General features: G+C 38.8%; 5 protein-coding genes and 1 pseudogene across 5 annotated transcripts; all 6 read left to right on the forward strand.

Annotated features, from left to right (window-relative positions):
- The first annotated feature begins 30068 nt into the window (after nt 1-30068).
- Nucleotides 30069-31126, forward strand: LOC132675194 (olfactory receptor 2A5). Its single transcript, XM_060627613.3, has one exon. The coding sequence runs from the start codon at nt 30132-30134 to the stop codon at nt 31062-31064; it is 933 nt and encodes a 310-aa protein (XP_060483596.3). The 5' UTR covers nt 30069-30131; the 3' UTR covers nt 31065-31126.
- Nucleotides 31127-42095: 10969 nt separating this feature from the next.
- On the forward strand, nt 42096-43031 carry LOC132675229 (olfactory receptor 2A25-like). Its single transcript, XM_060627650.2, has one exon. It carries the CDS (start codon nt 42099-42101, stop codon nt 43029-43031), a length of 933 nt encoding a protein of 310 aa, XP_060483633.1. The 5' UTR covers nt 42096-42098.
- A 10054-nt stretch (nt 43032-53085) lies between these two features.
- LOC132675241 (olfactory receptor 2A12-like) lies at nt 53086-54018 on the forward strand. Its single transcript, XM_060627658.2, has one exon. It carries the CDS (start codon nt 53086-53088, stop codon nt 54016-54018), a length of 933 nt encoding a protein of 310 aa, XP_060483641.2.
- A 14755-nt stretch (nt 54019-68773) lies between these two features.
- Nucleotides 68774-69706, forward strand: LOC132675253 (olfactory receptor 2A14-like). Its single transcript, XM_060627663.1, has one exon. The coding sequence runs from the start codon at nt 68774-68776 to the stop codon at nt 69704-69706; it is 933 nt and encodes a 310-aa protein (XP_060483646.1).
- Nucleotides 69707-83684: 13978 nt separating this feature from the next.
- Nucleotides 83685-84614, forward strand: LOC132675264 (olfactory receptor 2A2-like). The gene has a single exon (XM_060627674.1). It carries the CDS (start codon nt 83685-83687, stop codon nt 84612-84614), a length of 930 nt encoding a protein of 309 aa, XP_060483657.1.
- A 28977-nt stretch (nt 84615-113591) lies between these two features.
- Nucleotides 113592-114530, forward strand: LOC132677391 (olfactory receptor 2A2-like; annotated as a pseudogene).
- The last annotated feature ends 4119 nt before the right edge of the window (nt 114531-118649 follow it).

The raw sequence follows: 118649 nt of genomic DNA on the forward strand, positions 1-118649 counted from the left end.
GGATGTGTCAAGTAAGAGATTGCTACGGCTGAGGTCAGAGAGGTCTTTTCCTGCTTTCTCCTCTAGGGTTTTGATGGTTTCCTGTCTCACATTCAGGTCCTTTATCCATTTTGAGTTTATTTTTGTGAATGGTGTGAGAAAGTGGTCTAGTTTCAACCTTCTGCATGTTGCTGTCCAGTTCTCCCAGCACCATTTGTTAAAGAGACTTTTTTCCATTGGATGTTCTTTCCTGCTTTGTCAAAGATGAGTTGGCCATACGTTTGTGGGTCTAGTTCTGGGGTTTCTATTCTGTTCCATTGGTCTATGTGTCTGTTTTTGTGCCAATACCATGCTGTCTTGATGATGACAGCTTTGTAGTAGAGGCTAAAGTCTGGGATTGTGGTGCCTCCTGCTTTGGTCTTCTTCTTCAAAATTACTTTGGCTATTCGGGGCCTTTTGTGGTTCCATATGAATTTTAGGATTGCTTGTTCTAGTTTCGAGAAGAATGCTGGTGCAATTTTGATTGATATTGCAGTGAATGTGTAGATAGCTTTGGGTAGTATTGACATTTGGACAATATTTATTCTTCCAATCCATGAGCACAGAATGTCTTTCCATTTCTTTATATCTTCTTCAATTTCCTTCATAAGCTTTCTATAGTTTTCAGCATCCAGATCTTTTACATCTTTGGTTAGGTTTATTCCTAGGTATTTTATGCTTCTTGGTGCAATTGTGAATGGGATCAGTTTCTTTATTTGTCTTTCTGTTGCTTCATTGTTAGTGTATAAGAATGCAACTGATTCCTGTACATTGATTTTGTATCCTGCAACTTTGCTGAATTCATGTATCAGTTCTAGCAGACTTTGGGTGGAGTCTATCAGATTTTCCATGTATAATATCATGTCATCTGCAAAAAGTGAAAGCTTGACTTCATCTTTGCCAATTTTTATGCCTTTGATTTCCTTTTGTCGTCTGATTGCTGATGCTAGAACTTCCAACACCATGTTAAACAACAGCAGTGAGAGTGGGCATCCCTGTCGTGTTGAAATTATTATCTTTGAAGCCTGATATTTGGTTTTCTTTCTTTCTTTCTTTCTTTCTTTCTTTCTTTCTTTCTTTCTTTCTTTCTTCCTTTCTTTTTTGAGAATGTCTATTGGCATTTTAGAGTGCTAAATCCTAACCACTAGATCACCAGGGACGATCTGTCTATTGGCATTTGAAACAAGGTTTATTTTTCCAGGATTCAGAATCTGTGAAATATTAATTAGATCTACTTTATTAATTATGCTATTTTTAGTCCTTTAAACCTTACATTTTTTGATGATCTGCTATGAACTGAGAAAGATGAATTAATGTCTCCCACTGCTTGTGTTTTTTTTTCCTATGTCTCCTTGAATAGCCTCTGGGTTTTGCTTTATGAAGGTTGATCTTATTTCATTTGAAGTTACATAGTGATAACTATTATATCTTCTGTGTTAATCACATTATTAAGTGTTATTAGTGCCCTTACATCACTTACTAATGCTTTTTTTGGTCTGAATGGAACATTGTCTGATAATAATATTGCTTTACTTTTGTCTGTGTTTGTCCTGTTTGCATTATATTTTTCCCCTAAATATTCTGAATCTCTTTGCTTTAACTATGTTTCTTGTGAGCAGCATAGAATTGAGCTTTTTTAAAATTCAATTTCTAAGTTCTTTTAATATGTCAATTTAAGTCTATTTACATTTATTGTTATGAGTCAAATGGCCTGGATTCTATCATCTGATTTTATGTTAAGCTTGAGATATTTATAAATTTATAGAACTTTATATAGAGTTTATAGAACTCTACAGAGTTTATAGAACTCTGTTGTATATATATAAATATTTTTGTGTACTTTTCCTTAAAACAATTTTTTTAAATGTTTATTTGTTTTTGAGAGAGACAGAGTGAGAGTGATCCAGGGAGGGACAGAGAGAGAGGGAGACACAGAATCTGAAGCAGGCTCCAGGCTCCGAACTGTCAGCACAGAGCCTGACGCGGGGCTTGAAGTCATAAACCGTGAGATCATGACCTGAGCCAAAGTTGGGCACTCATTCAACTGAGCCACCCAGGTGCCCCTTTGTACTTTTCTATTAAAAAATGAGAGCTGTGGTTTCATTCTGGATGTTATTATTCTTACCTATAATTTTCTATGACATTCTTAATCTTCTATTTCTTTACATTGAATTTAAAGTACTGCCGTAGGTAAGCAATTACCTAGTATGGACAATAATGAAATTTGTCTATGTACTCCTCACCTTGCTTTCTTTCTCTCTCCTCAACACCTGATTTTACTTAGTCATATTATTATCCTTCTTGATAATTGCTCTCCTCGTTGAAATGTACTTATATCTCTTTCACTTGATTTTTCAGATTTAAGTAAAAAGTTTTTGTTGCCAGATGTTAAAGAAGAGGAAGTCAACATTATGTAATCTATCCTTTTTCCTCTCAACTTTTGTTACTTATAATGTTTCTACAGGGCATGTTTTATGGTTTGAATTCTGCCCTACCACCATAGTCCTCATATTTATATTCATCATAGTCCTGCAATTAAAAAGGTTCAAAGCTCATTGCCCATCCTTCTGCCATGGATTTTCTAGGACTGATATCCTTAAATTCCTTCTGTTTCTACACTATCTGTGCCTTTGCATTTGCACAGCCATTTGGTTGGGTATAACATTTGGATGATACTTTCTTTCCTGGAGAATTGTGTACGTGTTGCTTCACAAACTTTAGAATTGAATATTGCTATGGAAATGTATAAGTCCAGGGGCACCTGGGTGGCTTAGTCAGTTAAGTGTCTGACTTTAGCTCAGGTCATGATCTCATGAATTTGAGCCCCACATTGGGCTCTCTGCTGTCAGCACGGGACCTGCCTCAGATCCTCTGTTCCCCTCTCTCTCTGCCCCTCCCCCACTTGCTCTCTGTCCCTCTCTAAATAAATAAATTAACAACTTAAAAAAAATGTATAAATCCAGAATTATTCTTTTTGCTTTATAAATAGCCTTTTTGGCAGGGGGCAGTTAGCTAACCACATAATCATTTATCTTTTCAGTCTAGTAACATTACTAGATTATATCCTTATTTGTGTCAGTTTCTCAGGGACACAGTTTGCCTTTTCAATCTCTAGGTTCATGCCTTTTTTAAATTTCAAAAATAGTTTTGAATTGTACTTTAAAATATGTATTTTTTATTTATATTTTCTAGAAAATGAACTTATGAGGTTTCATATGCCTATTTTCCATACCTTTCATTTTACTACTAATTCATTTTAATTCTATATTTCCATTTGGTTATATTTGCTTTTATTATTTATATGCTCAGTATTTCTTGGTGTGTTTCCAGCTGTGCCTCTATTCTCTTTCTCCCCTTCTAATCTCAAACTCATTTTTGGAATATTTTTATGAAGTTTTTCATTTCTATTTTAAGCTTTGTATTTTCATACTTTATCTCCTTACACTACGTCAACATACTGTTCCTAAATTCTGGATTCTCTGAAAAGTCTTAAGTCTCTGCAAAGTCTTCTTGTTTTATAAAGAAGAGAGTTTCATTAACTTTTTAAAAATATTTATTGAGAAATGTTTGGTTACCGCTGTCACCTGTTACATGGGAAATTTTCTTTTGAGTGTTTTCTATCAGCCATTAAATTTCTAGTTTCTTTTCCTTTTCTTGCAGGATATTTTCAAAGATACAGTCAGTTCTCATTATTTGCAGATTCTATATTTGTAAGTTTGTCCACTTGCTAAAATTTGTTTGTAACCCCAAATCAACACATGGGATGCTTTCCTTGTCATGCATGAACATGTGCAGGATGGAAAGACCTTCAAGTCTCCCTGTGTGCATGTTTCCAGCTCTGCAAGCTGATACTCTGCCTTCTTGTTCAGCTCTCATGTTGTAAACTAATGTCCTTTTCATGGTCTAGTTGATGCCACATTTTTCACATTTTGGTGCTTTTTGTTGATAACTTTGCTGTTTCAAATTGTTCCCTAGTGCAATGTAATGCTGAAATACTGTCTAGTGTTTCTAAGTACAAAGAGACTGTGATGTGCTTTATGGAGAAAATAACCATAAATTTGGTTGATGAAGGTTAGGTAACCTTCTTTGGGCATGATTTATAGTGCTGTTGGCCATGAGTCCAGTGTTAATGAATCAACAGTATAATACAGCCAGAAAAAGGAAGAGGAAATGTGCTAATCTGTACATGAGAACGTTCCAGAAAGTGTATAATGAACTACAGTGCATAATGAAGCTATGGAAGAGATGGAAAAGTAGCAAAATTTGTGCATTCATGAGATGACAACTGATTTTTAAAAAGCATAATGGACAGTGTTGTTGTGAGGCTAAAGGCCAAAGAAATTTATGATCTGGTTGCTCCAAATCAGGAAAATGTTAAACACTTCTTAAATCTTTCTCAGCTAGGCTGGCTGGGTCACATTTTCATAAAGGCAACATACATCATGGGAAATGTCAAACTGGCAGGCAAGACATCCTGTAGATGAGATGGCTGTGGAAGAATTTTTAAAATATTTGCCATTATACAAGAAAAGGTCTTTATGTCAAAGAACAGGTTTTCAATGCTGATGAGATGGGCTTGTTTTGTAAGGATGTTGGTAAAGCACCCCATGTAGTGCAAATGGCATTTTGGTTAATTAAAATCTTGTGACCAAAGGTTTGTAAGAATCTAACTCTGTATTTCCACTAGAAGCAATAGTTCTTTATTTGTTAATTCAGTGCTCAAATTAACTTTATAGAATGGAACAAGAATCAGCTATGCTCTTCTGGTTCCTTTTGACTATCTTTGAAGCAGATGGATTTTTCTTAGACAAGCAAAGGAAGAGCCAAACCCAGCAGGAATTTTCCTTATGATCCAGAGTAATAGAGTTGATTCCTATTATTCTGGTAGTTATGCTTTATAAAGTTGCTGTGAACACTAAATTAACAAATACTGAGCTAGTGCTCCTGTGGGAAAATGTTTGGTATTTTTTTGACTTGCTTTAAAACTGTTAAAAAATATTTCATAGCAGTTTTAGGTTCAGGACAAAATTAAGCAGAAGCTACAGAGATTCCCATATATTCCCTGACTCAACACATGCGTAGCCTCCTCCATTATCAAATTCCTCACCGGAATTATTAATTTGTTATGAACGATGAGCTTACATAGAAATATAATCAGCCCAAGGCCATAGTTTATATTATGGTTCACTCTTGGTGTTGTGCATTCTATGGGTCTGGACAAATTTACTATGACTTGTACCCACCGTTATGGTGTCATGCAGAATATTTTTACTGCCTTGAAAGTCCTCTTTCTCTACCTATCCATTCTTGTCTGTTCAACCTCCAGCAACCACTGGTGTTTTTACTTTCTCCATAGCTTAACCTTTTCCAGGATGCCATATAGCTGGAACCATAACATATATGGCATTTTCAGATTGGCTCCTTTTATTTAATAATACACATTTAAAGTTTGTCCATGGCTTGATCCCTTATTGTATTTTTTAGCACTGAATAATATTCCACTGGCTAGATATACCACAATCTGTTTATCCATGCACATACTGACGGACATCTTGGTTGCTTTCAGATTTTGGCAATTCTGAATAAGGCTGCTATAAATATCCACATGCAGGTTTTTTTGCATGACATAAGTTTTCAACTACTTCTAGTAAATACCAGGGAGCATGATTGCTTGGTAGTATGATAAGAATACGTTTTTTTTTTTTTTTTTGTAAGAAAACACAAAAATGTCTTCCAAAATGTCTGTATTGCATTCTCATCAGCAATGAATGAGAGTTCCTATTGTTTCATATCCTTACCTCTATTTGGTGGTGTCAGTGTTCCAGATTTTGGCTATCCTAATAGGCATGCAGTGATATCTTACTGCTGTTTTCATTGACATTTCCCTGATGACATAGGCTGGGGAGCCTCTTTTCATAAGCTTATTTGTGTATCTTCTTTGGTGACGTGTCTGTTGAAATCTTTGGCCTATTTTTTTAATTTGGTTTTCTGGTTGTTGAGTTTTAAGAGTTCTTTGTATCTTTTGGTTAACAATTCTTTATCCAATGTGTTGTCTGAAAATTATTTTCTTCCAGTCTGTGGCTTTTCTTCTAACTTTTTTGATATTGTCTTGCAGAGAGAAATTTTTTAATTTTAGTGAAGTCCAGCTTAACAACTATTTTTTTCATGTATTATGTCTTTTGTGTTGTATCCAAAAGTAAAGGAAACTCATGTGATCATCTTAATAGATGGAGAAGAAAGTTTTAAAAATCACTTACAGTAAAACCTTGGATAGTAACTTGAGAGTAACTTGTTCTACATGTGTTTCAAAAGATAAGCCAACATTTCTAATAAATTTTAAGTAGATAAGTGAGCAATGTCTTGCAATATGAATAGTACATGATGCCCAGTATCACATGGTCACAACTGAGCCAATGGTTCTCTCTCTCTCTCACTCCGGGATTGTGGGTGATCATCTCCCATGCTTAGATGCTTGGTGCCAGGCTCCGGTGTTTAACAAAAATCAGTGATTTTTCAGAATATCAGATGGTGCTCACAACTGGCACTAGTGTATTTTTCATCATTTCAAACTACCTGTGGACAGTCCTTTGCTTTTTCATACAAGAGAAAGCTTAAAAATGCTTTGTTTGCTTCATTCTAGGTCAGGCTGCCTGCAGATATAGACCCTTTACTCTGCCATTTTATTGCCAGTTAAATTAAATACAGTCTGTGATAAGAATTTATTAATACTGTACTGTAGTCAACATCTGTTTGTGATAGTGAAAGTCATCCTACACGATAACCTTCTTCTCTCTTGTCTCCCTCACACCAGCCATGAAGGTTTTCAAAGGTAAGTACAGGTTATTTTCTTTATTTTTTTCTATTTTGTATTTTCTTTACTACTTTGTATTATGTTACAATATTGTAATCATTTTTATATGAATATTTTTGGGATGTGAAACAAATCATCTCGGTTTCCATTATGTCTTATAGGGAAATTCGCTTTGATATATGAGTGTTTGGGATTACAAGCATGTTTCCAGAACTCATTATGCTCACAAACCAAGGTTTTACTGTATTTTAAAGTCTCATAAAACTAGGAATAGATAGGAACTTTTTCAACCTGATTGGGGATAACTACAAAATACCTTCAGCTAACTTAATAGTGAAAGACTAAATGACTTTGCTGAAAAACAGGAGGAAGGTAAAAATGGCTACTCTCATCACTTTTATTCAGTATTGTACTTGAAGGTTCTAGGATGTGTGATGAGGCAGTAAAAAGAAATGTGTACATATTGGAAATGAAGAAGAAAAATGTCATTATCCTCAGATAACATAAGTGTGTGTGTGTGTGTGTGTGTGTGTGTGTGTGTGTGTGTGTACACACAGAGGGAGGGACTACAAAAACTAATGGAACTAATACATTATTTCATCAAGGTCACAGGACACCAGCTCAATATACAAAATCAATTATATTTATAATTTTTTAATGTTTATTTATTTTTGAGAGAGAAAAAGAGACAGAACGTGAGCAGGGGAAGGGCAGAGAGAGAGAAAGAGAGGGAGATACAGAATCCAAAGCAGGCTCCAGACTCCAAGCTGTCAGCACAGAGCCTGATGCAGGGCTTGAACCCACAAACTGTGAGATTGTGACATGAGTTGAAGTTGGATGCTTAACACACTGAGCCACCCAGGTGCCCCAATCAATTATATTTATAAATATTAAACAATGAAATTTGAACTTGAAAAACTAAAACAATTTACAGTAGCAACACAGTTATGAAACAGCAGAGGGTAAATTTGACAAAAGATATACAAGACCTCTATTCTGAAAACTACAAAATATTTTTGAGATAACTTAGAGAAAACTTTAAAAAATGGAGATATATCATGCTCGTATAAAAGAAGAGTCAATATTATTAAAATGCCAATTGATTTTTTACAGAATTGATATATTGAGATTCTAAGCCTCAAGGTGATGGTGTTAAGAGGTGGGGTCTTTGGGAGGTGGTAGGTCGTGAAGGTGGAGGCTTCATGACCTGGATTAGTGTTCTTACAATCTCAGTATTAAAACTGGCAGTCTCCCTTTTACTTCTGAGATTTGGGGATTAAACAAAATCTAAGATCTAAGGTGACATTGGGTTTTAAAAGATGTGAAATTCACTAGTAACTTATTAATTTTGTGAATTTTAGTGAAAAGTTAGGTTTGGGGGTATATCAAAAGAAAGAGAGCAAGTGTAGGGAAGTTCTTCCACAATTCTGGCAGCGCAGGAAAGGGCAGACCACTAGTTGGTGAGACAGGTTTGCTTGTCTGTGCTCTTTGGGAATGATGGCAGCAAGAGCCAATAGAGAGGAAACATGGAAAACTGAAATATCCATTTGTTGAGGAATAGAAAGGGATGGGATCAAGAGCACCTGCCTAGAAAATAGGCTTTATTTTTTTAAAAATTTTTAATGTTTACTTATTTTTGAGAGAGAGACAGGGAGAGAGCAAGCAGGGGAGGGGCAGAGAGAGGGACACACACAGAATCCGAAGCAAGCTCCAGGCTCTGAGCTGTCAGCCTGATGTGGGGTTCAAACTCATGAACCCTGAGATCATGACCTGAGCTGAAGTTGAAGGCCTAACAGACCGAGCCACCCAGGCGCCCCTAGAAGATGGGCTTTAATATGAAGGGAACACTTTTTCCATTGGTTAGAAAGAAAGAGGAAAGCAGAGGTGTGGATCCAGGGACATTGGAATGTTTTGTGTTGGGAAGTTAAAGGGCTTCAATGTGATGACATCTGTTTTGTGAAAAGGAGATAAAAACATCTGTCAAATGTGACATGGAATGTTGGTGAGTTGGGCAGGCGGTGTGAGGTTTGAAAAGAGTGAAAAATGCTTAAAATATTAGTGAGAGAATTAGAAGATTACTGGGCAGGATCAATGGCCCCAATGAGCCTGGATTTTATGGATTTCACTGGAAACCAATTCTCTAGCAATGTCATTTTTTCCAGCAGTGTTCAGCCTGAGTGCGATGGGAATGACAGTAAGACAGTGTGATTGATCAGTCACAAGGATGGTGTACTTTCCTGACAGTATCAGTCAAATGGCGACAGAATTAAGCTTATTAATTAAAAATGTTCTTTATTGGGACACCAGGTGGCTCAGTCAGTTGAACATCAGACTCTTAATTTTGGCTCACGTCATGATCCCAGGGTTGTGAGATCAAGCCCCACTTTGGGGAGCCTGAGTGTGGAACCTGCTTAAGATTCTATCTCTCCCCCCACCCCTGGCCTCGACTCCTTTCCTCTGTTCCTGCTCTCGCTCGCTCTCTAAAAGAATTTACAAAAAAATTTTAAGTAGAAGTTAAAAAAATTTAAAAATATTCTTTACTGATGGAACATGGAGGCTAAGCAGTGGAAAAGAAGTGAAACTAAAAGAAGAAAATGGAGGACTATAGGTTCTTTGAGGTCAAAGAGCCAGAACAAGTGGACTTCACTGAACGGAAAGCTGATGAGTAGATTTAATGTTTCAGAGGTTATGAGTGGCCACAAAGCTCAGGGTGTCAACCCTAAAAATATAATAGCCAGTTACTTTACTAGCAAAATGAATTTATTCGAGAATAGCAGAGGAATTGCCCCTGGGGACAAGCAAACTGTGACGAACCACAGGCAAGTCCCAAAAGACAAAAAGAAGGTCAGATTTTACTAGGCTTTAGGGGGGGAAATTTGAGAGGCATGTTTTGAACACAAGTTCATTGAAGAAGAGTCGGAGGTTATGATGGTTTCTCATTGGCTGTAGGAGGTGGTTAGTGCGTTGTTGTTGGGACAGAGAGGGATCTTCCTATCTTTTCCTTAAAGGCAGGAGATAAAATTCTTATGTGAAAAGGGTCCTCCCTTGTCAAGGTAAGAATCCTCTTCCTTCTTGCTGGTGGTGCAGACTGCAAGGAGTGGTAAGCATGTGAGCGCCCCCTTCAGGCTCCCCCACTCCATTTCCAACGAGGTTTCCTTTACTCGTTTCACAGGGTGTAAGGATAGCAGTGGATTAGAAGGGGGAAATAAAGGCAATTAATGGCCCACGTTGTGCTGCTTCTTTTTCTTTTTTCATCATAGTGGTCTGATTCTAAAACACCAGCTTGGCAAAATTATTAAGCTTTAGCTTAAATGACTGAGTTAAAATTAGCTGAAGCTGAATGACCTGAGTCGTTTATTAAACTCAGGAGTTCTGAACAAGAAGAGACACTGACAAATGGGGGAAGAGAAGGAAGGAAGGTTGGCCTGGAACAGGCTGACTGGGAAGGGTGTGCTCATTCAAACGACTGCCCTTTCAGGGTAGGATTTCTTAGTTTGTATATCAGTTTGATTATTTTTTATAAATAGGACATGGCTAGAGATGACACTGTAAACAGCTGATGTTTGATGACTACTTCTGTGCCAAATAAGTGGTCTGTGTTAGAAAATTTAAAAAAAAATTAGTGTTTATTTATTTTTGAAGAAGAGAGAGAAAGAGAGAGAGAGACAGTATGAGTGGGGGAGGAGCAGAGAGAGTGGGAGACACAGAATCTGAGGCAGGCTTCAAGTTCTGAGCTGTCAGCACAGAGCCCAATGTGGGGCTCAAACTCACAAGAGATCATGATCTGAGCTGAGGTTGGATGCTTAACCAACTGAGCCACCCAGGCGCCCCTGTGTTTGACCATTTGAAAGAGAAAGAAAATATATATGAACAGATTTTCTGGCTATCAAAAGTAAACCAAAGTAAGTAACGAGAGAAGGAAAGCGGGTCAAAGTTAGACTGTCATGTAATATTTTACATGTTATGTTTTTCTTGGTCTTCTCATTTTTGTGTTACATTTGTTTGCTGATTTAGTTGATGTGTTAATTGATTTACTTTTCCCTTACATTTTTTAATTGTGAAATTTTTGTAACGATGGAATTTTGGAAAGAATAACATAATGAACATACATATCTCCTCTTATATTTACTAACTGCTAATTGTTAGTATTTTGACATATTTCCTGTCTACCTACCAACCCACACACCTACCTACCTACCTACCTATATTGCTTTCTATTAGTTGCTAGCTAGCTAGATATAGATATACAGGTATACTTAGACATACACCAGTGGTGATTTTGTGCCTGTTCCTCAGCAGACATATGACAATGTCTGGACATATTTTTTGTTATTATTGAAAAGAACAGCTTTAAATTCAAATGACAGCCCTGCCTTAGTTTAAAGCTAAGTTCTCTTTTCTGCTTATTGTGGATCTTTGATAAGAAATACAATTGCTGAGAAGTCTATTGTGAAACCTTTCCTGAATGTAGTCTGATATGTAATAGAATAAGTGATTGTACACAAACTAACCGGCATTTCTTGCTTCTGTAAACCTGCTTGCTTAACACATTCCTCCCCTACCCCCTTCCCCCTTCCCCCTTTTCCTCCTGCCACAAGTAACGGACAAAGCCTTCCCGCCAAAGAACAGACAAAGGACGCCCAATCAGAGAACAACAAATGTCCTTACTTTATAACCAACTAATCAGGCCCCTCATAATTTGAAACCTCCCCTGTGCTATTTGTCTCTGTCTATAAAAACGCTGTACCAACCCTGATTGGGGCCTCTCAGCGTCACTGGCGACCAGTGCGCAGAGGTCCAGGTTCGAACCTGCAATAAACGACCCTTGCCGCTTGGCTTTGACTTACGACTCTGGTGGTCTCTTGTGGGGGGTTTCGCGACCTCGGGCATTACAATTATCTTTAAGGAAGGGAAATGCTATAGGTGACTTGTGGGTAGAAAACAGAGGTGTTGCTGAACATCCTACAACGTATAAGACAGTTCTCCACAATAAAGAATTATTTTCCAGACTAAAATGTCAGTAGTGTTGGGGCCCAGATGCTCAGTCAGTTAAGCATCGACTCTTGTTTCTGGTTCAGGTCATCATTTCAAGGTTCATGAGATCAAGCCTCATGTCAGGCTCTGCACTGACAGTGCTGAGCCTGCTTTGGATTCTCTCTCTCTCCTCTCTCTCTGCCCCTCCCTGTTTGCTTGCTCTCTCAAAATAAATGAATAAACTTAAAATAAATACATAAATAAATAAATAAATAAAATTTCAATAGTGCTGAGGTTAAAGAGGGGAAAATATAATTTTTGTTAATGTAATCTGTATTCTAGTGTATATGATATATACAAAATAAATATATATGATTGCAAATATATATTTTTGCTGAATCATTTAAAAGTATATTTTAGAATGAGTGAACTTTAGTAGAATATAAGTACACAAACCCATTTACTCTCGAATAATTTAGCATTTATCTCCTAAAACCAAATATTAAACACAATACCATTATCATACTCACAAAATTTAACATTAATACAATGATATTATATATATATACTAATGGCTCTTGTTTTTTCTTGTTTTTTTTTTCAATTTGAGATCCAGTCAAAGATCATGCATTGCGGTTAGTCTCTTATTGCTTTAGCTTCATTTAATCTCAAAATGTTCCCTCTCCCTTTGTCTTTCATGTCATTGATATTTCTAAAGAGTCCAGGTAGTTGTTTTGTAGAATGTCCTGAAATTTGGATTCATCATATCTAGATCCAGATAAACCTCTTTGGGGAGGAAAACTGCATAGATGATGTTTTGTTCTTCCCAGTGTCTTATAAAGGGAGGTGCACGATGTCAGTCTGTCCCATTACTGATGTGTTAAGTTTGTTTGGTGTTTTGGTTAGGTGATTTCCACCAGATTTCTCAATTGTAAAGGGACATTTTCCTCCACTGAAATTAATTAGTGAATTAAATTTGGAGACTATGTAGGGATTCTCTCTCCTAACAATATTTTCAGCCAATTATTGTAGCATTCATTGACTGCTTGAATCAATTAAGTTGGCTACAAAATAGTGATTTTCTAATTCTTTCATTACTTTTTACAATTATTAGTTGGCAATCTTTCCTAAAGATCTTTCCCTTCATCTTCGTATAACTATTAAATCCTGTACTTTTTATTACTATTTGAGACATTATTTATTCCTATAAGTAAATATTTATAAATAAAATTTGTGTGGAATTTCCCTCAGATTCCTGATCTGATGGAGTATAAGACCATGGCCAGTTCTGATGAACATACAAATCAAATGGTAGGTGGTTATCTTCCCTTTGCCCCTTCCATATCCATGCTTCACTTTTCTCTGTGCCCGCTAAGACACATCTGTGTGTATTACACCATGGGGCTTCACTGCTCTCTGGCTTCTTGTTGGGTGGGTTTGGCTCATTGGAAACAAAGACAAGATACTAGGAAAGGGAGGACAGTGAGGTCTAGTATTCATTCATTCCCTACAGGAAATTCCCTGTAGGGTGGCATGGACTGGTCCAACTGACTTAAGATTCCAGCTTCTATTAGCCACCCTTCTACACATTCCTCTTTCTCTCCAGGTTCTAATAACAGCAATCTCCTCTTCTCCTTTAGGCTTAGAGTTTGTAAAGTAGTTTAATTACCAGCCCAGGATTCTGCATTATTCTGGAATCTTGTACTTTCTTTTTGGGTTTCCCCCCACCCTGTACATAGCAATGTAAGTAGTTCCTTCATTAAACTTTCTTCAAATTATCAAATTTAAGTGAGCCCTCTGTTTCTGGCTGAAGCCCTATGTGGTGCATGCATATATGCTCCTTTCCTTCCTTCTCTTTCTCCTTCACAGGAATCAGACCCGAGTCAAATGGCTTTCCAAACCTTCACTAGATCCCTCCTCATTGTTTCTCATTGTGTTTCCCCAATATATACCATGCACATTTAATCATGTCATGGTATCAGCCCTCGGAGGACCCAGATAAACATTATAACTTATTAACCTCAAGCATTCCCCTGCCTTGGACTTCAGTTAAGTCTTACAGAAGAAGTGAGAGGGTTGAATAACTTAGCATTAATTTGGTGTTTATGGAGAAAAATTCTATTGTATTAGTGTACCAGCAAAGATGTCCAAATGGACTGTGGCAAGGAGAAGATGGAATTAGATCTGGGATTAACAGCAACTGGGACAGACATGCTAGAAACGGGAAATGTTAAAATAGGAATAATATTACTTTTGAGGAAATTCTAGCTTATATCCTTTATTATCATGTCTTCAGCTAATGCTGCCATGTTTTGTCTTCCTTTGTATTGCCAAGGAAAAAAATGCAGGGCGGTTGTTTGGGTGGCTTAAATAGGGACTATGAGTAGGTCTAGGAAGACTATGCTTGAGTTCATGCTGGACTCTCTCAGCAGAAAAATGAAGAAGGCTTCGGAATCAGTTTTAAATTTGGGATCTTATATGACTTTGGATGAGTTATTTAACTTGACTGAACTTGCTTCTTCTTTTATATGTTGGAAGGCAATAAGTATTCACTTATAAAAATTATTTTGATGATTGGCAATAATTCATATAAATGTCTTAGCACTGTGCCTGGAATATATTGGCAGTTATTTGGTTTATTGTTCTCTTATTTAAATGTGTGAATAGGAGAAAGAGCTCAATCCATTGATAAGATGCTTGGAACTCCATTCTCCAAGGAGTCTGTCTCCACACTCCACTTAAACCCTAACTCTGAGATCCTACAGTGAAGCAACCAGGATATTTTCCCAAAAGGCCATGTGACACATGGTCTCTTGAGCAGTTGCCTGCAGGGAGCACTGCTCTATAATTAATAGAGACAAGGTTTAATGAACTCCACAAGGAGATTTTTCCTGACACTTACTTTTTAGATCCTGAAATAGTTTCTATTCCCTTGAGATCAATTAAAAAGTTTTTTTCCATCTTTTCCAAAATACCTGAGGGAAACTTTCCAGCTGTGTCTTTTTAATGAGTTCTCTAAATGGCTCCATGAGGTTCCTTAGTGAACTAACTGAAGTTGCAGGAGCTCTCTGGGAGCAAGGGCAAGAAAACTTCTGAGAAACCCTGAAGGTGATTTCCCTGGGCAGCCTCAGAGGAGCAAACACCTTTCAACTTAAAATCTTTCTAGATTTTTTTCAGTCACTCAGGTAGGGAGGAAGGAAGCAAGGGAGAACATGCCAGAAGGCTTTAAGAAGTCCCTGATAGGTGAGGCTCTTCTATTTGGGTTCATATTTGAGTGCAGCCTTTAGGCTTCTCAGCTATGACCAGTTGGCTAGCAACTGAAAGAGCCAGAACACTGACCAGTCTTCGGTGAGGAACATAAATACACTCTCACCAACCTCATCCCCAGACTCAGGCTACCTCAGGTCTTTAATTAACGTGATGGATATGTCAGACATTTCCCTTATCCCCAGGAAATCAGCACACAAAGAATGTGTGTATATTCTTATACATGCACAAACCAAATTGACCATTCAATTAAACTAATCCATTCATGATGAAAAACATTTAATGCAAATCCTTATAGAAGTAAGTTTGGGTCCATGAAGGCAAGTAATGGAATAGACTGATATTTATTGCTGAAGTGACCAATTTTGAGTTCTTTGACCTTGAATTCACATTGGTTTTTATATTTACCATCTATCAAACATACCAGTGGAGCAGGGTTGGGATTAAGGTAAATGTAAGAAGAACCCAGAATGGATTCAATTCATTATAGACAGTCCAGGCAGGAGAAACGTTGACAGGGTACCTTTGATGGAATTTAATAAAGAATCTTCACATCATGATTTAAAGGTAAACAATTCCCCCATTTATTAAATAATTACTGAAAAAACATAAGCCAGCAATCTACTAATAGAAGATTTTCCTGAATATGCTAGGGCAGTTTTCTTGTGTAAAAATTTAGATAAATTTCAATTTATTTTAGAGAGAATTCTTAGAGTGAAGAATTAGTTGACAGAAGTAGACAATTTTATGTGGTAAGTGGTCTCTTAGAGCGAGAAGGATTTATCATACATGTTCATCTCTTCTCCCTTCCCAGATACCACTGAAGTGGCAATGGAGCACAATGTATAATGTACAGGAGCATATAGAATGGCAGAGGAGACATAAGTGAATAAGAGGAACTGAAGCATTTTTTTTTAACATGGAAGGCACATGGAGGAGTGGTAACTAATTTATCAAATAAGAAGCTACCAACCAATGAGCATGCAGAAAGGGGAAGCCAATAAGAGGTAAGACACATTAGCCCCTGGGAAGCTGAAGACTTAGACTAGCAACAGCGGACCCTGGGGTACACAAAAGGGGAAAACAGGGGAATAAGATGAAAGTCTGTTATTACAACTTTGGATCTTCTGATTCTGCACCATCCCCCACAGCTAGGCAACAGCTCAACCTGGGCAGGAGCTTGGAAGCTCATTCTTTGGAGAAATTGAGGATAAGAAGTCCTAGATTCTGGGACCCCAGATGAAGCAGAAGTCAGGGATGCTTGGGTCTAAAGACAGAGGAATTAAATGAAAGTCTGGGCAATGAATGAGAGTGTGCCCAGTTACTCTCCTTGCGCCCCAGTCTCTCACAGTCAGATGCATTCTACCCCTCTTTCTTGCAAGTAGACACAAGATTGAAGAACTCATTGGATAAACCAAACAGTCCAGGAGACATTCCTATTTGAGGGAATCTCAACACACTGGATAGCTGGACCATCCTATCACCTTATATAAAACTACACATCTGGAGTTTCCAATGAAAGACAAATACAGAAAAAAAGAAGAGATCAGTGGAAACAAAGATAATGATGAAGAGAAGAGAATAAAACTATGAAATGAAATAATTAGACATTCCCATCTTTCCCACCATCTTTTCCTAGAAAAAGAAATTACGAGCTGGTCAGTTGCATGGGTATGGATGGGGTAATCATGCAGAAATCTGAGCAAATGTGCTGGAGGCACTCCAGGATGCAGAGTATGGAGATAGCATCAAATGGATGCATTGAACAAAGAAGTAGTTGATTGAGCAAATAAGCAAACACTTTGAGAACTTTCTCACAACTAGGAAAAGTATTCACAACCATGAAATGGTGATAGACTAGAAGTCCCTAGAGGAGTATGATTGGAATAAGAGCAAGCAGTATGAAATCATTTTGTTTTTTAGACAACTTTATTGAGAAATAGTTTACACACGGTATGTGTATCTATTTTAAGAGTCAAGTCCATGTGACAAATCAACACAGTCAAGATGTAGATCATTTCCATCCCTCAAAAAATTCTCCTGGTGTCTCTTTACAGTGGATTTATGCCCCCTCACCCTCTGCCCTAGGCAACCATTGATATGCCACAATAAATTTCTGTCACTATAGATTAGTTTTGCCTGCTCCACAACTTTATTTGAATGCAAGCATACAGAATATATTCTTTTCTATCTAGCTTCTTTCACTTAACGTATTTTGTGACTCATCCATGTTAATACATGTATCAGAAGTTCATTTATTTTTATTGTTGAGTGGTATTCCACTATATGGATATGCCATGATTCTTTAATCCATTCAACTGTTGGTTGGCATTTGAGTTGTTTTTCTTTTTGTTTTGTTTTTTTTTCTTTGAAGTAGTTCTGAACAGTTGTATACATGTCTTTGAAAATATGCTTTCATTCTCTTTGGAAAATACCTAAAAGTATTTACTTAATTTACCACATAGAAGTATATGTTTCAGTTTATATGGCGCTGAAAAATTGATGTTCCATTTTACATTCCCACCAGCAATATATGAGAATTCCACTTGATTAGCATCTTCTCCACAGTTTGGTTTTAAATTTTTAACCAGGGGCTCCTCAGTGGCTCAGTCAGTTAAGCATCCAACTCTTGATATTGGCTCAGGTCGTGATCTCACGGTTTGTGGGATTGAGCCCCATGTTGGGCTCTGCGCTGACAGTATAGAGCCTGGTAGAGATTTGCTCTCTCCCTCTGTCTCTCAAAATAAATGAATACACTTAAAAAATTAATTTTTAACCATTTTAGTGGGTGTATTGTGGTGTCTTCTTGTTTTAATATGTATTTCTCTGATGGCTAAGGATGTTGAACATTTTTAAATGTGTTATTGATCTTTTGTATATCTTTGTTAGTGGAGTATCTGTTCAAACCATTTGCTCATTTATTATTTGGGTTGTCTCCTTATTAAATTTAAGAGGCCTTTATATATTCTTGACAGAAGTGCTTGACAGAAGAAATATGCAGTGTGAATATTTTATTCAATTCTGTAGTTTGTCCTTTTGTTTTCTTAATGGTGCCTTTTATTTTTTTTAATTTTTTTTGATGTTTTTATTTATTTCTGAGACAGAGAGAGACAGAGCATGAGCAGGGGAGGGGTAGAGAGAGAGGGAGACACAGAATCTGAAGCGGGCTCCAGGCTCTGAGTTGTTGGCACAGTGCCTGACGTGGGGCTCGAACTCACGAGCTGTGAGATCATGACCTGAGCTGAAGTCGGACGCCCAACCAACTGAGCCACCCAGGTGCCCCTTAATGGTGCCTTTTAAAGAATGGAGTTTTTAATTTTGATGAAGTACAAGTTACCATGTTTTAATGAAGTCATATTTAAAAATGTGTACATAAATGTAGAAATAGTTATAGATGTATCTGTATATATAAGTGTGTGTAAATACGGAGACATGTAAATGCATTTCTTTCCCACCCCCGTTTGCTGGTCTTCTTACAAACGCTGACATTATGCTGGCAGTGAGCACACTTAGAACCCAGATATTGGCTTAATAACTCTCTACCACTAAAGGGAGCAGGGCTTCCTGAAAAAATGGCTAATGCCAGGGAAAGATAAAGAAAAAAAAGTACAAGAAGAGTCTGTAACATCTTTTACAACAGAAAATAAGAAAATACTAAAAAAAAGGAAGGTGAAGATGTAAAAATAGGGTACAGAAGTCATCTTGAAGGGACTCTCATTGGCCAAATAAAATTAAAAATGAAAATAATAGTTTATAACTGAATAAAATATTAAATTTTATTTAATATAATAGAGATTCATGACAATGATATAAACAAATAAATAACCAGTAAAAAAAATAGAGATGTGTAAGCTCTTCTTTAGCAGAATGACAATTCATAAATGTAGAGGAAATGATGGAAATAGGAAGTTGTTATTTGGCGACCATTATAATGGTGACTGATTTAGGCAGGAGGTGTCAGTTGAGGCTAAACCTAGTGGATAAAATTCTGATCAGGATCAAAATGTTGGTATAGCATCAGAATATCTCCTACAAAACTCTAATAGATTATAAAGGGAAAATTACGTTATGGTGGAGAAACTTGGCAGAAGCCAATATGATCAGCTGGCCAAGGTTAAAATAGTGCCGATGGTGATATGGATCAATGCTAGGTGCCCTCTGATGTACAGAGAAGAGCACAGCATAGTTAGTAGTGATGAGACACATGCAGATTTAATAGACACAATTTTAAACTAGCAAATCACTGAAGTCTAGGAATTATATACATGTACACAGAGAGCCACGCAAGCAAGGAGATGTTAAGAAATTCTTATATGCTTACAAGGGAAAAAATAATTGGATCAATCTTTGCAAAAAGCACTTTAATAATATAATAAGTAATAGTTATCTCTTTACTGTTCCATTGAGATCTGACAAGAACTCTGAAATATTGATGTTATACCCAATTTGTAGATGAAGAAATAATTTAGACATTGAACATCTTGCCTACAGTAACACAGTTAATAAGTGGTAGAGCAAGGCTCATTGATCTGTCTGACCATTAGTTTGTGCTGACTTGAGTCATGAAGATATTTCTGATCTTTTGTTCAGTAAGTATATTTCTAAAAATTAAAGATATAATCCCAAATAAAGAAGTTTTATGTACAGAATATTCCTCTATTCATAGTATGTGCATATGTTACAACATGTATAATATTAATATAATATTTTTAAGTAGTATAATATTTTTAGCATATGGAAAAAAATCTAAGTACCCAAAAAATGATTAAGTAAATGATGATATCCTCATACAATGGAACATCATACAACTATGAAATTAACTCAGGCAGCACGACCAACTTGCATATGGAATGTATGTTCGCATCCCTCCTGGGCTTACCAAATCAGCATACCAGACAAGGAATAGGGCAATGGTGAAGTAGTTTATGCAATTTGTAATTAGACCTGGGTTCAAGGTCAGTGAACTCCTTGGAGTCTCAATTTTCTCATTCACATGAAGTTATTCAGTTTTGGGTGTATTTTGAATGATTGCTTCCTGAGAGTAGGTATGCAGAATTCCTGGAACAGTCCGTGACACATACCAAGAAGTGAACCAAGGTGTTAATTATCATTACCAGTTGAACTCTTAGAAGCTGAAGGATTCTATTTCTGGAGATAAATGTGAACCCAATTCAAGGTTTTTATTTTATTTTATTTTATTTTATTTTATTTTATTTTATTTTATTTTAATTTTTTAACATTTATTCATTTTTGAGAGAGAGAGAAACAGAGCACGAACAGGGGAGGGGCAGAGAGAGAGACACACAGAATCGGAAGCAGGCTCCAGGCTCTGAGCTGTCTGTCAGCCCAGAGCCCGAAGCGGGCTTGAACCCACAAGCCGTGAGATCATGACCTGAGCTGAAGTCGGACGCTCAACCAACTGAGCCACCCAGGTGCCCTTTAAGGTTTTTAGATACAGATAGCACCTAAATGTGTGTCCTGATAGAGAATATAATCAATCAGACTATACAAATTTAAACTAGACAATTTTTATTTATTTCAAAATAACTTATCAAAGGGGCACTTACTGGCAAGGAATTCACTATAATGGGCAATTCTCATTCGTCTGTAGGTATTATTCAAATAATGAGTATTGATCAGTACAGCAGTCTCAAACCTCTGACCTCTGCTGAGTGATGCAGATGAGACATTTCATGGTCTTGGGCTTTGGGAATATTTGAGATTCTGTGTGTGGGATAATTCCACATCAGTAATCATTAAATCATGTGAATTTCACCTAGATCTCAACCTAAGCACTCCTGACTTTTCTTTTGACTAATCCGCATTCTAGTTATAGAAACATGAAACCTTTTATTCTCTTGATCAATGATAAATCATTAGACTTGGATTCATATACCAGTATTACAGATGTTTTATGTATCATGCAAGTTGTCACTGAGAAGAGGGAAAATATATTGCTACCTCCACTACTACAATATGTCCAGGATTGGCATGAAACAACTTAAAAAAAAACAACAACTTGAGTGTTATGGCCACTATTCCATACTAACCGATGGGTGATAGCATGACCCTTCTCACATGGATGTGAGCTCATGCTCAGCTATATTTAGTGACAAACATTGATATAATTACAAGGAGTGTAGGGTTAAACTTTTGCAAAACACCTATTCTTTACCTAGGTTACTAAAGATCCATCTATAAGCTGTTTGTCAAGAGGGAAGGACAAATTACAATTAGAATTCTCTTAATGTGAAGAATTAAGCCTTCTGGAAGAGGAGAGGCAATGGGGCTCTTAGCTAAGGTAGTCTGTGCATCATTCACATTTATACCTCCTCAGGATAGATAAGTAGGGGAAGGATGGGGCATGTGCCCTCTGAGCTAGTGGGCATAGAAACTTTACGATCTGAGGCTGCTAAGAAGTTTTTTCTTAAAAAAAATTTTTTTAAGTTTATTTTTGAGACAGCGACAGAGCATGAGTGGGGGATGGGCAGAGAGAGAAGGAAGCACAGGATTCCAAGCAAGATCCAGGCTCCAGGCTGTCAGCACAGAGCCCAACATGGGGCTCAAACTCATGAACCGCGAGATCATGACCTGAGCCAATGTCAGGCACTCAGCTGACTGAGCCACCCAGGAACCCCAAGAGGCTTTTTCATTGTTCTTTCATTTGTTTTGGTTTTTGCTATTTGTTACCTTGTTATCTGAAATCCTGTTTGACATTCCTCATTTAATTATGAGTCACTCTATGACTGAAAATAATTTACATTCATAAGAGAGAAGAGAGAGTGTTGAGGAGAAGGGCCCAAGAGAACACTAAGAAGAGAAGGGGCAAGGAGGGAGGGAAATGTGAAGGCAAGAGAGGGAGGGAAGGAGGAAGAAGAAAGAGGAAGGAGGAGAAAATGATGCAGGAAGAAAGAAATGAAAAGGAGATCAGAAGATCAGAAAACACCAAAGAGTCACAGAAGTGGGGCACAGGGAGTTCTGTAACTGAATATCTTACAAATCATGCTCAGTGTAATGAAAATGGTGATCCATGAGCAAACATATGAGAAAAATCTGCTTTTCTAAGGCTATAAAAATGTGATATTCTTCAATAAAAATGTGTATTTCATAAAAAGCATGAAGTGACTAATAGATCGTTAACCTTTTTCAATTAGTGCCTATGAAATAAGCCTGATCATCATAAAAGTGTTGATTTATTTATGTAGCTAATTAATTGAGCACCTACTAGAAGAAGCCACTGGGCTCTCAGTATAATGAAAGAAGACATAGTCCCTGCCCTTAAGGACTTCCCTTTGAGCAGAGACGACAAAGACAACAGTGAAAAGGCATAAGAGTTTTCGTTTGTGACATTTACTGCTGTGGTGTATAATAGTGTGGTTGGGGGAGGGGGGGAACAAGCGATAATTAAACTGAGGACATACTCCTGGCATAGTGACCAGTGAGTGCAAAACCCCCGAGGCTGGCAAGAGTTTCTATGATCTAGAACTTGTCCAGGTCCTGTACATCTTTAACACCCTGATCAAAGAGGAAGATTTCCAGAGATGTGGTTTAAGAAGCAGGAAGGGCCAGATCATTTAGCACTTTCATAGCCTTCAAAGGGAATTTGGATTTTATATGGTTCAAAGAAAGGACATTGAAGATTTTTAAGCAAGAGGGCATGGAAGGGAAGCTGAAAGCCACGTTAAGAGACTTTACGTTGGTTTATTGGATTTTGTCAACCTTCGACTAGAATAAAGCCTCACAGAGGTTAAAAAAGGCACAGATCAAGTACTTTCACTTGACTAATTGATAATGGAAACAACGCTAAATGTATGTATTTAAGTCTCATTATAACTATGAGGATCAAACCTTTCTCCCTCCCTTCTTACCTAGGAACCACCCCCCACCACTCCACCCTACTCTGCGGGGTACCGTAATGGCACTGACGTTGGAAAGAAATGAACAGAATTCATATACGTTCTGGAGAGGAAGACGAATCCAGAATGACTCTGTTTCTTACTTGAGTAACTTGCAAGGGCGTGTGGGTAGTGAGACAACTTTCTGTGATAGATGAAGCCAGGAGAAGAAAACTGAATGTATATTATGAAATGTACATTTTAGATACACTAGATTTGAGATGCCTGGGTTCTTACCTGAAATATGCCTTTATTTTTGAAGAAGTCATACCTGTCCAACTTCAGTATTCTCATCTTTAAAATGACACCTTTGGATACAGTGTTCTTTAAGGTTCTTTGCATGCATAAAAGTTTTTAAAAAATAGTACTATACGTTTACTTTGAGTTTTAGAGTTTCCAAAGTGCTTTTTGCTTCCTTACAAAGAGTGAACTGTTTTTCTCATTCTGGTGGTCCGGGGACCATACTTTGAGAAACATTTCTCTATCACCTAAACACACTAAAAAATGCATAACAGTTGAAAGGTTAAGAAAGAATGGAGTGGTTTTCTTTAAAACAACAACAACAACAACAACAACAACAACAAAGGGGCACCTGGGTGGCTAATTCGGTTAAATGTCCACCTCTTGATTTCAGCTCAGGTCACGATCTTACAGTTCATGAGATTTATGAGATCAAACCCCATGACAGGCTCTTCACTGGCAACATGGAGCCTGCTCGGGATTCTCTCTCTCCCTCTATCTCTGCCCCTCCTTCCCTCAAAATAAGTAAATAAACATTTTTTAAAAAACCCAACAAATTAACAGATGTAAAATTTGTCCTCCAGAATCATATTATTAATGCATAGAATATCTGACACTGACTCTTCCGTGTTTGAGAATGTCCTTGCTCCTTCTTCTTCCTTTTGAGTCTACACTGTGGTTCTGGAGATACGAGAGATAGAGTTGACTTTTGTCCCCTAATTGGAGAAAAAAAATGAGAAAGTGTGAAATCCATTATTTTCCTATTCATCAGCCTTTCTGCATGTGTTGACGAATTAAGAATAATGTGATGAGTTGCTGGAGGATGGCTGTGCCTCCAGGGTACTAACGGAAGCTTCTTTTGAATGTGATGGATGCCTAGCAGGCTGAACTATAATCCTCACCTTGGAAATCTATGGTCATCTGCCTCTTTATCCCTGGCATCATATGCTATCAGTTGAATCCTTGTTTCACACAGGGTAATAACTACTTCTCATTTTCACAATGAAGTCACTGTATATTTGTATGGTATTATATTTCTAATATTAATTATTTTTGAGAGAGACAGAGCGCAAGCAGAAGAGGGTCAGAGAAAGGGAGACACAAAATCCGAAGCAGGATCCAGGCTCTGAACTGTCAGCATAGAGCCCAACGTGGGGCATGAACACACAAACCACGAGATCATGACCTGAGCCAAAGTCAGATGGTCAACCAACTGAGTCACCCAGGTGCCCCTGAATGGTATTATATTTCTGATTGACATGTTAATAGTAGGCTCTCTGGAAATTAAAATTGTCTCTACTTGCTGCATAATGTTCACCCTTGCACAGGTCAATGCAAATGGGAAATGATGCAAAAAACAGTGATGTATTTTTCTTGAAGGATAATAATGGATTTCTCTTAGTAATTTTGATTTTATTTTCTTTTTTCTTTTCTTAAAAACATTTTTTTTACATTTATTTATTTTTGAGAGACAGAGCACAAGTGGGGGCAGGGCAGAGAGAGAGGGAGACACAGAATCTGAAGCAGCTCTAGGCTCTGAGCTGTCAGCACAGAGCCCAACGTGGGGCTTGAACTCACAAACTGTGAGATCATGACCTGAGCTGAAGTTGGACACCCAACTGACTGAGCCACCCAGGTGCCCCTGGTTTTATTTTATTTTTTCTATAAATATTCACTTCAGTATAGTTCTGGGCAGGAGAATATTCTTGTACCTAAAAGATAGAATTACTCCGAGGATTAAATACTCATATCTTAGTTTGTGTCCTGGAGTAACATCACTCTCTGATTTCCTTCCTTTCTATTTTCTGGTCTGCTGCCTATTTCTCTGATTTTTCTTCTTGCTCTTCTTTGGAGGTTTATCTTCCTCTGTGCAACTCTTAAATATTGGTCATTCTTAAGACACTGTTCTTGTCCTTGTTTCTTGTCAACGAAACTGCTCTCCTTAAATTACTTTTTTCATTATCATGGCTTTAACTATCCCCTAATGCATGTGATTCCCAAATCCATGACTTTGGACTAGTTATCTCTCATGAACTCCAAAACAATTTGGTTAATTCCTTCTTGGACATATCCACCTGTATGTCTCATAGGCACATCAACCACATCATGTTAAAACTATACTCTTTTTCAGGCCTTGCAATAAATACATTCTCCCCAAAGTATTCTTTGTATAAGTGAATGAAGCCACCTCTATATACAACCACATAAACCAGCAACCTGGGAAGCATCCAAGGTCTGCTTTTTGCCTCACCACACACAAAATGTCACTAAATATTGTTACAGTAAAACCTTGGATTGCAGGTAACTTGTTCTGCGAGTGTTTTGCAAGATAAACATTTCTAATAAATTTTAATTTGGTAAACGAGTGATGTCTTGCAATACAAGTCATACCTGACACCAGACGTCTATCACATGATCACAACTGAGCCAATGGCTCTTTTCTCTCTGTCTCTGTCTCTCTCTCTCTCTGGGATGGTGGGTGATCAGCTCTCATGCTTGGATGCTCCATCTCAGGCCACAGTGTTTGGCAGAAGTCAGTGATTTTTCAGAATGTTGGAAGGTGCCCACAACTGGCATTAGTGTATTTTTTTTGTCACTTCAAAGAACCTATGGATGGTCCTTTGCTTTTCCATTCAAGAGTAAGCTTAGGAATGCTTTGCTTCATTCTAGGTCAGGCTGCCTGCAGATATAGACTCTTTCCTCCATACCAAGAGTCCATAGACTCTTACTGCCATATTGCCAGTTACATTAAATACAGTTTATGACAAGAGTTTATTAATACTGTAGTGTAGTCAACATCCGTGCAAGCATAACCAATGGCCCCCATGCAGAAAAAGATTCCACTGAGCCAATAGACAGCAGTGATTCCCTTAGTGATAGTGAAAGTCATTCTACACAACAATCCTCCTCTCTCTCTCTTGTCTCCCTTGCATCAGCCATGAAAGTTCTCAAAGGTAAGTGCAGGTTAATTTGTTTATTTTTCTTTATATTTTGTATTTATTATTTTTCATTATATTACAATAATGTAATCATTTATATGAATATTTTGGGGTTGTGGAATGAATCCTCTGAGTTTCCATTATTTCTTATGGGGAAATTTGCTTTGATATACAAGTGCTTTGGATTACAAGCATGTTTCAGGAACGAATTATCTTCACAAACCAAGGTTTTACTGTAATTGTGTTTCATATGCATTCTCTTCTCCCCACCCCTATGGTAACCACCCCTGACACAAGTACTCACTATCTCTCATTTGAACACCTACTCTTCAGATAGCTTGGCCTCACAGTCTTCAATCTTCTTCTTTTAAATAGTCTTCTACACTAAACAAGAAGTAATCTTTGTAACCATGTATTTAGTCATACAATTCTACTTTTTATTCTAAACAAAGCCAACATCTTTGACATAATACAGAAGCTTGTTTGTGAAGACCCTTTCCAATATTGTTCTTTTTCCTTTCCCTCCTCATACCCTAGGGGACATCCTGGTATGTTCTATTCACCTTATGTCCTCCTGAACAGTGCTTAAGTATCTCATTTGTTGTCAAGCCTATACTGACTCCCTTTCAGAATAATGTAACACATTCTACTTTGGTCCCATGGTGTACTGTGCACACTTCTATCATAGCCCCTAAATTGTTTGTTTGCATGGCTCACTCTGAGAGAGACTGTAAGGTCTTTGAAGATCAAGACAGTATCTCATTAATGTTTGCTTCTCCAGTGTCTAGGACTGTGCCCACATATAACAGAGGCTCAGTAAATATAAACTGAATGAATTTTATAAATTAATAAAAGAATGACTTAAATTAAGAATCTACATGTAGATAATTATGAATATTATATAGAAATTCAAAATTATCATGGAAGTATTTAATTCTCCAGTTTTAGGTAGTCAATAAATTTATCTTAAATGCTTCAGTTAATTTTGTAACTACTGTACATATCTTATAAACTTTTCACTCTTCCAAAATTTCAGGACACTTATTACTTGAGTTTTTTTACTCTGCCCATAGAAATACATATGCTTTGAATCCTTGACTAGGATGTAAGCCAAAAACCATAGGTATACTTCCTTCCCTCCCTTGTTAACAGAGAACCATATTGTTCACACATTAACAGTCTATTTCTCCTCTTTCAAGTAAAGAATCAAATGTGAACTGATAAATGAGTTTTGGATGTTTCTTTCCAAAACTTTGCCTTTTTTTTTTTTTTTTTTTAATTTTTTTTTCCAACGTTTTTTATTTATTTTTGGGACAGAGAGAGACAGAGCATGAACGGGGGAGGGGCAGAGAGAGAGAGGGAGACACAGAATCGGAAACAGGCTCCAGGCTCCGAGCCATCAGCCCAGCGCCTGACGTGGGGCTCAGAGCCTGACGCGGGGCTCGAACTCACGGACCGTGAGATCGTGACCTGGCTGAAGTCGGACGCTTAACCGACTGCGCCACCCAGGCGCCCCAAAACTTTGCCTATTGAGCAAATACACACACAGGACTGACCCACAAAAGAGAGACAATCAAAAATTTTCAAGACATCCTCTGTTTATGTTTTATTATGTGAATATAAAGTCAATATCTCAGCCCAAGGCATTATTATATTAGAAGGTTCATGGAACTCATGAGTATATCATAGTAAAGATGTGATACCTTCCAAACTCCGAGGCTTCTATCAGAAACCTCTTCAAGAGCAGCTTTACTCTGGTTTCTGTTTTCCCTTACTTCCAACACCCCGTATCAAATCTCAGGTACTATATGGAGAGGATTCAGCATCTTTCTCAGCATAGTTGAGAAGGTTGATAGAGTTTTCCTGATCTACCAACAACCATCTTATAATTATCTAAGGAGGGAAGAAAAAATTCATGTTGACTTTCAAGCTATTATCTCATAAAGGTGATGTTCTGCCTCCTACAAGCTTCACAAAATCCATCTGAGACAAGATGGAGATCCAGGAACCCATCACCATCAAATACTTAGGGGGTATAATTTGCAGTGTGGTCTCAGGAGTATGTTTATTCTTATTACTACACAAGTTTCCTGCGTATGGATCCAACTGGGTATTAACTCATCACTTGCTAGCTCCTTTTCTTCTGAACATCCATCCCCAGGGCCCAGAGAAATAGAGACAGAGAGACAAACAACTTTTGTTCTTCTGGTAGAGACGGTATCTGTGTCTTATGTGTCCTTGTCTCATCTCCCCCAGGAACACTCAGGGACAATCTGGGTGGTTTGGGGTGAAGATGAGCTTGCTATAAAATCTTTACTGCTGATGTTCACAGTGAGAAGCCCCCAGGACCTGCATCAGCCTGTGTCAAGGGAACAGGGACAAGGCCTGCACCTGAAAGTCCCTCTTTCAGAGACAGTTGGAGGGGGTAAGTCCTCAGATCTTCAAAATCTCTGCCGACTTCTGTGCAATTTCCTCTAAATCTAATCCTATCTCTGAGATAAGACAAGGGCTGGTGCCACAGTGAGTAAAGGGCTTTTTTCAAAGTGCAGTAGTTGAAATAAGCTGGAGTCTGGAGGAAGGAAGGACTCCAGAAATTAGCGTCTTGAACAGGAGGTACAAGGTCAACTTAAGGGCAGGCAACTTTCTGGTCTTAAGATAGGGCTGAAATTTTCAGAGTTGGAATCATAAGCTGCCTATTGAGAATGATCATGTGTATCATGAATTGTCATTTAATAGGTGTATATGGAACATTTCAGGATTTCCCTTTCTGTCATCCCTGTGGTCATATGGTTGGTGGAATGGCAGCCAGAGAAAATGAAAGAGACAAAGTCTTGATTAAATCCCAGGATAGGCACTTTGGATGTCATTCCAAGCGTAATGCCTGTCTTCCAACCATCCACCCATCCATCCAACCATGCATTCATTCATCCATACATGCAACAAATGGGTGCTGTATTAGGAACTGTCCAAATGCAGTGGGGTGTAGGATCTATGCAGAACCAGGGAAGCAGTCCTGCAAGAGGGTAGGGTGGGGCAGCAGTAGAGGTATTACACTGTTAAGTCTTCACATGATATCCACTTGCCCTGACCCTATAAGATAAATTACTTCTATGAATGCTGGCCAGATTAGTGATGTTGCTCTGCTCATGCTCAAAAGGGAAACAGTCAGATTTTCCTGTGTAGCTTCAGAAAGTAAAAAACTTAGGGACGACTTCATTTGCTAAAGCCCCAAAACTAGTGAACACAGCGGGAAACAGACCTCCTTGAAGTGACATTTATAAATCTTATTCCCTAATTCATTTATTTATTTACTCTATTTTTTATTTTTATTTTTTTGAGAGAGGGAGGGAGACAAAGTACACTAGCAGAGGAGGGGCAGAGGGAGAGGAGAAAGAGAATCCCAAGCAGGTGGGACTTGACCTCACCACTGTGAGATCGTGATCTGAGCTGAAATCAAGAGTCAGATGCTTAACCAACTGAGCCACCCAGGAGCCCCTATTTACTCTATCATTGATTGAGCACCTGCTATGTGCAGTATACTCTGCACAAGTTATAAAATCAGCTCAAACCAAATGATAAAAAGGAAGTGGGAACAAAATTGGAAATCTAAATCAATTAGAAAGTAAAAGTATACGAGACTATGGCTATGGGACTTCCCAAATGAAACAGTCATTCTGGAAAACACATTATTCTGTGGCTGCCATCATAATAGTAAAAACATAGAGCTTGCGATCAAAGTTAAATAAAATTGTGTAAAAGTCCAAATGGTGCATGAAATCCTGTGCTCACTTGCACTACTTACCTGAATAGATTTTTCTTTCTGCTTTACAGTGGATTAAAGGAGTTGACATAATGGCTCTGGAAAGGATTGCCAGCTGAGCGAACAGACAGTAAATACGTTAAAACCCCTCTTTCTGTTAAATAAGTAACCCAGATCAGAGTTTGTTCCTCAGCAGCAGTGACTGATACAGATACTGTTGTCAGGGAATGACAGAAAATCAAACATGGGTCACAGAATTCATTCTCCTGGGATTCCCACTCAGCCCACTGACTCAGGTGTTCCTCTTCGGGCTCTTCTCCCTGTTCTATGCCTTCACCCTGCTGGGGAACAGCACCATCCTGGGGCTCATCTGGCTGGATTCCCGACTGCACACCCCCATGTACTTCTTCCTCTCCCACCTGGCTGTTGTTGACATAGCCTATGCCTCAAATAATGTCCCAAAGATGCTGGCGAACCTTCTGAACAAGGAAAAAACGATCTCCTTTGTCCCATGCATAATGCAGACCTTTTTATACATGGCTTTTGCTCACACTGAGTGTCTCATCTTAGTAATGATGTCTTATGATCGATATGTGGCGATTTGCCACCCCCTACGTTACACTGTCATCATGAACTGGAGAGTATGCATGGTTCAGGCTATCATTTCCTGGGCATGTGGCTCCCTGCTGGCCCTGGTCCATGTGGTTCTCATCCTGAGGCTGCCCTTCTGCGGGCCTCATGAAATCAACCACTTCTTCTGTGAGATCCTGTCTGTCCTCAAGCTGGCCTGCGCTGACACCTGGCTCAACCAAGTTGTCATCTTTGCTGCTTCTGTGTTTATCTTAGTCGGGCCCCTCTGCCTGGTGCTGGTGTCCTACACGTGCATCCTGTTCGCCATCCTGAGGATCCAGTCCGGGGAGGGCCGCAGAAAGGCCTTCTCCACCTGCTCCTCCCACCTCTGCGTGGTGGGGCTCTTCTTTGGAAGCGCCATTGTCATGTACATGGCCCCCAAATCCCGCCACCCTGAGGAGCAGCAGAAGATCCTTTCCTTGTTTTACAGCCTTTTCAACCCTATGCTGAACCCGCTGATCTACAGCCTGAGGAACACCGATGTCAAGGGCGCCCTGAAGAGAGTGCTGTGGTTGGAGAGATCAATGTGAGGGATGCCAGAGATGGTCTTGACGGTGGAAGAGTTGTTTTCTATGACATTTGGGGTGATGATAATACAAATGCCTTACAAAAATCTCGTGTATAAGATTTTCAATATTAAAACTATATATTGATCAGATTCTGTCCCTAAGCATGGGGTACTTCCAGACCACAAGGTGTAAGTGGAAAATCACAAAGTACAGGCCATACGAGAATTGTGTAGTGATGAAACACTGGAGCAGAGAGCCATGGACTCCTATGGCCAATCCCCAGAGCTACCTAAGATCCAGTTTCTTTTCTTTTGAGGCTTTTTTTCTCTGACATCTCCCCTTAAGTTCATCTAAGATTTCCATCTCCTTTATTGCTGTAAGTATATGCTAATAATGCCATGATCGATTCTGTATAATAGTACACCTCTAGCAAGACAGAATAAATAGTGACCTTGTTAAGCAGTCCCCTCCTAGGAAATACAGTGAGGACTGTGGGTAGAGCCAACACCCTCATCTGGAACTTAAAGTCTAAGCAGGATGACATTAGTTCTGAAAAATTATGTGCATCAGAGCCTGAGGAGTCTATTCCTGTGAAAAGCAAAGTTTAATTTTATGGGTTTTTTATATGTATATGAGAGGCAGAGAAATATCAGGATCTTTGTTTCATTTTATTTAATTATGCTCCATTTACTTTAAAAGAGTTTGTGTTTAGAATAAATATGAGACTCAGTTATTAGGGAGAGTTGCCTTGTCCAGTGTTCAGGTTACAAAGCCGGATGTAGGTAACAATTGACCATTAGGAGGTTGGCATAAAATGTCACAGAAGCAACAAACTCTTGGAGGGATTTCTTCCAAGGGAGGCCAGCAGCTTAACATGATGTTGTAAACTCACATTTAGAACCACTAGCATGACAAAGTCTGATAAAGATTTGTAGGAACCTCAACAAAATTCTAAGTGATATTATGCTCTAAGTGATATTAATCACTTATTCTAGACCCGAGTGGTCAGAATGATAAGGAAGAGCAATTTGTTTCCTTGTATCCACAAGTTTGGGACCTACGTGGCCAACAGAGTGTGACAACAGGGATTTCTTTAACACGCTCAGTGTGGCGTCTTTTGAATTCTCTTCCTCTCTACTCTGGGATATCACATGCCATTCAGGTGTGTGATATATGTGATTGTACATTATTTCCACTTTCTGTAGGTCTTTCTATTTTTTCCACATCCTCTCGTGTATCATTATCAGTCTCCCTTTTTCTTCTTGCATGAAATTAAGATGCACAGGGAAAGCTTTGTCTTCCATTTCTCCCCTAATGCACTATTTTCCTCTTGCTTCTCAAAAAGCCTGGTTGCTGACTATTCTCTTCCTTGACTATTCTGCCTGCTAGTGCATTTGGGCAAAACATTTTGTCTCTAGCCATTATCTTAGTCTCCATATATCCAGAGTATCAGGACATTGCTTGTTCTGTCCTGTTATGCTTGCTCTGCTCCCCCCCCCCAAAAAAAAACTTGCTTTGCTTCCTTCTCCTCCAAAAAAGAATAATTTGAATAAAAAAATATTGGTTCCAAATGTAACAATAAGCACTATGGAGTTACTGCATGACGTATTTTAAAGGTAGAAAGAAGAAAAACAAGCAATATTTTTTATAAAAATAATGTTTTAACTATACCTAGAAAATTACTATAGTCACTAAAATATGTATACCTTAAATTAAGGTTAAACCAAAAGAAGAAAGAGGAAGAGGTAAATATAGGATAATGTGTCTCACACAAAACATAATCCATAAGTATGAATTCAGAATGTTTCTACAAGGACCCAATAGAAAACTCAGGGGATTGCATTCATTTTTATGTGAGTTCAAAAATACTTGAGAAAAAAATAGATGAGAAAGGCCAAGCTTCTCCCTACATAACTAGTGTAGATGAATAATGAAGAGATGTCCTCCAGCAGGTCTAAAGAGTAGCTCTGACTCAAAAGGAGAAAATAAAAGCAAAACCATATTTTGTTAACAGATAACAGAAAATTCCTGAGTGTATGGGAGATTACCATTAATTGTTTCAGTATTTGAGTTATAGGACTTTATTTTTTTCTTCCAAGATTTTCTTTATTTATTTACTTATTTAAGATTATTTATTTATTTTGAGAGAGAGCATAAGTGGGGAAGGGGCAGAGAGAGAGAGAGAAAGAATCATAAGCAGGCTCTGTGTTGTCAGCACAGAGCTCGATGTGGGGCTCTCCCACAAAGCATGAGATCATGACCTGAACCAAAATCAGAAGTCAGAGGCTTAATCGACTGAGCCACCCAAGCACCCCTCTTCCAAGATTTTATTTAAATTCAAGTTAGTTAAAAAATATAAATAAATTAATTAATAAATTAATTAATTCAAGTTAGTTAACATATAGGGTAGCATTGGTTTCTGGAGTAGAATTTAGTGATTCATCACTTACATACAACACCAGGGCTCATCCCAACAAGTGCTCTCCTTAATGCCCATCACCCATATAGCCCACCCCCCACCCACTTCCCCTCTAGCAACCCTCAGTTTGTTCTCTATAGTTAAAAGTCTCTTATGGTTTGCCTCCCTCTCTGTTTTTATCTTACTTTAGTTTTCCTTCCCTATGTTCATCTGTTTTGTTTCTTAAATTCCACATATGAGTAAGATCATATGGTATTTGTCTTTCTCTGACTGACTTATTTCACTTAGAATAATACACTCTAGTTCCAACCACGTCGTTGCAAATGGCAAAATTTCATTCTTTTTTATGTCTGAGTCATATTCCATTGTATATACATCTTCTTTTTTTTTTTTTTTATATACATCTTCTTTATCCATTCATTGGTCGATGGACATTTGGGCTCTTTCCATAATTTGGCTATTGTTGATAGCACTGCTATAAACATTGGGGTGCCTGTGCCCCTTCAAATCAGTATTTTTATGTCCTTTGGATAAATATCTAGTAGTGCAATAGCTGGGTCATAGGGTAGTTCTATTTTTCACTTTTTGCGAAATCTCCATACTGTTTCCCAGAGTGGCTGCACCAGTTTACCTGATTTTTTTTTTTTTTAGCTGTTAACCTTTTTAAGTCTTTATTTCCAGTTCATGTAACATTTGTATATTAATTACATGATAAGCAGTCGTGTTTAAAAAACATATATTTTTGGCATGTGGCTTGTAGAATTTTTTAAAAAGTGATGTTAGATTTGTTTTCTTTTTCTTATGTAGAAAGCAGAGGGGTGCTATCAGAGCCTCTCCCTCATCACCATAGTGTAATATCGTTCTTATACCACAATGAAATGTATGCAGAATTGCTTTAGCTTTATTCTTTATTCAGAGGTGTTTCAAATGTACTGATGCTACCATTTCTTGACTGAATATATATATATATAAACACTCCAAAGTGTATATATGGGGGAAATTTGAGGAGGAAGTAATTCGTAAAAGATGAAGGCTGTATCTGTTTATTTTATTTATCTTCAATTTCTTACTGGTTCACTGAAATCCTCACGAGGGTGGGATGAATTTTTCTTGCTGTTCAGTGCTTTATCTTTTTCATCTGTTGTTCTGTGGTCACAGTGACCCGGGCTAGGTAGCAGACTTTCCCAAATGTATTGAGTGCAAATAAACAGGTACTTAGCAAGACCTGAAAAAAAAAAAAAAGCGCTAGTCCAGAAACGACAATGCAGTACTTTTTTTGAGTATTGGGTTGTTTGTGTTGGGCATGGTGTATGAAGGAAGTAAGCATGGAGTAACTACCTTTTCCTTGGAGGAATCCACACGGAGCGAATTACACTTAAAATAGTCTTCCAGGTTGTTGTTTGTGAGATGCAACTCTGCGTGCCTGGCTGCCCATCTTTCTCTCTCCTCCCACTGAGTGTCAGCCATCAACACGAAGCACACATTCTCTGCCCCTCTGTGCTTTAAGTTGCATGAGGGCTGGGTCTTGTCAGGAAGGCCTGTTGTTTGATAGTGTTTCTTATGACAAGGCGGTGGGTTCAGTTCTGGGTAAGGAGTTAACAAATCTATTTGGTACCACATCCAAGTCACATCCTCGTTGTGTCTCTCCCTTAATTAGTTCTCAGTAGGAATGATGTAGAAGCTTGTTCTTCAATGATAAATCTGAAAACCCCAGCATATTGTACCCAAGCTTACAGTTTAGATTAACCACATTGGGGCATTTGGATTGTTGATTTCAGTGGCCTACAGTTGCTTGTGCTGTGTGGGTAGGGAGCTCTAAGGGACACTGGGAGCCTAGACCAGGGGGAAAGGGACTTGCTCCTTCCTGTTTGCTTGCTGGTCTTGTCAGGTTGGCTCAATCTCTCTTTAGCTTGCCAGTGGCAGCTGATGTCTGTCACTGCAGCCTTTGTTTTCTGACTTCCCCAAAGTGAGTCTTCCTCCTCCCCCCAACCCCCTGGAAAACAACTGTGCAAGCTGGGGGGCCACCTCCCCTCCTCGGTAGTCTGGACCCTGATTCCTCTGACCTTCTAGATTTTAACTACACCGACCTCTGCCCTAGAGATGGCGGCTGCCCCACACAGCTCCTGCCTGTTTATCACAGAGCTCCATTTTTCCTGTCACCATTTTGTTATGTTAAATTCTCTCTGCTCCTTTTTGCTATAACCATTTTATTACATTAAATTCTCTATTGAAATAATCTATATGATTTTTCTGTTCCTATGGGATTCCCATCGGATTCAAAGAGAGGTTTATAAAACACTCTGAATTTGGGACATCACTATGAGTGATGACATCAAATATCTAGGCAGGTATGAGAGTTGAAGAACAGAAAATTACTGTAAAATATTTCTAAAATTGCCTGATGTGTTTCAAGGTGATCCAGTTATTATAGGTATGTGTGTATTACCTATACTCTGAATGAAAATGACCAAGACTTTTAGGAATTTTGTTCACTAAGTGAAGGCAAAATGATGAAGTAAAAAAAGAGTGGGCACCAGGTCAGACAATGTTAAAGTATCTCTTTAGAAAGCAAAAGAAGAGAAACATGAAAGCCAAGAGGAAGAGTGCTAAAGAAAAAACACAAATGGTAGACAGTCTAAATATCTCAGTAATTACATTGAATGAAAATAGATTACGTCCTATTTTCACATTGATATTTTTAAACCCATAAAATATAGCTTATATATTGTTTACAAAAGCAACTAAAACACAGTCACACAAAAAAATCTGGGAATAAGGGTCTTGAAGAGCATATCCCTGAACAAATATGTGATAAGTGGAAGCAACAATACAAATGATAGTTTTTTAATAGAACTATTTATTTTTAATAGTTTATTAAATATAGATTAATTTTATAAATAGTTTATTTACCTATAAATAAAAAATAAATTTGCATTCATGTTTATATAAGGCAGAAAGCATTCATTAGCATACAGAGGGTTATAATATACAAATACAGGTAAGAAGCTATCAAGACAGTGTTACAATCATAAATATGTATGTATGTGATGACATAGCTACAGTGTAGAATTAGGGGGAAAACCCCCCAAGAATTATAATGAAAAGATTTGTAAATTCAACTTGTTAGTAAAGGATTTAGCAAATGTTCTCAGAAACAAATTGATAATCCCAAAAAAAACTAGAAATACAGGCTTTGAAAAACAAAGACCCTGGGATCCAAAGACCCTGGCATCATGATCTGAGCCAAAATCAAGAGTCTAACATTCAACCAATTGAGCCACCAAAGTATCCCCTTTGTGTTTTAAAAATGAAGTTAATAATGATGAAAGTTCTGAATATCACACTTGAGATGTACAGCTCAAATGGTAGAAGAAAAGCAAATTTATACCTCAGATTACATTTATTAAAAAAATAGGACGCAAAAAGTAAGTTAAATATTCAACCCAGGAAGATGATCAAGAATTATAGGATGTAATTTATATAACAACAAACTTTATTGATAAAAATGGAGTATGAAGATCATTAAAATATAACCTAATTCTTTTTTTTAAGTTTATTTATTTATTTTGAGAGAGAGAGAGAGAGTGTGAGCATGAGTTGGGAGGAGCAGAAAAAGAGGGAGAGAGAGAATCCCAAGCAGGCTCCGAGCTGTCAGCATGGAGCCTGAGGCAGGGCTCGACCCCACAAACCCTGTGTGGTAATGACCTGAGCTGAAGTCAAGAGTTGAATGCTCCACCCACCGATTGAGCCACCAGGGCCCCTAAACCTGATTCCTTTTACAAACAAACACCACTAAAACAGATAAGACTGATGAGAGGAACAAAAGAGAAAAGGTCTATATATACAATGTTGGGAATAATAAGTTATATAACCAAAAAGTAGAGATTGAAAAGACAACTCTATGAACAAAATTTATTACAATAAAATTTAAGATTAGAAATATCACTAAAACTTCCTTATGTAGAAATAGAAAATCTAGACAGGAAATCTTCAAAAAAATTGATGACCAAAATTATCCTACAATCAGAGAACATTGAGTCATATGGTTTTAAAGGCAAATTTTACCCATCTTCAAGAAATGGCTAATTTGCAGATCATATAAAACCTTTTTGAGAACAGAAAAAGAGGGACAAGTGTCTAGTTCATTTTACAAGGCTAATATGACATTGGCAGCAAAACTGCCAAAGGATAGTAGAAGAAAAGTAATTTATTGAATAAATCTCAAAAGGTAAAATAAATACAAAAAATCTTAAATAATCAGTAAACCAAACTGTATATTCAGTATCAAACAAAAGATATTTTTCATATAAAAAGAACTTAAGGCAAAAACATTTTTTTTTGAGAAAAATAGGACCCTTCTATGCTAGTAGATTTAAAAAAGGAGGAAAAGTAGTAATTTTGTATGTTTAATAAATTGGAACAAAATACAGGTAATGATGAGTGTTTCTCTCTAGGCACCAGATGCCCTTGGATATTATCAGTAGGAGGGGTAGCATCTTTCCAGCATGTCAGGGTGCAAGCTGGATGCTGGTCACCAGTAAGCCTCTCCCTGAACAGGTGTGATGGAGAGAAGCCCATTTCAGATCTATGGCAGGTCAGTGCTCTCAGGTTAAAAAATAATCAGTCTGTTGATAATTTTCTTAGTTGGCATGTACATTAAAATAACTTTAACTTAGGAATTATATTTTACCCTGTTTATATTTGTGTATAAGAGTTGATTCAGATAAAAGAACAAAATAAATTTAAATTACAAAGTCACTATTAAATTGACTCTTGTATTCCCCAGAATTATAAGATGCGGTCAGTTAATTTCCATTTTAAGAAGAGAGAAAATGGTGGCTACCTAGGGAAGACCTAGGGGGACCTTGGTTTTCCAGTCCCCTTGAGCTCAGAATCTCTGGAAATTAAAAAATAGAGATTGTTTCCTGCTGAGAGTTTTCCTTCCCTTTCTGCACTCCAGGTAAATCCTACAAAACAGGACTTAACAAGTCCCATTGGGATACCTTATCCTATTTCCAACTCCTTAACATGTTCCTCATAGCTTCTATAGGTCCTGCTACCTGGTCTTACTTTATAAATTGTATTCCTTGTGGTGATTTGATGAAAAAAAAAAAAAAAAGGATGCATGGTCCATCAGATCAGGTGTGGTATAAAACTTAGCCAACACCAGCGAGCATGGGGAAAATATGAGTTTCATCTGTCCTAAATACCACTTAATCTATTTGGCGGTTTAAGGATGTGGCGGGGGAGGGGGGGCATTGGAGTTTTTGAAACCGAAATAAAACAAGCTTGTAGTAATTGTGATGTATGAAGGAGCCTGGAAGGCATTCTAATGCGTCTCACATTTAGGATCACGGGCTCCACAATGAGTGAAGAAATCCGCAACAGCAGTATTTTGTCAAGAACATCCTTCTAGAGAAACCAGAGGTAAGTACAGCGAGACCCCCCCTTCCCCGGGAGCAGCAGACAGCGGTGTGACGGACAGGTGTTCATCTCTCCCTACACCGAACACTCAGAAGCATCTTGAGAGGTGGGTGAGCTGAGCAGAGATTAAATCCTCTCTTCTGAAAGAGATTCCTTTGCCCCTGTGGAGAAGTTTTTCTCTTGCAAGAGATCATGGGAAGAAACGAATTTCAGCATTAACTTACAGATGCCATTTACTTTTTTGGGGTGCTTTCACTTCACCCAACTTCTATTGAGTTTGTCATCTCATTTTTAGCTGTGAATCTGAGCCAAGTTTATTACCTAGTCTTTGTTCACTACACAATTTCGAACAGGCTGTACTGAGCAATCATATTTCAAAATACAATTGCTATTGCCTGTCAATGCCAAATTTCTGCTATTGATAGCCTTAGCTAATAGGATAATTTAGATACACCTAATATGTATCATTTCCTCTCCTGCATGTAGTGTTGTTTATTTAAAAAAATTTTTTTTAACATTTATTCATTATTTTTGAGAGACAGAAAGAGACAGAACGTCAGCAGAGGAGGGACAGAGAGCAGGAGACACAGAATCTGAAGGAGGCTCCAGGCTCTGAGCTATCAACACAGAGCCGATGCGAGGCTAGAACCCATGAACTGCGAGATCATGACCTGAGCTGAAATCAGAAGTCCAAAGCCTAACGGACTGAGCCACCCAGGTACCCCGTGTTTCTTGTTTAAATTATAACAGCTGTTTGAGAGATTTTCTTGCAAACCTTTCTATTGCCTCATGAACTTAAGGAGTAAGAACTTAAGTAAGTAAGAACTTAAGTAAGAACTTAAGTAAGCACCAAAAAATGAGTTTGTTACAGAAGAAGTGTGTCCTGAAGGTTTTCTTTTTGAAGGTGAAATTTCTTGTGGTGAGTTATTTAAATATAAGAATTACCATCTTTGTGGATGTTTTTAGCAGTCCTGTCATTCCAATCAGGTTAGATACACCAGCAGACAGGAACTGTCTTATATGCCCTCAGCTGAGACACGTAGCAGGACATATGGTATGTTTAGTAAATATCTGTGAATTTTATATTTTGTCTTTTAGCTACTTGTAGGTAGGAGGAAAATTGGCCCTCCTACTCTGGTTTATTGTGTGCCTTCATCATATGAAATTTTAGAAACAGCATTGTTATCTCCATTGACTCCAAATATTGCAAGAAAGTCAAAGTGGAAATGGCTAACACTTTTCTACACATTTAGGGCCAAGGAATCCTATAGTTGGAAGGGACGTTAGCATTCTTCTGGGTCAACTTCTCACATAACACAGGAATCCCATCTTGAATAGATGGTTAATCAATTTCTGATTTCAAACATTCACTGACCTAAAGTTCAGCTCTAATAAAACAACCAGCTTCCAAGGAGATTCTTATTTTTTGAACTAAGATAAAATCATCCTTCAATAATTTCTGTTCTGAATTCTGATTTTGTCTTTAAAGCAGGACAAAAGTTTACTCACTTTTGTTTATGAAAGCTTTCAAATACTAACTTAACAGAAAAGTGGATGGGGAACTGGTAGGAACTCAATTACGAGTTTTTCTAGGATTCTTATTTTGGTGAAATTCAGATGGATTCTGGACTGAAGATATGGAGTCAGACAGGCAAGAAAACAGGAGGAATGGCTTAAAAGTTACAATGATTCCAACTTCAGAGCACCCACTGTGTGGTGAAAGATTTTTTTTTAATTTACTAAGCCACAAAAAATGAAAGATTCATGATAAATAATAATTATCTTTTCACATAGAGTTAAGAAGCTTTAAAATATGTTACTAATACTATGAATACGAATCTATAGTTAGGGCTCTTGCTCTAGCCTTGGATAGGGACAGTACTTTTTAAGTCCTAGGCTACGATCCACCATGAAATCATTCAACTGACATTTCAAAAAAAAATTTTTAAGTCTATTTATTTTGAGAGAGACAGAACACAAGTGGTGCAGGGGCGGAGAGAGAAGGAGAGAGAGAGAATCCCAAGCAGGCTCCATGTGGTCAGTGCTCAGAGCCTGATGTGGGGTCGTGAAACTGTGAGATCATGACCTGAGCTGAAATTAAGAGTCAGACACTGAACTGACTGAGCCACCCAGGAACCCCCTAACCAAAATTCTTACTAAATAATGGAATAGAATAATATAGAAAACACACTGCACGTAATAAGGACTCAAGAGTCCTTAAATTAGTGTAGGAATATAGATAGGTAGGTAGATAGATACAGAATGTAAATATAACATAGAGTATAAGAGGGGTGGTGGGGTAACATCCTGATAATGAGATAGCACAATCAGAATAGAACATCGTGGGTACAAGAGTCAAAAGACAAAGGTCTCCATTTGAAACCTGGCCAGAGTTGTTGCAAACAGCCTGCCATTCTCTCACTTTGTTCAAGATTATGCTGTCAGTGAAGATCACAAGGCTAACAAATAATTTATATATTGAAGGCAAAAACTCATGAGAAAACCTGATGGAAGCTTTTCTGACATTCACCTTATCCTTCTTCCCATCCTCATATTCTAGATATATTCTAGCTAAGAGACATCAGTACAAATTCACACGTATGGAGATACGCATACTGCAATCTGAGAATATGCATGGGCAAACCTCTGATAGAATCATTCCAAACTGAGGAAAGTACCCGCTCCTATGAAGACCACTTAAGTATTAACATTTGAACCGTGATGAAAGTTGGTTTGGAAAGAAACATAAGATTTACTGAATACTATTAATTTTTTTAAACATTTATTTATTATTGAGAGACAGAGAGACACAGAGCATGAGCAGGGGAGGGCCAGAGAGAGGGGGAGATGCAGAATCTGAAGCAGGCTACAGGCTCTGAGCTATTAGCACAGAGCCCGACGCAGGGCTCGAACCCACAAACTGTGAGATCATGACCTGAGCCGAAGCCGGTCACTTAACCAACTGAGCCACCCAGGCATCTCAGATTTACTGAATATTTTAACAGAATATTAGCATTTAGCTTATTGAAGTGAAAAAATTTCCTTCTGTTTCATTTGGAATGCATAATTTTCACTTAGTAAGTAACTAATAGGACAAAAGCATCCTTGAAGATATTTTCTTAGGAAATAAACAACGACAAACACAGATCCATCATGTTTAAACCCTTCCCTCAGGCATTCAGGCTTGGTGAGCCCCACTGTCTCACACAGAAATGGGGAGAAATGAGACCTCTGTCACAGAGTTCATCCTACTGGGATTTCCTCTCAACTCAAGGATTCAGATGCTTCTCTTTGGGCTCTTCTCCCTGTTCTATGCCTTCACCCTGCTGGGGAACGGGCTCATCCTGAGACTCATCTGGCTGGACTCCAGACTGCACACCCCCATGTACTTCTTCCTCTCCCACCTGGCCATCGTCGACATAGCCTATGCCTGCAACACGGTGCCCCAGATGCTGGTAAACCTCGTGAATTCAGACAAGCCCATCTCCTTTGCTGGCTGCATGACACAAACCTTTCTGTTCTTGAGTTTTGCTCATACTGAATGTCTTCTCCTGGTGGTGATGTCCTATGATCGGTATGTGGCCATCTGCCACCCGCTCCGATATTCTGTCATCATGAGCTGGAGAGTCTGCATCGCCCTGGCATTGACTTCCTGGATTTTAGGAGTTCTCCTAGCCCTAGTACATCTAGTGTTACTCATACCATTGCCCTTCTGTGGACCCCAGAAAGTTAACCACTTTTTTTGTGAAATTATAGCTGTCCTCAAACTTGCCTGTGCAGATACCCACATTAATGAGACTATGGTTTTGGCTGGGGCAGTATCTGTGTTGGTAGGACCATTCTCCTCCATTGTGATATCTTACATTTATATTTTATGTGCCATCCTAAAGATTCAATCAGGGGAGGGGCGCCAGAAAGCCTTCTCCACCTGTTCATCCCACCTTTGTGTGGTTGGACTCTTTTATGGCACAGCCATTATAATGTATGTTGGGCCCCATAATGGGAACCCCAAGGAGCAGAAGAAATATCTCCTCCTGTTCCACAGCCTTTTCAATCCCATGCTCAATCCTCTCATCTATAGTCTGAGGAACAAAGAAGTCAAAGCTGCTCTGAAGAGGATGCTTGAAAAAGAGCGAACTTCATGAAAATCTGTAGAATAATAAAATAACTGAGTTTAAAGGGACCCGAGAAATCATCTCATCCAATATTTACCAGGATTCATAAACATGCTCAAGGGCATCCTTTTCATCTTCACACTTTCCTAGCTCCCAAGAAAGCTCATTCTACTTTCCTCCCTCTGGCATCGCAAGTCAATGCTACACAAGAAAATGAAAATAACTTCTGACCAGCTGAATAGTGGACATACTTGTAATATAATTATATTAAATATTCTGAATGAATGGAAATAAATTTGTATATTTTTATGCCATCAGGACTCAGAGACAACATTTTATAAAATAAAGGAAGGTATTGGCAGAATGTCTAAGATACAGCAATTAGCAGAGATTGATACATAGTAATTTCAATATTTGAAATCCAGCAGTTGTCTACTCTTTCAAAAATAGTTCTGCAATTAAAATACAATTCCTGTATAAATTCCCGTGATAGTAATGCTTTCTAAGGCATAATCAATTTAAGTTAGGAAGAGCATGAGCCATGGCTTCATGGGATAGAGAATGAAAAATATAACTGTGACGCCACGACCAACAAGAAAAACACAAAAGATGTCTGGCTAGTAAATATAAGGACACGGTAAGAACTTGGGCAGTATAATCCTGAACCATATTCCAAAAGTTATGGTTATTCTGAAAGATCAAGTCAGGTACTTGGGAAGCAAATGTTATGCAAGTTGGTTTGTGGCCCTTAATCATACATACCATGTAGTAAGGTTTCATTGTCTGACAAGCAAGTAATTAGCTGTCTTGGACTGAGTTATGTTCACTCAAAATTAATATGTTGAAGTCATGGCATTGTAATACTTCAAAGGGGGATGTTTTGGAGATCGGGTTTTATGGAGGTAATTATATCAGTGTGAGGTGTTTAAAGTAAGCCTATCCCAACAGAGCTGATGTCCTTATAAGAAGAGATTAGGACACAGATATAAACATGTGAAGACACAGGGAGAAGCCTGCCATCGACAAGCCAGGAAGAGAGACCTTGGCAGGAATCAACCCTGTCCACACTGAAATCTCAGACTACTCACCCTCTAGAACTGTGAGAAAATAAACTATTGTTTATGCAGACCAGTGTGTGATAGTTTAATATGGCAGCCCTAGAAAACTAATATATTATCTCAGAGGTAGAACAGAGAATCAAATGAATATAATTAGCAGAGGGCCAAACATTGTCAAGTACAAGTCAGTTACCAAAGATAACATTTAAGCAGCTACTGGAAAATTCTCCGCTATGGGAAAAAAATGACAAACAGTTTATTTCAAGTCTGGAAAGTAAAATCTTTTTTCTTAATTGTAAAAGTCTTTTATTGAGGTCTTTGGAAAAAATAAATCTATAGTATCATTGTATGAAAGTAATATTAGATATTTTCAGGTTAATTTTCACTTAGTGAAAGCACAATGATCACAGGAAAATTATTTATAAATTTGCCCAAGCAATGCATTTTTATGAGACTCTCTCAAAGAATCATATAAGCAAAATGTATCTTAAAAATTAATTAAAGCTGTGTGAAAATAAATACCATTATGGACAATATGGATATATGTGATCATATATATATTAATATGTTAACATAGTATTAATATATATACTTATTTATATATATTCCTTCAAAAAATATAAGCACTGGTCAACAGAAATAATGTAGCAAGGATCTCCAAAAATCTTCTGCTCCATAAAGAAAAAAGTACTCTGACAAATTGGTATAAATTGACTGTTTAAGAACTCTGGGGGGAAAAAAGAGGCAACAATCTGGGGAGTGTTTATGCAAGAAACACTGCTGACCTTGTTAAGAACAGTGAGTTTTGGGATGGTTCAACTTGCTGTGTTTCCATCACTTTCTCCCCAGCTCTGCAGAATCCTCGAAAAGCAACAGCCCTACACTCATAGTGGAAATCAGCATCTCTGCAGCCTCTGGAGAGGGAGAATAAGGTTTAAGCAATATAAGAGCAAAGAAGTAAATAAATCTCTAGTATCATTCTACAAAACTAATTTTGGGTTAATTTTCACTTTATGAAAGCATGATGATCACAGGAAGGTTATTTATAAACCATTGAAATTAAGTTGATTTAACCTAAACCATATTATTATAAATTAAAATGCTGATCATAAGCCCAAGGGGCAGCCACTAAGAAAATAACTCAAAAAATATACAGTGCACTACAAAATATTTGACAAAAAGGGGCCGGTAATGAAAGAATGAGCAGAGGAACAAAACATCATAACATCTAATATGACAGCAAATAACAGTTAAAGTATAAATGGTAATGTTAGGATTAGAATTTAGGCAGACCATGAATCCTGTACTCTTAAACTCTAATCCAAATTGTAGAATTAAGACTAAATTTTGTCAACCTCTGAGAATACAATGAGCACTTTACATGTTTAATTAACAATGTAAAGATATATATAAAGTAATATTGATCACCAAAGAGAGGGAAGAGAAGAGAGAAAGAGAACAGAAGGGATAGGTATATAGAAGTGCATTTTTAAATGTATTCTATGAAACAGTCTCTACATAAAGCAGGCACTCTCAACGACAGAGAGAAGGCATGAGAGGGAAGCTTACAATTGGAGTCTTGTCAGTACCTTTAATGATGATGGATTTACTCTCTTGAGATAGGAGGTCAGTGGCACTGCTGATTCACAGGGATGTGTACTAGGCAAACATTCAGTCCAGAACACTGTATTTGGGAAGAGGCCTGGCAGGACATTTTAATTTAAGTGTTATCAGCATGTAAAATCCTTGGGACCAAGGAGGCACCATAGAAAGTGGTCAGAAAATAGATACAAAGAACAAACCTTGAAAAATGCCAGTGTTCATAGACATGGGAAATGAAGAGAAACCAGCCAAGGAGACAGAGAAGGAAGAGCCAGAAAAGTAGAAGGACCACTGGTTGGGGTGGGAGGAGGCAGAATATCATGATAGTCAAGGGAAAGGAGTGTTTCAAAGAGGGAGCAATGGACTGTGTTAAATGCTGCTGGCAGGTCAAGTCAGATAAGGATAGAGAACCGGTCGTTGGGTTTAGCAAAGTCAAGATAATTGGTGAGAAAAACGGTCTCACATTTGACTATAGATATGTTTAAAGGAACAGGAGCAAAGGCATTTGAGACAAATGGCGGGAGAACAGTTCTTGAGTAGGCGGGAGGGCTGGATTCCTGGCCTAAGTGGCGGACTGTCCTTCATGACGGACTACCCAGTAACTTTGCAGTAACAGCCGAGGAGCTGGGAAGAAGTGCAGGTCCAGGAACTCCGTCAATGTGTTAGGGTTGTGCAAGTTCTTGTTTGATTCTTTTGTGTCCTCAGTCACTGTCAGTCAGTAGCTGGGACTGTTGAGTGGGAGGACTCATGGGAGGCTTAAAGAGAGAAAATATGGGGGAAAAATCACCTGGCGAGGAGACTAGAGAAACAGGAAACAGGAAGCGCTCTGGTAGCATCAAGGGTCAAATTGATGTGAATTCTCATGAATTTAAAGGGGTCTGAGTCGTCTGGGTTTTGTGTTTTCCTCCAGATGTGTGGAGGTGGACAGAGACATTCATTGTTGAAATTCAGTCTAACACCTAAAGGCTTAGCACAGAGACACTAAAATTACCTCCCTAAAGTGTGTGATGGAAAAATAAATGTTAAAAAAAGGAAGAAATATTTAGGGAGTGGCTTGCAATCAAAGGAAGACAAGAAAGCACGGAGGGAATAAGGTTCAATCTCTGTGAGTTTCCATGTAAAACTAAGTATTTGCAATGGGAATTTTTTATAATTCACTTTACAGTAATACTATTCAGCAAAGATTGTTCACTCCCTGGGGAGGATCTAGTCCTTTGACTATAGGTGCTTCTTTAACAAGCCCCCGGGGAGTGGGGGGCACACTTACACCATAACATTTAAACCATTCCAAAACGGGACATGGAACCAGGCACACTTGAAGATCAAGTACATAAGACGTCCAAATACTTGAGGCTTGTACTGTGTGACGTAAGCCATGAAATATGACTTGTATCTGCTACATTTCAGGCCAAGGTCCTCCTGAGTAGGATCACTCATGCCATTCTCCCTGAGTTCTCACTTTTCTGCATAAATAGGTGCACACACACATACCCACACGGATGACAAAGCTGGAGAACTCTGGGCAGGTTTTACACTAGTCTGTAGGGAAGACAATGTGTGAAGACGCTTTGTAATGTGTTCCCTGGATGCACAGGTATGCCTCTGTGAATTGGGGTGGTTGTAGGTGATCAGAGTACAACACCCTCATATCCAGATGTGTCTTGAACACTCCTGAGTACTGTCCTCTTGGTCAAGGTAGAAAGGATATCTGTGTCTCCTCATCCACCAAACCTGCTCCAGGGAGTCGGCGACTCATTCCCCCATCTCTGTGAGTTTTCCTGTACATTCAAGCCCAGTTTAAGAGCTACACCAGAAATAGCATTCCCCTTTGTACAAATCATTATATATAAAGCTGGTTGATGGTTAACACAAGAGCAAGCCAGAAGGCTGGCAGAAATCGTCAGGTTTAAAAAGAAGGAACAGTCTCCTTTGTGAAGACCTCTTTCTCCCACTATGTTGTGGGGTGGGGGGGTGTCCTCACAGTATCACCTGGCATTCATGCTGTCACAACCCCTCCCCAGTCACACCTATGGGAAGTCACACCTGATGGAATTAGATGTCTGTGACTCATGGTATCAAACAGAAAGGAGCCTAAGAAGGATCTAATCCTTTAGCCTCCTTTTATAATTGGAGAAGATGAAGCCAGAGATCTTCTGCAATTTTCCTTGACCTGTCATTTCTTCCCCAACTGAACTACCTGCTCCTACTACAGCTTAGAGATATTTTCCAACCAGGAAAGTGAGAACACTGGGGCTTCTTTTATAAGCCTCCCAGGAGGGAGGTGTTGGTCAGTGGCAGGGACACATCCTATACCTATTGGACAAAGTTCCATTATTATTTTTTCTTTATCAGTGAAGCTGGGAGAGGTGCCTGATTCGCTTATTCTTATTTGGCGTTCCAGGCTTACTGTTCAGGGATGGGAGTCCTCATCCTAGGGAAACTCTTTGTCAGATCCTAGAATGGAATTATGTGACCACTATTGTCACTTAGTAAAGTTTAGAGGAAAGTACAGCTCATGGAAATGTGGTAAAAGCCACTACTACTAAACGATTTCACCTCTGTTCTGTGTCTGGCACCATGTTCAGTGACAACATTTGCTTTATAAAATTTAAAGAATTTAAATGAGCTCTTTATTAAGTCACTTTTGAGAATTGCTTCTTTTTTAATTTTTAAAGTTTATTTCTATTTTTTTTTTTTTTTTTGTGAGAGTGCACATGTGAGCTGGGGAGAAGGGCAGAGGGAGAGAGAGAAAGAATCTTAAGCAGACTCTACACTCAGTGTGCAGCCCAACACAGGGCTGGATCCCATACCCTGGGATCATGACCTCAGCCAAAGTCAACACTCGGACATTCAACCAACTGAGCCACCCAAGGGTCCCAAAAAGTGTTTTTTTTTTTTTTTTTTCAAACAAAGCCAAAATGTGTTGTTCTTAAATTTTAAAAATGCAAAAAGAAAAAAAGTAAGAGAATCCACATCAGTGTGTTTAATATTGTAATGAGAAAATCTTTTCTTTGGATTCTGTGTAAGAAATATCTGCAGCTCTAAGATCCTCTAATTTGTATTCTGGCAAGTTTGTTCTCCCCTTTCACATTTAGATCCAAAACCTACCTGGAGTTTATTTTGTGTATTAGGTGTAGTAGGGGCCATGTTTTAATTTTGTTCCACGTGGATAGTTAACTGACCTGGCATCATGTATCACAAATACCAGTGCCACCTTTGCTGTAGATCATATGAGTGCACTTGAATGTGCATGCATGAGTGTGTGTGTGTGTGTTTCCGAATTTCTGAGTCAATCAAGTTGTTCCATTGATCTGTTTGTTTTGCCCAATACCACATTGACTTAATCACTGTGACTTTGTGATAAGTATTGGTAGTTGATAGACTAACTCCTTTTACCTCATTCTTCCTTCTCAAGATTCCCATGGCTATCCTTGACCTTTTGCATTTTCATATAACATTTACAATAAGATTATTAATTTCCACATGTAAAAAAAAACCTGCTGGGATTCCGATTTGAATTTCGTTGAAGGTATAGATCAGTTTGGAGAGATTTGGAACTTTACAAATTTTCCAATCTATAAACACACACACACACACACACACACACACACACACACACACATCCTTCATTTTGTGCATTGACCTTGAATTCAGAGTTTTACAAAATCACTCATTGATTTCAATAATTTATCTATAAATTTTTAAAAATGTTCTACATACATAATTGTGTTTTTGTGAATAATGACATTTTATATTCTCCATTTTAATTCTTATGCCCTTTGTTTTTTCTTTTCTGCTTTATTTCTGGCTAGTTATAGAGTCAGTGCTAACTAGACATTAGTGTAAGTGGAGCACAGTAAGCTTGTTTCCTAGCTCAGAGAAAAAGCTTTTACTATTTCATTAATTAGGTATAATATTTCTATAGGTTTTGTAAATACTCTCTCTCAGATTAAGGTCCTTTTCTTTTTATTACTTATTTTTTGAGAAGGGGGGAGAAGGGGCAGAGAGAGGGAAAGAGAATACCAAGCAGGTTCTGTGCTGTCAGCACAGAGCCCCATGTGGGCCTTGATCTTACAAACTGTGAGATTATGACCTGAGCTGAAATCAAGTCAGATGCTTAACTGACTGAGCCGCCCAGATTCCCCTAAAGTTCTTTTCTATTTGAAGTTTGCTAAGTCTTTTTTTAGGAAATGGGTCCTGAATTTTATCTTGTTGGTGGATTTTTTTTCCCAATTAGTATTGTACAGTATCTCCTCTGTGCCAATAGATGCTTTGGAATGGTATTACGTATTTATGTGGCCAAGGACTTGTTTTGTCATTTTTCTCTTTTTTCCCCTTTTTTTCACTTAATTTTTTAGCCTTTGTGTATGTTTGTGTGTGAGAGAGAGACAGAGAGACACAGAGAGAGTTTGATTTATGTTTGAGTGGTTTAGGTATGATTCTTGAAGGGTTTTGTAACTTGTTTTTCTGATTTCCATCTAATATGATTAACTCTGTCTTTTAGTGACATATTTACATGTAATGTGATAATATATATATATACATTGATTAATGCCAGCTTATTTTGTGTTTTCAATCAAAATTTTATTTGTTTCTTTCTCCTTTTTTCCCTTCTGCCTGCTGCTGGATTGATAATGTTTTTAATCTATTTTATTTGCCTTATAATTTTGGAAACTGTAGATTTTATGTCTGTTTTTGATGATTTTCATTAATTGGTAATATCCAAGTTTAATAAATTATTCTAAAAAATTTAAAGCCATTGGGGTTTCAATTCTTATCAAGAATCTCAGCACTTGCCACTTATCAAACATCCCTTCCTTGTTTAGTTAGTATTTTTAAAAGATTTCATCTCACCTCTTCAAAATACCAAAATAATTATTTTATAACCCACAGGCTATAAAATTTACCAGCATAATTTTTCAAGTGCTGTGTCAATATTGTTTGTGTATTTTGATTTACCTCTAGTTCGCTTTTATTCTTCCTGAGGAATATACTTTAATAGTGTACTAGGAAGGATCTGTAGGTATCAATACCCTTCTTATTTGTATATCCAATAATGCGTCACTTTGCTCTCATTCATTAGAGAGAGTTCTTGAAGATACAAAATTTTGGAACATCAGCTTACCTCTTTGGCACATTAAAGGCAGTAGCTTATGTCTTCAGACCCTTTCCTGCCGTCAGCGGCCATTGAATTGTCGTTCCTATGTATTTCATTGTTTTTACCTTTGGTAACTCTTAGTACTTCCTCTTAATCCTGGAAAAAGTAAATGATAAAACAGTCTAACAAAAGTTGCTGAAGACACAAATGAAATTATTGCTGCTATGACAAAATCATGAAACCTGTGAATGAAATAAAAAGAGCACTATAATGAATCAAGAACAATGTGTATGGTAAGAATCACCTTTAAAGTCTTAGGAAGGAAAAGTAAAGTCATTTACATTTTTAAAAAATTAGGTAGATGGGATAAATGTTAACCTGGTGTCAGTCATAGAGTAAACGTACAATTAGGGCATAGTTATGAAAAAATCTATCACGTGGTGAAGAGAAAAAGAAAAACAATCTGAAAGGATTTTGGAAGGGACATAAGTTGATTGACTACACATCGATTGAATAAAAGACCCACAGGGTCTAGATACAGTGAAATGTAGGCAATGGAGGAAAGACGACAGTTGGAGAGATAATTGTTAAGAACTTGCAATCACTGGGAATTTTTATTTATCCTATTCTGTTATCAGAATACATTTTTTTATCTGAAGATTCACATATACTTCAGTAATGAAAAATACCTCATTTTGCTTGACTGTACATTTAATTTTTGCACTCCTTAAGTGGAATGCATTTTTTTTTTTTTTATCATTTAAGGATTTAGGTCTAGTTTGAATTTTTGAGTTCTATTTTGAGTTGATTTTGTGAAATCTCTTCAAGTATTATATCTTCACTGTTCTCTCCATTCTTTTGCTCTGGAAACTTTATCACGTCTAAGTTTAGCTGCTCAGTCGATTAATCATGTCTCAAGACTGCACCTTCAAAATGGTACCCCTTTGTTTGTCTGTATTAACATCTGGGAGGGTTCTTAAATGTGACCTTCCAATGCACTATTTCTCTCTTTAATGTGAGGTCTGGAAATGATCTTCCTTATTGGTTACAAAATGATGTGGCATCATGTCTTATTTCAAATGTGTGTGCTTGATCCATTTTATACACTCTTTTTTTATGGCTACCTTATTCATTTTTCTTAATTTATCAAGCATTTTAGTAATTGTTATGCCTTTATTAATTTATTGGAGCATCCTAACCATTCTTGGAGTCTTTGGGAGATTGTGCCATAGCTTTATTAAATCTTGAGTGAATTCCAAGTTCCAAATGTTTACTTTGTTTTTCCTATTTAGCAGGACTTATTTTTCCCAAAATAAGTGTTTAGGCACACCTGCTGAGTGAAAGATTTTTTTTAGCATGATTTTTTGCTTTTTCCACCTTTTCTTTCTCTCTGTCTTGTAATTTTGAATTTTTGTTATTCTTCACCCCAGCTCCATGAGCCCTGCATATACAATATATAAAATGTAATATGTAATATAATAGTGTCTCAGGCTCTGGTGATCTAATGAGAGACCCAGGAAGCATATTGTCTTCTTTGTAGTCACCTTATCCAGCAGCCCAATAGCTGTTTTAAACTTCTTTTTATATCCAAGCCCTTAGGATTGAGCGATTATATTAGTATATTCCATCTCCCAAAACTTGCCTTGACTCTGTAAGAGCTGAGTTCCGGGTGTAACTTTCTGCCTTCACACTTGGAACATACATGTTTCTGATTCATTTCTGGCATTGTGGGAATGACCTCATTTTAAACTCTGGATATCTATTTGGGGGGTTGTATTTTATATTTTGATTTCTCATCTTCATGTGTTTGAAGTAGAGGAAGGCTGAGGAACCCCTCTTGAGCACAGGTCTTTCTTCTTAACTAAATATACAACCAATAGTGTAAATGCAATGATAACATTGTTAGTGTCTGTTATTATTGTTAATAGTATTTCTGGGAGAAAATAGAAATTAGTGGAAGTGGAGGTAAATGGAAGAGAATCTGACTCTATCTCCTTATTAGCTGCAGCTGATTATTGCTTACAGTGAATTTCAAGAAATGACATTTCTTCTATTTGTTAAACAGTAGCCAGAGACTCCAATTTTTATGTGAAGCCTACTAATTTTTAATATCGGTAAATAACTAAATTTGTTAAATGTCTCCAAAAGCCAAATGGACAGGTCAACACCACAGACTTTGGACTGGATTGGATCCATGAATTACTGATTTGTGGCCCCTGCATAAATTCTCACTCTGTATGAACAGATCATTCCTTTCTCCTTTTCTACCCCTCAGCTCCAAAACTCCTGTCCTACGTGTGGCATTGTGTCTGTGTGTCAAAAGAACATGGGAAGCAATCAGACATGGATCACAGAAGTCATCCTGCTGGGATTCCGGGTTGACCCCAAACTTGAACTTTTCCTCTTTGGGTTCTTCTTGCTATTCTATAGCCTCACGCTGATGGGAAATGGGATGGTCCTGGGGCTCATCTGCTGGGATTCTACACTGCACACCCCCATGTACTTCTTCCTCTCAAACCTGGCCATTGTCGACATGTCCTATGCCTCAAGCATTGTCCCCAAGATGCTGGCAAATCTTACAATGCAGAAGAAAACCATCTCCTTTGCTCCATGCCTACTTCAGACTTTTTTGTATTTGGCACTTGCTGTCACAGAGTGTACGAGTTTGGTGGTAATGTCCTATGATAGGTATGTGGCCATCTGTCACCCCCTACATTACGCTGTCATCATGAGCTGGAGAGTGTGCACTATCCTGGCTGCCACTTGCTGGATATTCAGCTTCCTCTTGGCTCTGGTCCATATTACTCTCATCCTGAGGTTGCCCTTTTGTGGGCCACAAACAATCGACCACTTTTTCTGTCAAATCATGTCAGTATTCAAATTGGCCTGTGCTGACACTAGACTCAACCAAACTGTTCTCTTTGTGGGCTCTGTGTTTGTTTTAGTCGGGCCCCTCTGCCTGGTGCTGGTGTCCTACACGTGCATCCTGTTCGCCATCCTGAGGATCCAGTCCTCGGAGAGCCAAAGAAAGGCCTTCTCCACCTGCTCCTCCCACCTCTGCGTGGTGGGGCTCTTCTTTGGAAGCGCCATTGTCATGTACATGGCCCCCAAATCCCGCCATTCTCAAGAACAAAGAAAGATACTATCATTGTTTTACAGCCTTTTCAACCCTATGCTAAACCCGCTGATCTACAGCTTGAGGAATGCTGAGGTGAAGGGTGCCCTGAGGAGATTTCTGAGGAAGAAGACATCAGTGTGAGAGGTGGTTTGGAGTATTCCAAGCCTGTGGGTTTTCCTCATGGTTCTGGGTCCTTGAATGCACTTTTGAGTCCCTTAATTTAACAAACTCAGTAGTCTTTATCTTTGGATTTCTTATAAAATGAGAATATAAATACTCTTACCATTTAAGCCATTAATACAAAACCTGAGATAAACATTATGAAACAGAAAATTGTAGTCTAGTCCTATTTATGAACAGAGATGCAAATATCTTAAAGAAAATATTAGTAAAATAAGTCCACAAAATAATATTACATTTTGATAAAGTTTTTATCTTCCAAATGCAAGAATTGCCTAACATTAAAACAATGAAAATAATTCACCGCATTAAAAAGATATATATCAGTAGATCCAAGAAAGTGTTTGACAAAATTCAACATCAATTCATGATAAAACTCTTTAAACCTAGTATAACAGTAAGTATTCCTAAGAGGATCTACCAAAAAACAAAAGAACACATATAATAGATATCATTCTTACTGCTGAAATGCTAGCACCTTTCCCTGTAAGATAAAAAATAAGATAAAGATGTAGACTATCACCACTTGTTTTCCGTGCTTTAACCTTTTTACTAGAGACCCTAACCGGCACAGTTAGACAAAAAGGAGAAATACATGTGCACACACACACACACTTGCAGAGGAATAAACAGACTGTGATTATATACAAGTGACATGATTATAGATGTAGGAAATCCAAAGAAATCTTTTGATATATTATTAAAATTATAAGAAACTTCAGCAAAGTAGCTTGATACAAAATCAATACAACGATCAATTACACTAAAAAAATTTTTTTTAATGTTTATTTCTGAGACAGAGCATGCGTGGGGGAGGGGCAGAGAGAGAGGGAGACACAGAATCCGAAGCAGGCTCCAGGCTCTGAGCTGTCAGCACATAGCCCGACACGGGGCTCAAACTCACAGACTGTGAGATCATGACCTGAGCGGAAGTCAGACGCTCAACCGACTGAGCCACTCAGACGCCCCTCAATTACATTTTTTATATAACAACAAATAATTGAAATGAAATTTTGCAAAATGCTAGTGAGACTATAGGACTTCGTTTTAAAACTCTTAGGAATAAATTTAACAAACTATGTACAAAAAACTATAAAGACAAAATTAGAAAACTTTATTGAGTTCAATAGTAACTTGTGGAGCCTGGATGGCTCAGTTGGTAAATACACAGGTAAACAACATGAAATATGCCAACTTCTTGGACTGGGAAACATAATAAAGATCCAATCTCCTCAAATTGATTAATATATTTAATGTAGTCCTAATCAATATCCTACAATATTTCAGTGGTGTGGGTATGTGCAGAATACACATTCTGCATTTAGAATACATTCTAAAATGCAAAGGGCCAAGGCTAGTCCAAGTACTATTTAAAAAGATAAAGAATGAGGTGAGAGTATTTAATTTTTCCGTGTGCCATAAAGCACCAGTAAATAAGACAACGTGCTGCTCTTCCAGGCACTGACCAATAAATAAACTGAACAGTGTACGAAGCACAGAAGCAAGATTCATGCCTTTATAAAATGACACTTGCTATATTAGAGATGTGCCATGGCAGTTCAGTGGGGGAAAGGAAGGGCTTTGCAGTAAAGAGAGCCGGCACACCTAAGGAACCATGTAGATACTCGAAGGGCAAAAAAACCTTAATTCCTAGTGTTTTCAAGACCTAAGTGTCAAACATGAACTATACATAAAGCTTTTAAAAGATAGGAGGGGGAAGGATTTTTAAAATAACATACAAAATTGTTAGTCACAAAAGAAAACATTGATGAATTTGACTAGATTAAAATTAAGAATGTCTATCAATCAATAAAGGGTGTAAAAAGAGTGGAGAGACAAGATGTGGAATCCTCTTCTACCTGTTCTTCTAATTTATTGGGTCTCAGACATTACCTCATCAAAGACCAGCATATTTCAGAGTCACACGTGTCTGGAACAGGTGATTTTCTATCATATCACTCCAGTTTATCTTTGTACCCAAATCACTTTTTACAAAATAAACAGATCTTAGGAATAAGGGTAAAATGGAGATTTTTCTCTTTCCTGTCCACCTGGTAGATGAGCCATTTTCAGATGTTTTGGGTGGGAGAGTTTTCTGACATATAATTACTCCCTCTCAGCAGATTTTTCCTTGTATTTCGTTGGCCAATATTGAGCCAAATGGTGATCTCTAAATAGTCACTGACAAAGAGGATGAAATTGAGAACTTGGCTTAGATCCATTATGGTTTAATCAGTGAGACCCACTTTCTCTGATAAGTTTACTGTCTAATACCTCAAGAATATCAGTACTAGCTCAGGAAGTGGTAATGGCCATAAGGCAGACAACCAATAGTATCTGCTAAATGGTTCAAGTTCTGACACAAGATTTCTGAAATCTTGAGTAGGAAATTGAAGTGTGCTAATCTTCTTATCCTTTAGTATTAGGGATCCAATGGATACTCTCTCACATTAAGGCATAATGTTTAAAAACCTAAAGGCTACAACCTCTAAATATAATGAAAAATTGTTATGTAAAAGAGATTGTATTAAGAATCTGGTAAGATTAAAAAGGACTCTGAACTAGAATAAACATTTTAGTTACATAGTGGGAACTTAATTTTCCTTCTGCTAGATTATACACACACACACACACACACACACACACACACACACTTAAAAATAGCATGAGGAATATGAAACAATTTTCATTAAAATGTTATCTATTTATCCTTTCCTCCATCTATTTATCCAAGTACACAGAGATATGTGGGAGTCTACTAACCAAATGTGTGGGTGATATTGTTGTATTTTTCTGAACTGCTTATTTTCATTTGGGGAAAATATTCTTTTTACACAAAATAAAGAGTGAAAATACTTTCCTAAAATATCATGTGATTACATTTTGTTAAATTATTCATCTATCTGTCCTATTAGCCCTGAATTTGTTTATTTACTTGAAGAAATCTCTGGGATTTCTTGAGCTATTTAGCCATAATAGTTATTTCAGGGTGCTTTGACCTGGAATAATTTTAGATTTTTTTCTTTGTACTTTTCAGAATTGCTTTATTTTTTACATATGGAGCTCATTTCCATTTTACAACAACAAAAAAAATCATTTTTCCCCCTAAAAGTTGGTGGAGAGAGAGGCTGGTAAAGAAGCATGGAGACTTTGGGGCTCCTGGGTGGCTCAGTCAATTAAGCGTCCGACTCCAGCTCAGGTCATGATCTCACAGTTGGTGGGGTTGAGCCCCGCATCAGGCTCTCTGCTGTCAGCACAGAGCCTGTCCTGGATCCCCTGTCCCCTTTCTGCCCCTCTCTCACTGGTGCTCTCTCTCTCTCTCTTCTCTCAAAAATAAATAAACATTACAAAATATTTTTAAAAAAAAGGAGCATGGAGACTTTTAAGAAAGAGGGTAACATGAGTGTAGCTCTCCTGTTTACCACTAGAATGTGAGCAAGCGGAATACAGATTTTGTCTCCATCAGTTGTATCCCTTAGTGTCTGACACATTACTGGTTTATGATAAACATTTGATTAGGGAAGATAGTAGTGGTCAGCACCCACTCTCCAATCCTGAGCAGGGTGCAATATAGTGTTGTTGTCGCATTGATCAACCCAACCAAGGAGACACAATTTCTGGAAAAATCTGCTGGAAGAAAGAAACAACACCCCCACCGAAGTCCATTTATCCACAGCACATCAGCAGTGTGAACAAGTTTGTATAGAAAACTCTTGGGACACCTGGGTGGCTCAGTCAGTAAAATATCAACTCTTGATTTCAGCTCAGGTCATGATCTCATGGTTGATGAGTTCAAGCCCTGCATCAGTTCAAGTTCTGTTAGCACTGAGCCTGCTTGGGATTCTCTCTCTCCCTCTCTCTGCCCCTCCTGTGTGCATGCGCTCGCTCTCTCTCTCTCTCTCTCTCTCAAAAATAAATAAATAAACTTTAAAAATTAAAAAAAGAAAGAAAACTCTTTATTAGGCTAATATTTTCCCTCACCTGATTTCTAAGCAGGAAGTATATAGCAATTAACAGCTTATAGATACAAGTAATAAAGGTAATAGTAACCAATTGCTGTGTTTTTCCCCCCACCTGGACTCTTAGTCCCTCTTCCTAAGGTTTTCTCTATGTTTCAATTCCCATCAGCCGCCTCAAATAATATGTCCATCCTTCAGGAGATTTCCATTCTCCTATCTGGACTGGCTGTTCCCTGGCAATACCATCTGCCTTTACCCTGTGTTAGATTCCTTAGTTCATTAATCTCATGTCTTCCTCTTTCTCAGTGTAGTCCCCTTGTTTTGATGGAGCACATCCTTAAACAGCTTCATACAGTTAGAGATGTTTATCATGACAGAAGTTGTGGTGAAAACAGTCATCAACACTTCTCATTTCTTATCATCATTTATAATATTTTATCTTCTTCAAACGCCCCATTGAAATTCTATGTGCAAGGTTGAATGAAAAGGGAAGGGAAGGGAAGGGAAGGGAAGGGAAGGGAAAGGAAGGGAACAGACTCATGCCCTCTGCAGGAGGATGTACTATCTCAGAGATGGCAAAATATTAACATGATATTTAGGTATTGTATTTGTGATCTGTAAACACTTCTATCTCTATACTGATCTTTAAAAAAATTTTTTTAATGTTTTATTTATTTTTAAGACAGAGAGAGACAGAGCATGAGTGGGGATGGGGCAGAGAGAGAGGGAGACACAGAATCTGAAGCAAGCTCCAGGCTCTGAGCTGTCAGCACAGAGCCCGACACGGGGCTCGAACTTGAAAACCATGAGATCGTGACCTGAGGCAAAGTCGGATGCTCAACCAACCAACTGAGCCACCCAGGCTCCCCTATACTGACCTTCTTTAATAAAGGTCCATCACTAATGATAGAGCCAAGTATACTTTATAATACCTATTCTTACTAAAATATAAAATATTAGTCAATAGAATTATTGATAATAAAAGAAGTCTAAGACTTTTCACAAGGAATGCTTTTGCTTCCTCCACTTCAAAGATTAGAAACAAAATAGTAGAGACAAACTATAAGCCCCTTTGTATCCACAATACACTGTGTTAAATATTGTCATACTGTTCAATCAAAAGAAATAAAAGTGGTAACTATACATATTTGAATGAGGATACACCAACTTGGTTCTATCTGGGTATTGGTGAGTGAAACATATTCTTCTGTAACAATCTTGTTTTCCTTGTAAAATACAGGAAATGCAAACAATAAAAATAATAAGGGTGTAAAATTATTTAAGCACAATTTTGAAGGATGTTATAATAAGTGCCATTAGTCTTCCAGAGAAGGGAGACCAGTTGGGGTTTGGGTAGGTGAAGAGGGCTCCCTGAATGCTTTGAAGGATTGGTATTATGTTTGAAGTGAAATGGACACTACAAGGATAAAATTGACTTGGAACAAGGAATAAGCATCTCAAGAGTGGGAGCGGTGAGGGAGTAGTACTTGAATAAAATTCAGAGTGTGTGTTGAAGAATAAGGAGGTATGTGGAGGGAGGCTCTATCCACCCAGGTTATTTTAAGAAAAGAAATAACTCCAATATGCCTCGCTTCCATATATATATATATTTTTTTCCCCTGTCCAATAGATTAAATACTTTTATTTTGAAGTGTCTTTTCTACCACAGTTTAAGAACTGAAACTTTAGATAGACCCTCTGGAAGTTAGAAGTGGAAGGACTTTCTTATCATCAAACATCACTTAGTGCATGAGAGAGGGTGAGAGAGATTGAGAGAGAGAAATTCATTTCAACTGTAAGTCTTAACTCAGGATGAAGAAATAAAATGTGGTCCAGAAATCTCAAGAAGTTTGAAATGGAGGATAAACTTCAGAAAATTAAGGGAGAGGGGCACCTGGGTGGTTCAATCAGTTAAGCGTCTGACTTCAACTCAGGTCATGATCTCACAGTTCGTGGGTTCAAGCTCCGCGTTGGGCTCTGAGCTGATAACTCAGAGCCTGGAGCCTGCTTCGTGGATTCTATGCCTCCCTCTCCCTCTCTGCCTCTCTCCCACTCATGCTCTGTCTCTCTGTCTCAAAAATTAAAAATAAACATTAAAAATGTCTTTACAAAAAGAAAATTAAGGGAGAAATATATCTAAACTGCCAAGTCAAAAATACTTGTAAGTCAGAAATGTTCAGTGATTATCTGGCAATAACATTCCTCTATTAGGAGAAATCTATTTCTCCGAGATGATGTCTTAACAGGACCCATGGGACCCCTACCATGAAAGATCAAGCGATCACAGCCTCTCTTCTACAAACAGAAAGAATTCCAGTGTGGGGAAATTTTAAGACTGGTAAAATACATATTGAGAGAAATTAATTTATGACATGATCTTGAATTTTTTTTATTTACTGTGCCAGGGTCTTGCATAGTTTAGAGACATCCTGACCTCACCTAACCCCAAGCAAACACAAAAACACACACACAAGTCCCAAACGCACATAAAAATTCCCAGGGGACATCGAAAGAGCAAAATGAATACACATGGGAAATCTGTTTAGTGGTTCGCCTGCCGAAAGAAAAGTAGCAAATTTTAAATCTCTCTGAGGAGAATGGGAGTGGATGGAATGCTATGTGGTTCTGTCCCTTGAATCATTATCTGTGTCTGCAGGGAGGGAGCTGGGTTCAAATGACGACAGAAGAAAGCCCTTGCTTGCGGAAGCAGATCTATCATCAGGTTCCGCCAAGAGAACCGTGTCTATGGGCTTCACCTCCCGATGAGACCCCTTTTGCACAGGAGAGTTAATTTTGGTCCTTCCCTGTGCGGTTTCTTTTAAACCCAAGGCTATGTTTGAAGAAAAGAACACAGATTATACCACTGTAAGTAAATGTGGTTCATTAGCCCCTAGAAGGGGTTTGCAGGTGGGATATGGGGAAAGGGGGTAGGAATGAAATTGCTGGCTCTGGGCATTAGTGACTAGCTGCCTTCCATGTGGCCCTAAGCCTACCTTCAGAACTAGAGTCCTGGTGAGGATCTCTAGGTACCGCTCCCTGTCTGCTTCTGGCCCTCTAGGACCATCTGTCCACACTCCCCTCATCGTCCTCATGTGGCAGCTCTTAGCTTTGTCTTGACTGTGTGAGAGAAGAGGAATCAGCATGTAGGATACGGTCTGACTAAAGGGCTACAAAGAACTTCAGAGGTCACGTGGCCCAGGTGTCTCTCCTTACAAATAAAAAAATCCTGAAGTCACAGGTAAGTGGTTCCTTGCCCTGAGACGGATCTTCCTTCCCTGCCTGTTAAACGCCTGCCCCTGCAGACACGGGGAAACATCCTCTGCCCAAACAGGACCCACTAATTGCTTGCCCGGGAGACAGATGGCATTCTCTTACAAGGGAAACCCAGGTCTGTTGATGTACCGATTCTCTTTTTGTTCTATGTTTCAGCAGAGGAACATTATGATTCTTAACATATTTCCTTATTGGATCCAGAAGTTACTCTGCATGGTGGCTTCTAAATCCCCAAATAGATCATTAAGCACTTATTAAATGTCTTGTGTAAATTAACCCATGAGGTAGGGTTATCGTTCAACCCATTTCGCAGCTGGTGATGCTGACGAAGGGAGAGGCTCAGAGAGGTTGCAAAACTACATATGCAGCCACATCAGAATGGAAACCCAGGCAGTTGAGCCCAGAATCCATGTTTGTTTGTTACACTCCTGCTTGGTAAGATCAAGTCTTGAAGTCACTGTTGGAAGATGCTAAGTAATTTCTGAGTAAGTGTGAAAATTGCCCCAGAACCCCATCTTTGACACCCCAGGACTCTCCCTCAGAGTGATCATTACATACTCTCACTGTGGGTCAGTGTTAAATACCCAAAGTACAGCCTCCTTTCCTTTCAAGAGATTTTTGAGTTTTAAAACCTGTGTTTTCTTCCTGAATCCGGGAGTGAGTTTCCTTTAAAGGATTTTTCCTTTTCTTTAAAATCTGTTTGAAACTTAATTTTTTAAATCAGTATATAAAAACATTAACAGAAATGAAAGTAATGTGGTGTGTTTTCTTTTTTCTTTTTTTTTTTTAATGTTTATTTATTTTTGGTAGAGAGACAGAGCGTGAGTGGGGGAAGGGCAGAGAGAGAGAGACAGACAGACAGAATCCGAAGCAGGCTCCAGGCTCCCAGCTGTCAGCACAGAGTCCCATGTGGGCTCGAACTCAAAAACCGTGAGATCATGACCTGAGCTGAGGTCAGACGCTTAACCACCTGAATCACCCAGGTGCCCCTTTTTTTCCTTTTAATTTTTTAAATGTTTATTTGTTTTTGATAGAGACAGAGTGCGAGTGGGGGGAGGGGCAGAGAGCAAGAGGGAGACACAGAATCTGAAGCAAAAGTGGTGCGTTTTCTATTTCAACTCCAAAATAACCAAACGGAGGCAAGATAAATGTGAGTTTACAATCTCATGATTTTGTTGGATCGCTAATGCTGATGATTTGGACTCTTTCTTGACATTTGTGGTCTTATTAATGCTATTAGCCACAGTTAACCTTTCTGTAACTCGTAGACTATGCCAGTTTAATGTAGTTATTCTTCACCGCCACCCTTTAGACCTCTGTTGTCACTTTTTTATGGATGAAAACAATGAGTTGAGGGGCACCGGGGTGGTTCATTTGGTTAAGTGTGCGACTCTTGATCTCAGCCCAGGTCTTGATCTCTGTCTGGGTCCTGAGTTCAAGCCCGGCATTGGGTTCCGTTCTGGGTGTGAAGCGTGCTCAACAAACAAACAAACAAACAAACAGCAGCAGTGAGGCATAGACTAAGTGGCTTTAGTTCAGAAGCTCACCTTGCAGAATGGAGATTGGGGTGATGCTCTGATCAGCACTGTTAACCATGGTGCTTTCATCCTTGCTCAGGATCTTGCTATTTTCAGTCCCTGTGAATTTTCATGCTGTGGAAGAACAGAGAAATGTATCCATGAAACCTGCCCTTGTTCTGTGCACTGAAGATCTTTCTTTAATATGTAGCTAAGGTGGCACTAAAATCATTGTAGACATTTTTCTCTTTGTTATTTGCCACAGGCTTTTTCTCAGAGGAAAACCAAACCTGACTTGAGCTGTGAAATTCAAAATGCAAAACCACGCCAACATTTAAAAGAGAAAAAATGCTCTCACCTTCTATTGCATTCTATTTTCCTTGTCCTCACAGATGAGCTGACCAGCAACTGGTATGTGTAGTTAGCCGTCATTGTAGAGTGGTCTCCTCGCGACCTTCCTACAAAACTGTAAAAGGGTGCAGTTCACATCCTGCATGACATATGGTGTGTTTGTAGTTCACAGTTGATGAAACAAATTGTTTCGCTAAGAATTCTATTTGCCTCTCTATTCATTCCTGCCATTTTGGAAATAGGCTACCAGTTTCTTTCAGATGTCTTAGAAAACAAATTACATGTAAACCTCCGTAAGTCCAGATTGCTTTCATTATGCACTTGGATTAATCAGACAATTCTAATCATTTGGGAAAGGGAGGCTAATGACTGGCGTAGCTGATAGCTGACGCATCCATGTGTCTGCTGTCCAGGGTGACTGGCCTGGGCGCAGTAGGAACACGAGGGACCCATCACAGATGAGCCCACTGTGCTTTTCCTTTGGTCCACTCTCAGGATTCCATGTCAGGCCCAGAGAGCCTGTCCTGGGCACAGGCTCTGTGCTCAGCCTACCTTCCTTCTCCTACCCACCTGATAATATGAAGTTCGTATCACATTTCATCTCCTATGACTCATCCAAAGGTAATCTTTGGAAAGAAATTTAGTCTTTCCTGCCTCCTGTGTCTTTATTAGCTCTAAGACCTGCATATAAGACTTGTTTCTAAAGGCATTATCAAATTTTCTGTCATTACTTTTGCCTTGCTTTCCCTGGTGACAGAATGTGCTTATTCAAGAAGAGCCTTAAATGTTGACAAGATGTTCCTGTTCCTGGAGGACTTGGGCGTTAGGAGCTCTCTGAACCCCCCCTATTTGGTTTGATTCACTGGGACCCATTAACACAATATTTGGTCTGTCCACAAAATGCCATATTCCATTCTGTCATTACATATGCATTGTCCAAACAATTGGACAGTTTCCCATTTCATATCTGCTAATTGGAAGTTCAATATACATCCTTTAACTGTGCTCTCTTTGCATGAATTTAAAAACAAGTCAAAAGTAGACCTATCAGCCCAAATAAAATCCGTAATATTTGAGTGACTTTGTAAGATACTTTACCAATCGTAGTTTGTTGCTATTTCTTGGGACCTCCAGTGAAGTGTGCACCCAAAACCTAGGAAGTTAAGATGACCACCTTTTTCTAAGAGAAACACCAAATCCACATAGGCATAGACACGTAAGTTCCTGTGAAAGAGGGTGAATGTCTCTCAAATTTGCAATTCTGCTCACTCTGCACCTTGTCTACTAGTAAGCACGCTGGTCAACCACAAGAATATGAATAAAGTGAACTCACAGAGGGGAACAGGAAAGTACCACTTGAACAGTATCCAGGGGAAGAGAAGGCCTTCATGAACTGGCTTGGAATAAAAAGTCCCCTCCAGTAGGCAGGACGATTCTAAGTGACTTTTTCTAAGATCCTGATGGAAAGATTCCTGGACTGGATGATTGCTAAACTCTCTGTCACTTCTGAGTCTGCTTACAGGTACTGGTTTTATTGCTGTCCTCAGTGTTTCAGTTTTTAACCTCCAATCCCCAAAAGCTGCATCACAAATAAGGAAACTAAAAGGGCAATACAGTGTGCATCTCTGAATGACAAAGGTCCTTTCTCTGGCCTGTACAAAGTCACAGCTCTGCCTGTGCTCTTGTTCACATTTTGGCAGGTGTTGCAATAATTTTCAACCTGATTTCAGATCTATTTCAATTTTTAAAAAAAATTTTTTAATGTTTTATTTATTTTTAAGACAGAGAGAGCAGAGCATGAGTGGGGATGGGCAGAGAGAGAGGGAGACACAGAATCTGAAGCAGGCTCCAGGCTCCAAGCTGTCAGCACAGAGCCCGAAGTGGGGCTCAAACTCACAAACTGTGAGATCATGACCTGAGCTGAAGTCGGTAGCTCAACCGACTGAGCCACCCAGATGCCCCTATTTCTACTTTTATTTGAAGGAAGATCTTGATCTTTTTCTCTATTAGGATGATTCAGGAAAAAAACATCTGCATAAAAAAAAATGAGCTTGAGGTTTTCCATTTCCCCATTCCTGTCAAAGGTTACTATTTTTTATAATGTACTGATATATTTCTCCCAGTTGAAACTCTCAGAAAATCTGCTCTGATGTGAGATTCCTGGTAAAATTTGGGGAGGATTACTCTCAAGATGAGCAGGAACAATGTGCAAACTTTGTTTTATGTTACATTATAGATTTTTCCAAAATGAAAATATCTTGTTTCCCCTGATTAATGCATGAAGTTTATTACACAGACAAATAAACAATTTCTATAAAAGATGAATCCCTATACAATCCTACTGTCTGGAAATAATCAATATAAACAATTTCATGTTTAACTTACAGAATTTTCATATATATATATATATATGTATATATATATATATATACACACAAAAGACATATGTGTATAAATATGTTTATATTTTAAAATATAAGTTGGATCATACTATATACACATTTTTTTTAATTTATGTGGAAAACTTTTGATTCCACTGTACAAAGATCTACATGAAACTTTTTAAAAATTTTTAAATTTATTTTAGAAAGAGAGAGCACACAAGCTGGGGAGGGGCAGAAAGAGAGGGAGACAGAGAATCCCAAGCAGGTTCCTCACTGTCAGTTCAGAACCCACTGTGGGGCTTGAACTCCTGAACCATAAGATCATGACCTGAGCCAAAATCAAGAGTCAGATGCTTAACAAACTGAACCACCTAAGCACCCCTAGATCTATATTAACCTTTTAAATGTCTGCATCATATTCTATGTTATAAAAGTAGCCAGCTATTTTAATCTGCCTCCAACTTGTAACCTTTATGAGCATTCCTTTTTTCTTTCTTTCTTTTTTAATATAAGCAGGATTACAATGAATATTTTACATCTTCTTGGTCACCATGGTTCTGGTACATTGGATTTTTTCTGTTCCCAGACCTCACTAAATCCTTCCCGCCCAGGGATTTTGTCTTTATGGTTCCCTGTGCAAGGAACGTCTACTTTGGCTTTAGACTGGGTGCACCCCCCTTCATCATTTACATTCCACCCATGTGTTTTTTTATTGGAGAGATTTTTTCCTGACAATCCCATTTAAAGAACCACCACCCCCCTTCAAACCAAGTGACTTTTAATCATATTACCCTGTTTATTTTCTTCATCATACTTTCCACTGTCAACAAATGTTTTATTTCTTTGCTCTTGGTTTTTAGGGGTGGTAATCAACCATGGTGTCTCCTTAATCCTGGTCTGAAGAAATAGAGAAATAAACCAAGAAATCAGGTAAAAATTTAAAAATATATATATTTTATTAGTGATGTTTATTGAAAAACATGGTCTATATCTTTAACAAAATGTCTCTCCAAATTAAAATCACAATCATTAGCCCATTCCCACCTCTAAACAGGACAGTACATATTCCTGCAGGCTTTAACCTGAAGGAGTAGAAATGTATATGGCCAAAAATGAGAGCAGAGAAAGGGCATCCTCACTTCCTGTTTCCTGTTCTGCAAATCATATAGAGAGCAGTGTTTCCATCTGGGGGAGGGAGATTTCTCCCCTAAATGGAAACATGAGGAGTAGATTACAAATACACCACCTGACATCTTCGCTACCTGTATCTCTTTCAGAATGTGTCTACTTTTGTGTCTACTCTGTTCTTCGTGAGCTTGAAACAGGCCAGAACAGATGATGTACTCAAGGAGTATGTGTTAATGGATTGTTGAAATATAAATTTAAACTGTATAAACTATTCACATATTCCATTTTCAAAGTTCGTAACTTGTAATACTTAGTATTGCTGACCATGTGGGAGAGAAACACAATTCTCCCACAGTCAGAGGGAGAAATCGGTATGTTTTCCTGCAGGTGAGCTGATCATAGGTATCACAAGCTTTCAAATGTCTCTAACATCCGCAATTTGAATTTTAGAATATGTCCTAAAGAAGTAACCATGAATATAGACAGAACTTCAGTTTGAAAGAATATTTATCTCAGTGCTGATAAACATAAGAGAAATAAGAACCAAAAATTTTTCAACAATAAGAAATTAAATAAATTATAATAGAATATATGTTAGTTTTAAATAATATCTGTAAAATATTATTTTAACACATGAAAAATGTTTATTATATTAAGGGAAGAGGGTAGTTTAAAAAGTCTATACAATATAATCCTGATTTTAAAATATGAATTTGAGGATCTAAATTTTTACAGAGAGAGCAATGAAATTATTTTGAAAGTTCTGTTGGATTTGAAACTACTGCCTAATTAGAAAGTAAAGATAGGTCTCAGGCTGTTTCTGGGAAAAATGTGAAGAGAGTGTAAAGGGACAGCATCAGGTCACATGGTTTCTCAGCGTAACATAACCACGTGGCAGTTCCATGACCATTTCTGCCTCTGGACAACCCTAGCCACCTCCCAGGAGGAGCTCCCTGGAAAGAAATATCCAACCAATGCTCCACCTATCCCCACTCCCTGTGACCTGCCCAGAACACATCAAAACAGCAGTGGGCAGTCAGCATGGTAACAGGTGTAGAAGATCTGAGGGGAGTTAATGGCCATAGGAATTGCCAAAGCGGCAAAGACATCCTGATGACAAACAATTCTGTCACACTAGAAAATGAGCTCTGAGATTTGTCTCTGTCTTAAGTTATGGAAGGGAAAGGAGAAAACACCCGAAGAAAATACAATTACAAGATAACTGTTAATGTAAATTCATTTTCCCTTTTGAGTTTCATTCTTGAAAAAGCTGCAAAAATATCATCATATTTACCTGAATGTAGGATATGTACATGTGTTCATTGCTTGCAGCCAAAGAATTCTTTCACTTGTGCCCACATTTCAGTATCTAATGGTCATAAAGTAGTAAATAAACCTCTCAGAATAAAACCACAAACACTGGAGATGGAAAAGAGGTACTAGAAGATGCTTGTAGGGAGTATTAGCTGAAAACGAGGGGCTTACAAAGTTTTAAAGATATCATAAAATTGAGAATTTACTTAGAAGGCATTTCAAATCTGAAATAAATGGGTAGAAAAGCATGTGTGAAGGTAAAAGGATAAGTAAGCAACATATATAAAGAAAAGGACCCTAATCACTTCATATCTTGGACCAAGAAGACAAGCAAACTTAGGAGACAAAAATATCTCCAGTGCAGATGTTCCGTCTGGGTTGTCTCACTTCTAACTCTAGTAATAATCAAGACTCACACCCTTGAAGGGAAGCCAGAACACCTGAATCCTCCAAAACAACATATGTTTGCGTGTGTGTGTGTGTGTGTGTGTGTGTGTGTGTGTGTGTATGCTCTTAGGTGCAGTATATGATGTATCATGTTGTAATATTACCTATAACAAATTATATACATATATATCCTGCCATTCCATTGATACAAGGGGAATTTTCTGGTTTACATGAGCACACTGTTTTTTAACATATCTAAAGATAAATGACCGTAAATCCATCCAGAGTAATATATTTCAAAATGCTCATTCTGTAACATTTAGTAATATTCTGTGTCTTGATTGTCCTGGAACTCTGATCTTCTGGTTGTGAACATGGATTTGTCTGTCTCTGCCATAGGAGCATGGGAAGCAACCAGACATGGGTCACAGAAGTCACCTTGCTGGGATTCCAGGTTTATCCAGCACTGGAGTTTTTTCTCTTTGGACTTTTCTGCCTCTTCTATACCCTCACTCTTCTGGGGAATGGGGTCATCTTAGGGCTTATCTGCTTAGACTCTAGACTACACACCCCCATGTACTTCTTCCTCTCCCATCTGGCCATCGTTGATATGTCCTATGCTTCCAACAATGTACCCAAGATGCTGGCAAATCTTTTGACTCAGAGAAGAACCATATCCTTTGTTCCTTGCATTATGCAGACTTTTTTGTATCTAGCTTTTGCTCACGCAGAGTGCCTGATTTTGGTCGTGATGTCCTACGATAGGCTTGTGGCGATCTGCAATCCCCTCCATTACACTGTCATCATGAGCTGGAGAGTGTGCACAGTCCTGGCCATCACTTCCTGGGTATTTAGCTTCCTCCTGGCCCTCGTCCATTTAATTCTCATCCTGAGGCTGCCCTTCTGTGGACCTCATGAAATCAATCACTTCTTCTGCGAAATCCTATCTGTCCTCAAGCTGGCCTGCGCTGACACCTGGCTCAACCAAGTGGTCATTTTTGCGGCCTGTGTATTTATCTTACTAGGGCCCCTCTGCCTGGTGCTGGTGTCCTACACGCGCATCCTGTTCACCATCCTGAGGATCCAGTCCGGGGAGGGCCGCAGAAAGGCCTTCTCCACCTGCTCCTCCCACCTCTGCGTGGTGGGGCTCTTCTTTGGAAGCGCCATTGTCATGTACATGGCCCCCAAATCCCACCACCCCGAGGAGCAGCAGAAGATCCTCTCCTTGTTTTACAGCCTTTTCAACCCTATGCTGAACCCACTGATCTACAGCCTGAGGAACACAGAGGTCAAGGGTGCCCTGAGGAGAATGCTGTACAAACAGAGGCACGTATGAAGGGTACCAAAACCAACGTGGGGAAAGGCATTTTGCTCCCAATGAAATCTGGCAGGTGGCATTTTCACCTTGTGCTATAATAAGTACCACATTAACATAGAATCTTTTAGACTTAAATATACAACCTGAAGCCATGTAGACTTTAGAAAGTAAAATAGATGAATGTCTTCATGACCATTGGTAGGCAAAGATTATTAGAGATGATGCAAAAAGCACAAGACATAACGTTTGCAAAATTGATAAATATTAGACCTTTTCAGAATCATTCTGATTTTCAATATTCCTGTGAAGAAAGCAAGCCACATACCAAGTGTTTTGTACATTTTAAATGCAATGGTGAGTCAAGTACGACCACATGAGGAGACACAGAGATATATTAGGAAAGCACAAAGTTTGTTGTCCTCACAGGTTCTGGAAAAGGAGGCAGGATCCCAGGGACATGTAGGAAAGACACCAGGGTGGTCAGAAGGCAGAATACAGGAGCAAGAGAAGGTTTACATCACTGCCTTTATGGACATTTCCACAGAAAATAACCAGTAAAGGGTGTATAAGAACAATAAAGGGTGTATAAGAACCCTTTTGTGGGTTCCTATAAAAGGCAAATCTTTGCCATGTAAAGAAAGGGCATCACCATGCAGGCAGGGTGGTGGTGGAGACTGCAGGCCCTTTTGACAGCCTCTGTACAGCACGACAAAGCTCACGAACTTCTAAGATGTATCAAGTTCATCAGCTGGGAGGAAAAGGAACTGTTTGGAATAACCGAGTGTCCTCATCAATATATAATGATACACAATAAAAACTAGTTTCAGTACAAGACTTTAAACTGAGATAGGGTAACTGGTTTTGTCTTCAATTGACTGGAACTGAGAAATCAGTGAATCTTGGCTAATTATAATGACACCTGTCATGATAATCTGGTAAATGGACAAGGGCCAAACCTGTTGGAATGTCATAGCAAATACGACTATAATTCTTACATATCTCTGATATGTTCTGTAATGAAACTGAATTGTACCATGACTATGCTCTGCTGAGAGGTAACATTGACATTATTGCTAAAATTCAGCTACATTATGTAAGTAAGTGATATGACAATGCTGATATTGATGACCAAATGTATTGGGAGATCCAGTTAAATCTTTCACAAGTTGTCATATCAATGGAAAATGGCTGGTCTTAGGCAGAACTTGATTTAACTAACCCACAGCTCATTTCTATGCTAAATAGCTCTGCACAAGGTTATTACAAGGTATGAACAACATAGCTCCAAGGAGAACAAGTCATCAAATTAGTATCAAAAATGTGAAAATGTATGTCATGGCTTTATAGGCTATAGATGTTTCTTTGAGTCTGTGCCTCGTCTCCACTGGCTCCTCCAAATATGGGCCATATTCATGTTATTGCTTCTTCTATTATTTTAAGTAAAACATTGCTGTACCTGTTATCTAAGTGCTCTTCTAAATGTAGATGCTGAGAAAAATATGGTCATTGTGCTGTAAGAGCACCAGGCCGAGGGCCAGGTGTGTGCACTGTGCAAAAAAAGGGTTCTCTTAAACTTGTATAAATTAGGAATTAAAAGGAACTTTAAAATATGCTGGTCTTATTACTTAGCATGAGACACAGAAATGGAAATTGTGTCCCTGTGAGTTAAGTGTCAGAATTACTTTGATTATCTGGGGAGGGAGTCCTGGAGGTGCATGTGGCAGATGATAAAGAGAGTCACAGGATAGTACCTGTCTGAGGAAAGGTACAGGATCTAGAAAATGAAGGCACTGCTCTGTAATTAAGAGACTGTGGGTGGTGGGATCCTCAAGATGGCCCCCTGAGGAACCTGACCCTCTTTTTTAATCAAGGGCTAATCTGGGCTCTGCTGTGAAGATGTTTTGCAAAACCAACTGATCTTAAACTCTGGAGGTTATGTTGGTGGGCCTAATCAGGTCTGGTGAGCTTTCCAAAAGCAGGGTGTTTTCCCATCTAACAGCAGAGGAGGAGGTCAGGAGATCTCAAGTGTGAGGATGGAGGGCGCCCTCAATGAGGACTGCAGGAGGACTGCAGACCCAGCCACATCTTTGAATTTAGCCTGTGAGACAGAAACGGAGAATCCGACACCAGAACTTCTGACCCAGAGAAACTGAGAGATAACACTTGTAGCTTAGGGTTTTTGTTGTTGTTGTTAATGTGTCTGGGTGTTTTTTTTTTACATTGTGTGTGTGTGAGAGAGTGTATGTGTGTGTGTATATGAATGTGTATATATATGTATATATAATTTTTAATTTTTTTTAATTCCAATATAATTAACATACAGTGTTATGTTAGCCTCAGGTGTACAACATAGTGATTCAACAATTCTATACATTGTTCAGTGCTCATCATAAGACTACTCTTAATCCCCTTCCCATGTTTCCCATCCCCACACCCACCTCCCTTCTGGTAACTGCCAGTTTGTTCTCTATAGTTCAGAGTCTGTTTTTTTGTGTGTGTCTCTTTTCCTTTCTCCATTTGTTTTGTTTCTTAAATTTCACATATGAGTGAAACCAAATGGTGGTATTTATCTTTCTCTGCCTGATTTATTTCACTTAGCATTATACTTCTACAACCATCCATGTTGGTACAAATGAAAATATTTTATTCTTTTTTAATGGCTGAGTAATATTCCATTGTATGTGTGTGTATATATATATATATATATATATATATATATATATATATATATATACATATACCATATGTGTGCTGTTTTAAGCTGCTACGTTTGTGTTCATTTGTGGCAACAACAAGAGAAAACTATAAAACTATTGGTATCAGATAAGATTCATTTGTTTCCAGCTCTGACCCTTTCTAGATTGGCAATCTACCAATTAGTTTAGTGGTACTCTAATATATGGTTTCCAGACCTCTTTGAACTCTTAAAAATTACCAAGGACTGAAAGACATTTTTATGTGGTTGTATCTTTTTAATTTAAACATAATTTATTGTCAAGTTAGCTAACAACAGAGTACACAGTGTGCTCTTGACTTCAGGGATAGATTCCCATGATTCATGGTTTACATACAACACCCAGTGCTCATCCCAACAAGTGCCCTCCTTAATGCTCATCATCCATTTTCCCCATCCTCTGCCCACTCCCCATCAACCCTTAGTTTGTTCTTTGTATTTAAGAATCTTTTATGGTTTGCCTTCTCTCTGTTTGAAACTATTTTTTCCCCTTCCCTTCCCCCATGGTCTTCTGTTAAGTTTCTCAAATTCCACATATGACTGAAAACATATGGTATCTGTCTTTCTCTGACTGACTTCTTTCACTTAGCATAATACTCTCCAGTTCCATCCATGTTGTTGCATAATGACAGGATTTCATTCTTTCTCACTGCCAAGTAGTATTCCATTGTATATATGAACCACATATTCTTTATTTATTCATCAGTTGTTGGACCTTTGGTCTCTTTCCATAATTTGGCTATTGTTGAAAGTGCTGCTATAAACATTGGGGTAAATGTGCTCCTATGAATCAGCACTCCTGTATCCTTTGGATAAATTCCTAGTAGTGCTATTGCTGGGTCATAGGGCAATTCAGTCTTTAATTTTTTGAGGAACCTCCACACTGTTTTCCAGAGTGGCTGCACCAGTTTGCATTCCCACCAACAGTATAGGAGGGTTCCTGTTTCTCCACAACCTCTCCAACATCTGTTGTCTCCTGAGTTATGAATTTAAGCCACTCTGACTGGTGTGAGGTTGTATCTCATTATGGTTTTGATTTGTTTTTTCCTGATGATGAGTGATGTTGAGCATCTTTTCATGTGTCTATCAGCCATCTGGGGATGTCTTTGGAAAAGTGTCTACTCATGGCTTTTGCCCAATTCTTCACTGGATTATTTGGTTTTTGGGGTGTTGAGTTTGGTGAATTCTTTATAGATTTTGGATACTAACCCTTTATCTGACATGTCACTTGCAAATATCTTTTCCCATTCCATCGGTTGCCTTTTAGTTTTACTGATTGTTTCCTTTGCAGTGCACAAGCTTTTTACCTTGATGAGGTCCCAATAGTTCATTTTTGCTTTTATTTCCCTTGCCTTTAGAGACATGTCGAGCAAACAGTTGCTGTGGCTGAGGTCAAAGAGGTTGTTTCCTGTTTTCTCCTCTAGGGTTTTGATAGTTTCCTGTCTCACATTTAGGTCTTTCATCCATTTCGAGTTTATTTTTGTGTATGGTGTAAGAAAGTGGTCCAGTCTCATTCTTCTCCATGTTGCTGTCCAGTTCTCCCAGCACCATTTGCTAAAGGGACTGTCTTTTTTCCATTAGATACTCTTTCTTGCTTTGTCAAAGATTAGTTGGCCATACCTTTGTGGGTCCAATTCTGGGTTCTATATCCTATTCCATTGGTCTATGTGTCTATTTTTGTGCCAATACCATACTGTCTTGATGATGACAGCTTTGTAGTAGAGGCTAAAGTCCGGGACTGTGATGCCTCCCGCTTTGGTTTTCTTTTCCAACATTACTTTTGCTATTTGGGGTCTTTTGTGGTTCCGTACAAATTTTAGGATTGTTTATTCTAGCTCTGAGAAGAATGCCCGTGCAATTTTGATTGGGATCACCCTGCATGTGTAGATTGCTTTGAGTAATATTGACATTTTAACAATATTTCTTCTTCCAATCCATGAGCATGGAATGTTTTTCTTTGTGTCTTCTTCGATTTCCTTCATAAGTTTTCTATAGTTTTCAGCATACAGATCTTTTACATCTTTGGTCAGGTTTATTCCTAGGTATTTTATGGTTCTTGGTGCAATTATGAATGGGATCAATTTCTTGATTTCTCTTTCTGTTGCTCCATTATTGGTATGTAGAAATGCAACAGATTTCTGTATACTGATTTTGTATCCTGTGATTTTGCTGAATTCATGTATCAGTTCTAGCAGCTTTTTGTGTAGTCTTTTGGGCTTTCCATGTAAAGCATCATGTCATCTGCAAAAAGTGAAAGTTTGACTTCTTTCTCAATTTGTATGCCTTTTATTTCATTTTATTGTCTGATTGCTGAGGCTAGGACTTCCAGCATTATGTTAAACAACAGTGGTGAGAGTGGACATCCCTGTTGTGTTCCTGATCTCAGGAGGAAAGTTCTCAGTTTTTCACAATTGAGGATGATATTAGCTGTGGGCTTTTCGTATATGGCTTTTATGATGTTAAGGTATGTCCCTTCTATCCCGACTTTCTTGAGGGTTTTTATTAAGAAAGGATGCTGAATTTTGTCAAATGCTTTTTCTGCATCAATTGACAAGATCATATGGTTCTTATCCTTTCTTCTATTAATGTGATGTATCATATTTATTGACTTGCAAATATTGAACCAGCCCTGTAGCCCAGGAATGAATCCCACTTGATCATAGTGAATAATTATTTTAATATATTGTTGAATTTGATTTGCCAGTAACTTGTTGAGAAGTTTTGCATCCATATTCATCAGGAATATTGGCCTGTAATCCTCCTTTTTAGTGGGGTCTCTGTCTGGTTTGGGAATCAAGGTAATGCTGGCTTCATAGAATGAGTCTGGAAGGTTTCCTTCTGTTTTTATATTTTGGAACAACTTGAAAAGGATAGGTATTACCTCTGCTTTAAATGTCTGGTAGACGGGGCGCCTGGGTGGCTCAGTCAGTTGTGCGTCCGACTTCGGCTCAGGTCAGGATCTCACGGTTCGTGAGTTCGAGCCCCGTGTCAGGCTCTGCGCTGACAGCTCCGAGCCTGGAGCCTGTTTTGGATTCTGAGTCTCCCTCTCTCTGCCCCTTCCCTGCTCATGCTCTGTCTCTCTCTGTCTCTCAAAAATGAATAAACGTTAAAAAAAATTTTTTTTTAAATGTCTGGTAGAATTCCCCTGGGAAGCCATCTGGCCAAAGAACTCTTATTTGTTGGCAGATTTTTGATAACTGATTCCATTTCTTTGCTGGTTATGTGTTCAAATTTTCTATTCCCATTTGAGTTTTGGTAATGTGTGAGTATCTAGGAATTTTTCCATTTCTTCCAGGTTGTCTAGTTTGTTGGCATATAATTTTTCATAGTATTCTCTAATAATTGTATTTCTATGATGTTCATTGGCATCTCTCCTCTTTTATTTGTGATTTTATCTATTGGGGTTTTCTCTCTTTTCTTTTTTGAGAACACTTGTTTATTTTTTCAAAATACCATCTCTTTGATTCATTGATCTGTTCTACTGTTATTTATTTACTTACTTATTTATTTATTTGGATTCTATATTGTTTATTTCTGCTCTAATCTTTATTATTTCTCTTCTGTTGGCTTTGGGGTTTCTTTGCTATTCTTCTAGTTCCTTTAGGTGTGAAGTTAGGTTTTGTATTTGTGATTTTTCCTGTTTCTTGAGATAGGCCTGGACTGCAATTTTTTCCTCTTAGGACTGCCTTTGTTACATCCCAAGGTTTGGACTGTCATGTTTTTATTTTCATTTGCTTCCATATATTTTTTAATTTATTCTTTAATTGCCTGGTTGACCCATTCATTCTTTAGTAGGATGTTATTTAGCCTCCATGCATTTGGAGGATTTCCAATTTTTTTCTTGTGATTGATTTCAAGTTTCATAGTGTTGTGATTTGAAAATACACATGGTATGATCTCAGTTCTTTTATATTTATTGAGGGCTGTTTTGTGACCCAGTATGTGATCTGTCTTGGAGAATTTTCCATGTGCACTCAAGAAGAATGTGTATTCTCCTGCTTTTGGATGGAAAGTTCTGAATATATCTGTCAAATCCATCTGGTCCAGTGTATCATTCAAGGCCATTGTTTCTTTATTGATTTTCTGCTTAAATGAACTTTCCATTGTTGTAAGTGAAGTATTAAAGCCCCCTGAAATTACCATATTCTTATCAATAAGATTGCTTATGTTTGTGATTAATTGATTTACCTATTTGGGGACTTTCAAGTTGGGGGCATAAACATTTACAATTGTTAGCTCTTCTTGACGGATGGATCTTGTAATTATGATATAATGCCCTTCTTCATCTCTTCTTACAGCCTTCAGTTTAAAATCTCATTTGTCTGATAGAAGTATGGCTACTCCAGCTTTCTTTTGACTTCCAGTAGCATGATATGTGGTTCTCCATCCCCTCACTTTCAATCTGAATGTATCTTCGGGTCTAAGTTAAGTCTCTTGTAAACAGCATATAGATTGATCTTATTTTTTTTCTTTTTTAAATCCATTCTGATACCCTATGTCTTTTGATTGGGGGCAGTTAGTCCATTTACATTCAGAGTTACTGTTGAAAGATATGGACTTCGTGTCATAGAAATCCATAGAAATTTGTACATTTCATTCTTGTAGTGATGTCTCTGGTCCTTTGTAGTCTTTGCAGCATTCCACTCACAGACTGGGCTGGTTTAGTGGTCATGAACTCCTTCAGTTTTTGTTTGGGAAACCTTTATCTCTCCTTCTATTCTAAATGACAGCCTTGCTGGATAAAGGATTCTTGGCTGCATATTTTTCCTATTCAGCACAGTGAGTATTTCCTGCCACTCACTTCTGGCCTGCCAAGTTTCAGTGGACAGGTCTGATACTACCCTTATATGTCTACCCTTGAAGGTTAAGGCCAATTTGTCCCTAGCTGCTTTCAGAATTCTCTCTTTATATTTGTATTTTGCCAGTTGCACTATGATATACCATGGTGAAGACCTATTCTTGTTAAATCGGAAGAGAGTTCTCTGTGCCTCCTGGATTGGGATGTCTGCTTCCTTTCCCGGATTAGGTAACTTCTCAGCTATAATTTATTCAAGTAAACCTTCTGCCCACTCCCCTTCTTCTTCTGGAACTCCTATGATACAGATATTATCACGTTTCATTGAGTCACTTAGTTCTGTAGTTCACCCCTCATTGGTCTAGTATTTTCTTATCTCTTTTTTTCTTGGCTTCATCATTTCCCATAATTTTATCTTCTGTTTCACTTATTCTCCCCTCTGCTTCTTCCACCCTTGCTGTCACTGCATCTAGTTTATTTTGCACCTCATTTACAACATTTCTTAATTCATCGTGAGTATTTCTTAGGTCCTTGATCTCTGCAGCAATAGATTCTCTGCTGTCTTCTATGCTTTTTTCAAGCCCCGCTATTAGTCATATGACTATTATTCTAAACTCTTGATCAGATATATTGCTTATATCTGTTTTGAGCAATTCTCTAGCTGTCATTTCTTCCTAGAATTTCTTTCGAGGAGAATTCTTCCATTTCATCATTTAGGCTAGTTTTCTGTCCTTTATGTGTTTTAATAGCTTGTTATGTGTCCTGCACCTGTGAGCACTACTATATTAAAAAGGGGTCATACATTGTCCAGGGCCTGGCCCTTCAGGAGGTGTTTTTGGAGTGTGTTGCATGTTCTCTTCTGTTGTGATTCTCGTTGCTCTATCTCCCTACTCATAGTGGTGGTTCGGACCTTCCACCAGGTGTGCTGTGATTTGTTCACTGAAGTAGCCCTGGAAAAAATTCTAAAAAGGGGGTGGTGGAGAAAGAATCCTTATCCCATACAAAGAGAGAAATGACAGGGATGGGGGAAAAGAAAAGAAAAAAATTGACCAGGAAGAGAATCAGAGAAACTATATGGCTTAATTCAGAGAGAGAAGGGGGTGGGGAATAAAGAATAAGGAGATACAGAAGAGGTATAAGAAGAATAGATTAAAAATGTCTACTTACACAAACCAACAACCAGAATAACCAGAATAGAGAAGGGAAGAAATAAAAGGAAGAAAAGGAAGTAGAAAAGAGAAAAAAAACCATACATATATATAAAATAAGAATTGACTGAGAATCAAATCAGAAAATGCAAAACCGCTGGACCCATATCTGATGGTGCCTTGGAACCAGTAGCTGCTGTGGTCTGGAGGAGGGACTGTCTGGTTCTGTCAGTGTCAGTCTTGCTCTGTTAGATACACAGTTACTAGGCACAGAGGGGTGATTTGTTGTAGGCGGGTCCCACCTCCACTGTGGGCCCTTTCCCTGAAGCCCCACCTTGTTGGTGATGGGGAGAAAAAGAGTGACACCCCAGTCTCTCCTCCCTGGACCGGGTGACCCAAACCATTCTGTTCAGGCCATCCTCACAATGCTGCGTGGGTAGTGTGGGCCAGTTTGTCCTGCTCCACAGTTTCCCGTGCCTTTCAGGTGATCTGCTGGGATCCAAACCCTGATATCTTAAAGGATCCCACTCCTCGCACTCAGTTCTGGGATACTGACACTCTGGCAGCCAGTCTACAAAGGGCCTCTACCTGGTGTGCACCTGCAGGGTCTTTTGTCCTTCGAGCAGTTATGTGCCTTCTTCCCACAGCACTCAAGGAAGGGGACTACTCTCTCCAACTGCACCTCAGCTGGTGACTGAGCCCAGGGCTGACTCCCCTCCTCCCCAGGTGTGTGCGCACAGCGGTCAGCCCCAGTCCAGAGAAAGCCCCGCAACCCTGGATGGAGTTAGAAACTGGTTCTTTCTCTGTTTTTTTCCATTCCCTGGTCTGTGGTTTTCCTGTTGTCCAAATACAATCCTACACTTCCACACCTCTTTCTCTTCCTTTTGTCTCTCTGTTCTGTGGATAAACACCACCTGTTGTATCTCTCTCAGTTTTCAATCATACGATTGTGTGACAGAGGTTTCTGTCACTCTATAGCCCTAATTCCTGGAATTCCAAGTCTTCTAGCCTCCGTACTGCTGTATTTGAGGGAACATCAGGTCCCCCTACTTCTCCACCGTGCTGACTCTCCTCCATGTGGTTGTATTTCTTTTTTGTTGTTATTTTAATATTTTTAAAAAATTTTTTAATGTTTATTTTTATTTTGGAGAGAAAGAGAGAGTGTGAGTGGCGAGGTGGGGGGAGGCAGAGAGAGAGGGAGACACACATTCTGAAGCAGGCTCCAGGCTCTGAGCTGTCAACACAGGGCCTGAAATTTCTTGATATATATCATATTGGAAATCAAAACTGAGAATTCATTAAATATTTTGATTCATTTAGAAATATTTCCATTACATATTAATATAATGTATTTTTATATAAATATTTTATAAAGCAAAAATAATCAGTAAAAGGAGTAGCTATGTTTTACATTTTTGAAAAAATTTTAAATGTTGGCTTAAGCAAGGACAGGCGGATTTTATATTTCTTCTGCACTCTGTCTCATGCAGTATCACATGCCATGCTGCCTCTGGAATAGTCCATGGCATACTCTTGAGAGAGGGAGGTTGAAAAAGTAAAAAAGTCTAAATATAATTACGATAACAGTCTTGATCTTATGGACCCTTTGAGGTTCTCCGAGATTTCCCACTTCTAGTCCCTGGACCACACTTAGAGAATAAATAATTTAGTATATTCAAACTTCAGTCTCCACACCCGTAAAATGGTAATGCTGATCAGATTACACCATGTAATCAATCTAGAGCATTTGGCACATTTTCTGAAACAAGAGACAGGCTCAATACTTGTTGCTTATGTATATTAGAAGCCTTCCTCATTTGGATTTATCAACCCTTACTGCAGATAGAGATTCATCTTGGCTTGGGGGATCTATTCTCTCTCAGGGTGGTACAGGCTCCCTGGGAATCTACTTCTCAAGTATCTAGAAGTTCCATTCTCTCAGATGCTTCGATAGGGATTGTGAAACATGACTTCATAAAACTGTAATAAATTTTTAGAGTTTGGGTACTGTAATTGTGATATTTGTCTCATGTTTATAATCCTTGAGACATTTGAAAGTTTGTGTAGAAACAGTGTGATGTCCACATCTGCCCTGTTTGTACCCCAGAATTTTCCTTTGAGGCCAATCACATGCAACCTTAACTCTACCCCAGAGGATTTCCCTCCTCACCTTTTTTCTTATGATCCTTCTGGGAATTTTAATCCTCAGTAGAAATGCAAGAATGTTTTATGTTCATCTGATTCTAAAATAAAACCTATGCTCTTGGGGTTCTTCGAAGAGACTTCAGCAAGTCTAGTGAGTGACTCCTTCTGTACCTGGGATTTAATCCTCTGAAAACTACTAAGGGAACAGGACACTGCACCCATGTTAGAGGTACATTTCTCACCTCTGTGAAATTTATTCTAGATCAAAGTAGATTCTTGTGAGAAAACCCAGTGCTAACACGTTCTTATGCAGAAGGGATGAATTTGTGCTGGGAGGTGATTTTCAGTACGGGTAGTTGATAAAGGACAGGCTATGTGGACAAGAATGACATTCCTGGGTGATCCTGCCTCCTGACTCCCATTGTGCACTGTAGGTAGATGCAATCAGCACCTGGATGTTTCCTTCCCCGACATTAGGGACCTCTGCCTACTGAGTAGTGGTCAGGGCATCCTTGAACTTCCCCACCACCTCTCACCATTTCCTACCAATGGAACTGTAACTCAGTGTTGGTGGGCAGAGCTAGCATGACTGTCTCCGCGTGAGGGGACTCAGAGAATGAGAAGCCTTATATTGAAGTATTGTCTCTGAATAAAGCTCTGCAATGGCCAAATTAATGAAAGGACTTTGTATATTACCTACCCTAAATGAAGCTATTGATGTCCAGAGAAACCTGTCTCAATGGAAGAGAAAATTCTAGTAACAGTAAGTCTTTGCTCCAACACTGTAAGATGTAAGTTTGCCATATCATTATTTCTTTTTGAACTATCCCAGGTTATCACCCTGTGTGACAATTATAAGACTTAAAAATCATTGTATTGTATGTCCATGTCTTTCTTATCACAAAAGAGGGAAGAATGAGTGCCAGCATTCCTGGAGAGGATTGAAGAAATAGAATGTAGTTCTCTTGATCACAACACATTCTGAGGGGAACCTAGGCGTGGCTCAGTTGGTTGAGTCTCCTACTCTTGATTTTGGCTCAGGTCATGATCCCAGGGCCCTGGAATCAAGCTCTGTGTTGGATTCCATGATGAGCATGCAGCTGCTTAATATTCTCTCTCTCTCTCTCTCTCTCTCTCTCTCTCTCCTCCCTCTCCCTCTCTCCCTCTTTCCCATCCCCTGCTTGTACTCTCTCTCTCTCTTTAAAATAAAGAAAAAAATACTGGTGTACAGGACTGCCTAGAGAGCACTGCTCATACAACCATGCAAAGCTTTTCTTGAGTTGCTATTGTTTCATTTACTCCATCAGGGAGGTGAAATTTCAAGCATCATTATTGGGACATTTTCTTCTCTATTCCAGTACTCTAACTGCTAAAGAGTTTTAACCTACTTTCAATTTTGTTTTTATGTTGTTCAGTTTTTAAGAGCAAACTGAAAATAATGGTAATTAAAATAAGAATAAAAAGATGTACACAATCACACACAAAAGTGACTAGACTAAAAAGTTCATAAACAAGTGTTCCTACTGAATAGTGATCAATTACCTTCAACAATATTTTTATCCTTTATGTTCAGAGATTAAATGTGTTTCAGACATGGCTCATCTTATCCAACTCTGTAGATTTTACAATATTGATGTTGTCTCCAACTTTACATACTACAGGTATATTCTTTAATTGTGGCAAAATCAATGTCACAAACTTCACGCACATATGCATAGAATCCTCCCACATGCAATCATATTCATGGAGGTGAAAGAATCTATGATTTTGTCTCTGTTTCATTTTCCAGTGATCATACTCTAACTTCTAACTGTGAACTTCTCTAATGAAGGGGAAACCATGTCTTTGTCAAAAGAAACTGGCAAGTAGAAGATACACAGTACATTCATTTTTTTTAACTAAAATGACAGTCATCCATCTAACATTTCCTGAGTGCCTGTTTTATCTAGAATTTACTAGTCATTTGAAATGTAAAGATGTACAGGACATATTACAGGCCCATAAGATTTACCATTTGGTGAAAGGGAATGTCTGTTCAAATACACGACATTTGGATTTTATCTTGAGGATTATCCATATCTTCATAGTGTGGATATTACTCTTTTAACTGTTAATATTGACCAATTCTATACAGTTAATAGGTACCTGAAGAGCCTCCTCACGTGAATCTACTCTGATTCTCAAGAGTAGCAAAGACCCTTTTTATCAGCTGTCTTATAATTAGTCTCCTTAACAGGGCCGAGAGAAGATCAAGTAGGCTGTCACCATCCTCTTTGCAGTGACAAGTGAAAACTGAAATAAAATGGTTCAATGTTTTGAGTTGTTAGTGGCCTCACCCATTCAACCCCGAAGTCCTCAACCACACTCTGACTTATTAAAGTTCTGTTTTGAGTTGTTAGTGGCCTCACCCATTCAACCCCGAAGTCCTCAACCACACTCTGACTTATTAAAGTTCTGTTTTGAGTTGTTAGTGGCCTCACCCATTCAACCCCGAAGTCCTCAACCACACTCTGACTTATTAAAATGGTTCAAATGAGGAGAATGACCCCAGGGCAACATCCCATCAGGATTACACAAGGAAGGTTGTGATGCACATAGTTTGTAACCACGCTAATATTTTTGAATGACCCATATGCATTTTCCAGCCCAATATACACTAGCCCAGTAACTTACATTCACCCAAGCCGGGTATCCTCTAAAGGCATAGATGATAATTCTCAGTGTTTTATAAAGTGCTGAATTCATCCTACTCTCAGAAAAAAAAAACATAAACGTAGAGAAAAAGAGAATAAGGCATATATAAAAGAGGTATTAAAATTTGTTGAATCTGTGTGAAGGAATATGGGAGTTTTTGGATAATTCTTTGCCCTTTTCTGTGAGTTTAAACTTCTTTCATATTAATAGTTCAAATCAGGGGTGCCTGGGAGGCTCAGTCAGTGGAGCAGCAGACTCTTAATCTCAGGGCTGTGATTTCATGCCCCCTGATGGTGTGGAGCCTCCTTAAGAAAAAAAAGTTGAAATAAAAAAGGTACCCAATTTGCTTCCCCTGTCAAGTAGGAACAAGGATACAAGATTTCTCTGAGCTCATTTTGAGCTAAGTAACTCCAATTTTTGTCCATTCTCCAGCTCTGACCTTTTCTCACACTTCAGTCCTTGACAAACTGTCATTAAGAAATGGGAAGCAACCAGTCATGGGTCACAGAATTCATCTTGGTGGGATTCCAGCTCCGTGCAGAGATGGAAGTGCTCCTCTTCTGGATCTTCTCCCTGTTCTACATATTTAGCCTGTTGGCAAACGGCATGATCTTGGGACTCATCTGTCTGGACTCGAGACTACACACCCCCATGTACTTCTTCCTCTCCCACCTGGCCATCATTGACATTTCCTATGCATCCAATAATGTCCCCAAGATGTTGGCAAACTTAGTGAATCAGAAGAGGACCATCTCCTTTGTTCCATGCATAATGCAGACATTTTTGTATTTGGGTTTTGCTGCTACGGAGTGCCTGATCTTGGTGGCGATGTCTTATGATAGGTTTGTGGCAATCTGCCACCCCCTCCAGTACACTGTCATCATGAGCTGGAGACTGTGCCTGGTCCTGGCTGTCACTTCCTGGTCATGTGGATTTATTCTGGCTCTGGTACATGCAATTCTCCTTCTACGGTTGCCCTTCTGTGGACCCCGGGAAGTGAATCACCTCTTCTGTGAAATCCTATCTGTCCTCAAGTTGGCCTGTGCTGACACATGGATCAACCAATTGGTTATCCTTGCTGCCTGTATGTTTGTCTTAGTTGGGCCCCTCTGTTTAATGCTAATCTCCTACATGTGCATCCTCTGGGCCATCCTTAAAATCCAGTCTGGGGAAGGCCGCAGAAAGGCCTTCTCCACCTGTTCATCCCATCTCTGTGTGGTTGGACTCTTCTTTGGCATAGCCATGGTCGTTTATATGGTCCCAGATTCCAAACAACGAGAAGAGCAAGAGAAAATATTATCCCTTTTTCATAGTCTTTTTAACCCAATGCTGAACCCTCTCATTTACAGCCTGAGGAACGCTCAGGTAAAGGCTTCTTTGTATAGAGCACTGAAGAAAAGGTCCATGTGAAATATAGATAGAATATTGTTTGGGGGTTTCCTTTTAAATTATGCAGTTTGCTGAAGCAAAAATTCAGATAGGTTCCCACTTGGAAATTTGAATTAAACGTGGTAACTGTCCATCTTCTAGCTCTAAAAATAGGGCAAAATTCCATGGAAAAGTATATCTTCTGAAACCGAGAGACTGTGTTAGTATTTGGGACATCTAAATTATCAGACTATTTAGTCTTTCTTTGAAAAAACATTAAATTTCTTTATCTTTTCAAGCCAGGAATATTCACGTATGGAGAAAAAATTAAATGTAAAACCGACATCACTGCATGACTCTGACTGATGTATTTAGACATATGTGACTTTTTATCACCTTGTGGTAGCTGGACACAGTACAGAAAATTAATGCCATAAGAAAGAACTTCCACAGATCTGAGATTCCAATACAGAAAACATTGCGGAGTTATAGGACTCTGCCTCACCAATTGTGAGTCTGATGAAGGAAGAGTTTAGAGAAATGCTAAATTCCTTGATGGAATAATTTAGGAGTAAAGGGGAAAATGTTAAGGAAAGAGTTTATCCAATGAGAAACTATGTAAAAAAAAATCCTAAAATATATTTAATGCTTTGGATTTGGTTCAATAAAGGAAATTCATCAGTAAATGTGTAAATGGTTCTAGAGGTAAGGGTTTTGAGTGTTGCTCAAACATTATGTTTATTCTTGGGTTATAATGATTTTTTTTTTTTAGTGAAATTTTTTTTTTAATTTTTTTTTAATGTTTATTTTTGAGACAGAGAGAGACAGAGCATGAATGGGGGAGGGTCAGAGAGAGAGGGAGACACAGAATCTGAAACAGGCTCTAGGCTCTGAGCTGTCAGCACAGAGCCCGACGTGGGGCTTGAACTCATGAACTGAGAGATCATGACCTGAGCCGAAGTCGGACGCTTAACCGACTGAGCCACCCAGGCGCCCCAATGATTTCTTTTTTAAAAACAATTTCTAATAAGAGAAGATTGAATCACCTGTTGAAGTTCTTGAAATTGTTCCCACCAATATTTTTCATAATTATTGAACCAACTTGTCAGAAGATGGTTTGGGGTTGCACCAAATATCAGGAGATAGCTATGACATACCTAACATCATCTTTCTTTCACGGCGGCAGAAGTTTCTCTGGATTTACAAGATTTGAACAACTGTCTTCATGATGCTAATGTTGATAAATAAGAGCTGCTTTTTTTTTTCAATGATTCAATATTTGCAGATATTGCAAAAGGATCACCACAGTAAGTCTAGTTAAATTGGTCACTATACATAGTTACAGTTTTTTTTTTTCATGTAATGACAACTTTTAAGGTGTACTCTTTTAAGAGCAACTTTCAAATATGTAATACAGTATTCATAACTCTAGTTACTTTGCTCTGCATACATCTCCACGTTTTCTTTATTTTATAACTGGAAGTTTGTATCTCTTGACCCTCTTCACCCATTTCACCTATTCCCCACACCCTGGCCTCTGGCAATCACCAGTCGTTCTCTGTATCTATGAGCTAGTTTTGTCTTACTTCCCTTCTCTTCCTCTTCCCTTTCCTTCCTCTTCCTCTTCCCTTCCCCTTCCTTCCCTTCCCAGCTCCCCATATAAGTGAGATCATATGGTATTTGTCTTTCCCTATCTGGCTTACTTCACTAGCATAATGCCCTCAAGATCCATCCGGGTTGTCAGAAATGGCAAGGTTTCCTTCTTTTTTATGTCTGAATAGTATTTCATTGACCACATTTTTAAATCCCTTGTTCCATCAATGGACACTTAGGTTGTTTCCATGTCTTGGCTGTTGTGAATAGTGCTGCAATGAATATGGGGGTGCAGATATCTTTTTGAGTGATTTCATTTCCTTTGGATGAATACCCAGGAATGAAATGGCTGAATCAAATGGTAGTTCTATTTTTGAATTTTTTGAGGAACTTCCATAACTGTCTTCCACAGTGGCTGAACCAGTTTACATTCCCACCAACAGAGCACAAGTGTTCCCTTCTCTCTGCATCCTCACCAACACATGTAATCCTTGTCGTTTTGATGATAGCCATTCTAACAGATGTGAGGTGATATCTCAATGTGTTTTTGATGATGATGAATGATGTTGAGCACCTTTTCATGTACCTGTTGGCCAAGTGCATGTCTTCTTTGAAAAATGTCCATTCAGATCCTCTGCCCATTGTTAAAACTGATTGTTTTATTGCCATTGAGTTGTATGAGTTCTTTATATATTTTGGATATTAACACGTATCAGATATATGATTTCCAAATATTTTTTCCCACTTAGTAGTTTGTCTTTTCATTTTGCTGATGGTTTCCTTTGCTGTGAAGACTGGTTTTATTTTAAAATATATCAAGACATTAAGTATTTTGAATTTTTTGCAAGTCATGAAAAATTTATTAAAATCAAGATTTATAAAATTCTGGGGTGCCTGGGTGGCTCAGTCAGCTAAGCATCTGACTTCAGCTCAGGTCATGATCTTACAGCTCATGTGTTGGAGGCCCAAGTCGGGTTCTGTGCTGACAGCTCAGAGCCTGGAGCCTGCTTTGGATTCTGTGTCTCCCTCTCTCTCTTCCCCTTCCCTGCTCACACTTTGTGTCTCTCCCTCTCAAAAAATAAATAAACATTAAAAAAAAAGATTTATAAAATTCCAGGGGTTCCTGGGTGGCTCAGTTAGCTGAGTGTCTAACTTCAGTTCAGGTCACGATCTCAGGGCTCATGAGTTCGAGCATGGCATCAGGCTCTATGCTGACAGCTCAGAGCACAGAACGTGCTTCAGATTCTGCGTCTTCCTCTCTCTCTGCCCCTCCCCCACTCACCCTTTGTTTCTCTCTCTCTCTCTCTCAAAGATAAATAAACATTAAGAAAATTTTTTTAAGTTATAAGATTCTAGAATAAGTACAAAATTAAGCATACGTTTTAAAAATATATGGTAACAATTATATATATATATAGTTCTCAAAGCATATAATATATAGTATTCAACACTGCAAGAAATATACTGAAAAAGACAACCAAAAAGGTGAAGTCCATATTGCTGCTGTGGACGTTTAATATGCCTAAATAAATAAATACATAAATAGAATTCAATTAAGCAAAGGGTTATTATACATACTTCCTCTTTGTTGCCAGTTTTTTCCATCATAATTATCATAATTTTATGTCTAAATTTTTCATATATGCTACCAATACATGATTGTAACCATAAAAATAAAGACAATTCTATGCTTCTTCCCTTTTCTGAGCAAGATAATTATATTATTTTGGGATAAAAATTGCCACCATTTTTAGAGTTAGAAATTCTTCAAAGAATAAGTCTTTGCTGAAACATGAAATGAAGACAGTTCTAGAGAAAATTACAGCATTTTAATGCAGTATTTCCAACGAAAATTAAAAGTTGGCTTAACTATTGCCCCAAGTCAATAACTCAGATTCTAAGATGGCAGGCTGTTTATTTTGAATAAGCTTAATTATATTCAAGATGATTAGCAAGCCTTATAAACTATCAAGTTATTCAAGTGAATCCAAATAGGAAAAGTCATATGGTTGTCCTATTAAACATGATGCACTTTTAAGTAAAAGTGTAAAGCGTTTCTCCATTGTCTTATTTCTTATACACAATGAATGGAAAAACAGACATAAAGTTGTTGAAAATTCTTAAGACAGTAAAAAATTGTGTTTCTAAACCACCATCTGGTTGGGGTGCCTGGGTGGCTCAGTCAGTTAAGCATCCGATTTCGGCTCAGGCCATGATCTCATGGTTTGTGTGTTCGAGCCCCGCATTGGGCTCTGTGCTGACAGCTCAAAGCCTGGAGCCTGTTTCAGATTCTGTGTCTCCCTCTCTCTCTGCCCTTTCCCTGTTTACACACACTCTCTCTGTCTCTCAAAAATAAACATTTTAAAAAGAAAGTAGGGGCACCTGGGTGGCTCAGTGGGCTCAGATCATAATCTCTCAGTCCATGGATTCGGCCTGCATTGGGCTCTGTGCTGACAGCTCAGAGCCTGGAACCTGCTTCAGATTCTGTGTCTCCCTCTCTCTCTCTGCCCCTCCCCTGCTTGCATTCTCTGTCTCTCTCTCAAAAATAAACATTAAAAATTAAAAAAACCTAACAATTATCCACACTAAAGTATTATCTGGTTCAAAATTATTTGTAGGGTATAACTTAGAGTAGAATTTAATTCTTACCCTGGTGCTTAGCTTCATTTGTCCTGTCTGTTCCTGTAATACTTCGGAGGTGTCAGACCCGTGTTTTGGTGTGTGTGTGTGTGTGTGTGTGTGTGTGTGTGTGTGTGTCTGACTCCTGTACTGTAAGCCGCCTTATAAGAAAGCTTATAGAATCTTCTATCAGAGGAAGAGAGCGGCTGCTGCAGCCTCTGGTGACCGGAGGAGGGTCTTCCGAAAGCGAAAATACGTTTCTGCAGAGTCACACTGGGGTCGAGCAGGGCCCCACGGCCTGACTCCTCTTACAAGAAAGGCGCGGAGGAGGGAAGGCACACGCACCCCACCCGGACACGCCCCGGCCCCACATGAAAGCGATAAATAGCCCCGGGGTCAGCCGGAGGTCAAGAACTCGGAGATGCGCGAGGTTAAAAGGGCGGACACCGGCGCCAGGGTCGAGCCAGGGCCGCGGGGACCAACGCCGTCTCCCCTACGTCCCCTGCGTCCTGCGCGGCTGGGGCAAGAACCGGAAAGCCCGGGCCCCCCGGTGACGAGAAAGGGTCCTTCCGCCCCAGGAGGTCAAGGCCTGCCAGCGGGCCGGGCGCCAGCGCGGTGCTCGACGGGAGACCCCCTGCGAAAAGGACACGCTCAGGGACGCGGCATCGGGACGCCGCCCCCCGGTCAAGCGTGGAGACTCAGGGCTGGTCCCGGCCGCGGCACGGTGTTCGCGGGGCCCTGTGGTGTCCCGCTGCCCCGACGTGAGGCCCTTCCCCCTGGAGCTCTGCCTGGAACAGCAGGGTCCCGCCACGGGGCCTCTGGACGTGACGAGAGGGCGCGGTCGGCAGCAGCCTCCTACTTGCTGGTTGTCGCCAGCACACCTGCTCCTTATTCTCCGTTAGCCTTCAGGGCTCCCCGGTTCCCCGGCCTCACCGTGGACCCTTTCCTGCTTGTACTGAGACGGTGATTCCCTTTAAGGCCTCAAGAAAACGGCAGGAGCTCTAACACATCAGGGCAGTGATGTCTTCTGTGCTGTGCTGTCCCCTTGTTCTCTTGGGAATAATGTAGAGAACCAACAAGCTGATGGCCGCACGGACGTGGCCAGGGGCCCCTCCCTCATGTGTCAGAAGAGGAGCCTCTGGGTCCCTTTCTCTGGCACCTTCTGGAATAACCAAGGCGAATCGCAGATTCACGCCCATCTCAGATCCGGTGGAGAGGCTCGGTCTGGGACTGCCGGCTGTCCTGCCGATGGACAAACAGCCGCGTGGGCAGTGAGCACACAGTACAGTACAAGGAAATGACCTAGCTTCGATGACCTGAACTGTTGATTCCTTCCCACTGGGGCTCTTCGAAGTTCAGCTTCTTGAAAGTTAACCATGTCATCTGACCCCTGACAAGGCCCCACCTGACAGCTGGAGAATCAAGCAGAATGACAGCAGATCAGTAAGTGACCAGTTTACGGACACGGTCTCTAGAGGCAGGCTTCCTGAGTTCAAATCCACTTACCAGCTGTTGACCCCGGGCTAGTTATTTAACCCGTCTCTGTTCTATCATCTGCAAAATGGAGATAATAATTGTACCTACCTCACCGAGTAATCACGTAGACTGAGTTATTTTTTGTAGATGCATGGGGCAGGCATAATACATAGCAGGAACTGTGTAGGTGATTGATAAATGACAGAATAAACACATCTACCATGGGCTTGGTATTGTGGTCGGGATTAGAATCCAAGGATAGAAAACTATATCTCCTATTACCTTTCTCCTTTAATGCATAAAGTTTATTAGTGAGAAGAGATGAGATTAGAAGCTGAGAAAACAGTGGTCCCAAATCTGTTGTGAGACAGAACACTTTTGCAAGATGCAATTCACAACCCCTCCTGAAAAGTCATTACAGACCCTGATAAGCCTCTGAACAGTTTTCTAACTGACTTTCATGGTACTTCAAGAGCCTTTCTGGGAATGTGGGGTTATGACTCAGCTGACTGTCAGTTTGGGGACTTGCCTACATGTTTAATTCATTTGGTGATCTTTAACCAGACATTTTCATACTGTATCTGCTCTTTTTTTTTTTTTTTTTCCTACAGAATGTTTTTACCAGCAGGAGGCATCACTGAGTTTGGTTTACTCAGCAACCTCTCTTTAAGCAGCTTGTTTGAAATAGAACCTCCAGGTGAGGTCGAAATCACTTTCCCTCTCTTTCCTCCTATCTCCCGTCTCCCCTCTTCCCTCTCCTTCCTTTGGAACGGAGAAACCCAGAGAAAACTTGAGACAGCCTGTGGTTCTCACATCTTAGCTTGCACCAGAATCACCTGGAGGGTTTGTTAAAACCCTGATTGCCGGGAGCCACTCCTGGAGTTTCTGATTCTGTGAATGTCAGTGAGGTCTGAGAATCTGCATTGCTACTAAGTTACCCGGTGGAGCAGACGGTGGCCGTCCAGGAATCACCCATGAGATAAACAATCTCAATGGAAAGTTTTTTCAGCATGACCTTCAACCCAGGCACAACTTTTCTTTCCATCTCCAAACCCTAAAGCTCTCCCCACCCCTCCGGGAGAAGGAGTGGACTCAGACTGATAATCCCAACCCATGAAGTTGAAAGACAATCCCATTGGAGGGGAGGATGCTGAGTATATAATGTTAAAGGGATGTTGGGGAGGATAAAGAGGACTTTTCCTGGAGTATTTCAGTGGGAAATTCCCTGGGAGAATCAGGTTCTCACCCTGAGAAGCCACTTCTGAATCTCCACCAACTGGTGCTTTTGTGCGGGTTGGATTGGATCCATTTAAACTGGAGAAAAGGATTGGTTGAGTGTTCTTCATGACTCTCAGGAAAAGGTCGAGGCTCTTGACGTTTTTGAGCTGCAGCACTTTTCTCCAGGGGAAGGAGTGAGGAGACTGAGAGATCTATGCGTGGCCCCAAGTTCCCACTGGTGTTCCCCAACACCCAGCCCCCCTGCCCCACCTCCCCACAGCCCTGCTCCATAGACGCAGGGGGAGGGAAAGGAGTGCAGTCTGCCTGTGATAAGCATCCCTTCTCCCCATTGCTTAATTCCTGTAGGTGGAATACATCCAAAACTATCCTCCCAAAGTTTCTCGTGGTTACAGGTTATTCGGGAAACAAATTTAATTTTACAAATACACACACCTCGTTCTCCAACACAATACCTGCAACATCTATTAACACGTTGGAGTTGTTTTTATCAGGGTTCCCAACCTCAGCTGGTGGTCATAAACCTCACATGGGGACCTTTTACAAACCACAAGGCCAGGACCCAGCCTTGGACCCACATCATCAGGATCTGGAGGTTGTGGTCTCAGAACTGCTGAGGTCTCCAGGTGATTCGAGTGAGCCTCTACGGGCGGAAAACAGGCCTGTTTCAATCAAAGAGCCAGCTACATCTCTGTGAGGGCTGAGCTCCTTTGATTAGGGCAGCGAGTTTAGGGGCAGTTTAGCGTACTGGTTTAGGGGCAGGGAAGCTGCATGAGGGTGCTGCGTGCAGAGGGAGAGACAAGACTGGGGAGTGGGAGAGCTTTCGAGAAAAGGAGCCGCCATCACAGATCAGGAAACTTCCCTGAGAAACATCCAGTGTCCAAAGTCACCAGTGGCCTCAATCATGATCTCTTGAGTAGAGTAACGACCGAAAACCTCAGCTGTCCCACGATGGCTGCATTTCCAGCCCAGCTCTGACTCTGCAGTGGGTGAGGGAGAGAATGAAGGTAAGTGCTTGAAACTCACCTCCAGTATCTTCCTTTTTTATAGGGCGGAACTTATGCTATTCAAGGGGCCACCCTAAGTATGGCTTTGTTGTAATTAGGAGACTGTCGTTGGGGGCTCAAAGTCATCAGCACTTGGAGGATGCCCTCCAGAGAAGACTGTGGGTATTTCACATAAGGATTTTGGTTTTTAACTTTACTAAGAGAGTGGTTGTTTGAATTTCTCGTGGAGGGGAACAGAATGCATTGATGGTAATGTTGATCACTTGTGCCTTTTACATGGTGACTAGAACAGAAATTTGAAGTATTTGGTTAAAATCTCTGCTTATTTGTGGACTTAAGAAAATGAAACTCAATGACCCACATAGTGAATAAACCTTATGGCTGTAGTAGTAAAAGAAGTGATTTCTTTTCTAAAGACTTTGTCCTATTTAGCTGCTTTTAAATTAGTGGACTCAAAGAGTGCCCTGAAAAATTTCTAGAAAATGGGCTCTTTAGCATGTAATGCTAAAGCATTTTTCTTAACCTGTAAAAGTTCTTCATTCAGAGAGTTGGCTTTGTATTTACAACTAATTAGATTGGGCAGACTTTTCCACTGGTCTCTGGTATTCAGAAATTGTGTGTTTTCCTCCAGTGCCTAAATACGAGTGTGTTTTTCTTTCCCATAAAGAACAGATGGATCATCAAGGCCAGAATTATTTTCAAAGTAACATCCCTGTGCTTAGTCATGACTCGCTTATAAGCCACTTGGTCCCTTTATCTTAATGAGGTGCTCTCAGAACCTTCTTTAAATTCCTGTTCTTTCTTCACTCCTGTTTTCAAAACCCTGTAAATGATATCCCGGGTTGTCTTCTATCAAATCCATTTTCTTATTCTAGACACTCAAAACTCATCTTCTGGAAGCACAAGTTTCATTTCTCATGATTTCCTTCACCACAGTGGTCTTCTCGCTGTTTAAATGGCAAGACCATCGGCTGCTCATCCTCACCAGAGAACTTCATTCATGTCATTTTCCATACTGGAGTAGCCCCTCTACCAGTGATGTACTGCTGGCCATGGCAGCCAGCAACCCCATGAGGATAGTTGTGACCACCAGAACAGCCCCTTATTGACCCACTTGTTTCAGGAAGTTGCTGGCCATAGAAAATATCACCCCCTCTAACTGAATAGTCTTTCCACCTTTGAGGGGCCCTATACTGCTTGCTTACCCTGTTATGGCCAACCAACGACTGTGTAATATCACAGAAGACAAATTAGACAACTCGACTTCCAAGAAGGACCACTTGTGGTGGTGGTGCAGAATATCATGATAGTCAACGGAAAGGAGTGTTTCAAAGAGGGAGCAATGGACTGTGTTAAATGCTGCTGGCAGGTCAAGTCAGATAAGGGTAGAGAACCGGTCGTTGGGTTTAGCAAAGTCAAGATAATTGGTGAGAAAAACGGTCTCACATTTGACTAGATATGTTTAAAGGAACAGGAGCAAAGGCATTTGAGACAAATGGCGGGAGAACAGTTCTTGAGTAGGCGGGAGGGCTGGATTCCTGGCCTAAGTGGCGGACTGTCCTTCATGACGGAAAACCCAGTAACTTCGCAGTAACAGCCGAGGAGCTGGGAATAAGTGCAGGTCCAGGAACTCCGTCAATGTGTTAGTTAGGGTTGTGCAAGTTCTTGTTTGATTCTTCTGTGTCCTCAGTCACTGTCAGTCAGTAGCTGGGACTGTGGGTGGGAGGATTCATGGGAGGCTTAAAGAGAGAAAATATGAGGGAAAAATCACCTGGCAAGGAGAGGCGATTAGGGAAACAGGAAACAGGATGAGCTGTGGTAGCATCCAGGACAAATTGATGTGATTGCTCATGAATTTAAGGGGATCTGAGTCATTATGGCTATGTGTTTCCCTTAGTTGTGTGGGTGCTAGTGAAGCCATTTATCATCTTAATTTACATCTAAATGCTTAGGGCACAATAGCCCCTCTAATGTAGGATGTATATTTGGGGGAGAAAGGTTGTAGAAATAGGACAAAATGGGGTGCCTGGGTGGCTCAGTTGGTTAGGTGTCTGACTCTTGATTTCAGCTCAGGTCATGATCTCACGGTTCATGGGATGGAACCCTGCATTGGGCTCTGCACTGTCCACATGGAGCCTGCTTAGGATTCTCTCTCTCCCTCTTCGCCCTGCCCCCATTCATGTTCTCTCTTTCACTCTTTAAATAAATAAATAAACTTAAAAAAAAAAAAGAGAGAAGAAATGGGACCAAGTTTGGGCAGTAGCTTGAAATCAAAAAAGACAGGAAAGCACCGAAGGACTGGGATTCAATCTCCCTGAGTTTCTCCATAAAAATTAATATTTGCAATAGATATTCCTGGTAATTATCTCACATTAACACTTTTCAGCAGGCAAAGATTGTTCATTCCCTAAAGAAAATAGAGTCCTTTGAGGCTGCCTTAATAAGCACCATGGGATTTACATTCATCATGAACTTTCCAAAAGTAGAACATGGAGACAGGAAATTTCAAGATCAAGTACACAATACATTCATATCCTTGGGGATTGTACTAGGTGACATAATAAAGTATGACTTACCTATTAAATTTTTATGCCAAGATTCTCTTTAGCACAGATACCCATCCTTCTTCCTGGGTCCTTCTCTGCATAAGTGGATGCATGCAGGTGTACATACACACACACACACACACACACACACACACACGCACACACACACGGAGAATAAAGCTGGAGAGCCAAGAGGTGAGGGGCAGGTTTTTACTCTACCTGTAGGGAAGGCCTAGAATGTTGGAAAGATGCTTTGTAATTTGTTCTCTGGATTCCATAGATACATCTCTGGGGAACAGGTTGGTTCTAAGTGATCAGAGTATAAAGCCCTCACATCTAGAAGCCTCCTGAGCACCCTGAATCCTGTCCAGTGATCAGGGAAGAAAGAGGATCTGGAACTCCTCATTTCCCCAAAACTGCTTCAAGGAGTGGGTGACACAGCTCCAACCTTCTCCCATCTCTGTGCGTCCTGTACATGAAAGCCCCACTTGAGAAAATGCAGGAAATAGTACTTCTGTTTGTCTAAGTCATCATTTATCCATTGGTTAATAGTTCACAGAAGAGCAGAGCAGCCAACTGGCAGGAATTGATAAAACCTAATAGGTTTGGGAAGGATAAAAGGCCACTTTTGTGCAGATGCATTTTTCCTCACTATTTTGGGAGACTCCGAGCAGTATCCATTTGCTACCCATGATGATAGGTGTCTGACGTCTCTTCATTCCCCTCTGGCTATTTGTGGGAGGGGCTGGTGGCACCAGCTGTTCGTGGCTCAAGGTATCAACTGAAAAGGACATAAGACCATCTAATCCTCTTGTCTCACATCACAAATGATGGTAAACTCAGAGGTGTTATGTCATTTGTCTTTGAACTGTATTTCATTTCCTCCTCTGCTGAGAACCATGTGTTCCTACTCTATCCTAGAAATATCTCCAGCCAGAGAAGTGAGGAACATTAGGGTCCTTTTCTTTGCTGCCCAGGAGGGAGATGTTAATAAGTAGCAGGAAGAAATCCCATAGCTATTAGATAAAGATTCCATAATTATTTCTTCTAGCAGCACTGAAGCTGGTGCAGGGGATAGAATAGCTTCTTTTTTGATTTGATGGTCCTCATCCTAGGGAAACCCTTTGTCAGATCCTAGATAATGTGACTACCGTCATCACTTACTACACGTGGGGGGAAAGTTCTAGCTGGGGAAAATATGATAAAAAGTCCTTACTACGGGAACACTTTCTCTATTTCACATGTGTTTGTACTTGGCAACGTCTTCAGGGAATATTTTTGTTTTTTATGCTTTTTGCATTTATTTTAAGGCACTTTTTAAAAAAAATAGTATAACAAATGAAAATGCATTTTTAAAAATTTTACAGAACTCAAAAGAAAATCAAGAGAGTCCTGTCAGAGCTTGGAATGTGATGAGGCACAGAATTTCTAACACCTTCCTCTAAACTGAAATAATTTATTTTTATCTGTATCTTCAACATTCTTATACATGAGATTCAAGTCACTACTTATTAGGCTCAAAGGGTTTTCATATCGATGTTAACCCTACTTTTTCTATGTAGAAGGAGAGAATTGATCTGCTAACAGGAAATTACTAGAATGCCATTCTAGGTAGCACGTACCTGAGCTTATAAGCCATCAGAGTCCACCAAAGTGGTGTGAGAATTAGAACCGAAGGGTTTCACTTCTACGACAAGTCAGGGAATGATTACTTCTCTGTAGACACGAGGGAGGGTGGGACAAGTTGTAGGAATATTAAAGACCAAGCCCTCCAATGATGGTTTTATAGTATCATAATTGATGCTATTTATTTTTTTCCCAAATAAAAATTCCAAACATATATTAAAATTATGTAGAAATTCAAATACGTTAATTGAATCTCCTGTAAAGTAAAATCTTATATAATATACACTGTGATAAATGTATTCTTTTAATCTATGATGACAGCATGCCTGAAATGCAGAATAAATTTTGGAGAGATTGAATTTTTTTGAGAGCTGGATTTAGAAGCTAATACCAGATAATTGGGAGCATTGGAGAGAGACAGTGAAGATGGATGGCCATCTCAGAGTCTAAGTCTGCTCTGAAAGCCAAAGAATCAGGCAAATGGTGTCAGGGTACTATTAGTAAGAGGAAAAAAGCTGTAATTTTGACTTATGTATAAATTTAGGAATTTGTGTAGAAAAGATTCCACATTAAACTAAGTAGCTAAGGCCCCAAGCAGTCCCAACTCAGGATACAAGGGCAGACCAGAACTAGCAATTAAAGCAGCAGGCTACCATAGAGGCTTTTAATGGTTGGGTTGAGATTAATCATGTTTAAAGGTTTAATGACATTAATTTTAACATTATTACCTAAACTTTGGATGTTAAAGATATGCACTGAAATTAGATGAAAGCCTTAGAATCATTTTTACTGGTGAGCTGACTCAATATTGCTTGAGGGACTCATGAGCTATCATTAAATAGAAAAACCTCTGACCTCTCCTCCCTGGTATACAACACAGAAGGTTGTCACTATAAGAAGTTAATTGTAAATCAGCGCCTGTAATAGACTGTATTTGCCATTTGATATTTTATTCAGGGCGCTTATCTGAAATCAGTGTATTTGTGTTACCTCAGTGGCAATGCTACAAAAATTAGACTTTTCTGCAGTTTCAGGTTTTGAAGGGTGACTGTCTTCCTTCCTTCTTGTCCCCTGAAAATGAACTGCATGAACATTATATATAATCTATACACCATCCTAAATGTGCCTTCCTAATTGTTGACAATCTGTTGAACACTTTTCACATGGCAAATGAACTGGAAACTTTAATTCTTTTATGTAGATTTGCCACATCATTCTCAATATATACTGAAGATATAGAAATATTTTCCTCATTTATGGTGAATTACAGGAGCTAAAATTAGATAGTATCCATCCCCCAAATTAAATGTAATATCAACATTTATTTTTTTATTTTTATTTTTTATTTATTTATTTTTTTGCCAACAGAGTTTTATAAAATTCTTTAGGTGTGAGATACATAATGAGGGTTAGTAGGTTGGGTATAAGTAAAACCAACTCTTTTTTTGCTTTTTCTTTTTTTTGTTAAATATGAAATTTATTGTCAAATTGGTTTCCATGTAACACCCAGTGCTCATCCCAACAGGTGCCCTCCTCAATGCCCATCACCCACTTTCCCCTCCCTCCCACCCCCCATCAACCCTCAGTTTATTCTCAGTTTTAAGTGTCTCTTGTGGTAAAACCAACTTTTGAAATTAAAATTTTAAACTGTATTTTTACTTAACTATGGTTAAATATCTGTGCTACTATATTTATTTTTAAAAATCATTAAATATATAGGTTTTTTTTCAGAATTATCTCCTTCAATTTAGAACCAGAAAATCATACCTATTCCCCTGCCTGATGTCCAATCATATTTTAGATTTCAAAGGTGATGTGATACACTATAATTTTTAAAATCCTCATTTATATGATTTTATTCACATAATAAAGACAAACTGAATAATGTTAATTGATATTCATAGGCTCTGAAATCAGAGAAACCCTTTATGGAACTCAATATTGATCACATGATTTTTTTTAATTTTAACATATATTTTTTTAATTTACATCCAAGTTAGTTAGCATATAGTGCAACAATGATTTCAGGAGTAGATTCCTTAATGCCCTTTAGCCCATCTTCTTTTATCCCATCTCCCCTCCCACACCCCCTCCAGTAACCCTCTGTTTGTTCTCCATATTTGAGTCTCTCATGTTTTGTCCCCCTCCCTTTTTTTATATTATTTTTGTTTCCCTTCCCTTATGTTCATCTGTTTTGTATCTTAAAGTCCTCATATGAGTTAAGTCATATATTTGTCTTTCTCTAATTTCACTTAGCATAATACTCTCTAGTTCCACCACATAGTTGCAAATGGCAAGATTTCATTCTTTTTGATTGCTGAGTAATACTCCATTGTATATCTATACCACATCTTCTTTATCCATTCATCCAAAGCCTAGCAAAGTAGGCTCTTTCCCTACTTTGGTCATTGTTGATAGTGCTTCTATAAACATTGGGGTGAGTGTTGATCACACAATTTTTGCATGGATTTTGTAGCTGGTGCTGGGGGTACCCTGTCTGTAACACGTTTTTATTCTATTTCAGAGCACACAAGCCTGGCCTCACAGGCCAGCATGTGAATTTCTTTGCCTGATCACTTTCCCTGGCCCCAAGAGGCACTTTCTAGCTCATTGGGCAGGGAGAGGGAGCCTAATGCTTGGTCCATCCACCCTAAGACCGTCAACCAATAGCTGATTCTACTTAGTCGATCAGCTCAGCTTCAAGGAAACTTCACTTTCCTTGACCTCCAGATAGCTTAACACTGAGAAGCATATGCTACACTGGCTCCAAGATTTTTCCATTAGCTTCAAACTCCAATTACTACAATTTTAGCTGGCTTGATCACCTACCCTTCATAGGCAGGCTTTACTTGGTTCTCCCCCTTTCTTCCACCTCTACTTGTAGAGGATTATCTTCTAAAAACCACTTCTGGAGGAAGTGGCTTCTGGAGGAACTCAAACTAAGATACATGTATTTTAAGTAGAATCAATATTTAGATTTATTTAATTCATAATGGGAAAAGATGTTCACAGATGATAGGTAATTTTGAACATGGATAGAAACTTGACATGGTGATTTTTATGTTTATGAATATAAAAGCTATATGTAGGATTCTGGGGATTCTAGCACTAAAATATTTGGTTGTCAGAATATATTGCATTACTATTTAAAAAATTCTCACTTATACCATTTCATATAATAACTAAAAAATGTTAAACTGATGTTCACAGATTTTTAAATCTGTATTGAGCACAAAATTTGGGGAATGTGCTTATGACTCTCATTTTTTTTTATTTTTAGAAACTGATTTTATAAAGAGACATAGCCCAGATTATTTTTGTCAAATAAGCATCCCCAAAACTTTATTTTTCGAGGAATAGGTAAATTACATAATACATTTTTTAATGTTTATTTATTTATTTTGAGAAAGAGCACACATGTGTGCATGATAGTGGGGGAGGGGCAGAGAGAGGGAGAGAAAGAATCTTAAGCAGGCTCCATGCCCAGCACAGAGCATAACATGGGGCTCAAGACGGGGTTCAGTCTCCTGAACTGTGAAATCATGACCCGAGCTGAAATCAAGAGACACCTAACCAACCAAGTTGGACACTTAACTAACTGAGACACCCAGGTTTCCCTAAATCATACGTTTAAAAAACTAATTATAGACATTCCTACAATAACTACTTGTGTGGTTACATGGATTGTATTGTCAAGCAAAAAGATAAGCCCTTGTTTCAATCTTCTCTAACAAGCTAAGATAGAATTTTTTTCCCTTGGAAGCTAGAAAAAAAATTATAATCATCTTATGAATATTCATATATAAATTTATGTAGAGCAAAAACAAGTTGTAATAAACTTAAAGGATTGATATTATGCAAAGCATCTTTCCTGATTGCAATAGAATAAAAGTAGAAATGAATAATAATAGGAAAAACAAAATCATAAATAAGTGTAAATTAGAGACCACACTCTAACAACAAATTGGCTCAAAGAAGAAAACACAACAGAAGTTAAAATATACCTTGAAACTACTGAAAACGAAAACAGAGTATATCAAAATTTATGGGCTACATAGAGAGTGGTAAAAAAGAAAAAAATATCTCTAATATAACCTAATATTATCTCTTGAGGAACTAGAGAAGAAAGAGCAAACTAAAGCCAAAGCCAGAAGAAAGAATAAAAAGGATAAAGGAAGAAAAAAGAATAAAAAGATAAAGGAAGCAGAAAATAGGGGAAAAAATAGAGAAAATGAATGAAATTAGAAGTTAGTTCTTTGAAAGGATCAACAAAATTGATAAAACTTTGGATAGGTTAATGAAAAAAATTGAAAGTATTAAAATCATAAATGAGTGTGGGGAGGGGTGCCTGGGTGGCTCAGTCAGTTAAGCATCCGACTTCAGCTCAGGTCATGATCCTGTGGTCTGCAAGTTTGAGCCCCGCATTGGGCTCTGTGCTGACAGCTCAGAGCCTGGAGCCTTCTTCAGATTCTGTGTCTCCCTCTCTCTCTGTCCCTCCCCTGCTCATGCTCTGTTTCTCTGTCTCTCTGTCTCTCTCAAAAATAAACATAAAAATAAAAGAAATGAATAAGGGGAAATTACTGATTTTATAGAAATAAAAAGGAATATAAGAGAGGATCATGAAAATTGTACAATCTGATGAAATAGAAAAATTCCTAAAAACATACAACCCATGAAGATTTGAAGAAATAGGAAATCTGAGTAAATCCATAACTAGTAAGGAGATTGAATCAGTATTTAAAAACCTCCCAATGAAAGTCCAGACCAGATAATTTCATTGGTAGATTTTACCACTGTTTAAGCAAACAAAAAATAACCATCTTTCATAAGCTCTTCCAAATATTGAAGAGGAGGGAGCACTTCTAACTTATTCCATGAGGCCACTATTACCCTGTTACAAAAGTCAGACAAAGACAGTAAAAAAAAAAAAAAAGAAACTTGCATCTCTATATAAATAGGAAAAATTATCAATAATCGTAATCTGGACCCAGGAACATCATACAGTATGTTTGGGGGTGAGGGGGTATTCCTGGTAAGCAGCCTTATTCCCAATACAAAAATCAATCAATGCAGTACACCATATTTGTAGAACAAAGGGAAAAAAAAAAACACCTGATTATCTAAGTGATGGAGAAAACTCATTTGACAAGGTTCAATATCCTTTAATGATGAGAAAAAGAGAAAACAACTCCACAATCTAGGAATAGGAAGGAAACCATGACAGAAGCCATGATGAAGCCTCTTCTACTATTGGGTCCATTCTCCATCAGTGGAGTTGGATTTCATGTGAAGATTGCAAACCAAAGCAACCTCCATCTATGAAGTCCGTGAGACGTGTGCAGAGAATCCTGTACCAGCACTTCCAACTCAGGGAAACTGTGAGATAGAGTTGTTTTAAGCTGCTACACTTGTGGTAATTTGTTAGGGCAGCAATAAAAAAACTCACATGCTTTGGAATCTAACAGAAGTCATTTGAGTGAAGCTCTGGGCCTGGGCTGATAGTCTACAGTTCTTTAGTGCGACGGTCCTTTTAATTGTCTGCTTGCAAGATACCTTTACAATTGTAAATATTCTTGAGAACCCAAAGAGATTTTACTTATACGGGTATTTGTTGGCATTTGTCATAATAGGAATTAAAACAATTTGAAAGCATTTAAGTCACTTAAAAGATAATTTCCTCATATGATAATTTATATTTAAAACAGACCGAGAGTGAAAAGATGACATTGTTTTACTTATTTTTTTCTTTTTTGTAAAATTCTTTAATGTTTGTCAAGGACAGCTAGATTTTTGTATTTGCTTCTATAGCCAATCTTAAAGTAGAAAATGTCATGTAGCCTTTGAAAAACTGCATTCCACCCTCGTGAGTGAATGAGAGTAGAAAAAGAATAATATCTTAAATTATTATAAATATTATTTTGATCTCATGGACAATTTCACAGGGTCTCGGGGTCCCTGGACTAACAATTAGGGAACTGCTGACTTAGTTTATTTAAACTTCAGTCGCCTTGGCTGTAAAATGATTAGATTAAATATATATATGCCACGTAAAGCATTTGGCACATTGTCAGAAACAGAATAAGCGCTCAATAATTAATTCCTTCTCAGGTTTGCCCTGACAAATTCATGGAAACTACCTCTCAACAATCAAAATCCCGGCTGCCTATGGGCCTTCATGGGGTCTGAAGAGAAGCCTGAGTTTATAAACCTATAGTCCTTTTGGAGGCTTAAATATTGTAATTTGTGATATCTCCCTCAGGTTTTTTCTTTACTTGTGAGATATTCAAAGTCTGTGAGCATAAAGAGTGTGATGCTAGGAGGCGCCCTGCCTCTTTCTAGAAATTTCCTCCAAGGTCAACTAGATAAAATCTTTGTTCTCCTCCAGAGACAGAAGTTTCAGGGAATTTTCCCCCCTTCTCTTTAGGGAGAACTAGAGACATATGATGTCTCATGGTCCTTCTGGGAATTTGAGTTCTTTGCCGATTTAAATAAAACCTTTATTCCTAGAGGTTTAATTAGAACTTCATATTCTATTGCAAAGCCATCAGCAATTGTAATGAAGGTCTCGTGAGTCTGAGATTTCTCCTCTGCAGCTTTCTACAGTATCTTATGTAACTTACCTCTGAAGGGTCTTCTTTTGGTGAAAGTAGATTCCTGGGGAATATCCAGTGCTTATATCTGCGTACGTGGAGAGATTTATTGGCACTGTGGGATGGTTTTTAGGACGGTAGTTGAAGTAGGACAAGGTGGAAGCCTGGCTATGTGGAAAGGAATGATATTCCTCAGTGAAATATCCTGAGTCCCTCCTAACTCAAAGTTACCTGGCAGACAGGTGCACTAGATGACCAGTTTCCACCCCCATCCAGCTCCAGGAACTTCTGCCCGCTGAGTTGTGACAGGGGCCGTGTAGTCCCTCAGTAACTTCCTCTTCACTTCCCAGTGTGGTTGAATGGTGGGCTCCACATTAGGCTAACTCTATTGTTTAAGAAGAGATCTGGAAGTAGGAGAGGCTTCACGTGCAGGGATCTCCCCTGGATAAGGCTTTGATGGAGCCAAAAGAATAAAAGGACCTTCTACTAACTGATACCCGAGAAGATATTGACAGAGCAGCTTTGTTGCTGGAAAGCAAAATTCTACTAAAGTTGCAGAAAGTCTTCTCACCAAAACAGTGTAAGACGTAAGCTTGCCGCATAGTTATTTCTTATTGTAATATTCTCAAGCTATAACTCAATGTTAATAATTATTAGGCTCAGAAATTACTATGCTGGATACAAGTATTTATCCTACCACAAAATGGGGTAGAATAAGTGTCAATACCTTCAGCTAAACTTGGAGAAGTAGCGTAAAGTTCCCTAACTCAGTTGCAGGATTGCCCAGGCAGAGGTAGAATTGCTCATACCACCAGGACCTTCCTTTTCTGAGCTGCTGTTAACTTATTCTCTATTGGGAAGGGGAGATTGCATTTAGGCTATCTTGAAATCTTCTCTATTTCACTGCTGCATTACTTAAAAGATTTACTATGTCTTCACTATTTTTAAAAGTATCTTCATACTTGAGGCCTCCTGTAGGCTGATGTTTTTTCAAAGGCTCAAAATACTGTCACATGTGTCTTTGTGTTTCTTTCTTAGGTTATTTTATTTTCTGTAAATCTTTCAATAAAGCTATTTGCCTGAAACTTGGTTCTAAGCATCACTTCAAAGCAGGTGCAAGACATTAACTCACTCTGGCATTGCCATAGTTTCTGCAGATACACTATTGTCTACACCTTCAAAGCTTATTCAGATGTACCCTATAGAAACACTGCATTAAAATTACATGGATCGTTCATGGCATTTTTTGTAAGAGCAGTTTTCAAATGATTAAATTCTAATTTTGAACTTTCTAGTAAAGCGGAATTCATGTATTGCTCAGTAGATAGAAGATACTTATATAGAGATAGACAAATTAGTAAAGCATGGATTCATAAAACTAGAAGAATTTTGAGAGTTTGGATACTGTAATTTTTGGTATCTTTTTGAGGTCTATGATCTTCGAGATATTTACAAATCTATGTAGAACAGTGTAATGTCAATATGTGACCTGATGTGTGTGCATGTATATGAATTCTTTCTTCCATTTAACAAATATTTGAATGTCTGTTTCAAGAATTATACCAGCTATTATAAAAGGCATTCCCCAGAGATATATAATAGTAATTATATATAGAATAATGTCCAGAATATTTTTGTTACTAATTCTATAAGCATAAAAGAAAGTCAAGAAATAGGAATTAAAACTCTATCCATCATCTCTCAAGAGATTTATCTCCTATTATCTGGAAGTATGTTTTATAGAAAATACACTGTGGTCATGTATGGTAAAAGTCTTATCACAGTTACACAACATCAAAGATGTGTGGTGTTGATTACATTAAATATTTTTTTCTTTTTCTTTTTTTTTTCTCATTTTTAAGTACATATTTTATTCATTTATTTATTTTTAATATGAAATTTATTGTCAAACTGGTTTCCAGACAACACCCAGTGCTCATCCCAACAGGTACCCTCAATACCCATCACCCACCCTACTCTCCCTCCCACCCCCCATCAGCCCTCAGTTTATTCTCAGTTTTTAAGAGTATCTTATGTTTTGGCTCCCTCCCTCTCTAACTTTTTTTTCCTTCCCCTCCCCCATGGTCTTCTGTTAAGTTTCTCAGGATCCACATAAGAGTGAAAACATATGGTTTCTGTCTTTCTCTGTATGACTTATTTCACTTAGCATCACACTCTCCAGTTCCATCCACGTTGCTACAAAAGGCCATATTTCATTCTTTCTCATTGCCACGTAGTACTCCATTGTGTATATAAACCACAATTTCTTTATCCATTCGTCAGTTGGTGGACATTTAGGCTCTTTCCATAATTTGGCTATTGTTGAGAGTGCTGCTATAAACATTGGGGTACAAGTGCCCCTATGCATCAGTACTCCTGTATCCCGTGGGGAAATTCCTAGCAGTGCTATTGCTGCGTCATAGGGTAGATCTATTTTTAAATTTTTGAGGAAACTCCACACTGTTTTTCAGAGTGGCTGCACCAGTTTTACATTCCCACCAACAGTGCAAGAGGGTTCCTGTTTCCCCACATCCTCTCCAGCATCTATAGTTTCCTGATTTGTTCATTTTAGCCACGCTGACTGGTGGGAGATGATATCTCAGTGTGGTTTTGATTTGTATTTCCCTGATGAGGAGTGACGTTGAGCATCTTTTCATGTGCCTATTGGCCATCTGGATGTCTTCTTTAGAGAAGTGTCTATTCATGTTTTCTGCCCATTTCTACACTGGATTATTTGTTTTTCGGGTGTGGAATTTGGTGACCTCTTTATAGATTTTGGATACTAGCCCTTTGTCCAATATGTCATTTGCACATATCTTTTCCCATCCCACTGGTTGCCTTTTAGTTTTGTTGATTATTTCCTTTGCAACGCAGAAGCTTTTTATCTTCATGAGGTCCCAATAGTTCATTTTTGCTTTTAATTCCCTTGCCTTTGGGGATGTGTCAAGTAAGAAATTGGTGTGGCGGAGGTCAGAGAGGTTTTTTCCTGCTTTCTCCTCTAGGGGTTTGATGGTTTCCTGTCTCACATTCAGGTCCTTCATACATTTTGAGTTTATTTTTGTGAATGGTGTGAGAAAGTGGTCTAGTTTCATCCTTCTGCATGTTGCTGTCCAGTTCTCCCAGCACCGTTTGCTAAAGAGACTTTTTTCCACTGGTATTCTTTCCTGCTTTGTCAAACATTAGTTGGCCATACTTTTGTGGATCTAACTCTGGGGTTTCTATTCTATTCCATTGGTCTGTGTGTCTGTTTTTGTTGTTGTTGTTGTTGTGTTTTTGTTTTTTTGTTTTTTTGCCAATACCATGGTGTCTTGATGGTTACAGCTTTGTAGTAGAGGCTAAATCTAGGATTGTGATGCCTCCCACTTTGGTCTTCTTCAAAATTACTTTGGCTATTTGGGTTCTTTTGTGGTTCCATAAATATTTTAGAATTGCTTGTTCTAGCTTCGAGAAGAATGTTGGTGCAATTTTGATTGGGATTGCATTGAATGTGTAGATAGCTTTGGGTAGTATTGACATTTTAACTATTTATTCTTCCAATCCATGAGCATGGAATGTTTTCCCATTTCTTTGTATCTTCTTCAATTTCCTTCATAAGCTTTGTATAGTTCTCAGCATACAGATCTTTTACATCTTTGGTTAGGTTTGTTCCTAGGTATTTTATGCTTCTTGGTGCAATTGTGAATGGGATCAGTTTCCTTATTTCTCTTTCTTTTGCTTCATTATTGGTGTATAAAAATGCAACTGATTTCTGTACATTGATTTTGTATCCTGCGACTTTGCTGAATTCATGTATCAGTTCTAGCAGACTTTTGGTGGAGTCTATCAGGTTTTCCATGTATAATATCATGTCATCTGCAAAAAGTGAAAGCTTGACTTCATCTTTGCCAATTTTGATGCCTTTGATTTCCTTTTGTTGTCTGATTGCTGATGCTAGCATTACAACACTATGTTAAACAACAGTGGTCAGAGTGGATATCCCTGTCGTGTTCCTGATCTCAGGGAGAAAGCTCTCAGTTTTTCCCCATTGAGGATGATATTAGCTGTGGGATCTTCATAAATGGCTTTTATGATGTTTAAGTATGTTCCTTCTCCCCCAACTTTCTCGAGGGTTTTTATTAAGAACGGATGGTGAATTTTGTCAAATGTTTTTTCTGCATCAATTAACAGGATCATATGGTTCTTATCTTTTCTTTTAATAATGTGATGTATCACATTGATTGATTTGCGGATGTTGAACCAGCTGTGCATCGATTGACAGGATCATATGGTTCTTATCTTTTCTTTTATTAATGTGATGTATCATATTGACTGATTTGCAAATGTTGAACCAGCCCTGCAGCCCAGGAATGAATCCCACTTGATCATGGTGAATAATTCTTTTTATATGCTGTTTAATTCGATTTGCTAGTATCTTGTTGAGAATTTTTGCATCCGTATTCATCAGGGATATTGGCCTGTAGTTCTCTTTTTTTGCTGGGTCTCTGTCTGGTTTAGGAATCAAAGTAATTCTGGCTCCATAGAATGAGTCTGGAAGTTTTTCTTCCCTTTCTAATTTTTGGAACAGCTTGAGAAGAATAGGTATTATCTCTGCTTTAAATGTCTGGTAGAATTCCCCTGGGAAGCCTGGGACTCTTATTTGTTGGGAGATTTTTGATAACTGATTCAATTTCTTCACTGGTTATGGGTCTGTTCAAGTTTTCTATTTCTTCCTGTTTGAATTTTGGAAGTGTGTGGGTGCTTAGGAATTTGTCCATTTCTTCCAGGTTGTCCAGTTTGTTGGCATATAATTTTTCATAGTATTCCCTGATAATTGCTTGTATTTCTGAGAGATTGGTTGTAATAATTCCATTTTCATTCATGATTTTACCTATTTGGGTCATCTCCCTTTTCTTTTTGAGAAGCCTGGCTAGAAGTTTATCAATTTTGCTTATTTTTTCAAAAAACCAACTCTTGGTTTCATTGATCTGCTCTACAGTTTTTTTAGATTCTATATTGTTTATTTCTGCTCTGATCTTTGTTATTTCTCTTCTTCTGCTGATTTAGGCTGTCTTTGCTGCTCTGCTTCTATTTCCTTTAGGTGTGCTGTTAGATTTTGTATTTGGGATTTTTCTTGTTTCTTGAGATAGGCCTGGATTGCAATGTATTTTCCTCTCAGGACTGCCTTCACTGCATCCCAAAGTGTTTGGATTGCTGTATTTTCATTTTCATTTGTTTCTATATATTTTTTAATTTCTTCTCTAATTGCCTTGTTGACCCATTCATTCTTTACTAGGGTGTTCTTTAACCTCCATGCTTTTGGAGGTTTTCCAGACTTTTTCCTGTGGTTGATTTCAAGCTTCATAGCATTGTGGTCTGAAAGTGTGCATGGTATGATCTCAATTATTTTATACTTATGAAGGGCTGTTTTGTGACCCAGTATGTGATCTATCTTGGACAATGTTCCATGTGGACTTGGGAAGAAAGCATATTCTGTTGCTTTGGGATGCAGAGTTCTAAACATGTCTGTCAAGTCCATCTGATCCAATGTATCATTCAGGGCCCTTGTTTCTTTATGGACATCTAGACCATCTAGATGGTCTATCCATTGTTGTAAATGGAGTATTAAAATCCCCTGCAATTACCACATTCTTATCAATAAGGTTCCTTATGTTTGTGATTAATTGTTTTATATATTTGGGGGCTCCTGTATTCAGCACATAGACATTTATAATTATTAGCTCTTCCTGATGGACAGACCCTGTAATTATTATATAATACCCTTCTTCATCTCTTGTTACAGCCTTTACTTTAAAGTCTAGCTTGTCTGATGTAAGTATGGCTACTCCAGCTTTCTTTTGACTTCCAGTAGCATGATAGGTAGTTTTCCATCCCCTCACTTTCAATCTGAAGGTGTCCTCAGGTCTAAAATGAGTCTCTTGTAGACAGCACATAGATGGGTCTTGTTTTTTTTTATCCATTCTGATACCCTATGTCTTTTGGTTGGTGCATTTAGTCCATTTACATTCAGTGTTATTATTGAAAGATATGTGTTTAGAGTCATTGTGATGTCTGTAGGTTTCATGCTTGTAGTGATGTCTCTGGTACTTTGTTTCACAAGATCCCCCTTAGGATCTCTTGTAGGGCTGGTTTAGTGGTGATGAATTCCTTCAGTTTTTGTTTGTTTGGGAAGACCTTTATCTCTCCTTCTATTCTGAATGACAGCCTTGCTGGATAAAGGATTCTCGGCTGCATATTTTTTCTGTTTATCACATTGAAGATTTCCTGCCATTCCTTTCCGGCCTGCCAAGTTTCAGTGGATAGGTCTGCCATTAGTCTTATGGGTCTCTCTTTATATGTTAGAGCATGTTTATCCCTAGCTGCTTTCAGAATTTTCTCTTTATCCTTGTATTTTTCCAGTTTCACTATGATATGTCATGCAGAAGATCGATTCAAGTTATGTCTCAAGGGAGTTCTCTGTGCCTCTTGGATTTCAATGCCTTTTTCCTTCCCCAGATCAGGGAAGTTCTCAGCTATGATTTCTTCAAGTACACCTTCAGCCCCTTTCTCTCTCTCTTCTTCCTCTGGAATCCCTATTCTATGGATATTATGGCGTTTCCTTGCATCACTTAGTTCTCTAAGTCTCCCCTCATACTCCTGGATTTTTTTCATCTCTCTTTTTCTCAGCTTCCTCTTTTTCCATAATTTTATCTTCTAATTCACCTATTCTCTCCTCTGCCTCTTCAATCCGAGCTGTGGTCGCCTCCATTTTATGTTGTACCTCATTTATAGCATTTTTTAGCTCCTCCTGACTGTTTCTTAGTCCCTTGATCTCTGTAGCAGTAGATTGTCTGCTGTCCTCTATACTTTTTTCAAGCCCAGTGATTAATTTTATGACTATTATTTTAAACTCATGTTCCATTACATTGCTTAAATCATTTTTGTCAATTTGTTGTTGTTACTTCCTGGGGTTTCTTTTGAGGAGAATTCTTCCGTTTCGTCATTTTGGATAGTCCCTGGAGTGGCATGGAACTGCAGGGCTTTTCCCTTGTGCTGTGTGGAGTAACTCGTGTTGGTGGTCAGGGCCGCAGTCAGACCCAATGTCTGCCCCAAGCCCACCACTGGGGCCACAGTCAGACTGGTGTGTACCTTATCTTCCCCTCTCCCAGGGGCAGGAATCACTGTGGAGTGGTGTGGCCCCATCTGGGCTACTTGCACCCTGCCAGGCTTGTGGTGCTCCTTCTATGGGATCTGGCATATTAGCTGGGGTGGATCTGCAAGGTGCAAGGGGGCAGGAGGGGCAGACTCAGCTCTCTTTGCCTTCAGTGGTCTGGCTTTGGGAGGGACTCTGTGGCACCGGGAGGGAGGCAGACCCGTCAGAGGGATGGATCCACAGAAGCACAGTGTTGGGTGTTTGCGCGGTGCAAGCAAGTTCAGTGATGGGAACTGGTTCCCTTTGGGATTTCGGCGGGGGATGGGTGAGGGAGATGGTGCTTCCCAGTGCCTTTGTTCCCCACCGAGCTGAGCTCTGTCTTCCAGGGCTCAACATCTCTCTCTCCCGGTGTCCTCTCATCCTCCTGCTGTCCGAGCAGAGCTGTTGACTTATAACATTGCAGATGTTAAGTCCCACTGGATGTCAGAACACCCTCCGTCTGGCCCCTCCACTTTTGCAAGCCAGACTTGGGGGGTCTGCCTTGCCGGGTGGGCTGGCTGCCCCTCCACTGCCCTGGCTCCCTCCCGGCAGTCCGTGTAGCACGCACCGCCTCTCCGCCCTTCCTACCCTCTTCTGTGGGCCTCTTGTCTACACTTGACTCTGGAGAGTCCATTCTGCTAGTCTTCTGGCAGTTTTCTGAGTTATTTAGGCAGATGTGGGTGGAATCTAAGCGATCAGCAGGATGAGGTGAGCCCAGCGTCCTCCTACACTGCCATCTTCCAAACGACCCTCACATTAAATATTTTTTAACTTGAATGACTGTAAAGGTAAAGACATTTCTGTGTAATGGATGGTATTGGCCTCAAATAATAACTCATTCCATGTTGTCATTCATCTAGGAATCAGGAGTACCTGTTGGGCCACAAACTGGAATTAAGAAAAACCAATAGATGGAAACAAAGAAATGTGTGTCTTTTGGTGTTTAAATGTAAAAAGATGTCTAGGATGGAAATGCTGAATAGTTGGTGTTAGGATAACTACTTCCACATGGAATTATTTCGGCAGTAAGAGACAGGTGTCCGTTGTAATCAGCTCCCTGAAATTGGAGGATAGACAGCCCTCAGCTGTAATCAACTAAGAAAGACAGATTTAACCCAATACACCAGAGGTTACATACATTGTCATCAGATTATACTTAACCTTCATAAAATCTCACTTTCCAGTAACTAGTCTTACTCCGTCTTGGTATTTAATATGAAGGTGACCTAAGAATGAACTAGAGGAAGTACATTTTACACCAGGTTGGACTAAATTGTATAAAAACTTGAGAGTCAGCATAATAGAAGCTGAAAAGCTGAAGTGGGGGCCCTTTCATAGGAAAGGTGAGTTTGAGATTAGTCATGATTATTCAGTTAGAGATTCTTTCCCCCCAAGTGATTTCTTCTGGTGATAATATGTCTGGATTTCTTCTGCTTGTTTGCTTTTTAGACAGAAAGATGATGACAGAGATAGATTTGACTGAGAACTTTCATGTCTATGAATCTATTATGGGAAAATCACAAAAGGTACAAAAAATTTATGTATAAAATGGAGTCAGCATGGGCCATAATTTCTATTGCATGCAATATAGTTAGAAGGTAATATATTAAGTCAGTTAAAAGATAAAATAGTATGCAGCTGGCAATGTATGCTGCAGAAAAGTATTTTATCATGGGGAACTTACATGAACTGATTCTAAGAGAAATAACACTGTTTAATTTTTAATTATATATGAAATTCTATGTACAGTAAGTAATGAAACACTATATGCAAATTATTAACAATGATCACTTTTGGCCATGTTTCCCAGTATTATCTCTTTAGTCTTTCATTAAATTTCATGTTTTCCTAAGACACTTTGAAAAACTTGAGGTCAAAATTTCATATGAGGTGTGTCTTCATTCACAGATTGCATCAGGCTGTTGAAACTAATCTGTGAATCTGAAATTCCCAAGAATCTATGATTGTCTAAATATAAAGAAAAACAAAAAACGTTAAATAAGACTAGAAGTATCCTTTTGCCCAAAATAAACCACTGTATCATATCAAGATCATTTTCTTTAATCTTAATGTTAATTTAGTAAAATAGATTTGGCTCTCCAAAGGAAGTCTGTAAAGATGTATTAGGATTAAACAAGTAAGTTTAAGAATTTATCATCCCCTTAACAGTTTGCGTGTCAAATTATATGCTCTACTAATTAAACGAGGATATTGGAAATTTGGCAATAATCATGATGAAAATATTGTTAAAGATCCAATAAAATCAGATTTTTTTGGAAAATAAGATTCTTCACTAAAAGGAACTGGATCTTTTTAGTGAAATAACTTATTTCAAGCTGAAGTGGGAAATAAACAACTTGAGGCTAGAACAATTTAGGAAGCCAGAAGTAAGAAAGTGCTTTAAATTGTGGAGTAATAATTTTATGCTGGAGATAACGTGAAGACTCCACCTTAACCAAGATCCACATTGTACCACCAGTATTGGGACAAATTAACATTTCCTGTATATTAACGGAAGCCATTAAGAAGGACACTTTTTATATCCTATTAGAAATTTATATTTTGAACTAAAAAGGGGCAATAAATGGAAAACCCAAGTTGAGAGACATAAACAACTGGTGTGTATGCTTCAAAAATATCAATTTCAAGGGAAGGACTGAGTGATTATTTCATATTAGAGGAGATGCAATGTGCAAGATTGCATCTTGGACCAGAGGGGCAGAAAATGCTGTATCTAGAATAGAGAATCATGCTAATGTTACATCTCCTGATTTTGGTTACTTATCCTGAATATGAATATCCTTGTCTTAGAAAAAAATGAAGGGACAAATTGGCATTATGCCTACATTTTACTCTTACGTGGCCAAGGGGGAAAAATGTGTACATAGGAAAAAAAAAAAAAAAAGAATTGATGAAGCAAACTTTAAAACAATTCGGTAAACTATATATAATCATATTGTTTTAATTTTTGGATACTTATCTGAATAAAAATTTTAAACTAAAACATTGGACAAGAAAAAGTCAAGTAGGGACAGGCATAAAAGCTTCCTCTGAGTTCATAACTTTCCTTTCCTCTGAGTAAATAACTTCAATTTTCATTCATATCCAGCTCTGACCTTTCTATCACACTTCAGTCCTTGATAAACGTTCATCAAGGAATGGGGGGGGGGGGGGCAACCAATCGTGGACCAGAAATCATCCTGGTGGGATTCCAGCTCAGTAAAGACACTGAAGTGCTCCTCTCCTGTGTCTTCTCCCTGTTATATATCTTCAACCTGCTGGCAAATGGCGTGATCTTGGGACTCATTTGGCTAGACCTCAGACTGCATTCCCCCATGTATTTCTTCCTTTCTCATCTGGCTATCATTGACATATGCTATGCTTCCAGCAGTTCGCCCAATATGCTGGAAAAGCTAGTGAAGCACAAAAAAACTATCTCCTTTGTCTCGTGCGCTACGCAGATAGTTTTGTTTGTGACTTGTGCTGGTGAAGAGTGCCCGATTTTGGTAGTGATGGCCTATGACGGGTTCGCGGCAATCTGCCATCCGCCCCAGTACACTGTCATCATGAACTGGACAGTGTGCATGCTCCTGGTCATCGCTATCTGGGCATGTGGATTTTCCCTAGCCCTAGTACATGTAATTCTCTCTCTAAGGTTGACTTTCTCTGGGCCCCAGGAGGTGAACCACTTCTTCTGGGAAATCCTCTCTGTCCTCAAAGTGGCCTGTGGTGATACTTGGATCAATGAAGTTTTTTGTCTTTGCTGGTGCTGTGTTTATCTTAGTTGGGCCCCTCTCCCCGGTGTTGATCTGCTACGTGCACATCCTCTGGGCCATCCTGAAGATCCAGACAAAGGAGGGGCGCAGAAAAGCCTTTTCCACCTGTTCCTCCCACTTCTGTGTGGTTGGATTCTACTTTGGCATAGCCATGATGGTTGACTTGGTCCCAGACAATAGTCAACGTGAGGAGCAGCAGAAAATCCTTACCCTGTTTCACCACTCTTCAACCCATTGCTGAACCCTCTCATCTACAGTCTAAGGAATGCTCAGATGAAGGCTGCTTTTAACAGAGCATTGCAGAAAAAGAGGGCAATATGAAGAATGGTAGAATTTTTGAGAAGGGAATTTGTCTTCTCAAGAGATATGATTGCTGGTGTATTAAAACTCAAGAAATTTCCCCAAGAAGATTCATGATTTGATGGTGAGAATTATCAAAAGAGTTAAATTAGCCAGGTAGCAGAATAGAAATCCCTGAGTTTCCTCCATTCCTCCGAGGAGACAATAATATATAGATCAAATAGCCATTATGAGAAACCAGTAGAGAGGCTGCAGCACCTGGAGAAGCACAAAGTCAAGAAGAGTTACAGAAAAGTAATCAGGCAAAGTTATGATATTTTTCCTGTCCTAGTCACTCCCCATCCCTGGCCCCGTGTGGCATGATCAGAGGATTCCTTCCTAACTCCACTTTCTCTTTGGATGAAAGGAGAGGAGTGGACCATGGGTATTACATTCTGGCTTTCAGAGATGGCCGAGGAATGTTTTCCATCTGGTGTGATTTAGAGCCCTGCTGGGAATGGCAGTCTGGGGGCCATCTTGGGGTCCCTGAGAAACAAACAAACGCTAACTTACAGAGCTGTAGGGAGATTGTAGCATCTCAGACAAACACCAGGGGGAGCAAGTGTTTACAGGCTCCAGAGAAGAAGCAGGCAAACCTCTTAACTGAGAAAATCCACGCACCAGTTCAGAGAAACTACGTCCCCATTAAAGCTTGAAAAGGTCCACAGAATCTCTAACATTGCAGATTCCCTGTCATGAAGCCAATAAAGACTGGGAGAAGTAGCTGCTTTTCCAAAAGCCCACACATTTCAACTCAAATTCACATGATATGCCAAAAAACTGGGAAAACATGAGCCAAAGGAACAAAGTTCATCTCCCGAAACTACCACTGACGAAATGCAGATTTGTGAATTACCAAAGAATTCAATATAATTATTTTAAAGATAGATGCTCAATAGTCTCAAAGAGAACACAAATAAACAACAAACCAAGGAAAATGATGCATGAGAAAAATGAAAATATCACCAAGAGATAAAAACTGTGGAAAAGAGCCAGACGGAAACTCTAGAGCTGAAGAATACGAGAACTGAAGTGAAAAATTCACCAAGGGGTTCAGGAGCAGAAGTTAGAAGCTAGCTGGAGAGAAATGAAAAAAAAAAAAAAAAAATGAAACACACAACAGACCCCAAATGGAATGTTGCAAAAGCAGTGCTAAAAGGGTGGCTTGCAGCATAAATTCCTACATTAAAATACAATAAAGGTCGCAAATCAGCAACCCCCACTTTATGCCTCCAAGGACCAGAAAGAGAAGAAAAACCAAATCCCAAATCAGCAGAAGGAAGAAACTAATGAAGATTAGGGCACAGGCAAAGGAACTAGAGAATAGAAAACCCCTCAATAAAAGGAGGAAAAAATACCAATGAAACCCAGAATCGGTTTTCTGAAAAATTCAACAATATTGGCAAGTACTTGGCAAGCTGGTAGCAAGAAGATATGTAGAAGAGTCAAAGTCGTGGAAGCAGAAACACAACAGTGGTTATAAGGGATTAGGGGAGGGAGGAATGGAAAGTTACTATTTAATGGGGACAGAGTTTCCCTCTGGGATGAGAGAGTTCTGGAGATAGAAGGTGGTGATGGTGATGGCATACAGTGTGAATAAGGCCACTGAGCTGTATGTTTTAAAATCAATAAAATTTTATATTTTTCACAATATATTAAATGCTTCGGTTGATAACTGTACAAAAAGCAGTCTTGATCGACTATACCACCATAATGAGATTTGATTGGTCTGCCTTCACAGGAACATAATTTTAATAAAGATAATGAGGATAGTGAATTAAATGATGAAGAAACTGTAAATTCTGTTTGAAATCATATCCAAGTAAATGATGAAAAGTTGTGGAAATCTTTAACTCAACTAGAATTACATAAACACTTTTAAGACACATTTCAGGTTATGATAGGATAAAGTCAATGAAGTCCATTAGAAAATGCTTCAATGGTCCTGGAAGCTAAGGTTTTGAGCACTGATTTAGTGTTACATTTACTTCTGGTTTATGATAATTGTCAGTATTTCAAGATTGGCTCACCTGTAGAGACTCTTGGATAAATTTTCCTACCTATATTTTTAGTGTTTGAATCAATCCATCTTAAAATGGTTTGGGGTGAAACCAAGAGATGGGAGTTAGGTTTGAAATCATCAACATCACTTAACCTTTCACGGTGGCAAAAGCCCTCTGGATTTGTGAAACCAGAGTGAGCAATACTCATTACGCTAATATTTGTAAGATCACTTTTACACAAAGTGTGTTTTTCTGTAGTTGTCAGCGAAAGCATTTCCTTTAGTTCTGAAAGTGTTCTCTTTTTTTAAAAAAAAATTATATCTGTATGTTTTTATTTGGGATTAGATTTCTGGATTATATGGCAAGTGTATGTTTATAAAAAAATTGCCAAACTGTTTTCTACAGTGATGGCAGATTCTCACTAGCAACATGTAAGAGTTCTTCTCTTTTTTCTCAAATTTTTATTTAAATTCCAGTTAACATATACTATAATATTGGTTTCAGGAGTAGAATTTAGTGATTCATCACATACAACACCCAGTGCCATCACAAGTGCCCTCCTTAATGCCCATCGCCCGTCTAGCCCATCTAGCACACCCGCTTCCTTCCATCAACTCTCAGTTCTTTGTTGAAAGTGTTCTCTTTATTAAGGACTGTCAACTGAATAACAGACTTAACTCGATATTTACTTGTTTATTAGATAAGTCATTAATGGACTTTATTGTTAGTACCATTTTCAAGTTACACAAAAATTGAGTGCTAAGTTGAGAGTTCCATATACTCCCTCATCCCTTCTCATGCTGTTTCTCCTGTTTATAATGTCTTGCATTACATGTGGTACATTTGTTACAATCAGTAGGCCAATACTGATATATTATTATTAACTGAAGCCCATAGTTTACATCAGTGTTCACTCTGTCTTGTACATTCCATGAGTTTTGACAAATGTATAATGACATATATCCACCATTACAGATTCATACAGAATAGTGTTTTTAATTTAATATTCTTAAATATTTTTAAGTCATCTCTACACTCAACATGGGGCTCAAATTCCCAATCCCAAGACCAAGAGTCTCACGCTCTGACTGCGCCAGCCAGGCACTCCATCACAGATTACTTTCACTGCTCTACAAATCCGCTATGTTCTACCAACTCATCCTGCTCTTGCTCTCCCGAAGCCCTTGGAAACCACTGATGCTGTCACTTTTTAAATATCTTTAGGTTTTTATTTGAATTTCAGTTAACATACAGTTTAGTATCAGTTTCAGGTGTATAGTAGAGTGATTGAACACTTCCATACACCTCGTGCTCATCAGAAGTGCACTCCTTAGTCCCCATTACCTATTTAACCCATCCCCTGACTCACGTCCTCTCTGGTAACTATCAGTTCTCTATAGTTAAGAGTCTGTTTCTTAGTCTGCCTCTATTTCTCTTTTTTTTCCCCTTTGCTCATTTGTTTTGTGTCTTAAATTCCACATATGAGTGAAATCCTATGGTATTTGTCTTTCTCTGACTTATTTTGCTTAACATAATACTCTCTAGCTGCATCCATGTTGTTGCAAATGGCAAGATTTAATTATTTTTTATGGCTGAGTAATATTCTATTGTATAAAAATATCACATCTTCTTTATCCATTCATCAGTCAATGGACACCTGAGCTGTTTCCATAATTTGTCCATTGTAGATAACGCTGCTATAAACACCAGGGTTTATATCCCTTTGAAGTAGTATTTTTGTATCTGGGTAAATGCCTAGTAGTGCAATAGCTGGGTCATAGGGTAGTTCTATTTTTCACTTTTTGAGGAACCTCCATACTGTTTTCCAGAGTGGCTGCTCCAGTTCGCGTTGTCACCAACAGTGCAAGAGGTTCCCCTTTCTCCACATCTTCACCAACACCTGTTGTTCCTTATGTTGATTTTAGCCATTCTGACAGGTGTGAGGTGATAGGTCATTGTAATTTGTATCTGTATTTCCCTGGTGATCAGTGATGTTGAGCATCTTTTCATGTGCCCGTTGACCATCTGTGTGTCATCTTTGGAAAAATGTCTATGTATGTATCCTGCCTATTTGTGAATTGGATTATTTATTTTTGGG

This window comes from Panthera onca, chromosome A2, assembly GCF_046562875.1.
Source record: "Panthera onca isolate mPanOnc1 chromosome A2, mPanOnc1 haplotype 2, whole genome shotgun sequence".
Classification (NCBI taxonomy): Eukaryota; Metazoa; Chordata; class Mammalia; order Carnivora; family Felidae; genus Panthera; species Panthera onca.

Excerpts from the sequence above, each read along its gene's own strand:
- LOC132675194 (XM_060627613.3), top strand. The coding sequence starts at position 30,132 with ATGACAGAAAATCAAACATGGGTCACAGAATTCATTCTCCTGGGATTC.
- LOC132675229 (XM_060627650.2), top strand. The coding sequence starts at position 42,099 with ATGGGGAGAAATGAGACCTCTGTCACAGAGTTCATCCTACTGGGATTT.
- LOC132675241 (XM_060627658.2), top strand. The coding sequence starts at position 53,086 with ATGGGAAGCAATCAGACATGGATCACAGAAGTCATCCTGCTGGGATTC.
- LOC132675253 (XM_060627663.1), top strand. The coding sequence starts at position 68,774 with ATGGGAAGCAACCAGACATGGGTCACAGAAGTCACCTTGCTGGGATTC.
- LOC132675264 (XM_060627674.1), top strand. The coding sequence starts at position 83,685 with ATGGGAAGCAACCAGTCATGGGTCACAGAATTCATCTTGGTGGGATTC.